Raw genomic sequence first — 144,179 nt, 5'->3', positions numbered from 1 at the left:
AATAACATTTATTTTTTTTAAGATTATCTCCAATTGATCAAAACAAAAGTTGCATCATACAATGTTACAGTATCGAGGCGTAGGATACGATGATCATCATACACCTTTGAAGGTTGCTATGGATAAACAAAACATTTTATTAATTAATAAGAAATTATAGTAATTATTTAATATAAAATAAATTGAGGAAATAATGAAATAATAACAAATACAAAAATAATAACAAATACAAATTTTCCGACTGACTAATAGAATATACTAATAACATCGAATCAGAATATAGACTAAAACGTCCGAGTCCTGATATAAATGGTTAGTTAGCACTATCCTTAAATGTATAGAGTTGTGGAAACTATCGAACCAGGAATACATACAACGCAGATTAAACGTAGGAAATGGGGATGGATTGGTTATAACTTAAGGACAAATGTCCATAGCATGGAGTCACCATTGAAAGGAATCCCCAAGGATCGCGAAATTGAGGTCAAGCTAAAAAACACTTCACGACAAAGAAAACAAAATAACCTTACACGGGAAGATGCAAAAACAAGGACAACTATTCGAGTAAGATGGTGAAGCTTTGTGGAAGCCCTATGTTCCCAAGAGGAATACGATGAATCTTCCTCTTTTTTGTTAGTGGGCCACCAATGTTATCACACGATGCTAGTTTTCATCACCGCAATATTCTACAAAAATGTTGCTCATAAGATTTTAGGTGGGGTCCTCAAAGACGAGGAACCGATATTTTCACGTTTTATTGGACTATTCTCAATTTTACCCGTTTCTTTTCACTAAAACCCTATACGAGGGCAGTTCGGAAAGTTCTTAGCCTAGCACAAAAAGCGCGGTATAAACAGAAAAAGGAATTGTTTTGGAATTGATTGTCTCTGTTATGATCACATGTGTTTCGATCTGGCAACACATTCATATAGAAACAGGTGTTCAAAAAAGACGCATCCGCGTCGGATTAGTCTTTTTTGAACACCTGTTTCTATATGAAGAAGTTGCCAGATCGAAACAAAATTTAACATGTGTTCATAACAGAGATGGAAGTTTCCAAAACACTTAAATTTTTTTTATTTTATACCGCACTTTTTGTGCAGGGCTAAGAACATTCTGAACTGCCCTCGTATGTATGTATTTCCATAATATTTAGTATGCATTCCTTTTTAAGTAGAACTGTCGGATTCGTCTGAAATTTTTTTAAACACATATACAGTTATGCCAAATACTTAGGAATTTTCCACCCCCAAAATCTTGTCGCGCAGTGCTATTTATTAAAAACTCTGTTCAAAAAGCAAATTTCATTAGCGAGGCGTTTTATGCTGGGAATAGAGGCAGTTATTATATGTCAATTGATAACTAATTATTGGGCGCCAAAGTTGGATTTTAGAAGTGTGTACATTAATTACAGATGCATCGGATAAAATTTAGCCAGATAGAGGATTAAAAATGATCCAGAAAAAAACCGATACTTGTATGGCAGTGAAGCAATGCTACGTGGTGTCAGTTTTGTTCGTAGTGAATGCAAGTTTGGAAGAATGGTTGGTTCAATACAATTCGACGCCTCCGAACCATAGTATGCTAAGTCTGAAAAGTGAGTTTTTCAGTAGAAGCTTTGAAAGTATGGAAGTTTCTTTAATCGTACGTGTCATGCTAAGTACATTTTTGCTTATAACTATGGTTTGGATTGGCCAATGAATACCAAAATTTCAGTGAATTTAAATTAAGAACCGTAGTATCTAAAAACGCAAAGAACTTTAAAACATGCTAAGTCGACTTAGCATACTATGGTTCAGAGGCGTCGAATTATCGATTTGAAATAAGTTATAATTTCTTCAAATCGATTTTTACGTCTTTTTCATATTTCGCTAACTGGTCATATCTCAAATCAATAACTAATCAAATTACACTGTACAAAAAATTTCAATTTTTTGATAATTATCGGGAAATTCCAGAAAATAATGATAGAGGGGCTAAAAATAGATGACACGTGGATTGGCATTTTGAAAGTTTATATCGGAGATAACCTAAAAAGGCGTAACAATATTTCCCACTTCCAGGATATTTTAAAATATTCGGATTAAGATTTCTCGAAACGCTTACACTTTAGGTGTATGGTGTTTGGTAAAATGTGAGGAATATTTTTGTATAATACATTAACCATCAATCGACTCTCTGAATGGGCATATTCAGTCCCTTTTTCAGGAAATGAAAACCAGAAACTTTTACTATAAGTCTCAGAATAAACCAAAACATGAAAATCAGCCCAAACGTCAAAAATTTTAAAAATATTAAAAGTCATTTTATGGTTTAAACCGATGTTATTCCGAATTTGTACAATTTCGTTTTAGATGGATGGTATAAAGGACAAAAATATTGTCAATCAAATTTGTATATAAGTCACTGAAGAGAAATGTGTATATAATATATAATATATACACTGCATCCCAGAAGTATTTCGTCAAAGTAAATTTAAGACAACAAATTTAACAAAAAATAACTAAGAAAAATTCTACGCCAAATTTGACTATGAGCCTCAAAACAATTTATATATTTAAATTCAATAGTTTCTTTTAGAAATTTACAGTACAAAATTAACAATATTGGCAATAGATTCTTTGTTGATTTCACTTAAGGGGACCCCCATTCTCGGGGTCAAAATTTTTTTTGATTTAATTCGAAACTACACTAATTCAAGAATGTCCCCACAAAATTTCAAGTAAAAATCTCAAGAACTTTTGACAATATAGCCGATTTATTGTGTCAGCATCAAGTGACGGCTAAAGGGGTTCTCAAACTTTAAACGCGTTTTTCTCTTTTTCGAATGGCGGGCACGATAACTCAAAAACTAATTACCCAATCGATTCCAAATTTTTACACGTTTCTCTGTGAGTATATAGCTATCGTATGAACTAGGATAAAGCCAATCGGTGAAGATCTTCCTTATTTTTTAACTTGGTTTTTGGTCAAAAATCGGCGATTTTCAAGGTCCGCCATTTTGTTAATTTTAGAGCGAAGCCAATAATCCTAGTTCATACGAGAGCCAGACATGTACTCTTTCTAACACCGTTGGAATTTTCGGATTCCGACGTTCCAGTGAGGAATTATCATGCCCGCCATCAAAAATAAGGACTTTTCTTTAATTACAAAAAACAACAACAAAACAATAACAAAATTTTTTTGTAAATTATTTTTCTTCTCTTTTAAATCTTCAAATATATATGTGCATAGTTACAAACCTTAACAAGCATTGGTATTGATTTACCAGCCCATTGAAAATCTTGAAAAATTAAAATCGAGAATGGGTGGGGTTCCCTTAAATAAAAACCTTGCAGAAATATGTCAAAATCTTCGAAAAAAAAAACTGCTTCCCAGGAGAATTTCGTCAAAGACGATTCAACATGCTACGTAGCAAATAAACTTGCAGATAAAAACCAGAACCTGACATATTTTATTCTTTTTTTTTTTTTTTTTTTTGCTGGCAAAGGTATATGAACTTCATTCACTATCGCTAGGCCAACATATGTTTCTTGTGTGTTTTTTTTCAAAAGCATCACTACTTTGCTTAGTCAACCAACAGCTGCGGTTTTTATGGGATTTCCCTATACAATAAACCTGTCTTGCACTGGCACTAATACATTTCACTATTCCAGGAGATTGCATGCGATTTGCGTATATTCAAGAACTTGCACTTGACGTATTCGTATTTATTCGTAGCTAATTTAAGATAAACAGTTGTACTTGATAAGAGCAATCAAGTTTCCCCAGATTGAAAATGAAAAACGAAGACCTCTTGGTGCAAGGGAACTGGTTTTTTGCAATGTCCGTTTTATTACAGATATTCCAGTATTACATGAGAGACTCAGATAAATGTTTATAAATTCAAAAAATAAAATATTCCTAAAAGACATTCTTGTGAAGGATAAAAAACCTGATTAAAACAAATTATATACAGGAAAGTAAAATATCACAGATTTTGTTTTTATTTTCCCATGACTGATGTTTGGCTATTGTACATCATTAATGCGAATTTATAAACAAAACTAACCAAAACACAAACCGGTGTATTGTCAAATAGATGTGCAATATTTATTTAGTTTAATAAACAATTAATATGAATTAATTATTTAATGATTGGTGAATATTTAACAATGATTTGCCGCTAAATTTCTTCTTTGTTTTAAACCAGTTTAAAAAAAGTTTGTCTAGTCATGCCGCTAACCACAACAACTCGTCTTGCAACATCACACCACAACAAAATAAGAATTCTAACTATGGAATGATGCCGGGCTTAAACCCGCACTTTTAGTTAATGGTAAACAAAAATAGAATGACAAACAACGTAATTAAGCAGTTAATTTAAATTATAGAAAAAAATCCCAAAAATAGTATTAAAATATAGAAAGTCAATTATTTAAAATTTCGGTTAATAACGTCATTGCTGTTTACTATTTTGTTGTTGTTGTTGTTACAAATCCATTTCAATAATATTTTAATGTCAGGAACACGTTTACCAAATTAGTCTCATTTAAGTAATAATAGCAGTGTTTATGAATGGGACCAACAGGTTCTTTTGTATTTTTTGGGTTTTTTTCTTGTTTTTATAAGGTTTTATTCTATGACAAATTTTGTTAGACAATTTGTTCTATAAAAATAAACAAAATACTGCAACTAAATAATGGTGATAAATTGCAGTGAGCGTAATAATATATTACTGATTTAAAACTCATAATGTTTATGTTATTTTTGTTAAATGAATAACATAATACGTTGGCATTCCGAAAGGTGATTAGGGGAATTTTTTCTCTACCATTAGTTTTATAGTTCAAATGTTGTCTGAATGTTAATGGCAATTTGAAATTTTGATTTGCTATAAAGGAGTACAAAATGAAAAAATTCGCTGTTGCAAACATAAATTTACTGTGAAAAAAATAATTTGGGGGGGGTGTCCCAGTCTCCTCAACTTTAATTTCAGTAGGTGATGTCAAAAATTGTAAAAATTGTATTGTATTTGCACGTACACCTGTGTAGATGAATTACGCAAATAATAATATGTAAATCCAACACTACTCAAAAATTCCCCCATGTACATTTCGAAACCTATTATATACCATTCTAAGAAACATGCACTGATTCTGCGTATTACTGCCAACCACAACATATTCAATCTGCAAAACAAAGAACGCCATATGAATAATACCAGATTTTGGGGGGCATCACCCAACTTTCTTGATGGGTGTGTGTTTCTGACGTCAACAAAAACAACAGCTTAATTGCATGCAAAAAATAAGATGGACGAAATTAAATAAAATTGTGTTCTTTCATTAAATGACTCTACTTAGGAGATAAGAAAGATATAAATAACGACATTTTAAAACGCAATAAGTAGGAATAGTACACAAAATTAAAATTAAATACTCAAACACTTAACTCTTTAACTAATACCTTTACCTAAGGGTCTTTTAGAATTTAGCATATTTTGTAAAAACATGTCCATTTAAAAAAAGAAAAAACAATTTGTTGTTTCCTTCGTACACATTAGAAATTTTTTCCATTGCTATTTTTTCATCACGCCACTGTCGTCGAATATAGAAAAACGATTGCAATTAATTAATTATTATCGCCAGCTATCATATTAACGTTTAATCTGATTCCCAATAAATAGAATGGGATTTACTTTAGACGTGTGACGCGATGTGTGTGCGTTCGTTCTTCTAACCAGATTTGCAACAGCCATCTGGCGTGTAGAACGACAACGCACGCTTAGAATTGTTTTATTATTACGGAGTATGGATGCGAATAAATCGTTGTCACTCATCGTCGTTCGTAGGAAAAATACACACTGGGCAAAGTGAATGATGACGACGATGATTCAGCAGAAAAACAAACATTCCCTGCAACATGAAAGCTGAAATTTGTTTACAACAAAAAAAATTAAAATTACACGAAAAAGCCTACCTACCTACAACAATGTAAATTTAAATTGTCTTATTTTTGTCGTTAAAAACAAAATAGTTTGTTTATTAGATTGTGAAGACTATTAAATGTTCTGAGACATTTTGAATAATTCATGAACTGGTGTAGTAATAGTTGTCATCTCAAAAAATATACTGAAATGTGACACTAAAACTGTTAGATAAAATAAAATATTTCGTAACACGGTGGTCACACCAAAAAGTGGACTATCTTCTGCTTAAGTAGCCCATACATCATTGAACTGTTCCTGAAAAAGTATATACTACCTAGTGAAAATGGTACGAAAAGTACTAAAATTACTACTTCCAATAATCCACGCCCAGAAGAAACGACTGAAGCCAGAATCTCGAAAATTTGTGGGTAGGTAAGGCTGGGTTTGTGCAAATTCGTACTATAAGTGTATGAAAATGGTACCGAAAAGTACCAAAAATGTTATTGAGTAAACGGATAGATCTAGAACTTTGAAATTTTGTTTGTGGGTTGAAGTAATAGGCGGTTTAGATAACCTGTTCGAAATTTGTACGAATTACCGAAATTACCGCTATTTATGGCATGATTTGCGCTAGAATATTGAATTTTTGGTATGATGATCCCTATTGTGCAGTGTTGAAATAGTTGTCTTGGAAATTTGTACGAAAAGTTGTATAATGTACTAAAATAAGTAAATTGTAATGAAAAAATCTTGAATGTTGGAATTAAAAACACAGTTTCGGGAAATCGTACTAAAGGTATACGAAAAGTTCTTTGGGTAAATGAATAAGCCAAACATTTTGAGAATTGAAAACATCGTTATGTAAGCTCCGCCAGCTCGTAATCGATCGAAGCTTCTATATATATTCTTAAATCAATTACCTGCCTCAACGTGCACGTGCATAAAATTGAGACAATGATAAATATTCTAGAATACGCGATCAAGTATCTAATATTGAAACCGAAAGACTATTTTTTAACGCATATATTTTCTGAATTAAAACAATAGACCTTGTGTGCGGTTTGCATTGGTGTGTAAAAAAGAACGAATGTTTTTAATTTAACATTTTCTGTGCAGCTAAATGCAAAAATTTTAAGAAAGTTGAGCGGAAAAAGTTCCAGCATGTTGATCAGTTATCTTAAATGTGCAGGTATGAATTGTGCACTTAAACGAAATAAATCAGAAGGAATCTGAGAAAAAGTGCCAGATAAATGTATTTTGGGCTGCTAAATCCAAAGTGCAGCTATGCACAAGGCAGCTAAATCAAAACTACTGTATAAATAAAACTGTCAAAAATATCGAATAATAGGGGACTTTGATAATATTTAGTAGTCAGATTTTCTACCCATTGATAATATAAAATTAAAAAAAAACTCGACTTTAATTTATGTTGTAATCTTTATCAGCTCGTTACATCCTAATATATGAAGTGTACTACCAAGTGATTGTTGCAACAGATACTATGTGAGAACACATCCCGCAGCCAAATCAGGTTTACATTGACATTATTATGCATGTAGCTGGGATTTTTCCAACAACTACCTTGGCCAACAACAGCCTACGGAAGATGTCACGCAGAGGGGATTTTATTTATTTTTTGCTGCTTTTTAAGATAAAAACATTAATAGGACCAATACGTGTATATATAACAGTTGGGAGAAAACAAAATGATTTTCTTTTTGGAAACTCCAAACGATTTGAATAAATCTACTTGTATTGTTGATATTCTTTTTAATATATTTTTAGTTTGTAGATTCCCCTCACGCCTTAATAAAGGTTGGTGCACCAATTAACGGCAATATGTGGGCAAAAATAAAATACTGTTTATTCGGAAGAACCAGTTTTGGTTTACAATTGAATATATCAGTAAATTGAATTATGGAATTTTTATTTACATTTCACGTGGATTATTATCAAGGCATTTTTATGTTAACAACATTAATTAGAGCAATTTTAAATATATTAACTTAATTTTAATATTATTTTTAAATATATTTAAATATATGAATCAAACTCCTGATGATTCAACTTTGGAAGAATTTTAATTGAAAGTTTTTTGTAAATAATCTATTATCTATATATATAAAAGAGTTGCGTTATAAGTGACTGACTGATCATCAACGCCCAGACGAAACGGCTAAAGCTAGAAGCTTGAAATTTGGCATGTAGGTGGGGTTTGGTGAGTAGGCGTGTGATAAGGCGGGGTTTTTGGAAATTCGTACTAAAAGGTACTAAAAAGTACTAAAAACTGTATTACGCGGGAACGGTTAAATGTAGAACTTTGAAATTTGGCACGTAGCTTTGTCTATGGCGAGCGGACTAGAATTTGTGAAAAAAATTTGGAATTTAGTACTTATATGTACTAAAAAGTACTAAATATTGTATTTGAATGGAATTGGTGAAGATTCATAACTGAAACTTGGTATGGAGCTTAAGCCATTACAAAGAGAATACTGTGCACAAATATTTTTTGGACATTAGTACTAAAAGGTACTAAAAAGTACTAAAACTGTATTACTCCGGAACGGTTGGAACTCTGAAATTTGGTATGCAGCTTTGTCAGTGATTAGCAAATCAGAATTTGTGAACAAGTTATGGAAATTAGTACTAAAGGTACTAAAATGTACTAAATATTATACTACGATGGAAAATGTAGAGATAGATGTCTGAAATTTGGTATGTAGCTTAAGTCATTAAAAATAAAATGATGTACAAAAAATATTTTTTGGAAATTAGAACAAATATGGTACTAAAGTACTAAAGTACTAAAAACTGTATTACGCCAGAACGGTTGGAACTACAACTCTAAAATTTGGTATGCAGCTTTGCCATTTATAAACAAATCAGAATGTGTGAACAAATTTTGCAAATTAGTACTAAATATTATACTACGATGAAACAGGTAGGGATAGACATCTGAAATTTGGTATGTAACTTAAGCTATTACAAGTAGAATGATGGGCAAACATATTTTTTTTTTTTAAATTAGTACTAGAATATATTAAAAAGTTCTGAAATTTTGCAAATTAGTACTAAATATTATACTACGATGAAACAGGTAGGGATAGATATCTGAAATTTGGTATGTAACTTAAGCTATTACAAGTAGAATGATGGGCAAACATATCTTTTTTTTTAATTAGTACTAGAATATATTAAAAAGTTCTGAAATTTCACATATAGCTTTAACTATTACAAATAGAATACTATGCCATTTTTTTTTTTTTTTTTGAATTTAGCACTAAAGTTGCGATAAAAAGTACTAAATATGTAAATACAATGTAACTGGTAGAAATAGAAATCTGTAATTTTGTATGTAGCTTACTCTAAGCATAACTTTTTGGAATTAGTACTAAATACTGTAGTATAATGGAACCGGTAGGAATAGAAATCTGAAACACGGCACATAGATTTAATTATTACAAATACTATGCTATATATTAATATATTTTTGAAATTTGTACTTAAATGGTACAAAATATTAGCTTATAATGGAAAAGTCATAGATTGAGATCTGAAATTTAGTATGTAGCTTAACTATTACAAATAGACCGATATGCACAAAATTGTACTAAATATTGTACCATAGTGAATGGTAAAAAATATAAATGTAAATTTAGAGTACAAAAATGTCCAACTATAATTAACAGGCTTGGTTTATTGAAAATTCGTACTAAATGGCATCATTAATACAAAATATTGCACAGTATGGGAACATTTTTTGTATATTATAAACAAATAGAATACGAATCGAATACAAGTACTAAATATTGTATACGGTAGAATGGATGAAGATAGGAACCTGTTATTAAATAATTATCTGGAACTATGACAATAACAATTTAAATTTTGCATTAATAACTTCTAAAATGTACTAAAAAGTACAACACATTGTATACGGCGGTACGGGTGGATATAAAAGAGGTAGAGGTAGAGTCCTGAAATTTTGTATGTATATTTTGTTTAAACAAATTAAAAAAAGTATTTTTTTAATTTTTAGTAAAAAGTACTAAATAGAAAATATTAGAGAAAGATATCCGAATTTTAGTATTACTCTTTGACTATGGTAAATAAAATGTTTAATGGAAATATATACGGTTATATGAAATATAGTTTCGAATCCCACATGAATCTATACTACAGCGAATGATTATGTGAATTTTGGTTAAAATTTTTAGTGTAGTGAAAAACAGGCGAGACTTCAAATACAAATAAGTGAAACTATGCAATAAGCCGCTGAACATCACAAGTACTAAAATGTAGTCAATTTTAAATGCTAAATTTCCAAATTTTCTAAAATAACAATACTGATATTTCCAATGATGTTTCCAACCACATTGGATCGATCTTTTGATGTAATGAATAATGGGCTGGATCATTATTATGAGGATATACTAAAAATACCGACAATACCATTGAGTATTTTGTAATACGTAACGCACCAGAAATACTAAATTTCTGCAATTTTAATGGAAATCTTCACTATAAAGGCAGGTCTCTGAATAAAAAATGATGCGCTGTGCAAAATTGTAATTTGTACTATAAGGGTACTACTATCAGTACTAAAACGAACTAGATATTTTACCATTAGTATTAAATTACCGGAAGGAACAAAAAAGGTTAACACAGTATTATAGAACTTTTTACATCAGTCCATCGGGACGATCGAGAAAATAGTAAACTTACAGAAAATATACAATAAGTAATTTGTACTCGATTTAGTAGGATAGAAGCATTAACGTTTCTGTACGAAAGAAATACGGAGTAAGATCTGAGATTAAAACAAACATATTAAGATATAAAACCTATAATAAAAATGTTTCAAATTTGTACTTAATCCAAAAGTATATTGTGTAGCTAAAATATTGTTTATTTATTTAACTATAAAAAGTTTCGCTAACAACGTAGCGGGCCTATGCTAGTTATCTATAAACATCTATCTGGCTCCATAAAGGAGTACTAAACTTCGTAATATTACCCCGGAATTTTAATTGGGATCCAATTTCCACGACTTCTAGTATCTCCTCCAACATAAAGTTATCAACATTTATAATACCAACCAAACGGAGTATCCGATTTGATCTAAACATTGAACAACATAATATTTTTTTCACGTCTGAAAATGTGAAGTATTCCTTCGTGTACCAATGGTCCAGTACATTTACAACCTTCCACTTAAGGATCAAGATAGTCTTGAAATGTTAAAAAGAGCGACCTTTGATTAGAGCTGTAAAAAAAATCGATGGCAATATCGATAGTATTGATTCCTTTTTAAAATTGAATATCTATTGATAGTTTTGGGTCCCGATATTATCGTACAAAATAATAAAGGCTAGGTTTTGCTAATACAACCAATATAATTTGCGCGCCTTTCAACTTTGTGTAAAAAAGGGATTTTTTACAACAAAAAAAAAATAAATTTAATTAAAATGTAGTTATAAGAGTATCGACAGTAGACACGCCGTGATCCTTAAGGTATTATCGAAAACCGAACAATATAAATTTGTTTAGAAGCACGTACATTTTTCAGAAACGCGAAAAAATTCAAAATTCCAACAATATAAAAATCACTGACTGTGTTTCTCTTTGGGGCAGTGACAGCTGATATTTACTTTCATATACCATCCCCACGTAGGTATTTAGATGAATTATGTGATTTAATTTCAGTCCCAAATGAGATTTGCGGCACAACCAAATATTCAAAACCAGGAAATAGTCTAAAATGTTGCCATTCCCAAATAGTGGTGGAAAATTACCGATAATATCGAAAGCAATCGATAGTTTGAAATGAAATTTCGAACTATCTAATGTTTGGAATATCGATGTTTTTACAGCTCTACCTTTGATCCCATGATGTCTAATAAAGCTGGGTTTTTGGACATTCGTATTAGAATGGTATGACACGTGCTAAATGGTACTAAATATGATACCATTTATATTTGGTACAACTAGAATTCTTAAATTTGGAATTATGATCACTGATGGATTGTAAGACAGATGTCCGAAAAGTTTGTGGAAATTCAAACTATTAGTGTACGAAAAGTACTAAACTGTACTAAATTTGGTATCATGTGAACAGATAGAGCTAAAAACTTGAAATTTGAAATGATAATATTAACGAATAAGATTGACGTCAGAAAATGGCTTTGGAAGTGTGTACTCGTGAATACGGAAATTACTAAATGGTACTAAATTTTGTACAATTTGGATTTTAGAGAAACGAAAATAATTAATATTAAAGATAATCAATATTCAAAAATAAGATTGATGTCAGAAAATGGCTTTGGAAGTGTATACTCATGAATGCGGAAATTACTAAATGGTACTAAATTTTGTACAATTTAGATTTGGATGAACTAGATACCCCAATCATATGATACCCCAATCATATGATACCCCAATCATATGATTGGGGTATCTAGTTATTTTTGGAAATTCTTACTTATGTGTACAATAGGGTATTAAATTTTTTTACTATTTTTATTTGATCGAGAAGAATTCTGAATTTATATTATAAAACTAATAATTAAATAATAATTATTTAAAATTCTGAAATTAAAATTTAAAAAAATCGAATTGGTTCCCCGTTTCGATTAAAAGTTGCACATTTTTTATTTTTATGATGTTTAAATTAGGAGTGGGTAGCGACATTAAAATTGAACCAAAATAAAATTGTCAGGAAAACAGATACTTCAGACTAGTAAAATTTAATAGTAAACAGTTTAGATAAATCCCATTATAAACTTCGTTTTCCGCTATTTTCTTAACTAATTAAAAAATCTAAAATCATAACGGTCTGAATGTTTAATTAAAACTGTCACTAAATGACTTTTACTGCAAAGACAACAATAAATAAAACAACAACAAAAAATCAGGAGACAGCCACAAAAACAATTTTCCCAGCCCTCAATTAATGAATGGACGAACAAATGGCGGTCGGTTGCATTGATGCTGGGAGGACAATAAGCAAAAAAGTGGAAAATATGCAAATCTAATTGGAAACAAACGGCAAGCACGTATTTATCATTACTCATTTCCCTCTACTAAAATCATTATTTGGATAACATTTTCCGTTAAATAATTCACGAAAAGAGAGGCCATAGAAAGAGCTTGTAATAGACAAATTAGAGAGTCATCATTTAGAATTGTTTGAGTTTTTCACCGAATATAACCCAACAAACATTTGAGATCGATCCAATAAAGGCATTTACAACTAAACATGAGAGAGAAAGAGATATTTACTATTTGTAAAGATCCATACCGGCTTCTTCCATCCATCCAAACAAGAGAATCTTTCAGATACTCAAAACTCTCATCAAAACCCATTGATGGGGGGCTTGGTTCATACCTGAAGTCTGTGTGTCTCGTGCCATGAGAGCAAACAAGTGTGGCGATGAATCAAACCAAACAGTATTTTTGTGTGTTGTTTAGTTTGTATTTTTGTTTTTGCTGCAGCTTCATACCCAGAAACCCCCCAATCAGGTATCCAAACAATTCTACGCTCGAACACGAGTGTGTTTGTTTGTGTCGAAGAGGTATCGGCGAAAAGTAACAAACTAAACAAAAACAAACGTCACCACCAACAACAACAAACTAACGAACATGTCGCGGCGTCCAGTTGTTTGTGCTATCTCGGTGGTTGTGTGCTTTTATTTTTAGTTGGAACTTTTCGCGTATATAAGTAACTCTTCGACCGGGGTTCTGATTAGTCTTTGAAACGCTCTTTTGTTTGTAACATTCAAACGTGTGCACGAAAATTAAACGCAGCATTCCAAAACGAACTATCGAGGATAATAAAAAAGAATATAACTGAAATTTCATGTTTGAAATAAAAATCAAATGAATAAAATTCTTTTAAACAAAAAATTGTGATCAAAATATTTAAAACAAAAAACAAACTTTAAACAAAAATTAAAAAAAAAAAAATAAAAGTGAATTTAAAAAATTTTAATTTGCAGAAATTAAAATAAAAGTATGTATACATAATTTTGAATATATTTAAAATTAAACATTTCAAAAAATCTAAAATAAATTCAAAGGAAAAAAATAACATTTGAAAAAAACAATAAAAGGACCTCTCATTCGCAAAGTAAAGAAAAAATAAAAAACGAAAGAAACAATATCGCAAGGCGGATGTGAGAAATGTAAAAAATATACCTATTAAGCAAATGCAAATATAAATTACAAGAACTTAAAGGATATAATTTTGGAAGTGTTGTGCTGCTGTGTTGTTCGTTTTAGACTCGTTTTGAAAGGATATATATTTTGGCATTATTTTCGTTAATTTGTAATGTGATGTTTTCTTAAAAAAATGTTGAATGGAATTTTTTAATCCAGGAACAGACGAGAAATTGTCAGATATCTGTTAACGATTCTTGTATTTTTAATAAAGGAACATACGATAGAAAAAAATAAAAAATGAAGTCACAGGAAAAAAATCAAATTGCCAGTAATCTGTTGCCGTTCGACTTGTCTCTGGTATTTTTGCAGTTAAGGGCTTACGTCTAGTTGCTATGGTCAAAAAATAAAACTAATTTTAAAAAAGTAATGATTTATTTTACATATAATTTAATATTAAAAAATAATTGAACAACAAAACAATATTTCAAAATACGGGACTTGCAATAGGCTTTGAAAAACTGGTCATTTATGTGTAAAGTATGCCCTAGAAATTTGAAGCTGATCGGTTCAGTAATTTTTGAGAAATCTTGTCCACCACATGGATGCTTCTTGAAAAATGAAATTTCGAGAAAAACGTATTTGATGTTTCTAGAACCGAGTGACCGAGTGGATTTTTGTAAAATTTTGCTGGTCATATTGGATCCGCCATTTACAATTTTCGAAGTCTGACTTCAGATTCGCAATCTGTAGGTAGTATTCCTTTAGAAAATGCCAAAACCCTGTCTCACCAGAAACAAATTTGTCATCGATCGATTTTTCTCTGGAAGCTCAATTGGCCCAATACATTCAAAGGGTACGTTAGTACTCTTCCAACGAATCTCTGAGTCCAATATTTTTTTTTACAAAAAGTCCGTTCTAAAATATTCTAGTGTCTTATGGAATGTCGTTTTTGGAATACCTGTCAGAATTCACTTATTTGATAAAATCGATAGACCGAAAATCGACCTAAATGACCTCTATATTTACAATAATGGGCTAATAGAAATATTGGTTTTAAACTCCAAGTGTCTTGGAACCAAGTTATTTTCTGAGTCGTATGAAAATATAATTGAATCAAACTCTAAACATCGTAATACTGATACTTTCAATGATACAAATAACGAAATATAGACGCTGTGGATTTCACGAAATTCGAATATGAAATTGTAAACACACATTAAGTTTAACCCGACCGACACTTCTATAACCTCTACAATTCAAAATATATATCTATGTCGAGGCCTACGTCAATCGTGGACTTTACACTGAGGGTTTTCCCCACTTCTATATACAGCCGAAATTGCTTATAACGACTGTCAAGTGACCAGCAAAATTGGTCGCCATAAGCGAAAGTCGTTATAAGCGATATCATATAAATGGCAGAATTTTTTTCAGATAAAAACACGGAATGCGGTTGGAAAATGTGCCTGCCCATAAAAATACATAAACTTAGAATCTATACATTGTCCATGAAACCTGTTAGCTATCCGGGTTCTTGAAATACGAATTCGATTACAATATGCCAATAAAACGTTAAAATATCAAAATGTGTGCCCGAAATATACTATTCCAAACATTGTACGACTAGTAGCAATGTATATGTATAATTTCAAAACTTAACACCACAGCTTATGGCTAACGGTAACAATCCTCGATATGTTTTCAAAAAAGAGCAATAAAATTCTGTCCATCGACATTGAATTAGGTTCATTTTTATAACTCCCACATGTCAATGAAATATTCAGAGCCTGGCCGAAGTCAACCTCCTTTTTTCAAAAGAGCAAACATTTTTTAATACACTATCATAAAAATCAAATATTTTGACAACGGAAACTCTTTCTGTGGCATTGTAATTATTCGATTTATTACCGCGGGAAATACAGGCTTTTAAAGTTTACGACTACGAAGTCATTGCACAATACCATTTTATCTCTAATTGCTCTAAAAAATAAAAACTAAGCAAAAAATGCATTGGAATTCATAACATACAAACAAGAAATAAAAACAGCTGTGGCAATTTTTGCAATATTGTTCGTCATATAAAATTTGTAAATGGAATGTCCGCAAAGGAGGCGCTTTTATTAAAGAACAAATGTTGTTGAAAGGACTATTGTATTTTGGAGATTTCGAATAACATTTTTAGTTGGATTTGTACAATTTTCAAACTGAATGTTAAAACTCCCATATTTTGTTTCGTTCTGTTGTTAGTTTCAAACAAAAGTAGATTACATTATTAAGGTAGAAAACTTAAATAAAACAAGATTTATCCTATCTCTACTCGTATCAATACCTTGTAATAAATGTAAACTATTTTTGCAGCAAATGGAATTATTCATTCATTTATTTAATTATTCTTTCACTAGAAATACACACTTCCGTAGAATCATTCAACATATCAATTACGAACCAAAAAAAATCCACAACCGTCCTTTCTTCGATTCAGAATTTGTGAATACCCTAAGTATTTGCAATACCTTGCCTATTTTTCCAGATTTGTTATTGTTTTCGTTTTCATTATCATTCCCTTTCGATTGACTCATAGCCCGGCCAAGATCAGAATGAATATCATAACAACTAGAAATTGTCTTTGTCTCGTTCGAAGAAAGTGCAATTTCATAAAATCTTAATTGATTTGAATTGAATTAAGCCCATTGTGAATGTCAGTTTTGTTGATAGAAAAATAAATAGAAAACAGAAACAAGGAGTAGCAAGCAAGTGGACATCACAAATAGTATATTAGGGCGTACCTTATATTTGGTTTAGTTACAATAATTCCCAATATATATATATATATATATATAATATTATGCTAATTATAATGCAAAACAAAATATTTAGAAAATAAACTAAACTTGTTTCTAAATATTCGCAATTTATAGAGTATTTCAATACAGTATACTGGTTATCATTTTATTTCTATTTGAATACTGTTTGACAAATGAGTGCTTCTTTATTTATCGTATTGACATTTTATTGCAGAAAGTCAAACTACATTTTAATCTTCGTTTGACGATTATAAACAAATAATATATATGTATATTTGTTTAAAATTATAATCCAAAAATAGATTGATAATTACACCTTCTTAAGATTTATAGACAATTTAATGGCTAATATTTGTATTCAACTAATTATTAATTATTTGTATACTGTGCATCAACAATTTAGGGGGGTTAAGATTTTCATCTGTAGAATTCGTATGAACACATTCAACCTTTTGACGAAATGTGTATATAATTTATTGGGTTGTATGATATTTTTATATTATCTAACATAATGTAGAGTGAATAGTTACCATTCCCTTTGCAACACTACGAAATATTCGTAAGAGATCCATTCCGAAAAACTGAGTATTTCAGATCCGAAAAATCTAGTATTTAATAGACTGTAATTTGAATTCTCGGTTCTTGTTGGATGAAAGACATCTTCGCAGAAAATGTTATATATTGGTCCATAGATAGCCCCCATATAAAGGTCTCGCTCCTTTTTTATGCCCTACATCACACTGTTACTTGAAATTTGAAATGCGAAGTAAGGCCGATATAACGAGATGGTTTTGGAAGTGTGTACGAAATGTACTATATCGTACTATATTTGGTACAAATTTAATTTGGAGGTACACATGGATCTGGAACCTTGAAATATGAAATTAACATTACCATCGGAGTGGAGTACTAAATCGTACTATAATTAGTACAATTTGGATTTGGGTGAACCGATAGATCTGGGATCCTGAAATTTGGAGTTAGGATCATTGTTGGGTATAGGATTGGTCTATGTAGAAATTTTTGAAAATTCGTACTAATGTGTACTATATGAAATTTGATGTTGGGATCACTTTTGGGGTGTAGGATTGGGGTTTGCAGAAATTTTTCATACTAATTGTACCAAATGTGGGTTTAGATGAACCGATAGACCAGGAACGCTGAAATTTGGAAATAGGGTTACTGTTGGAGTGTTGGATTGGGGTATGAATGTAGTTTTAGAAAATCATAATTATATATACTAAATTGTACGAAAATTGGTGCAATTTGAATTTTAGGTGAAACGATAGGAAAGAAATTTGTACTAAATGGTACAAAATTTTAATCTGGGTGAACCGCTAGAGCTGGAATCTTGAAGTTAGGATCACTGTTGGGGTGCAGGATTGGGCTATATAGAACTTTCTTGGAAATTTGTACTAAATGATAACAAATATGGAGTTAGGTAACCGATAGAACTGGTATCTTGAAATTTGAAGTTAGGATCTACAATGATGTTGTTGGATTGGGGTATTTCCTACATACCTTTGTTTACTAAATGACACTAAATGTGGATATAGAGTGCACCGATAGAGTTGGAATGTTGACATTGGGAAACAAATTTGGATTTGGGTGAACCTATGTTTGAAATGGGATTTTTTTCCAAATAAGTATTACAAGAGTACAAATTGGTGTGTAGAGTTGAGATATATAGGTACTTTTGGAAATATGTATTATAAAAGAACTTACTAAAATTTTAATTATGGTCGGTATTGGTTTTTAAATAATTCTTACATATACATATGCTAGTATTATATAAACTTGTAAAATTTATTAGAAGCGAATTGAATAACCGATTTGATCAACACTAAATCTGAAACCTCTTTGATAAAAACATATATCTTAACCCCGAAGACCTCCGCAAACCATAGGCTGAGGGTAAATATCTGTTGGCAACACCGACTGACACTTTTTTTACTTTTTTTAGGTTAATGTATGAGTGTTCCTCTGTATATCCGCCTGTCTGCCAGTCTATTGAAATCACGAACACCTCCATATAATGATACCCACAATATTTAGTATTTTGGGATTTTGGACATGTTTTTCAATCGACTTAGATGTAATTAAGTATTTTGGGTTCTCATTGTATAGCACATGTCCGTACTAAATCTTATTAACACTGACCCAAATTTCAGGGTAGCACACCAAAAAAATCGGTATTTAGGGGATTTTGGACATGTTTTTCAACTGAATTGATCTCTTTTATTTTGTGTTATCATTAAGGCATAATGTGTCCGGATTACCGGATAATACGGATTAGCGAGGTCCGAATTATCGACATTTTACAATATCTTGAATTTTGAATTCTACTTCTGTAAAATCCTGTATGCATACTACAGTACAATTTAAATTCCAACACCATGCATAAACACAAAACGTTTCGTTAATTCATTTTGGAAATCAGCCACATTGTTCAATAATAATGAACTTCAAATTGTATTTCTATGTTATAGCTTCCCATTACTGGGCCGTTGTTGGCGCTTAAGAAAACAATTGACACACAAATTGTTTGAACTGTCAAACGGAATAAGAACGCCAAACATTACAAATTATTAAATTGCCATAAATAATTTGCAGGCAGTAGCAAATCAAACAACTCGCTGCGCAAAATCAATTGCAACAAATTAAAACAAAAACTAAAAACCAACAACAACAAAAAAACAACCATTTAAATTATGCTTACTCGCCGCGAGCTGTGTCAAAAAATTAACAAGTTTCCCTGCTTCTAGGCTGCATTCTATCGGTGGCCACTGCTGCCTTCTACTGACTTCACATTTTGGATTTTTCCGTTTGCTTTTCGTTTGCCATTTTCGTTTTAAAGTTAGAATTTGCAGTAACAGAATTTTGTGTGTTGCACTTGCGCAATGATGTTGCAACACTGCGAAAACCACGAGGCACAAAGTCAATGGTAGCTGCTGCAACATTCGCAGAGTTCATTGACATAGAAACAAATGAATATAATCGTGGTTATAATTTTTCAGTTTTTTTCTGTATTGTTTAATTTTGTTTGTTGTTTTTTTTTTATTGAAAATATTTTGAAAGAGTTGCCAGGCACGTAGAATATGGGTATTATTATCAAAATTGTTTATTGCATTTTCATAGTTTTGTTTCGAGACGGAATTGTGCCAATAGTTTCTAATGAGGGGAAGGGGGGTTATTATGGAGGTGCTAAGAAAATGTTGGGTAAACAAGTAATTTTTGTTAGCAGTGTTACTCATATTGGAAAATTAGTTCTTGTAGATTAAACAAGCTAAATATATTTGATATTGAAAATGAGCATGAAAATAATGGAATTTAAAAAAAATGTCTGATTAGAAGACTACTTAGAGTAATCAGGATAGCTATCCACCACGAGGTGGAGTCTTTACATAATTTTTCATTCCATTTCTATGTCAATTTTGCCATGTTTGTCCTTCCGAACTCGTAATATTTAAGATAAAACTTTGAAACTGTGCACACACATTGCCACTAGTCCTAGAATGTTTGGTATTGAAAATGGGACATATCGGTCAATTTTTTATGGTAGCCATTTATAACGGAAAATTATCAATATTAGTCCATTTTTAGGATAGACCCCTAAAAAATGTCGGTATTTTTGGGAGTATGGGAAGGCGTTTCAACTAAATTGAGTTAATTTTCTATTCTGAATTCTCATTTAGTAGGTTTCCGTGTAGACCCCATATAATGGTGATTCCAATTATTCTTACTAAAAACCATCAAAATCGACTTACGTTTTGATATAGCCCCTATATGTGGGTGCCCATGTTCGCTATTATTTGGTTTTTAAGCGTATTTTCTAATCGAAGTTGCCATAATTTGGTGTATAGAATTTCTGGTGAATAAAAAAAAACTTTTTTCTACATATTATTCAAAATATGTTAATTTAATAAAATTGTCCCCATATAAACGTCCGATTTAATTTTCGGTACATTGAAGTTTTCCAAACTGAGTGTCTGTAATTTGGATAATTATTTTTAGAACCTAACATAGTACCTTTATAAACGTCCCGACCGATTTTAGGAATTTTGCACACAACGTGGGGGAGGGTATAAAAAGTTCGACCTGGACGTTTTTACAGAAATGTCATTCAAATAGGATCGCCTTTTTTTCATAATATACCAATCCACAATGCGGCTCCGACAACTTAAAATGTGAGCGACTTAAATCGAAACATAGTCAGGGCTCCAGTAAAACTTGCTAAGGCCGAGGTTATTAACATTGTGATAATTTTTTATATATAATCAAAAACATATATTTGTTATGGATCGAATTTTCGACAAATATTTCTAGGTGTCGCAATTGCCATATTTGCGACATACATTCAAAATGACGGAATGAGCCAAAACCCAGACAACAATATTCGAAGCTCCTTTTATAGTAAATATGCCAAAACGTATATATTAACCGCAATATCCGGGCCATCCGGTTTTCAATAACAAAACAAATGTTTCAATAAACATCTGAAATTTGATTGTGCTATCCTGATGACCAAATCCTTTAGTTTAAAAAATATAAGAATACCCATTCAACAGAATATAAAAAAATATTTATTTTTATCATTTGGTTAGTTTATTTCGAAAATATTTTAAAAATTATCTTATCTATGCCACTGACTTGAAGTCCATATTCTAAAATTTGTTACATGTATTTCGATTTCTATTTATCTCCAGTATTTATGAAACAAATATACAAGGTTATAAACGACAATGTAATAACACAATAAAATATTTATTTGTATTACAAAAAACATGACATAACAATAAATCATATATTCTATGCAAATATCAGAAGGACATTCCAAATTGACAGGTTTTTGTGAAAGGGAAACTAAAGGAAAATCACTGAAATTAGTTTCAAAGTTTTTAACGGACATTATCGCTTTTTGTGATTTTCCACGTTCTCGCGAAAATGGCATTATGAAAACCTACAGCGTCTAACCAAGTAGAACTGGTGGTGGTCATTGGTCGGTTTTTCGGTCGACTGAACAATTGGACAGTTGGAGCGGAGCTGCTGGCTGGCTGGCTATTTAAATAACCATTCAATTGAAGCCAATAATAAGTACATATGTTTCTGTGTTTCGCTGTTAGTATTTTTTTCTTAAAATTTATTGGTGGTATTGTTTTGATTTGATTTTGTTGCTCGTTTTTTCTGTGCATTGTTTAAATGATTGTAATTTGCAATTGTTTAAAACAAAAAAAGGACAAAACTGTAATGAAATGAAATACAAGCGCGTCGCAGCGGTAACAAATTACCGTTGATTTAATGTACCGCAACGTCAGTTTAGTAAAATCGAATTTTATTAAAGCTTCACCTTCAGCGCCTGGCCACACTCGAGGATGTTGATGATTAGTTGGTGGCGGTGAAATCTTTAACGCTCTTTGCTCCGGCTGGCAGGCAGGCCCCTATTTGGCTGACAATTACGACAGTGTGGAGGCCGGTACAATGGTGTTCACAAAATTATGGTGCTGCCGGTGGCCACTCAAGGTCAATTGTTATAAATTATTCTTGCCGCTCTTCAAGAACCCACCGATGATGATTGCGATTTGTAATTTCAAAGCATAACACATTTTATTTCATTCAATGCAATTTTTAATTATTCTATTACTTCGACGGTACGTCAGCTGTTCGCTAAGGTCTGTGTGTGCCTACTTAAATTCAAAAATAGTTCTGAACCCATGTTACGAACATTGTGGGGGAAATTTTTCATAGGGTTTAATTGTGTACCATAAGTGGAATTTCAAATGATGTTACAGCATTGCTTTGTTTTGTATTTTGTTGTTATTAAGTAACTAAAAATAGTCGCCGTCGCTGCATTAAATAATAAATCAGCATGGCGCCCAATTTAGTTTAGTCATTTCCTTTTCAATATTCAATTAAAGGTTTTGCCGTTTAGTTATCCACTTGGATTATTAATGTATAGAAGGGGGAAATGTCGATTAGTGTTTGTGTGAACATCGTGTATATGTGTGCTGGTGTAAAATTCTCAAAAATACACATTTTTAAATGAGTTTGAGAAACAAAAACATAAAAATTTTTTGATATATTAAAAAAATTCATCACGAATATAAGAAATAAAATAGGTCAGGTTAAAAGGACAAAACTGACCTTAAAAATGTTTGTTCGCATCTATAGTGTGCAAATCAGAAATACTTAACAAAAATCAAATCAGCAGACAGGCAGGTGGTCTTGCAAGACATCTCAGACAAAGTGACACAATTTTGGGTGCGTGGAAAACGGATAGTCCGTTTCATGAAAACGGGCTATCCGTTTTGATCGAAACTTAATATAACCTATTATCTTTATCAAACCTAGATCAAGTAGGAAGATGCGATCCATTGGTCCACTCCTTGTGGTACCTCCCCCACAAATGCTCGATATGTATTTTCAATATTTATATATCCAATATCAGGCGAATGGAATGCCCGATTTGAACTTAACTTTGCACAACCTATTATCTTAACCAAGAATAGATAAAGTTTGAAGATGGGACCCATTGGTCCACTCCTTCTGGTACCTCCACCACAAATGATCGAAATTTTCAATATTTCTGCATCCAATATCAGGCGATTGGAATGTCCGATTTGAACCAAGCTTTGTACAACCTGTTCATCCATGTGTTATGGGTTGAGTAACATGATGTGGGTTTGGTGTTGTTGATGGTTTGGCAGCAGCTAAAAGTTTTTTTAGCAGAACAAAATTCTACGTTGTACAATTGTGGTATACCTTCCATATAATGGTGCCCCATTTTGAGTATTTTTTCAACTGAAGGGATTTTAGATTTATTATACCCTTAACCCCATAGCTAATGAGGGTATATACAATTTGATACGACAAAAATGTGTCTCATCGAAATATTGTTTTTCGACCCGTCTTTCTTTGGACCAGTTGGAGTCGATTTTCAAATTTCTGTCTGTCTGTCTGGCCGGCCGGCTGGGGCGCACGATAACATTCGAAGGGAGTAATCGATTTCATCCGAACTTTGCACATCATATTTCTACCAAACATAGTTCAAGTTCCCCCATAAAGTGGTCAAAATTGCACAACTAATTATCTTTACCAAGCCTAGATCAAGTCCAAAGATGGGACTTGTCTGCCCTCTCCTCTTTTACCTCAAATATATAATTTATATAATATTGACCCATTGTGGGTCAGTATTATATAAATTATATATTTGAAACGAATTGAATAACCGGTTTAACGAATAATAAAAAACTGTGTGTAACTCCGAAGACCTCCGCAAACTATAGGATGAAGGAATATATCTGTCAGCAACACCGAGTGACACTTTTTTACTTGTTATAAGATTTATTAATGCCACATATTTATCTTCCCTGAGGAAAAATTCCTAAAATTGGTCAGAATCCATATAGGGAAGGATCATGACCAATTTTAGGGATTTTGTTTTTCTTAAATTTTGGTGGACAACAACCTAACGGTTTCGTTTTGGTTTACAATGAAGGGTTAGAATTTATAATTATGCATTCGGACTTTAGGTCATTATATTTAGTTTTGGAGATTCTATTTAGTTTTTCCAGATTTATTCCGAGACCACATTAGCTGAAAATAAATCCAGTGTATGCTCGGTTTTTTTTAGAAATATTTTTTCATCAAACCTTTTGCGAAAATTCCGTATTTTAATCCAATTAATATTCATTCCTAAGTAAACACCCTATAACAAGCATTTTTTGTTTGAATTTTTTATGACTGTCACCACAGTTCCCCCACAGCTTAAGAGCATTTTCGGTTCAAAATTTTGAGGACAAACAAACGAAACGAACGAGCCCATTTAGTCTATTAAGTGGTGAAATGCAATTTGTTTTGATTTGTTTAATTGAGTCAATCATTGATGTGCGATGTGGCTGGCTGTGGCGGACAAGTGTAACTATGTTTGTTTGTGCAATGATGGGGAGGCACGAATTGCATACCAAATGTGTATGCTTTATTTTTGGAATTCGTGTATTAAACGACAGACAGAACAAAACGAGTACTACTGCTCAACATATTTTGACGTCGAAGAGCACATGTCTGATAATTTCATACATAAATCAATCATAATTTTATACCATTTTTGCCATTATAGGGATTCGGGCAACGACTCTCAGAACACAGTATCTATACTTTTGATGCAAAGGGATTAAAGAAGAGACCAATGAATGAACTGGAAAATGTATTTTTTTTTTTTTTTTGGTTCTTACTTAATTTTTTAGTAAAGAAATTTTACATGCTGAAATGTAGAACATATATACAACCACACATATACGTTGTTCTTGACCATGTCCTCTATTTTTAGTTCGATATAAGCACAGTAGTCGTCAACCATCAACTCTTGAATAGACTACTTTTATGCTAATCAACCAAACACCAACTCCGTAACTATAAATCAAAATTTTAATTATTTTTATTTAATTGGGCAGTCTGAGCGTCCACTAGGTGTCGGAGCTAATTTAAAAATAATTTAAAATTTAATTATTGCTTTAAATTTGAATTATTGCTCACAAATGACCTTCTTAGCATTTGCGAACCGACTTCTTAAACCCAAAATGCAACAATGTAATATATTTTGTGTAACGTTTGACACGCATCACATTACACTTCCAATCAAACATGTTTCCTTTTCTGAAAATGTAGAGGCAAACATTTCAAAAAAAAACAACAAAAAACGAAAAATTAATTTTGAAATGTTGACCACATAGTTTATTCTCCAACTGATTGTGACCCAGTTCATATTCATATCAAGCGGGCAATTATGTGCGTAATTTAATAAGTTTTTAATTTGTCAAGGATATAAAAGAAATAAAATCAACTCGAAAAAATACTAGATTTTTTTTAAATAATAGAAATAATTTTTAATTAGCCAGCCTGTTGTGACAGCTAAAATCTTGTTGATCGCCACACGAGGCAATGACCGACACTTGACAGAAACAACACTATGAAACATATTATTTTATGGTTTGTTGTGGAAATACAAGAAAAGCGAAGCCTTATTCTGAGCCATAAGAATGGATATAAATACCTGCAGAAATCGGAAGCATTTTGAATGGCTTTTAGTCAATTACCAGCTGAAACTTGATTTCCATGGTGTGATTATCTATTCTTTTCCACTACAACAACAATAACAATTGACTGCAATTTGAAGTGTAATTTTGTTGTAAATAAAAACATAAATATTACACAAGAGTTGAAAATTTATGCTCACACTCAACATAAGGGTGAGAATGAATTACAACCTTCGATTAAGCAAAAAAAATGATTTCTTCGGTAAATTAAAAATTGTTAATTTAATGCAATCTTTCAGAAGTTTTTCCTAAAAATTTTCCATCAAACTACGCCGATTTACATTAGTATTAAATAGCCATATACTTTGACCGGGAATACTTTGATATTGGCATATTTTAATCATAAGTCACCTGGTTTTAACAAAGTTTGGTTGAAATCGGACATTCCATTAGACTGATATTGGATTTATAAATATTGAAATTTTTCACCGTTTGTGGGGAGGTACAAATTTGTCCCATATTCGGACTTGATCTAGTCTTGGTGGAGACAATAGGTTATGCAAAGTTTAGTTAAAATCGGAAATTCCATTCGAAAATGATTTCAAAATATTGACCATAAGTCCCACATTCATACATGATTTAGTCTTGGTAAAAATATTTATTTCCTGTTACCTCTATTGGGAGCATAGGGCTTCCAAAAGGAACACCCATCTTCAATTTCAAATTTTAATTTCAATTTCAATTTATTTCATAAACAAGAACCTAGCCCAAAAGGCCATGAGCGATTCCAAAAACTTCTTTACATGGACTACTCCAAAACTCGGTTAGTAAAAATAATTGGTTGTGCAGATTTGGTTAAAATCTAAAATTTCATTCGACTAATATTGGATATATAAATATTGAAAATTTTGACCGATATTCTCCATTTTCGAACATGAACTAAATTTGGAAGAAATAATAAGATGTGCAAAGTTTTTATGAAATTGATTACTCCCTACGAGATTTATCGTGCGCACCAGCGGGCCAGACAGACGGACAGACATTTGTAAATCGACTCCACATTGTCTGAAACAGATTTCGTCGAAAGAAAAAATGGGATATAAATCCAATATTCCGATGAGTCACATTTTTACCGTATCAAAGTATATATACCTCATCCGCAAATCACGTGTCGAATTAAATTAAAAATTAGATTAAAACGCCGTTAAGATCGGCCGAGTCGATATTGTTATACCATATACCATTAGATGGGCATTCAACAGACTTCAAATATATCGGAACTTTTGTATGTCATTGTAAATTTTTGGAAGGACGATATGACCCACACTATGAACCTCACATTTTATACCAAGTCAATTTGTCGTGCCCCGAAACATAATTCAATATCAATAGTTATTGGTAACATTATACAGTAAAAAGTAGACCAATATTACATTTTGTGATAGGAAAGTTATGTTACCCAACAATAACCTAAAATAATAATTCGATTACAATTCGAATACTGAATATTGGGGGTACCGTTTTATTTGAGGCTAACAAACAGTAGACCGATATATCTTATTTACAATAACAATCATCCTGGAGATAGTATCAATGTATGTGGGCGGAAGGACAGACGGACATGTCTTGATCGACAACAATTTAATTATTGTTAAGAATATTTCGAGGTGTTTATAAACGACGTAGGCTTGGTAAGAATAAAGTGGATATACACTCTGAAGGTATAATAAAAGTACGGAAATGGAATGTGTTGGTCCCGGTATGATGACTTTTTATAGAGTTACAATCCAAGACGCCAAGTATTGACCATTTACGTTCGAAAATGCACATTCCACATTCCTAAAATAGAATGAGACCTTTATATAATACGCATAGACATCGGCCTTAATTTAAATTTACCTCCCAAAAACACGGAATTCCAAATTGAAAACCCTTCTACTGCAGTTTTCCAAATATAAAAATATATTCACAACTGTAAAGCTAAGTCTCTATTGTGATTTCAACCGACAAATACTTCAAGGTTTTCAAACGAAATGACAAATGTGCAGAGTATGACAATATTTTTTTTATAGCTTCAAAACTTCTTCTTTAATATTCTTCATATTTAATAGACATAGACTTTTTCCATTAAATAATTAACGATGTCTCGAAGTCTTTCATAGTTATATTGTTGGTGTTGACAGTAATATAATTTTTGTTTTTTTTTTATTCTAAACAATTTGTTAAAATTCCGTTTTAATTGTTTTTTCCGATAGTAATTAGATACAGCAGCAGAACTACAACAACAACAGTAACAATTGTCAACAATAGAATAAATGTCAAATCATTCGGAACATTACCAATTGATTTAGCGAAAGTTGTCGATTTTTGTTTTCTTTAAATACGACAGTTAGCGCCATCACCTGCAGTTCATTCGGACACCATTATAAAAATATCTAAGTTTCAAATAATTAATTATGTTTTTCGCATTAACATGATATGTACATACATACATATATGTATTCAGTAAAATTGATTTGTGTGTAAACAAAATTTAAACATTAATAAAATCAATTAAAATTTATCTATGTTTACACATATACATACATATGTATCTATGTTGATTCATTTGTTGTGTGTCCATTTAATGATTAATAAATAAAATAAATGAAAATGAAAAAGTGCAATTGAAACATTGTCTGTCGTCTAATTGTCTTGCATGGTTCTGTTGGAATCGATTGGCTCGGTTCGATTCGGTTCCTCCTTTCAGACAGACACACGGACAGTAGCCGGCAATAACAAATGTGTTCGCCACCGTTTGGTTCGTTTATTTCCCTGCTAAATAATTCATGATTAAGTTATGCGCTTTCTGTTGCTGTTATTGGTGTTGGCGTTGTTGTTGTTGTTGCAGTTGTGTTCTAATCGTTTGCATTGTTGTCCAATCACTTTCCTAACAACGTCGTTGATGGCCGGCCACCACCAATTGCCAATTCTATGGTAGCGTGCTGCTGCAACGTAACAGCATCGAATAGTGGACGTCAATCAAACTGACATATGAACAAATTCGCCGTTACCAGTAATTATTGTTTATTTACGTCGAAACGTCATAAGGAATCAGATTTTGGAAATAACCTAAATGCCATTTCGTTTTGTTGTTGTTGTTGTTCCTAAATTGAACTCATAACAAAAAATACCAATTGCATAATTATGAAATAAATAGTATTTTCCCTATATTTTTGTTGAAAATCATTTTAACCAATTAGGTGTAAATAAATGAACTGCATTCAGGTTCATGGTTTTCTTAATTCGTTTATTTAAAAATAATGAAACCAAACATTGTAGACAAGAATTTAGTCAGATAAATAAGTAAGAACGTTGACTTAAAGACAACATAACTTTCTTCAATTCCCTGAGGATGATTGGAGAATCCAATCGAAATATTGGAAACAATAAATATTAAAAATCAAAATTAGAAACGATTTTTATACCCTTCACCACACTGTGGTACAGGGTATTATGTCTTTGTGCATATGTTTGTAACAGGCAAAAGGAAACGAGATAGACCCATCGTTCCTTTTGAGAATATGCATAGAATCACTTTCTGAGTCGATTTATGCATGTCCGTCCGTCCGTCCGTCTGTCCGTCTGTCCGTCTGTCCGTCTGTTGGTGTTAAATTGTAAACAAAGTACAGGTCGCATTTATGATCCGATTTAGATGAAATTTGGCATAGGTCACTTATTCGGCCCAAGGACGAACCCTATTGAAATTGGGAAAAATCGGTTCAGATTTAGATATAGCTCCCATATATATATTTAACCGATTTAATGTACACGGTCCCTATATATCTTTCGATTTGCACGAAATTTGGTACAGCCTAATCAATTAGGTCTAGAATGATGTCTGCCAAGTTTCGTGAAAATCGGTCCAGATTTAGATATAGCTCCCATATATAGTTTCGTCCGATTTCAGGTAAATGGTGCTCCAAAGTCCCTATATATCTTTCGATTTGCACCAAATTTGGCATGACGTACTGAATTGAGCATAGAATTATGTCTGCCAAGTTTCGAGCAAATCGGTCCAGATTTAGATATAGCTCCCATGTATAGTTTCGTCCGATTTCATGTAAATGGTGCCCCAAAGTCCCTATATATCTTTCGATTTGCACGAAATTTGGTACAGCCTAATCAATTAGGTCTAGAATGATGTCTGCCAAGTTTCGTGAAAATCGGTCCAGATTTAGATATAGCTCCCATATATAGTTTCGTCCGATTTCAGGTAAATGGTGCTCCAAAGTCCCTATATATCTTTCGATTTGCACCAAATTTGGCATGACGTACTGAATTGAGCATAGAATTATGTCTGCCAAGTTTCGAGAAAATCGGTCCAGATTTAGATATAGCTCCCATGTATAGTTTCGTCCGATTTCATGTAAATGGTGCCCCAAAGTCCCTATATATCTTTCGATTTGCACGAAATTTGGTACAGCCTAATCAATTAGGTCTAGAATGATGTCTGCCAAGTTTCGTGAAAATCGGTCCAGATTTAGATATAGCTCCCATATATAGTTTCGTCCGATTTCAGGTAAATGGTGCTCCAAAGTCCCTATATATCTTTCGATTTGCACCAAATTTGGCATGACGTACTGAATTGAGCATAGAATTATGTCTGCCAAGTTTCGAGAAAATCGGTCCAGATTTAGATATAGCTCCCATGTATAGTTTCGTCCGATTTCATGTAAATGGTGCCCCAAAGTCCCTATATATCTTTCGATTTGCACGAAATTTGGCATAACGTACTGAATTGAGCCTTGAATGATGTCTGCCAAGTTTCGAAAAAAATCGGTCCAGATTTAGATATAGCTCCCATATATAGATTCGTCCGATTTCATGTAAATGGTGGACCAAAGTCGCTATATATCTTTCGATTTGCACGAAATTTGGTACAGCCTAATCAATTAGGTCTAGAATGATGTCTGCCAAGTTTCGTGAAAATCGGTTCAGATTTAGATATAGCTCCCATATATAGTTTCGTCCGATTTCATGTAAATGGTGCTCCAAAGTCCCTATATATCTTTCGATTTGCACCAAATTTGGCATAACGTACTGAATTGAGCCTAGAATTTTGTCTGCCTATATATCTTTCGATTTGCACGAAATTTGGCATTACGTACTGAATTGAGCCTTGAATGATGTCTGCCAAGTTTCGAAAAAAATCGGTCCAGATTTAGATATAGCTCCCATATATAGATTCGTCCGATTTCATGTAAATGGTGGACCAAAGTCGCTATATATCTTTCGATTTGCACGAAATTTGGTACAGCCTAATCAATTAGGTCTAGAATGATGTCTGCCAAGTTTCGTGAAAATCGGTTCAGATTTAGATATAGCTCCCATATATAGTTTCGTCCGATTTCATGTAAATGGTGCTCCAAAGTCCCTATATATCTTTCGATTTGCACCCAATTTGGCATAACGCACTGAATTGAGCCTAGAATTTTGTCTGCCAAGTTTCGAGAAAATCGGTCCAGATTTAGATATAGCTCCCATGTATAGTTTCGTCCGATTTCATGTAAATGGTGCCCCAAAGTCCTTATATATCTTTCGATTTGCACGAAATTTGGCATAACGTACTGAATTGAACCTAGAATGATGTCTGCCAAGTTTCGAGAAAATCGGTCCAGATTTAGATATAGCTCCCATATATAGTTTCGTCCGATTTCATGTAAATGGTGGACCAAAGTCGCTATATATCTTTCGATTTGCACGAAATTTGACAGACATAGCCCAACGGATGACCTATTTATATTTGTTTGAAGTCGATTTACATACTTTATGGATAGATCTAGGTAGATTCACATTTAGATAAATATTACATATTTTATTTCACCCAATTTCATGTTAATAGTCCTGTTTAATATACCCATAGTGGTGAAGGGTATCATATAGTCGGCCCCTTCCGAATTTACTACTTTCCTTACTGGTTACTTTTAAAAAGCCTACAGACGAACTAATACAACAAAGATAAACAAAACTAGGCAAACGATACCAATTCAAACAAAATAATAATAAACTTAACTTTTCCAACTTATGTTCGGTATTTTAAAGATTATAAGCACATTTTCTTATCAAAGTAACTGTAAAATCGGGGCTTTGCAGAGTTTTGGAGGCTGGCACACACATATTACTAAAAATTTAGGCCACGGTTTGTACATAACACCGTATAAATGTACATTCTGTATTTTGAAGTCTTTAATTTGGCATTTCGATTTCTTGTAGGTCTACGACTATGTTCGAACATAGTCTCTTTATAAAAGCATCTGACGGAACTTTTATAAAGAGATGTACTTTTAAGGTTTTAAAAGCATTTTTCAGCGGAGTGGCTGTAATTTGAAATATTTCGACGTACACTGGTGGCCGAAACTAATGTAGCTACAATTGCAAAATGAATAAATGTCCTGTAACATTTTTACAAATAAATTCAGAAATGAAAAAAAATTCTATGGAAAACAAAATTGACGCTCAATTTGATCCTTGGATATTCTATTCTTCTCCTCCTGAAACTGTGGAAAGATACTATTGTTTTTTATGGATATCTTTTAATTTAGTTATCTATGATACTTCAAAGATTTTTCTGTAGATTGAAGATCTAATGATTGTGCTGGCCATTATAAAACTTTGATTTTTGACTCCCGCAACCAGTCATTGACATGTTTGAGGTTATTGTCAAGCTGAAACACCCAAAACAAGCGGTATATTTTCTTCAGAGAATGGAGCAATAGCGTTTTCAACACATATGTATAAACATTCCGATCCATTACATCATAAACTCCATAAAAAGCTCCATAATGAGGCTGGAGTCTTTTATTTATATATTTTTCGCATTATCAGGGCTTATTTTTTTAGTGTGTCAGCCTTAAGTATTAAACTTTAATTTATCCGAGAACATAATATTTCTCCACTGAGTCGGATTCCAATTGATATGAGCTTTTGCGATAGCCAACCTGGCTTTCCGATACTTTTCAGAAAATAAATGGATTTTGGTCGGTTTCCAGGTATGAAAACCTATTACCATAGCTCGTCTACGCTCTGTCTTAGGGTTACATCCAACGATAATATTCTTTTCAGCTCGTCTAGAAAGACTCCTTTCTGGAAAAACTCCCTTCCGCTCGTCTGTGAGGACTCTCATTAGCTCATTATTCTACTAGTCTCCATCCATTCTACTCATCTATTAATACTGAATTTAGCTCGAAACTTTTCTCTCAACAATTCAAAATATATTTTTACAGAGTTGGTATTGGAATTTCTAACAGAGAAAGAGCTAGACAAATATAACTTCCACCACCCATACAAATTTTTACAATTACGAATATTAAAACCCACATCAAATGTATATTGTAATAATCTTTTTAGGTGACAAAGTACGACTATACTGCTCCGCTCACTGGTTATTTAAATATTGGTTTATTTCCTTATATATATTTTATATTCTATAAATATAGTTAACAAATAAATAATAAATATAACAACTTTTATCTACAAAACTCTTACATAATATATATATATATATATATATATTCTATTTATTGCGACTATATATATAAAATAACTTGTGGGTACTCAATACCAGATACTGGTATTTAATTCTCTAGTATTAAGAATTTAGTTTAGTTTTAGGTGGCTACATTTAAAAAAATGTCAACAACGAAATACTACAATAACTCACGTATTTTATGATATTCCTTATTAAATCTAAATATTATATTCAATAAAGAAATGAGAATATATGTATCTTTGCATTCTTGCTTGAAAAAAAAAACTTTTTAATAGCAGTTTTAATTAAATTAATAGCAATTTAAATGTAAAATGTTTTAAATAATTATTGACAACAACGCCAAAACAAAGGCTGCACAACTCAAATGTTCCTGTTTTAATATCAATTCTTAGATTAAAATATATTACAACATCTCGCACCTGTGAATACGGCCAACAAAATCAAAAACCTATCATTAAATTTGTAGTTTAAATTAAATTACCAACAATATTTTATATTTTTTTATAGGCTCTTAAAATTTTAATGTATTTCTAATCGGAAATTTATATCAAATAATATTAATATAGACATAATTCGCACTATTTTATGTATCGTATAGAAAACGATTTAATTTTCAATGAATTATAATGTTGTCGATGTCCATACAAGGTGTTCGCGATAACATTTCATCGTTTCGCGTTGTAGCTATTGACAGTTCTCTGTGATAACGTCGTTAAACGTTTAAATGATCCAAAATGCAAATTATGCTTTGATCGCACACTATGCTACGCATAATTATGCAAATGTTCGGATGCTTGGTGGGTAATACATATTTACAATTGTAATTGAATGAGCCATAAAACTGTCAACCGCTAACAAATGTCATAAATAAAGGCATCAGTACAAGGTGTTCAGAGTGCTCTAGATTGCTTCAAATCAAATCAATTAAATAATTTAGTTGATAGCTACTGGACAAAACAAATAATAACATTGTTGATTTATGTATATTTGTGATGTATATATTAACACTAGCAAAGTGCCCGCTACTTCGTATGCGGAAAGGGAACACAAAAAAATATTTCATATGGAAATCGTGAATACTGTATATTCCACCTCTATTTCTAAATCTAATATCAAGATTATTACCATTTAGTTCCTTTACACAGATTAAATATATATCAGATTTTAGCGAATACGTACAGGTTCCACATTTAGTTTCATTTAGAACTTTTCGAACACATAAGTACCATCAACACCACTAAATTTAGTACCAATTACTTCCAAAACTCCCTTGGTAGTTCGTTCTAACTCTCCGTCAGTGACCGACATTCCAAGTTTTAGGTTTCCAGCTCTCTCCGTTACCCAAATCCAAATTTAGTGCATTTTCTATTCTATTTACTATTCGTACACATAAATTTGATTTTCCAAAGATGTCGCCATAACTCAATACTACACTTTAACAATAATCTAAATTCCAAATCTCTGGGTTCAACCAAATCCAAATTTAGTACCATTAGTACTTCTTATACTCCTAAGTAAGAATTTCTAAAATCACATCAATCCCACACTCTAACAGTAATCTTAATTCGACCAAAGTCCAAACCGTACCAAATTTAGTACATTTCGTACTACTTTCAAATAGTAATCGTATGTCCAAATTTGAGCATTCCAGCTCTGTCTCTTCATTAAAAAACAAATTATACCATATTTGGTACCATTCTGTACTTTTCGTAGCCATATTACAAACCTATCTCAATATTCCATACCTGCTTTCAAATAGCAATCGTAAGTTCAAATTTAAGAATTTCAGCTCTGTCGTTCTATACTTTTCCTACACTCCCACAGTGGCAACTTTCAAAATTCGAGTTCTAACCGTTCACTCAAGTCCACATTGTACCAAATTTTGTGCTTTTCGTACCCATAAGTACGAATTTCCAAAACTACCTCAGTCATGCACTCCAATAATAACCTTAAGTGCACATTTAAGGATCCCAGCTCTATCCGTTCACCAACATGCAAACTGTATCAAATTTAGTATCATTTATTATTAGATCCAAATTGTACCATATTTAGTACCTTTACTTCGAATTTTCAACACTGTCTCAATCCTGTACTCTAACAGTAATTTTATTTTTAAATATACGTTATCCATCTCTATCCTTTTACTCAAATCTAAATTGTACTAAACTTAGTACCATTTAGTAGGGGAGAGGGGGCACCTTTGAACACTTTTTGCTTTCAAGCCTTATAAAATTTTTTATTTTATAATTTTTGGTTTCCTATAAATTTTAACTAATAGGTACTAATAGGTAACCTTTAAAATGAATATACATATGACATACTATAAGCTTGATAAATATACTTTATTACTGTTTTAATGGACGCACTCAAAGTGTTCAAAACTGCCCCCCCAGGGGGGCAGCTTTGAACAGGGGTTGGCATTTTTGAACGACATGGTTTTTACAGTGTTTATGTTCAAATATGTATGTATTTTATTCATACATATCAGAAATGCATTAATTCATTAAAAAATATATAAAATATGTTCAAAATTTAAAAAAATTAGATCAAAAGTTATTAAAACATGAAATGACTTAAAAACAAAAATTAATATGGTGAAAAATACAGTAAATTTCGTAATCTTATTAACCCATTTGAAATTTTGAGAAATCGAAGCCAAAAGTTAAAAACTCATTTTTTTACTCGAGTTTAATGGGCATGTTCAAAGGTGCCCCACCCATGGCATTTTACGTAAATTTAAAATAATTTTTTTTGTAATAAATATATATGAACGAAATTACATTCGTTATGTTTGAAATGATTGTTGGAATGCAAAAAACTTGTTCGACGAAAGAAAACTATCACAGAATTCTTCCTGCGCCCTTACAACCAAATGAATAAAAGATTACAATGACACTGAGAAAACATGGTCACCCATGCACAATTTTTCGACAACTGAAAAAGCAAGCCAAAGCAAGATTGCCATATACAAAAATGTGCTTGCGGGTCGGAAAAATATTAAACCAAGATTTTATGAGCGCTGTTCAAAGGTGCCCCACGTTCAAAGGTGCCCCCCTCTCCCCTACACATAATTACGCATTTTTAAAACTAACTCCATGTCTCATCCTACAATCCAATCCTTAATTTTAATTCCAATTTTTATGATTCCCGCTCACACAAAACGAATTGTACCATATTTAGTACCATTTAGTGCTTCTCGTATCCATAAGTACGTAATTCCAACACTACCTTAATGCTGTAATCTTTCATTCCAAATTGAAGTTTTCCATCTCTATCCGTTCACTCAAATCTAGTACTTTTATCCTACAATTAGTACTTTTATCCTACACTCCAACAGTAATTTTAATTCGAAAATTCTAGAGTCCAGCTCGATCGGTTCACACATAAATTAGTTGTACCAAATATAGTGCCATTTAGTACACATAAGTACTATGCTTCCATATCTCATTTCTATATTCCAACAGCAACCATTATTCTAAATTTTAGATTTCCAGATCTCTCCATTCACCCAAATCCAAATTGTACCAAATTTAGTTCTGTTTAGTACTTTTCGTACACATACATACGAATTTCCAAAGATGTGTTTATAGCTCAATCTTCAACAGTTATCTTACTTCCAAATTTCAGGTTTTCAGCTCTATCATTTCAAGCAAAATCCAAATTGTACTAAATTTAGTACCATATAGAACTTTTCGTACCAGTAAGTACGACTTACTACTACGACTTCTAAACTACCTCAATCCTACACTCCAACAGCAATTTTAATTCCCAATTTAAAGACATCAGCTCTATCTGTTCACCTAAATCCAACATGCACAAAATTTAGTACTTTTCGTACACATAAGTACGATTTAAAGCTACCTCAATCCTGTACTACAATAGTAGTCCTAATTCCGATTTTCAGGCTTCCATCTCTATACACTCATTTAAACGCAAATAGTACTAAATTTAGTACCATTTTGTACTTTTTATATAAATATGTACTAATTACATAAACCATTCCCATACATCAACACCACTTCCCTACCTGTATTCCATGTATAATTTCAAGATTCTAGCTATATATGCCTAATATATATACAATTAGAACTAATTTTAGTAAAGTTTAGTACTTTTAGTACACTTTAGTACACTTAAAGGTTGAATTTCCAAAAACCCTTTTGTACATCTTTCTAACTTTCCATCAGTGACCCACATGCCAAATTTCAGAATTCTAGCTCTTCCCGTTTGCCTAATACAAAGGGTACCATATTTGGTACATTTTAGTACTTTTCGTACCCTTCTAGTTCGAATTTCCAAAAACCAGCCTTATCTCACGCCTACACATCAACAGCAACCCTCACTAAAAATTTCAGTGAGGGCCCAGGCTCGGAATAAACATCCGCAGAAAATTTGAGTTCCGTGGTAGTTGTGTAGGGTATCGTATGGTCGGCCCCGTCCGACTATACTGCTCCGCTCACTGGTTATTTAAATATTGGTTTATTTCCTTAGTATTCTTATATGACGTTAGGTTCCCATTCAACGTAGCTATCAAATCGCAACACATTTAAGTAGACAGATATATAATGCAATTTTTATTATTATTATTTTTTTTTTCCGAACACTCGAAAATGAATTCACAAGGCTACATCCAAAATTCCATAACATAATTATGCGATTGAAAATTGAATTTCTTATACTCCCACCCACTCAAATACGACAAGTTTTAATGGCATTATTATTATCTGTCTAATAGAATTATATGTGAGATTACAAAACTCCTATCGAAATCAGTTCAGCACGGCTTAAAGCGATTAAGTGCTTAGCTACAGATACAGGCAAGCAATTGCACACTGCTGTCGTTTGTCGTTCTGTAATATTAATAATCCATAGGTAACAAGGTGTTGAAGGTGGTGGTCACTAGCAGCGGCACCTAAACAGCAATCTCTTAACATCTTAATATCATGCAGCCCCATTAAGACAAGCATTAAAATTACATCAACAACTGCAAAAAAAAACAAACTAAATAAGACATGAGTTTAATGTTGTGATAGATTTTAATACCATAAAAAGGTTAATTACCAGATTGCGATTCGTGCTGCAGCGAATTTTGCCAACATTGTAAGTTGGTTCACGAAAATCCTAGAAATGTGATTAAAACAGTCAGTCAGTCGTCATTCATTCCCTCGTCAGACATTTCATTTGCCGACAATCTGTTATCTGAGCAACTTGCAGTCTCTCGGTCTGTCTGTCTGTACTGGTGTAATTACCAGATACAAAATAAAAAAAGTTATTTTACAATAAATAAATTAAAAATTTTTGATTTCTAGAAAATCTTTTTGTTGGCTGGCTAGCCAAGCATTTCTTGCTGTTGTCGGCTATTTAATATGTTAGCTATTCATCAGTTGGCCTCGGTGTAAAGAAAATCCATAGATATTTTATTGAACCGACAGCTATTGAGAAGCATTTAATAGATCAACCGCTGGCATGGAATTCGAAATTGTTTATTCCCAGACTAACTCTATTAAATATTGTGTTGTGGCGCTCAATACAATGAAATTGTCAGTTGTTTTAATTATTATATAATAATTAATTGTTGCAGATTTGCCACCAGGGAAAGATTAATGTGACAACTTTTCTTTTATTAACCTATTGTTTGTGGCGGAGAATAAAATAATTAATAGATTAGAATATATTCTTTTAAGATTAGTATAAACATACTTATAAAGAAGGAAGGAAAATAATTTTAAGTCTGCCTTACGAAATGACATTAGAGAACAATCCATTCTACGTTGAAAAAATCGATTCAAATCTGCCGCACCCTCCTTCTGATACCGTGACATGTGGTCATCATTTTGAAAACATGAAAAACTTACATGAACTGAATTCAATTTGATCTAAATTTTGTTCATCGCAATAGTTTTACCATCCGTTAATTAAGCTCGAAGATCGAAGTAATTTCTCCAAAGGACATTTTTTGGTTTCCAATAATCCAGTGGATTATTAATCCCAAGGAACGCCTTCAATAAAATTTTTTCTCTTTACAAGGTATTGTTGAAATAAAATACCCTACAACGGGTTAATTGTTCTGCTGTGATCATATATAAATATATATTTATATACTAAATATAAAGACAAATATATAAATATGTATTTTGTAATAAAATTTAAAAATAATTACATAAATAAATTTATAAAAATGTATATAAACATTCATAGACACACAAGTATCCACGTTTGTAATCTCATATAATAAGTAATCAACTTTCTTTTTGTTACGTGTCGCAGTGAATTGGAAATTGTCACCTTTTACATACCTTTCAGTCGGTACAATTCTTATGAACAATTCACAATATCTATTCCCCCAACCCAAACTAGATATTAACTGCCACCAATCAACAGCGACAACAAAAACAATTGAAATTCCATTTCAGATGTCAAATATTGCAATCGTGTAAAAATGATTTATAAATATTTCCAGTATATTTTTAATTCGGTGTGTATTTTGTTCATATTCTGAACCTTTCAAATTTTCTATTTCCAATGTAAATGTATGTAGGTACTGTGTTGGTAATGTAAAGCACGTGAATCGCTGAAACATGGTTCATGTAGTGATGGGAAGTGAAAAAATCATGTCGCTTATTGTTGATAATAACAATATAAAAATATATTTATGTTCCTACAAAATAAATTATTCATTTCCTATTTTAAAGCAAAAAAAAACTTTGTTGAAAAATACAACGTTATTTTTGATTTTCAAAACAACCCTTCACCATGCACATAATGTTGAAAATAGGTACATATATAAAATCAAAATTAAGGAAAATATATATTTGACTATTAACAATTATTATTCTAAAAATTAATTTCTAAGAAATGTAATCATTTTGGTACCAGTATTCGTCTTGCTTCAGCTTCGCTGGCCTCTGTGGATCAAAATATGTAATTATGTTTTTTTTTTTTTTATTTTTGAACAATTTTGAATTTTTTAATTGTAATATTGTCTCTAAGTACATCTCCCTCTCTATAATTAGCTGAAACAAACACCACAAGTGCATATTTTTTGATTTTAATGACAACCTTCAAATGCAACGGATTGTTTGTATTCTCACATTTACGCAAAATTCAAAACAACAACAATTATGGTCAATTGTTTTGCAGTCAAGCCAAAAAACACGAGAACGAACAATTTGTTGTCTTCATTTCCGCAGCTGGTAGATCGGTCGGTACATTGTGGCATGCTGAAGACAAAACTGAAAACTTGTATTTCTCTGAATAGGAACAACAATAGCCAAAATAATTAAATGAAAACTAAACTCAAAATTGAATACATGACAAGAGACGAGTCTTAAAACATTGACAATGACACGACTCGACGTAATCACATTAATATTATCCACGACTATGGATTATTATCCACGAATTAATCTTGTAAATTATCACTCCATTTTAACGGGCCTTTAAATTTGGCACTTAAAAGAACATAATTGGACTTTACATGGCCACCTTGAAGTTAAATTTCCTAGTTTTAATTGCAGCCATTATTTTCTGAGTGCTCTTGTATAGTCACAAATTTTAGTGATGTATTTAGAAGGAGTGTCAATATCAACACATTGCAATCTTATCAAATATTGTCCAACTTGCCACCACCGGTTTGTTTTACCATTAAAGATACACTTCTCACGAACCATTGAGACACACACATATATGAAACGATTGTTGTTAACCATGTTTTCATATCTTCGCATCACAGAATGGAGGGCAAACTAGTGCGACGAGGAGAATCATAAAACAATTTGTCAATGATAAATCACGAAGAAACTTATATTTACTTAGCATATTACGCGATATTTTTAATTACTTAATTTTATTGATATACTAAAAATAGATACATAAATGGATTAAGCTTGTTAAACGCATTCGAATTTAGGTTGAAGTTTTAATTTTTTTCAGTGAGGTCTTTAATTAAAACAGGGTTTTAATCATTTTAATAATGATGATATAGAATAATCAAAAGATTGCTAGTGTACTATAATTTTATAAAACCGAGCGAAAATACAAATTAATTTATACATCAAATAAGATTCATGTATTTCTCATTTATTCCTATATAAGACTTTTACAATATTATTCGCACTTAATCTATCATTGCATCTTCATTGTATATCAGAAATTAAATAACATTAAAAAAGGTAATTTTATTACAAAAAAATATAAACAACTGAGGACAAATTAAGGACAAAAATCATTTAAGAATTTCATCAAATATTTGATTCTGCCTGACCCCCTCAGCTGATTCAATTTGTCTCCCTTTCTTTTATGTTTTTCTCTCGATTCAATTTCCTTTTGCATATCAAATATATTTCGTTTCTATAAAGAAGAATTGTATACATACATAAAATAATCGTTTCTTCATGATTATCGTGATTTATTTTCGAAAAAACTAAATTCACTTGAAAACTTCCAAACATCCAAGATTACAATTAATATTTGATTTGCAACTAAACATGAACATTTGTTATAAATAATATATTTTATAGTAATGATTTTAGAATGTGCTTTGGAGAACTTCCAAAGCAAAGACCATTACAAAGATTTCCAATGTGGCTACGATATTTGCGAAACACTTTGTGGCACTTTAATAACGAACATTTGGTGACAATGCAGTCACAAGGTATGCTATCTTTAATTACACTCGATTATAATGGAACTGAAACAAACAAATAGCAAGTATGCATATATCCACACATATGTATGTACATACATATATACTTAAGAATTTAAATTAAATAATTTCAGGTGAATTTCTTTGATTTACAATTATTTAGAACAATATGTGTACTTCAATACAATATTAACTTGATGGCAAATTAAAAATGACAAGGTCAAATATTTAGTTTTTTTTTTTTTTTTTTTTTTGTTTATAATTATCTTGCAAGCAATGTGAACAATTATACTTACTATTTATCTTCACCCTCCGTGTCAATTTCAGTTCTCCTATAAATCATGGGTACCATCGCCAAATTGTCCATTGTCAAGGGCAATCAACAAGAATTGATTCCACGTCACTTACACAGAATCTTTGAGGAAGGTGTGGCTCATCGTTCGCATAAAACCGCTCTAATACACTACAAAGATGCCAATACGGCGGCCGATTTTCAAAAGCAACTGCCCCGCCAAACGTCATATTTGGAAATGAATCGCAGAGCAAATCAATGTGCTCGCCTTCTAGTTAGGGAAGCCACACAACGTTTCCTCCAGCCCAATGCAGATGGTGATTATATAATTGCTGTTTGTATGCAGCCATCGGATGATTTGGTAACAACTCTATTGGCTATATGGAAGGCTGGTGCCTCATATTTACCCATAGATCCAAGTTTCCCAACAAATCGCATCCAGCACATTCTACAAGAATCCAAACCAATAATTGTGGTTCAAGACGACAGTGTGGACAGCAGTCGGTTCGATTCGACACTGGTTACTACCCTCACGATTTCAGAATTAAGTTTGAACTCGTCACAAATGCAGGGGACTAATCTGATGGCCTCGGAAATGTTAAGCAGCGGTGTCAGTAATTTGGCCATTGTTCTGTATACATCGGGAAGTACCGGCATACCAAAGGGTGTTCGTCTCCCACACGAGGTCATATTAAATCGTTTACAATGGCAGTGGTCCACATTCCCATACGCTTTGAACGAAACAGTGGGAGTATTTAAAACAGCTTTGACATTTGTTGATTCCGTGGCAGAATTATGGGGACCATTGTTGTGCGGTAAGTATTTAAAATCCAATTTAAGATTCAACACCATTCCACATTTACTCAATACAAACAAACAAATTTCAATTCCTTCCCTAGGATTGGCAATTTTGGTTGTACCAAAGGCAATAACTAAGGATCCCGAGCGTCTTGTCCAAGTGCTTGAGAAGTATAAAATACGCCGCTTAGTTTTGGTGCCTACTTTGCTGCGATCCCTACTTATGTATTTGAATTTGGATGGTGGCCGAATCACCACAGGCAGCAACGAAGGCAAACTTTTGTATAATCTACATATCTGGGTATGTTCCGGTGAACCATTGCCAGTGGCCTTGGCAAGCAACTTTTTTGATTACTTCCAAGAGGGTGTTCATGCCCTTTACAATTTCTATGGATCCACTGAGGTTATGGGCGATGTCACCTATTTTGCCTGTGAAACGAAGAAGCAATTGCAGCACTTAGATCGCGTGCCCATTGGTATTCCAGTAAATAATACCGTTGTCTACCTATTGGACTCTGACTACAGGCCAGTTAAGCATGGTGAGATTGGAGAAATTTACGTATCGGGTCTAAACTTGGCCGATGGTTATGTTAATGGTCGGGATAAGGAGAAATTTGTAGAGAATCCCCTGGCTGTGGAGTTGAGTAAGTTCTTGTGATGTCAACTGGCCGATTAGTATTTAATAATTTTCCGCCTTTCCTCTTGCAGAATATTCACGTATTTATCGCACTGGCGATTATGGTTCCCTTGCAGATGGGTACATTTTCTATGAAGGGCGTACCGATTCCCAAATTAAAATCCGCGGTCATCGTGTTGACCTCTCCGAAGTGGAGAAAAATGTTGCCGAACTTCCAATGGTGGAAAAGGCCATTGTGCTTTGCTATCATGCTGGCCAACTTGATCAGGCCTTGCTGGCCTTTGTCAAACTACGTGATGACTGCCCTCTCTACAATGAGTTGCAATTGGAAAGCAAGCTATCGGATAAATTGGCCGATTATATGATACCACAAGTTGTGTTAATCGAGCAAGTTCCACTTTTGGTCAATGGTAAAGTCGACCGTCAAGCCCTCCTGAAGAAATATGAAACGGCCAACAACAATGAGGGTGATTCAAGCATTGTGTTAGACTTCGACTATTCCCAAGTACCAGACGAACTGCGTCCAGTGGCTGAAGATCTCTTCGAAACCGTTGGCAGTGTTATTGGACGATCGACTCGGGCCACCTTAACTCCCCAAAGTAATTTCTACGAACTGGGTGGCAATTCATTGAACTCTATTTACACGGTAACACTGCTGCGTGAAAAGGGCTATAGCATTAGCATCTCCGAATTCATAGCCGCTAAAAATTTGGGTGATATCTTGCACAGCATGACCAAAGATCGTGAGATCAATATGGTGGAAGATACAGAAATTTGGTTAAGTGCTTGTCCTCACTTGGATATGGAAGCTGTACCCCTACAATACTCACACAAACAGGATGTCATCCAGTAAGAATTGAAATTATTGCATTCAAAATAGTTTGTTAATTAATATTTGGTTTTTAGAATTATCGTGGACAGTTTCTATGGAAAGGCTGACTTGGAACAATGGCTGAAACCGGATATATTACGCACCGATTACAGTGATTTAATATCGGTAAATATTAAAATAAAACGCCTACCTTATTATGCAGAAATAAACATTTGCCTTTTTTCTATTCCAGGACATTTGGGACGATTTGGTGGAAAAAGATTTGAGTTTTGTTGTGGTCGATAGGAACACAAATCGCATCATTGGCACATCTTTAAATTTCGATGCCCGCGATGAACCCGAAGTAGAAGTAAAATCAAAATTGATTGTTGTTTTCGAACTTTTGGAATTTATAGAAGGACCAATTAGGTAAATCGTAAACACTTTAATATGCAAAAATAGGCTACTAATTATGTTTTATTTTATAGGGACAACTACTTGCCCAAGGGCCTAAACAAAATTTTACATTCGTTTATGATGGGTACCAATGTTGATCTCAATGCTCAAGAGAATATTGCATGTATGCATTTTATGGAACATGAAGTATTAAAATTGGCTAAAGAGAAACAATTCGCTGGCATCTTAACCACCAATACCAGTCCTCTGACACAGGTAAGTTGAGTATGGAGCACGCTTTTTTGGATAAACATTTATATTTTTTATCTTATTTGTTACAGCAACTAGGCAATGATGTCTACAATTATAAGACCCTATTGGATTATCAGGTTAACGAATATGTGTTTACAGACGGTACACATCCCTTCGGTAAAGCACCCGACTCACAGCGAGCCATTGTACATTGGAAGGAAGTTACACCCTAAAGCTGATAAAATACACGTCTTTATTTTTAATGTCCAGTATTTAATGACTTAGTTTGTAAGGATAATTTAAGGAATTGCTCCTTTTAGAATGTTCTCTAGAAAAAATGCAAATATGCTCACTTCCAATGCAGGAAAAATTGTTTCCCAATAGCTATGTACCTGCTCTGAACATTTGAACTATGTTTCAAATTCTGTTCACATTTCATTTCATTGCTCATTTTCGTTTTCATTGGAAATAAAAAATCAATGTTAATTAGTTTTAAGATATATTCTCATATTTTCCATAATACTTAAGAAAAATAAATAAATTTAGTTTAATCATAAATTGGATTTAACTTAAAAATTGGTTACATTTTTTCAGGGAAATTTTGGTTTTATCAAATATTACTAAAAACCAATGAACATTATTAAAGAATTTATTAAAAAACCAGTTTTGGATTGGAATTTCGCTAAGTAGTAGATTAATATCCATGACGAGGTACTAAACTATATTCTTCCATGCCTTATTGTTTGGCGCTCAATGACACATTTCTCCCTCAAAGAAATAAGTTGTAATTTGGAGAACATAATATAATAATAATAGTTTTTATTTCAGTATTGTATTTTTTTTTATATATAAACAAACTGAGATTTAGCCTGACTATATTGCAAAAAGAAAATAGTTTTTATTTTAAAATTTAAATTATGTTGTTTTTCGCAATAAAACTAGTAAAAGTGGGAGCAAATACACACAAATGGGAGCGGAAAATTAGTAAAAATTAAACATAAAGCGTGTCTCTCATGACAAGGATAATTATGGATATTGAGAATAAAAAACAGTATTTTTTGCCAAATTTATAATTATCAATAATCATTTATCTGCAGTATCGTATTTTGGGGTATTATTATTCGATATTTCATATTTGTTGTGGCGCCTAAAAGTATTCAACAGTGTTTGTCTTTGGTAGTTGGATTACAAAATGCATAAAAATATTAACGGACATACATAAATCGATTCAAATCGAGATTAAAAATAAGGTAAATATTAAAAAAAAAGTTTGTACAGTCCACATATTTTTTTTTTTGAAATATCATCGTAATAATACACATTTAGATGCGATCAAATGCGATTTTATAAGATTCATCGAAATATAATATTCAAAACCAATTCTTTAAACAAAAAACATTTATCCAAAACATCTCAGTCGAGAATTTATGAACATTGATATGTACAGTTGTGTTCAAAGTGCCACGAGATTTGCTGCCGCTTTTCAGAATTTCTCTAGTTTTGTGAAATTTATTAAAAATATATAAATAATGCCAAAAATAAGCAAAAGTAAGTGTTTTGTAAAAGTATATTGTGATTTGATATTTTAATTATTAAACATTAATTTACTTAAAGGTATTAATTTTTAGTGGGAAGAGGAAAACCTTGCAGGCTGCGACGAGAGGATTAATTATAAAAATGATACCCTATGATATATATATATATAAACCCGTTGTGGCCCAATGTTGCCCGCAGGCAACAAAATGTTTTAGAGCTTAAATTTAATATGCAGCTGGTTGATATATATTCTTTGGATTTCGTATGTCAAGATCTAATTATGGACGACACACCTAAAAAATCTAAAAAATTCAATTTATTTGTAAAGTTATGAACTTTTCAATATAGAGAAGGCAAAAATGTGTACAGTACTAATTGATGTATGCAGTCCAAATTATTTAAATCGTACGAAAAGGAATATAGAGAAAATTTTAAAATGAATTTTCCGTCGATTTTCCATTTGGTTTTCTTGATACTGGACTCCTATTTGTACTGTATCTCCCAAATGAAAAGATGTAGCGATGCCAAATTTTGTTAATATCCTATTTAGGATAGTTGCATTGAATCTGTGAACAGTAAATGGTTCTATGATTACGGAAAGAATTTCGGGACACAAAGGGTTAAATAGCTTCGTATTCGATTTGTACGAATTTTGCCATTAGAACTATTTCTTATTCATGTAAAAAAGAATATATATATATATATATATATATATTAAGGAAAGCTGCATTAAATCTCTTAAAAGAAAATTGTTCTATGATTACGGAAAAATTCAGGGCAATATTATTGGATGCAGTGTTACAATGGTATTTAACGCAATAACAGAATACCAACCTCAATACATAGTCAATAATGTAAAGCATGCTGGGTTTGGACAATTTTTCAGGGCCAATCAATATGATTAATGGTATAATGGATAGAACAGAAATATATATTTTCGGGAATAAAAGTGTTGAAAACAATAAAAAGAAATAAAATTAAAAATAAGTTTTCTAAACAATTTTACAGTTCAGTACTTACAATTCAACTGCACTACTATTTTAATTAATTTCAATCTGATCTTCCAATCAATTATCAAAAATATAACTTCTTGCCAAAGTTATGACTTCCTAAATAGAATATGAACATAAATTGACGTTATTATAACCATGCATTCTTTCTGAATAATAAAATTCCAATATCAAGAAAAGCAAATGCAATATTGACGAAAAATCATTTTAAATAATTATTTTGGGATGTTTTAGCCGCGAATTTTTTCCATAAGCATAGGACTACTTTCCTAAATAGGACATGAACAAATGCATTCGGGAGATACATTCAATTCTTTCTAAAAGTCCAATATCATGAAAACGAAATGCAATATCGACGAAAAACACTTTAATTTATTCTATTTGTATAAGAATCAAAAATATTTCTGTGCGTACAATTCCAATACGAAGCGATTTAATTTTTTGAGTCACGAATTTATTTCCGTAACAATTTTCTGTGCACAGATTTCATGCAACTATCCTAAATAGGATATGAAAAAAATTTGGACTGTATATACAAATTGATACTGTACACTAGAGAATTTTTGGGCAAAACTAGCGTCGAAAAGGCAAATATTCATTTCATATCAAACTTGGGGAGAAATCTAAATATGTTGGCTGGAAGATACACGCTTAAGCTGGAGTTGCAATTCTATTAAATCAAATTATAATGCAATTATTTATCTAGCTTCATGGGGGATGTGCAGTCGTCATTTCTATTCCAAATTTTTTTTATTTATTGAGAACAAATATTGATTCCATTTGCAAGGTGCATAATGAGTTAATATATCAGTTATGAACATAAATCACATATTTGTTATATAAGCCAAATAATTATTGTTTTTCTTTATTATATATAATTTATATATTATTTTATAAACTCTAGTTACATTTTTTTAATTATATATTTTCTTTCTTTTTTGTTTTCCTTTTTTCTTATCAATATTTTTACGTAAGCTTTTTTTATTTTTTAATTAAAATAAATAAAAAGAAAAGACTCTGATTTCACCAATTAAATAAAGATTCCTAATGCCAGCTTATACTTGGATGTTTACATCCAAATACAACCGACCCACAAACAAAAAATAAAAGAATGTCACCGCTTTGTTGAAGTTGAAGTGACTAATTTTGAAACTAAATTGAAAAAAGGTTTGCCTGAATAAAATTGTGGTTAATGATTACATTTAAGAGCTTTCGCATACATTATAATCATCATCATTCTTATTATATATTTTATATATGTAGAGTGTTTCTTTATATTTATTTATTATTATAAATCTAAGCATTATGAATAAACTACCGGGTGTGTTTTAAATTTTGTACAACTAATTTAATTATGAACGTTTTACATATATTTTTTTTTTAGTTCTATTTTTAATATATATGTATGTATAGTTAAAGATAGGGTTTAATGTAAGAAGTTCAATGTTTATGAGAGTGTATGAGGGATGGAAAAATGTTTTGAATTGTAAAACTTGACTTTAAAATATTAGGCGTTGAAAATAGAGTGTGTAAAAAAGGCCGCTCTAAATGATGAATAGGGAAAATAAAGGCAAAAATGCAACAAACTTGGATTCTACTATTTCGTTTTTTACTTACCAAAACGGGAAATTAACGGGTAATTCTTATCGTTATTATTGTATGTATGTTTGTATTATATGTTTATATAAATTCTATTCAGCTAATTCGGGCATCTTTTCTTAGAGACAGCAACATATAGGTGTTTCATATGACTCCAAAGATGTTGTGTTATGTTACGTGTGGTTCATATTATTAATTGATGAGAGAAAACTATGTAATGAATCAATTGTTTCTTTAAAGCGTTTTCACTAAGCTTTCCCTATACGATGTGTGGAGCGAATGTTTTTCGTTTTACACTGTCATTTTAAAGTATTGCAATTTCTTCCTTATTTATGTATTTCATTTATTTTTTTATACGTTTTGATGTTGTGGGGCCCGTCGTGGTTCCAGCGGGCCTTATTCATTATATCACCACCGAATTTTGTGTCTGCATAACATTACCTCCGCCGCCATCGCTAGAACTCTGATTCGTCTGATCAAGACGTCTGTAGTTCTGGAATGTTTTCCACTCTCCCGTATTGTAATCTAAACGTATGTGGGACTCTACCAAACAAAGTGCCGTCTGACCATCTTCCTGTTGGACTTTTTCCTAAAATATGCAAAAAAGTATGTTAAATAATTACATTTAAAACAAACTATATGTGAGAGGTTCATATATTCACCATCCTTACCTCTGTTTCCCCCAATTTAATAACAATCACATTTTCTGAATTTGGTCTGGGATTTTCTCGCAGCCCAGCCATAAAGCCGAGAATCAGAGCTTTATCAGGGCGGGAAACACGATTCGCTTTGCGAAACATTTCGTGGGCTTTATGAACGTGTTCATTCTGTAATGAGGGAAAATACATTTGCCAAATTTATAGATGCATTTCGTGAATTTGTTTTAAAACTTGCGGAATCATTTGATTTGAATCTTACCGACAGTGATAACCCTTTACGCTGTGGCGCAGCTTGCTGTTGCTGCTGCTGTTGTTGCTGCTGCGGCATTTGAATAATATGAGTGCGCTGTATACCACCCGTATTAGTTTGTTGCAATTGAATTTGCTGTGTGCCACCCGTTGTCGCCCCTGTCATGCCACCTGTCGTAGTGGTCGTTATCAAACGTTGTTGTGTAGCGGCAGGTTTTTGTTGTAACACAATTTGCTGAGGACGCAGTTGTGTTGTCTGTTGGTGTTGTTGCAAGGCCGGTTGTGTAATGATGGTACGTTGTATTTGTGTGGCCGGCTGCTGCGATGTCTGGACCGGGGTAGTTTGAACTTGGACCAGTTGTGGTTGTTGACCTGGCCTCTGAATTAGGGTTAATCCACCGGGCAATGTCGTTGTTAGGCCACCACTTTGAACATTTGTCATTACGGGTCTGATGATGGTTTGTTGGGAAGGTTGCTAAAAAGAAATTAGAAAAAAAGTATATATTCATATGTTATAGTATATGTCTACGAAAGCCCACATATAATGGTACCCCAAGATTTTAATAGTGCTTAAAAGTTTCACAAACTTGTAATTGTCTGTAATTGAGTTTGTAAAATTGTTGAGCATTGATGGTGTTGGCATTCATGGGCCAACATGTCCCCAAATCTATATGATTTTTAATTTGGCTGATCTCAAAATTTCGAACCAGAAATTATATCCCAAACGTTACATACCCATACCTTAAGAGTAAGATGGAGGGTTGTACAAATAACATCACCAATAACAAAGAATACTCACATTTGTTTGTATTAAACTTGTTGTAGCCTGTGGCTGCTGTTGTACGATCATATGCTGTTGTGTTGGTATTAATGTCGTCAGTTTTTGTGTAGTCTGTGTGCTTGGCTGCGTCTGCGACTGCTGCTGTTGCAGTGTTATTGTTTGAGGTTGTTGCTGTTGCAGAGTTGTGGTTGCCGATGTTGTTTTCACAAGTCCAGGCGGACCAGCCGCAGTTGTCATAAGCGTAGTGGCACCGGAACCAAGCGTTTGCAAACCACTCACGTTGCTAATCGGGATCTGCTGATACATATCGCCGCCAATATTCCGAAGGAATACACCCTTCTGGGTTAAAATAATTGTCTTATTCTTAACGTTGGAGTTGCCCCCCACGGTTGTTTGTCCACCAACAGTAGTTGCATTGCCTCCAGGCTGCATCAGGACTTGGGTCAGTTTAGGTTGTTGTGTAGCGGTATTGTTGGAGACCAACGTATGTTGTTGCTGTTGAAGCTGCGCTTGCATGTGCTGTTGTTGGGCAGCGTGTGATGCGGGCTGTATGGTAACGGGACGATTCGGCAATTGCACATTTTGTATATTCAAAAGCGTTGGCTGCGCGGATGTAGCCGAGGATGGCGACGATGAGGAAGCTATTAGGGGAGGAGGATTACCAGCATTACCGCTTACTATTTGCTGAGTAGCAGTCGGTTGAGTTTGTTGACGAATAACAACAGAGGATGTGGGCGACGTCTTGAGTAGAATCTTGGCGGATGTGGGCGTTTGTGGTGTAGTTGGTGTCGTTTGGTATGATGTCTGCTGCTGACGCTGAGGTGTTGTAAATGTTGTTAAAGTGGGTAGGGTCTGTTGTTGTTGAGGTTGCTGCTGTTGCTGAGTCAGTATGTATTGTGTTGTGGTCGTCGATTGTGCCTGTTGCTGCTGCTGTTGTTGTTGGATTATTTGAGTTTGCTGTGCCTGTTGCTGACTACTTTGCTGCTGCTGTTGTTGCTGTGCCCTCTTGGCTGGTTGAATAATTGTTTGAGATATTATAACGGGACCACTGTTGGTAGCATTCTTCAGTTGGCTTAACGGCATTGACTTTATAGCCTGGGCTGTTTGTGGTGTGGCATTTTGGGTGGATGCGGTAGCTGAGGCCAATTGCTTCTGTCGCATCGCTGCCGTTTGAGATGGTGTTGATGCCAATATTACCGGCGTGGAGCTATTAATCAGAATTGGCTGCTGCTGGGATTGTGGCTGACTTGTCTGGGTCACTTTACCGGTCTTTGTTGATGTTATTTTCACCGAAATGTTGTTGGGTAAATTGGCCAAAGGATTGTTGTGACTGGCAGTGCTAGCCGCAGTATTGCCAACCGGCCGCACTGGCTGTTGCTGCGTTATAATCGTACCAGATTGAGCTGTGTTACGTACTAACGGCTTTATTTCCAATTTTTCCATTTTGATTGGCGTAGTTGGGGTATTTTGTTGTCTGACGGTCAGGGTCTGTTTCTGCTGTTGCGGAGACGTACGTATAATGACGTGCTGTGTTGGCTGTTGTTGTTGTTGGGTCGTGGTTACCGCTTGTTGAATCTGCTGCACAGTTGCCAATGGCTGCTGCTGAATAATGACCCTTTGTTGTGTATGTTGTTGTTGCTGCTGTTGCTGTGAACGTTGAACACCCAAGGTATTTGTTTGGGTTTGTTGTGTTAACGGCGGTGGATCTATTTTCTCCACCTTTATATTGGCTGGGACGATAATCTCCTCACTTTCTATTTTTATTTCCTGTTTAATACGTTTATGGGCGTGACTCAAGCTGTTGTTCTTATTGGTGTTGCTGCTACTTGTGGTATGCTGGTTGTTCTGTTGATTTTGTTGTTGGTGCTGAGGAGATTGTTGTTGATGCTGCTGCTGTTGTTGTTGCTGCTGCTGCATACCAGATTTATCTGAAAACGTTTGTTGTTGTTGTTGAATGATGTAGTCAATAAGCTTGTGGGTATTGGGCTTCGAATCTTCGATTTTGATGGCAGAATTAGCATTATCCAAAATACCCGATGTAGCATTCTGATTGTAGCTTAATGAAGGCGGAGCATATTCCGGTGTAGATGTAGTTGTTGGCTCCGTCTTTGTAACAACTGTTTGGCTAATATCCGGTTTTATATCCTCCTTCGAGTCTGATGTGTGGCCACCTTCGTCAGCACTACTACTTTGACTTTGATTCAGATTACTTTCAGTTTTAATTTCAAAACTGTTATTAGCCGAAGTTGGTGTAGTCGGTGTGTTCGGTTCCTTGTTGCCTGGCTGACCACTAGGATTGTTATGGTTATTTGTGGAAGGTGACGTACTACTACCATCTGTGGCAGATTGAGCAGCAGCAGCGGCCGCAGCCGCCTTTTGCTCCTGTTTACGCTGCTGTTCCTCCAGCTGTTGCTCGCGTTTGCGTTTCTTGGCTGCAGCATATCCCAGAGGCTGTTCGGACAATTCAATTAATTTAATACCACCATCTTTACGACCAGCAGGTGTTCGACTCATGTTGGGGCGCTGAGCATTTGGTGCATTAATACTGGGACTGCGAAAGCCCGACGTTGGCACCCGCGAAGGTATACCTTTCAGAGGTGTTGTGTCTGTCATTTTGCGCGGCATACCGCGTGATCTCAGCGGAATTGTCGGCGCTGACGTCTTCTTCAGAGAGGACTGGGCATCTGCAGATTTGTGAAGAAGCTCAGTTCTTAAAGCGGCACTTTTTGGTTTGCGTTTGATTGTAAAATGCTTAACAGGATTGGGTTGTTGGCCAACCTGAAATAGAGTAAAACACAATATAATAACTGTTCTCGACGAGACAAGAATGATGGAAGGGGAAGAATTTTCACGACATTCTTCCCTTTTCATCGATATAATCTGCACGTCTACTTACCACCGATATCAATGCATTCTTATTTAGATATTGACATTCCAAGGGTAGCATACCCAAATCACTGTGTTTGGCAACTAATTTGCGTAAATCATTTACCATGTCGGTGAAAATGGGGCGTGTATCTTCGTAGTCCGAGATCTCTGTATTGAGCGAGCTGGTCGCCGGAAATGTCTTCATACTTTCGGCTAGCATGGACACCCATAGTTCCGAGTCTAGGCCAGCAACTTCTATGACTTCCTCTAGCTCGGCTTTCCACTACACATCGTTGGTACAAAGCAGTAGCAGCGAAAACATACACAATGTATGTAATGAAATAGAAAAAAGAAATCAAAACACTTTTTAGTAAAAAAAAAACACCACCACGCACACACATATATAGATTGTAAAAAAAGGAAAATATTTTATAAAACACCAGCTCTTTTTTCTAAATACTTTTCAAAGAAAACAAAAATAAACAACACAATATCAATTGGGTCTTCGATGGAGAGGATCTGCAGAAGGCGGGAAAATACATCGCTGCTAAAGAGATCCACAGTTGACTTTTCTCCCACACTAACACTACCAAACAAGGGGCACTGATTTCATTTCGATTCGTTTGTAGATTTGCCGCTGTTTTGTTAGCTTTTTGCAGGGCATTTTTGAGCCGTCGGAATTTTGGGAAACTTTCGCAAATTATTTCACTTCGTTCTACACCACAACTTCATACTTTTTTCGAGTAGTTTTCTTTTCATTTTTCCATCATCATCACAATTCAATTCACCAACACATCATTTATGTTTTCTTATTGTTGTTTTTCTTTTCAATTCATTGTTGGTCTGCACACACACGGTAGGTGGTTGAGTGTGTGTGTGCGCTAATGTGTTTGCGTGTGTTGGTTGTATGACTTAACGAAACTTGATTTTTTTCAGTATTTCACCAGCAAAGAAAAAAATTTTGTTACCTCTTCGACAAGACGACGAGGAATATGGAAAAAACTTAGCAATAACTTGAGTTTCACTTGTGTCTGGAGATCGGGAAAGCACTCCTTGATATTGCGCAACACTTCCTTGTTCAATTGTGAACATATTGAACCACTAATCCAAGAATCATTTGATGTTCCGAGTTTATTATGCAGCCACAATGATGTGTCGCTGTCTCGCACACTCGCCATCTTAACTTTAAATGTAAACTGTCAAATATTTTTTGTTTCGTCGTATAGTAGCTGCTTCTTCTTCTTGTGTCTTCGTTGAGTTTCGTCCAAATGTTACTCTCTCGTTCTATTTATATAGTTGTCCTACTTTAATGGTTACACAAATAATTGAAAGAGAATACTAAAAACCGGGTACTCGTTATTTGGTAATTACTCTCAAAAGGTTGCCAATTAAAATGATTTTCAAGTGTTTTGGTGATGTTTACACTGCCAGTTATTTTAACAACCACATCATTTAATTGTCAATTATGTGCCAAAAAAACGTCGTATTTTCATTAAACTCATGCCTTGAGAAATGCCTTATGAAAAAATTGTGGAAAAATATCTGGGGCGTTCAAAGCAGATGCAGTTAAGGTCTTATTCACACCGGACATGTTTTATCATAAATCGTCATTTAATTTGGCATTTCTTTTGTATATAAATTTCCGTTAAGTTCGGTGTAAATGTTTACTAATGGTGTTTTTGCACGATATGTATTTTACATATGTGCTGTCACTTATTTCATCCATATGTAATTCCTTATGTGTGTCAAAATTAGCAGCGTACACAAAACTTTTATTTTTAGTGTTCAAATTGACATATGTATTTTACATATAAACAAAAAAACACTTTTATTTTTTCTTAAATTAACATCATTTTTTATTAAACACCTACAAACGAAATAATAATTTGTAATTGTTGCCTTTTCATCCTTTTCTTTGACTTGCAATTGAAATATTTTCTTCCAACAATGTGTTTCGTTCAAACAGCTGAAATTCACATACGAAAATATAGCGCGTCCTATTCGGAAAAAATACATATGTAATTGCATATCGTTTTGATACATTGAAATTTCCGTATGTTTCACATGACGAGTTCGATTTCCATGTGTAAATAAAGTGACAGCACATATGTAAAATACATATCGTGTAAAAATACCATAATTAGGTTATATGTTTAAATGTACATTTATACCCCAAATTGTTTTACGGAAATATTTTATTTGACATAAGTACAATGGAAATGACGATTAACGATGTTGTAAAACACGTTTGGTGTAAATGTACCTGAATATACTTTTTCAGGAACATATTGTAATTGTATTAAAATCGTCTACGTACCCTTCGAGTTATATTTACATCTAGTACATTTTTTATAAACTCATGGCACAATAACAAGAGGTAGGTTAATGGTACCTCCTGGTTACAATTTTTTCTTTTGTGTGTCCCTGTTGGTCAAAAAAACTAGATTTTAATATGTGTATTTAACGTCTTGAAAAGGACAAAAAATTAAAATGATTCAAAATCAGATGTAAAACGGCATATACATTAGAAGTTTTTACCGGGTTAACCTACTTCATGAGGATTTATTTGACATATATGCAAAGGAATTGACAATTGAACCCACTGGTTTAACGAAATCCGGTTAAATGTAAACGTACTATAATTAAAACTTAACATTACAGCATTCGAGAGTAAAATCTTTTAATGTTTGGGGAAGAAATATTATTACAATTATATTTGGAATCCCATATTGTGAAAAAAACTTGACATTCCATTCATTTTTTGCAATATTTTCCTTGTTTAATAAAATGTCTCATATAAACAACCTGTAGAATAGGTTTATATGTAAATATGACATAAGACATTACACCAGACTACAGTTTTCGTTAATTTCGTCAAGTAAGCCTATATCTTGTTATTGTACCAATTATAAACCTACCGTTTTTTTTTTTTCATGAAATAAATAAAATACATATTTGCAAAACAGTGCTAAATGTTGCCCAGTAAAACATTATACTTTTTGTTTTTATTCGAGAAATAAGAATCTCTCGTATTTTCTCAAAATGAGGAGCTGAGTAAATATTACAAACATAATCATTTGTATTGTTTTCACTTAAAGAAAATGTTACTGATTAGTTTTCCATTTATAAATACTGAATACTACACAAATCATTTTTTTAAGGCCCGCACTCAATTCATATCTTGAGATGTAGTGAATTTCTGTCCTCCAGATAAACCCATTCGTACATGTGAGATTGGGTGGTGAATAGATTTTTTAAAAATTGTTCATTAAGGGTAACACATTTTTGTATACTTATAGACGAAATGCGCTTCGTATATAGTTTCGCTTCCAATAATTTTAGGTGAGATGAAAAGCGTAACGGGTTATTGTGTGTGTATTTATTAGAGAATATGTGTTATATTGCATATACGAAAATATTTGTATTTAAAATACATTATAATTTGTCATTTTTATCTCAAAAGAACAGCATCTGAAGGAATGCATTGTATATGTGTGTACATCTTAATAAATAAAACAAGAGATTCAATAAATTCGTAATGAATGGTGTGATGTTCGAGGAAGTTCAGTTTTGTTTCTGCAAAGAATCCTTTGTCAAGTCGTACGTTAATTGCGTTTTCATTACGGTCAGTGATGATCCTATTATTTGTTTATGGTAGATTTGCCTCGTTATGAATCTGAAATGGAAAACCAATATAAATTTTGTTTATAATAATTTTAGAGAAAAATATCCCACCCTAAATTATCAAAAAAATCTCGTCCTTCTTCTTGCCACTCTGACATGGTACATTCCAAACTGGTATAACCCAGTTGCACACAATTTTTTGTTACTAAATTTATCATTGGTTCGGCAACCTTTTGAATCGGATATCCCGGTGCAACAGCAAATCGGTAAATCCAAGCGGCATTATAAACACTATTGTGATTCTTTACACTAATACAGGCTATAATCTAAAATTGAGACAAATGCTTATTCCTGTATACATCCAATATCTAATATAAAGCAAACCTTTTTTCGAAATTTATTTTTGAACGATGGTTCATAGGGGGCATCATCCAAAAATATCTGATAGGTACATTCCGACGGCTTCATGCGAAATATAAACGGTTCATAACACTCTGCTACCAGAGATTGGTTGGGTTTTGTCTGGAAACATGTTACGTACATTATTTATATAATTTAGGAAAGAGCTGTTCCACTTACCCGCATCAACTCAACCGCTTTCGCATAGAATGAGAAATATGTCCCTGAGAATAAAAAGAAAATGCAGCCCGGAATGGTTAGAGCACAAAATACTAAGGGCACTCCAAAGAATATAAACAACACTGCCCAGGTAATCACAATGAACTGCAATGTTATCTGTAACGAATTACGAAGGTCACATATCTCATTAAAGCACACAGAACAAGGTGCACTGTATTTGATGTAAAGATAAAACACGTTCAACATTCACAGGAAAGATGTGGGCACATTTTGACCCGCATATTACCTCTCTGAAACAGAAGCAGTAGAAGGATTTCTTGGCGAAGGACATGATGTAGTTCTGTATCAACTCCTGGCATTTGAGTTCGTCATCTTCCCGATAGTTGCGTATCACAATGAACGGTTGCATTGGATATGAAAGTCGAATATTTTGTAAACACCGGCACAACAAAAACCACTGCAAACACACCGAACAAGCAAACAATTGAGATGTGAGAAATTCGATAACAATTTAAACATACGGGAATCGATGATGACATCGACACAAATCTAATGCCATGTTCTGACGGACATTTGAACAACGTAGTTCGCTCTCAGAATTACGTACATGAATTAACCCGTTCACACAACACTATTCTTAATTCATGTCATTAGAGTTTTTTATTTCAAACTTTTTGTTTCTTGTTTTACACCAAAATGTTAACATATTTGCGTGAATCACATATGGATCTAAATAGAAAAAATAATTCTCTTTCTCCTGACTATAGTATGAACCTATATCTATTTACTTTTAATTCATGTTTTCCATTTTTCCGAAAATATTGTTGCTATGAAAAAATTTTTATATTTTCCCTTTCAGTGTTTTTGTCGATATATTCAAATGTGCAAATTTTTGGTTATCATATTAAAAATTGGTGCCTTCATATGATTTTAAGTAAAAAATTTTAGATTTTTATTTCGACAAAAACATTTTTTGACACTGAAAGGGTTAAAAATTGGAGAATTTTTGTTTGGGTTTCCCCACATTTATTTCTCGTTTTGTACGCTAATTAGAACAAAGAGGAAAGAAATGCATATTGCATTATGTAGATTACAAAATTTACTTCCTTCTGTATATATAAAAACTAGACAATTTGTTACTTTTCATTCATCATTTTCAATTTTACTGAAAAAGTTTGAAAATTTCATAAATATTTTCAAACTGTCAAAATTAATTTATGTTCGATAAATATTCTCAAATATTAGGGATGGGACAAAATTCTTGGTTATTCAGAGAGTGATTCGAATTGAACAACGTACAAAAGTCGGTGTTCGCTCAGAAAATTGTGTATGGGGAACTGAGCCATCCGTTGCGTTTTGTGTTATCGAAAATACAACAACCACAAGGAAACGATAACACTAACATACATACAAACTTACATTGAGTAAACAATAACAACACATACAAACTTACATTGAGTAAACAATAACAACAACACATATACAGGTGAGGGGGTAACAAAGAAAGAGGAATTAAGCGATCATCAATGATGACGTTTAACAAGAATTGTACGTCAACAAAAAAATAGACAATGAAAGAGGAAATGGAAGGATGTAAAAAATCTATACAGTAGTTGTTGTTGTGAAGTTATTCAAATAAACTGCGTAGTAGAAATTTACGTTACAATTCAAATTCTTAAATTAACGGAATTCATCTAAAGTAACTTAAATCTAAATTTATATTCGTAACAATATTTTAACTTTTGCGTGCGTTAACGCGATAACAAAAAACGCTCAACGCGAACATTCTGTTTAGCCCTTTACTTCATAATTAGGGGTCGAACAACGAATGAGAGAGCGAACGACGCTCGTCTGTACATGGCATAAAGCGGTGTACACACTAGTTCCGTTCCAGAACCTAAAAGAATCTACTCATTTTACATGTTATGCAACTTTTTACTCGAAAACCGTTCCTCAACCCCCAAAACTGGTAAAACATTGACTCAAATTTAAGAGAGCACAAAACAAAATGGCGTTCTCTTTGAAAACTTTTTTAACAATTGTTGTTAAAAACTGTTGTGGAAACATTGTTTATTTTGTATAATATTTTATAGATTTGAGAATTGTTTAAATTTGATAGTGAATCGACCCACAGGAATGCGTACTTCTGATTGGCTGTTATATTGATTTTGAAGTATTGTCATCTAATTTTGGCATAATTACTAGATTTGCGTTCCCGAACTTTTCAAATTATTTTGTACTCTGAGAGCAATTTTGAAATGTTTCCCTTTTACTAGATTTACAGCCTGTTTTTGTAAAATTCCAAACGAACGATTTCGAGTGACTTACGACCAAACTCCTTGGTTTTGAAAAATATGTCATTTATTTTTGTTTGAATCAGAAAACATTTTTAAACATAAATAAAGGTTTGGTCGTAATTCACTCGAATTCGTTTGTTTGGAATTTTACAATAACAGGCTGTTACTATTAAAAAAGTACTGGAACAGACCAACTATCATTTTTGACTGTTAACTTTTTTATCGATTACTGACGGTCCAGCAACCATAAATATTTTTGTGGTTGCCTGATGAATGACAAACATGTGAGGCCACACTATCAAACAAGCAAAATTTGGGCAAGAGTGTCATTCAAAAATGCTAGTGGTACACCGCTTATATAACACTTAGATATATATATGAGATTAAGTTTGAAAATAGAAAATTATTTGCATGCAATTTTCCTATAAATAACGGTTTTTATGAAAACACATCGACTTTGAATCATGGTACAATAATACAAGGTACGGCAGCTTGAGGTGAATAACAAAAAAGCAACTATGCACGTGTGGCCTCTTCTGCCAAAAATAAAACAAATGAACACATTAATTCCGTGTGTGTTTGTGTTTATTTGACATTTTTTCAACACAAAACTAAAAACGAGAAAAATTAATGAAAGGTTATGATTATCTTCCAAAATTCAGTAGGGAATACCATAAAATGTTTGTTTCATCCATAACAAAGTAATTACTTCCAGACGAACGTGTGAAAAATATCATTTTCATTTCAATTAAACTTGAATATATTTCAATTTATTTTGAATTTATTTGACATAGTATTCAAAACATTACGCACACATACACAAAATATGTATTTTGATTTGATTGAACAAGCCACCTTGAGAAAAAATTGTAATCAGTTGGTAGCTGTGCCCTGAATATTTTTGGGGAGTAGAATATTTTTGTACGCCTCGTTGGAATTTAGGTGAAGTTGTAACAGAAGAAGCCACTACCTACATAGTTTCATTTTTGTTATTCACCTCAATTTTTCTCAATTTGTATGAGGATTTATTTGACAAATATGTAATCGAAATAGCAATTAAAACCCACTGGTTTTACTAAATCCCGTGCAATGTAAACGTACTATACCAAAGAAAATCGAAGGTCGACTTTACAATTTTCACCATGATCAAAAGTCGACTTACATATTCCTATCTTTGGGTATTTTTTCCCACCTCATTCGTAAACAGTTCTTCTTTATCTGTCATTTTGTCTTATCCCCTGCGTTAGCAGTTGGAACGTTTTTTTAGGTTCAATTTTGTTTGTTTTGATTCTGGTTTTATCTGTTACGTCTTAAAGCTATTTCGTCCAATTCCGCAACGTCGTCAAAACTTTAAGAAGCGGCATTGTAATTAAAAGGAACGGTAATTGGTAATTGGTTTGGAAATAAACCAACCAACCATAGTATTTTATTATTTGGTTCTTTTGGTTATTTCGCGCAAAATAGTTTTCGGCTTTAGAAAAATAACTAAACACAACAAAAGTCAAAAGAATTTCAGCGGAATTAATTGTGGGTTGTTAGGTAAATATTTCAGCTTCCTTGTTTCGCACATTTTCGGCGATAAGGCGTAAAAATAACGTGTGAGCATAGAAAGGAAACACAAACAAAGTAAGCTAAGAAAAAATCCGAAATGGGAGTTGGATGTTTATTTTTCCGGATGGGTGTATAAATTTGCAAGAATTTCGATTTGAAACTGACCTTTCCAATATCAGAGATAAAGAAAATATATGTGTGTTGTGTGGACAATATTCCAATGTTTATGCGAAAAGGTGTGAGTGCATAAGTATCCATCAATAGGATTTTTTTCTGTAGTAGGCATGTATATTGTTCTCTATTTACCAACAACTTAAACAACTTATGTTCATAATTATTGCCAGTCATGTATAAAAGACCGGCAATGAAGAAAGGCGCAGTTTCGTATGACAGTTCTCAACCATGTTTTTACGACAAATTAATATCTTTTTAATTCCAACTCCTTGAAAATTGAAAATTAGTAGATTTTTTTTTATTTTTTATCACGAAAAACTAGACTTTGCACCTTGTGTATGCAATTTTGAAATAGAAGCCGACAAATGATAAACACAACAAGAAACTCGGAAGACTGTGCATCAGTGGATGCCACCAACAAGGAACAAAAGAAACCAAATTTTATATGCGGTGTTATAGAGGGATTTTACGGCCGACCATGGACTACGGAACAAAGAAAAGACTTATTTAGGAAGTAAGTACCCCGTAATTGACATATTCACTTTGAACTAAATCAACCTTTTCTTATTTGCGTAGACTTAAAAAATGGGGTATGGATTCGTATGTATACGCTCCAAAGGATGACTATAAGCATCGTGCATACTGGCGTGAACTTTACACGGTCGAAGAAGCAGATCACTTAGCTGGTATATTAATGCATTTTTGTATCTTCGTTGTAGATTTGATCATTTCTCATTCTTTACAAACTAGGTTTAATATCGGCCGCCAAGGAGCACGGTATTACGTTTTATTATGCTTTATCTCCCGGTTTGGACATGACGTACAGCAGTCAAAAAGAGTTGCAGACCTTAAAACGTAAATTGGATCAAGTCTCTCAATTTGGTTGTGAAGCCTTTGCACTTCTTTTCGACGACATTGAATCTGAACTGTCCAAGGGAGATAAAGAGGTTTTTCAAACGTTTGCCAACGCTCAAGTCTCGGTGACCAATGAAATCTACACTCACCTGGGCAACCCGCGCTTTCTTTTCTGCCCTACCCAATATTGCAGTTCACGTGCTGTACCTACCGTACATGATTCTGAGTACTTGAATACATTGGGTTCAAAACTAAATCATGACATAGATATCATGTGGACTGGCGACAAAGTCATATCGAAAATAATTTCTGTAGAATCACTGCAAGAGATAACGGAAGTACTGCGACGTCCTCCAGTTATTTGGGATAATTTACATGCCAACGACTACGACCAGAAGAGGGTTTTCTTGGGTCCCTATTCAGGTCGCTCGCCGGAAATTATACCACATTTAAGAGGTGTTATGACCAATCCGAATTGTGAGTTCCATGCCAACACTGTGGCTATTCACACGCTAGCCTATTGGTCGCGTTGTGTACTCGATTCCCGAGTGAATAGTAAGTATTGCTTTGATAGGTCATGTATTCACCATATAGAGCTCATAAAAAATCCGTTATAGGTTCCATATCGGCTGACATTAGGCTGGAGACTGAAAACGATGATGAGAATGGTTCAGATGATTTGCCAGTGGATTGCTGTTTGTCGAAGAATATCTATCATCCCCGAATGGCATTGAAGTAGTTATTTGTATATGAATGGCACTCCAATGAATAGTAACACTAATACTGTTGTTTTATGTTTCAGAAATGCCATATCCGAGTGGCTACCAGAATTCTTCGTTGAAAAAGAGGCATGGGGACCAATTACAAAACCACAACCTCAAGTGACCCGTATGTATTAACATAAAATAAAATTCTCTTTGAGTTTAATGAGAAATTTTGTTTTCCTTCCTGATAGTTGTAATGCCCATCATACCTATTATACCCTCCATCAATACGTGTATGAGCTTAACGACAACAACTACGACATCCACCAATGCTAAAACACCCAATGTCCCCCAAGTGAATACAACGCAACTACAAGCCTTGGCTGATGTGTGCAGTACCGTAAATTCATCCTCCGTGAATCCTATTTCCAATGCGGTGATGAATTCGTTGGTGTCACCTACGAAGGTAGTAACCAACGAAGACATCATCAATCCTATTCCAACATGTGTAGCATCAAATATCGAGTTACCCAAGAAGATACCTATCTCCATAGTGTCAGTACCAATAATGGTATCGAAAGAGGTAAACAGCGATAGTGATGACATGCGTGATGTGGATGAGATTGCACCGGCTACAAAGGCTGAGGAAGTGCCGGTTAAACCGGATACTTCCACTACTAGCGATAAGGAATTTTTACCCGAGGTCCCGGAGACTTTAAAAGACGATAACAAATTGGAAGAGGATGTCGCAATAGAAGAGAAACCCGGAGATGCTGACAGTTCAGGTCTCTCAATTGACGCAATGACCGATGACAACAACCTAAGCCCAGTCAGTGCTGGCAATGAACCAATGGAATGCAGCAGTAGTTTAACCTCGCAAATCTCCGCAAAAGATGAGAACGGCAAAGCTGGGGCGGTAAATGTCAACGAGGACGTTATTATGGCCGAAACAAGTTCAAATAGCGATAATATCAATGTATGTTATTTTATTTTCTCTTTAAATCATCAGCTATCCCTAATGTGCTATAACTTTTCAGAATACTATGCAAGTTGAGAGCGTTGAGTCATCCCCTATATCTATAGCCGAGATGACAGAAGTGGAAAAGTATGTAGTTTGTTTGGAATGCATTGTGTGCCCAGCTAATGACTTTTCGTCTATTTATAGGGTGCCTATTGAAGCCTCTAAAATTAATGCAGAAGATTTGTATTTCCTTTGCGATTTGTTCTATTTACCATTCGAACATGGATGTCGTGGCTTCAAATTACTCAATGAATTCAATTGGCTTAAGGCGAATGCCCACGTCTTGTTGGAGGCAAAATCAGCGAAAACTACTCCTGTCGCTGACGGCTCCACAAAACCTGAAGTGGCCGAGTGGTTACAGAAGGCCGAATATTTTTCAAAATTATGCAAATCGGTGTACGAACTTTTACAGAAAGTTGCTCTGTGCGAAAATAAGGAAATATGTCATGACTTGTTTTCTTACGTCTGGGACATTGCTGGGGCGTTGTCCCTTTTGGATGCTTTTGTAAAGTGGCTTAGCTTGGGCCATTTTCCGACCAACGTCTACGCATACACCCAAGGAAGTTATACATGTGAGAGTGCACTCCCAATACCCACAATTCCTTTCTGATTTGTTTTTATATTTTATATCTTAGGGTTCAGCAAAGGCTGGAAGGAAGCTTTTATGTCGGGCGATCAAGAGCCATGGGTGTTCCGCGGCGGCCTAATTGCTGATTTACAAAGATTAATGCCTATCGATCAGGGCAACGACTTATTTGTCTACAAATTGCCTGAACTGCCAACCACAGATTATTACACAATGCGCCCCTATAGCGTAATGGATGAAGCTGCCGTTAATATGGTCTGTACCCAAGGTTTTCTGACATTATCCATCCCAACATCCGCCGAGGAGAAAGATATACCATTACATTTGAATTCGAAGTTTACGGATCTAATTGCGGACAGTATTATTGGACCATTTGTCACCTTACATCCTGAATTTTGTATTGTGGCAACTGATTGCACAAACAAAGTTGTAGGATATGCGGCTGCGGCACTGGATTTCCATGCGTTTGCCCGTAATGTTCAAATCTGCTGGATACCCGAAATGAAAGAGAAATATCCAGAGAGCTCGGAGGAATTGGAAATGTTTGACATAGTGACACCTACATCTCAAAAAGCCGGGGCAACTCTGCGCTCAATGATTAAGGAGTTCCATGGCTATGAACCGCAGTGTCCACCTGAAGTCAGTAGTTCTTATCCGGCCGTAATGACGTCTGCTGTATTGGAATCGTGCCTAAACCCAGACTACGGTGTTGCCAAGCGACTAATTACCGTTCTTTTGGCAACATTAAGGGCCAATGGTTGCCTTGGGGTCCACATACGATTGTCGGCTAAGGAGGCTGGCATGGAATTGTTGCAATACTATGCACGACTTGGTTTTGCGGAAATTTATCGCGATGGGCCAGATTACATTTACTTTGGACGTCGTTTCTAGCACCGCAAATGTTCAACCAGTAATGGGTTCTTGTTGAAGAAGTGAGCATTGTGCTCAATGCGGAATCTCTTTTATTCTAAAAATCTGTATCATTTGGTAATACACAAATCGCACTAAAACAAATCAGCCTCCGCCAATTGTTTGTAGAGATGCGTACCGACAGGTGAACACGAAATTCCTTTATAGATATTTACAAATCACGCCAGCCCGCCCACAATTTTTTACTTTAGCTGTGTATAAGTTTTCAGATTTTTTACAATTGATTCAGAAACAAGCGAACGAACCAACAACATTTACGCTGTTCGGAAAAGCGTAATTTTCAATTTTAATGCTAGTATTTATATCGTTTTTTAGATATCGGTGTCCTTATTAGGCACCCTCTATACTATATACATTTATATAAGATACAACAACAACTATACAACAGACAATTTTGCAATGTTTCCTTCTTTTGTCAGCCGTCAAGAAATGCATTTAAATCACAATGTTTTTATTTTTTCAAAAAAAGTAAACTAAATACATATTAAAAAGCAAAAAAGAAATAATTTAACTAACTTTATTGACTAGGGTGGTTGCTCGGTTTGCTTTTGCTTAGATCATAGAACCACACGGAATTGACACCATCCTCTATGACCTTTAATGGTTCTAATGTTGGCAATGGAAAACGGCAGGCTATCACTTTGGAGGAAGGTACTTCGGCTATCAATTTGTGCTCTAAATCTTTCATCTGTTCATGATACGGAAAATGCAGACGATTCGATTAGTCGGTGATCTTTTGGTGTCTTCTGTTGACTTACCATTTGTTCAACTCCAAAAATAACCACATAGTCATATGGCTTCAAACTAAACTTCCACAAATCTCTGCGATAGAACTTGGTTTTGGAATTTACACCTTCACGTAGTGCTGCTAAACGAGACCACCATACGAGCCATGGGTTAAGTTCTACACCATCTGATTGAATACCGTGTTTGGCAGTGGCTATGATTGGACGAAATATTAGGAGGCTCTATGTAATGTAATTTTGGCAGACAATTCCCACATCCATGTTATGTAAACATAACCAACACCTACCGATTACTATTCTTCCGTCGCCGGAGCCAATGTCCAGCAAACGTTTGGGACCTTTAGCTGGTAGGAATTTTAGAACATTTGACACTTGTTCTGGAGTAGCCGGAACATAGGGCAGGCAGATTCTTCGGAAAGCGGGCGCAACAAATGAAGCACAGACAACGGACAAACCAACACCAACTCCGCCCGTGGCAAAAATTAAAAATTTGGCCGATTTGGACATTGATTTAGGCCGAGAAGGCTGGCTGTTCAATTCCAAGGCATCCATACTTAAGGCTGACATTTCTGAGAGAGAATATATCCAAATCACATTGGAACCGACCGGGAAAGAAAGAAAAGACCAGACGTTGGTTGTGGTGGCCCTGAACCGATCGAATTGAAAACCGTTCCATATGATATGAATAGCGTTGGCAAGGAGGGTGGCTGATAAAAAAGAGCTTAAAGCAAAATGGTCAAGAGACCTATTGTTTACGAATGAGTGCGATGCATAACGGTCAACAGCCCATTGTGCTTTGTATAGAAAAATACACGAAAGAAGTGAAAATCAGCTGTTAAGGCTTTGGATTCCGGATTTCGTAAAATGAACGTCTAACTTTGCGTTTACATGCAGAGGCTTAAAATTTGTTCTGCATCAATGTTATGAAGAATAAAATGCTGATGACTTGTCGTGGTAAATTAATACATGATAAATGTATTCCACCAGCCTACTTGACAACTACTATGAAGTAAAAAAAAACCGATCATTTTCTCTAAATTTGGCAGCACTGCCAAACACTTGCTTCAGTGTCATCTATTGAAGGGGTAGATTACAAAAAAGTATTATTCAAAATGTATCCCTCATTTGTTTTCCCTATAACTTTGGACCTACAGCAGATATTTAAATAAAATCACATCTTCGAACTTTATTTAAGTTTCAAAAATATATTACTATATGTGTATTTGGTATCAAATAAGACATTCCATACGATTGTTATTGGACTACAAAAATATCTAAATGTTTACCATTTCATGGGGGAAGAATGTGCAGATAAGTCCCATCTTCCAACAATATACAGGATTCATACAATTTGCTCCGATTTTAACAAAACATTGTACAATCTTTTATTTTTACCAAGTCTGCATATTGTTGGAAGATGGGACAAGGAATTGACCGATACCAATTCCTTGTAGTACGTACCTCCCACACAAAGGGTAAAATTTTTCAATTTTTATAAATCTGATAAGCGAATGAAGTGTGCGATTTTATCCAAAATTTACGCATCGTAGAGTAACTTCTGGTAATGTGGACCATGCGTCAAATGTGGACCACCCCCCATATCTAAGAAAATTCTTGAAATATGCCAATGCCGCCTTGAAAAATGTTTTCCTAATTAGTGAAAACAAACATCAAACTTGGTTTTTAATAAATAATTGCAATGTTGAAAATTTAGTAGGTGAAAATGTAGCTCTGATTGCAAAAGTGTGATTTGAAAATTTTTTAGCGCAATAGTCGAACGATTTTGTAAAATAGTCGAACATTTTGTTTTTCTCGAATATAAAGAGGTTATGTGGTTTTCTTGTTTTCTTTAACAAAAATACACGTTTATCTGTAATTACTTTCGGTTATTTTTAAATTTTTATTCATTTTTGAAGCCGATAAATTTTTTTAAATAAAAATATTCAATGTCGGGCAATGTGGACCACTATAAAAAAGTGGGACATTTTCATGAGGACGAGTTCGAAACAAGGGCGCATTTAATCTGCGAGGAGGTATTCAATCCTCTGAAAACTCGATATCCGAAATTATAGGTGCCTCGGTTGGATAAAGAAGCAAGGACCTTCAAAATACCGCAAATGGGGTGGTACCCTTAAATGGGGGCAATTCCAAAACATGGACCCATATATTTTTGCATTCATTGTTACCCAAGAGTGCAATAAATTGAAATTTATCACAATTAATCCACAACCTACCTTTAACTTACTGATCCTCATTACCCACACATACTGGTCCACATTACCCGCCAAGTTATTTTTATATGCAGTTTAGAGTTTTTTGAAATATAATGCAATAACATTTTTATGGACAAATATATATAATTTTTGACCTGGAATATAATTAGCCAACAACCATGCTGTGAAAACAATTTGTTTTTATTTTTTACCGTTGTTACGCCCACAATATCAAAAAAAGAAAATGGTGGTCCACATTACCCGAAGTTACTCTAATATTTTTACATATTATAGATCAAATCCGAAGATAGAGTATATAAAGCAACGTCTCTTGGTACCTCTTCACAGATGGTCAACTCTTTGATGAAAACATATATACTTTATAAACAGGAAATTATAAAATAGACTGAGGGTATATCTCCACCGAAAACACCAACTGACACATTTTATACTTGTTATAATTATAAGAAAAAATAAGATTTTTACAATGAAACATATATCGTATTCTTTGGCGTTTATTCTTTCTTCCCAATTCATAACAACATTTTCTCCCGTCCCCCTATTGTGAGAATGTGTAAATCTGTTCTCTGATACACATATATGGTAGCTGAGTGTCAAATATGCGAATAATTTAACAACGGATATTGTCAAATAGTCAATACTGCTTTAATATTATATTGTTCTTTAAAGTCCCCAACGCAACTCGATGCACTATCTAAAATAGTTCATAAATCAGTTTATTTTTTTTTACTTTTACCCCACGGTATACAAGATTATATTCGATTATTTTTTATAAATTTGGCTTAAAATGTTTCTTTTTTTTCTACTTTTAACACATCTAACCGAAAATAACGAGATCAATAATGAATTATTCAATCATGTGACCTTCCTATATACAAAACCATCACACACAAACACCTATGTTTTTTTTATCAGCGTTCGAAATTTTAATTTGTTTGTTTTATTTATTTTCTTTAATAATTACTATATAAGCTTATAATTTATAATCAAGTTACAATCAATTGTTCTTTCGGTACTTTTCCATAATCTTGATTTGATTTTAGTTTGTATCATTTCTGTTGCATTATTTATTAATAAATAAAATATATATCTTTATTTTATATGACATTTATATAAAATATATTTACTCTGATAGCTACTCATTGTAAAATAAAAAATATGAAAACAAAAACAAAAATATGCACGTTTATTTTTTTGCAAAATTATAAACTATAAAAATAGCTGCATAGACGAATACCAAAAAAAAAAAAATTGAAAACAAAAATCTATATATAATTTAAAATTTTAATTTAGAGACACTGTATAGTGGAAACAAGAAGTTTGGATCTATCTGGGGAAATTTTCTGGTTGTAATCTCTTGTAATTGTTTTTGCATACATTAGCAAAACGGAAAATAATATACGAATCATCAAATGGTAGTTCGCCTTAAAAATACATATTTGTTTACAATAAATTTGATAGAAACCTAGTATATAATATGCATGTATCTTTTATGTGTGTATATAGTATATAAAGAAAAAAAAGCTTCTCAATAATGCCATGCGTTGCTACAAAGTCAGCGGCAGATAAAAAATGGTTTTGGGACCTTCAAAAGGATTTCAAACCGGAAAAGCCTAAACACGGTTTTTTAGTTGCCACATAGTGTTTAGAAAATAATAATAAAAGCTGCATACATTCATAAGTGATGGTTGATGACAGTGACGTGATTAGTGAGGGTGTGGTTGCTGTTAGCAATAATTTTCTTCTGTGTTGCATCGTTTAAGGGGGTGGTGTGTTTTTTTTTTTTTTTGTATTTTATTCATCATTTGGTTGTCGTTTGTCTTCTTCAATATATTCCTTGCTAAAGCTGTGTTACTTGGTTTGGTTCTGAATCGAGATTTAGCAAATGTATTTAAATTTGCTGTTGCATATTTTTTTGTTGAAAACAAAAGAATAATTATTTCTGCTTTTGGTATCATTTTCCACAGTTTGGCTTGAAACTGGTTTTGTATTTACATACACAAAGCCATGTGTAGTAGTGTTTGAACAATTAACAACTTTTTTCGCAGCAAATGGACCATTTAGAATAATTTTACTCGTCGTTTCATTTCATTTCTTCGCCACTGTGGGAATCTGTAGAAATCGGCTCTGGTACATTGAAGAATGTGCTCGAATTCAACATCCGATAAATGTCGCTGTAAGACAAAATGTAAATAAAATGTATTAATCTACAATTTGTGTAAAAAACTTTATATATACATATATGCTGGTAGCTATTCCCGTCTCAATTTGTTGCCTCTGCAAAATTTCATGACAAAATTGACGTCGTGTATCATTCGATTTATAATCTTCCCCAAACCGAATTCGTTTCATACATTAAAAAAGATGTTAACTTACCTCCAAATTGCAGCGATCAACATCCGAAGGCAAACGATAATTAGTGATGACCAACAAGTGATAAGGATAAATTTTTGCAGGTTCGTGAACCAACATTGAATGAGCCATATTTGGCAAACTACGGCGTATTAAACCAGCTTGGGGATAATGGTAAGATAAAGCACCCGAATATGTACTCGAGGCGGGTAAATCGCCGCCCATCAAAGCGCGTCTATCACCTTCCGTTATCGAGTCGACTGAGGCTAAAGTGTTGCATGAAAAATACTTTGATATTAATAAACTATTATTATAAAATAACTATGTGTTTATTACCTTCGGACTTCCCACAACTCAGATCGGTACTGTGCGTTTTATCACCTAATCCTCCATACGAATAGTCCTACAGTACAAAATTGGTAATTATTAAATTGTGAATGCTGTTGTTTTTTTATACTAGAAAGCGTGATGATATTAAGATGAGAAAAAATCATGCGAGCAAGCAGAAAAAGTAAAAAAAAAAAAATAATAATAATAAATATTTACATGCTTAAAATCTATGTTACAAGGATGGAATTTAAAATGCAAAGCTTAGCAAAAAGATTTTTTTTTTGTATTTTCGTCAAGATACGGCCTAAGTCTCCAAAACTTAAAATTGAAACAAGGCAATTAGTATTAAAAGCCAAGAAAAATAAAAATATATTGCTATACCTTATAGTGAATTTTTGCATTATTATAATGAAACAGAATATGGTATAAATTAAAAGATGTAAAATTATTTGTTTTTCTTCTCAAATTAATTTAAAAATGATTACACTGTTTTTCCTATTATTGTTTTTATTTTCAATTTTAGGAACTAGATCAAACACATGAATCTAAGATTTCATTTGTGTCTTGAAATTGTATTTTATTTGTATGCCTTTTATAAACCTGTCTATTTTTTAATTTAAATAAAAAAAAATGATGAGCTATAAAAATAACCAAATATATAAATATGATGCTGGCGTCTAATTAAAAAAAAAAATATTCGAATGTAATAGATATCCTTCTAAAGTTGGAACTTAGTTGCAACAATTTGTACAACTTATATATACAAATTTAATAATAATTTATCAAATCAAAATGACAACAATAAAAATAATGCAAATTAAAAATAAAGTGCGAATGTGGTTTGTTTGGTGTAATATTATTTAGTAACAAGCCGCAAATTTAATACACAATACATACTATATACAAATTTGTGTATGATTGTATATTTATATATATGTATATAGTCTACAAATACTGAATGAATATAAAGCGCTTACGGTGACGCCGTGCATCATGGCGCCGGCCGATGTGGTTGAACTGAAAGTGTGGGAACGTGGAGCTAAGCCGTATCCAGGTTTGGGGACATGACGAAGAGAGCTTACCACTGAATAGTGGAAAACCAGACAAAGTCGAGAGACGTACACACATAACAGTAAAGGCATTACACAAGAGCACAACAACGATAACAAGAAAAATTACAACGGACATGCATGTTTAAATGGTTCCGGTAGCGAGATGTGGTAATGATTAGATGAGTGGATGAATGAGTGGGCGGTGAAATGTTGATGTTGACGACGATGACGATCCAAAGTGTAATTGTATTTGTTGTGTTTTATTTGTATTGGCCATGATGATGATGATCGTTGTGTGGTTGTCGTTGACAATGACGTCGTTTCGGTTCGTTTGTGTGTGAGAGATGTTTGTATTTATTTAACGATTATGTTGCAATGAAGTCGTGTTCAAATGAAATACATGAGTGTGTGGTGGTGTATGTCGTTCAGGTAATATTTACAAATACATTGTTTTTTTTTTAATTTTTTATTATTGGGGGAAAGGTAATAACAAAAAAATATTAGTTATTGTTTCGAATTTGTGCACAATCGTTACAAAAAAGGGTTATTATTTTCGTTTGTATTCACCAAAAGCACCGAATTTTTTTAGTAATGTTGTTAACAAGACGTTTTTAGTAGTTCCAAGATACACATTACATGTTGATGGATTTAGTTTGGAGCCGAGAATGTCCCATAAATGTGTGTTGTGATATTCACCACGCGTATTAGTGATAATCACCAGAAAAATTATTGTTTGTTGAATATCCCGAAGATTGCATTTGTTAAAATATTTTTTTTTATTTTTATTAGGCGGCATTTAAAATAGAGGAAAAATATATATTTATGAGATATAAAGATAAAAGCATAGTTGTAAAAATGCAAAATAAAGTAAAGAGTTAATATTATTATGTATATTATTCAAGAGAAGTGTGTATTACCATTTACCCAAAAGTTAATCATTAATCAAGTAACCATACAAATTGGTTACACTTAAAAAATAAATTTGTGCGTTTTTTCGCTACTGTTAGAATTATGGATATAAATAAAACAGGAACTTTATATTTTAAATTTGTATACAATTCCGATTATTATTGGAATGAAATCGAAACTTTAACAATAAAAATAAATTGGTATCAAAGCCATCTGACGGGCATTCGAACAAGGAACAACTATTCATAATTCGCATTATTAGAGTTTATATTTTAAAACATATTCCTTCTTCTTTTCCCCCCAAAATTGTGACATATTTGCCTATCACCTATTGACCTAAATAAAGAAAATAATTCTATTTCTTTTGACTGTAGTAAGAACCCATAGTTATTTGCTCCTAATTCATGTTTTCTATTTTTTCTGAAAATGTTTTTTTTTTATATTTTCTAAATTCATAGGTTACATATCAAAAAACTTGTAAAGTGTTTGTTTTATCCCAGATTTGTTTCTTGTTTTATAGGCCCTCTACAAGTTTTGTTTACTCGTAAATAGTAGAGAGCGCGCCTGGTACTTTATTTTTCTAACACCACCTATAAATATCACTGACAAAATTGGACAATTTCAGAAAACTTTGTAATCATATAAATTCATTACAACATCTTGCTATTGTTTCAAATATTCTATAGGTTTACTAATATGGCTGGCTGTCAAAATAGAATAAATACAAAAAATATATCATATAAAAGATATTTACTATACACAACTAATTGGAAGCAACGGTGATATAGTCCATACACTTGTTTTTTCTTGTTTAATGAGTTTTAATTTGACAAATATTGTATATTATGGTATGATTGTAATGACGATGATGTAATAGAAACATTTGGAAAAACAAATGCCCAGACCAATGGTGTATGCTAGTGTAGAAGAATTTGTGAGTAAGTAACAGCCAAAACACAATACCAACAACCGACAGAAGACAATCGCATTTATGCTTAAATTAGAGTTAGATTCAGAGTAGTAGTAACACAGCATTTACAGGTACGTTGGAAGCAGAGCTTTTGCAGCTAGTGACGATATGTGCGCTTTTCTATTTCATATTGCTTGAGATTTGTTCTTTTTGTATATTTTTGGGGAATTAAGAGATTTATTCACACTTACTGAAGAATAGCCATTACGAATATACGGCGGCAAGGTTGAAGTTTTAAATCCATATCCAGGTTTTGGTGGTGATCGGTAGGAATGTATAGCTGTGTTTTCATTTTGTTTTTTGTTGGATTTGCAAATTTTGGAACGAGTTTCGAAAACAAACACCCCAAAAACATAAGAAAAATGATTTCCATTTTTTATAAACCGAAATAAAATCGAAAAGAAAATTAAGAATAAAAGTTATAAACAAAATATAAACAATAAATGATTAAAAAGAAAAACAGTAAACCCAAAGCTTTGTAAAAGCCTAACGACAGACATTATACAGTAGTATCGTTTCGCCGTAGTTTTAAAGAAGAATCTGTGGAGGGTATTTTGGCTTTCAGCATTTTGTTCTCTGTACAATATTTTAGTTTTGTTTGTTTTTTGGTTTAGCAGTAGAGGTAATAAGTTTGACCAGAAGATCTATATGATTTATTGGACTGTTTACTTATGTAGACAACTTACCGTTATAACTGGGAGCATTGCCCAATGATTTACCCAGTGATCCTCGGTAACTCGTTGAACGGTCGAACATATCCTCATCGTAGAAGGGTTTTTGATGATCCAAATTACGTGATGGTGATGCACCAATTGGTGATTCGTATCTGTAATAAAATAACGTTTTATAAATAAATTGTTTGTTATGTATAAATTGGCCATTAAATTGTGATTTGGCTTCAATTACAAAGTAAATAAAGACGAATTGAATTGAAAAAGCGGAAAGCAACTGCAAATTCCAACAAATCCTACAAAAATACCAACAAATCTATAAAATAAATTCTACGATAATTATTTAGTTTTTTGTAAAGAAGTTTATGTAGAATATCGAAAGTTGAGCGGTACTTTAATAAAATAAATACGCCAAAGGTGTACACGTCTTTGATGGTAAAAATGTATGCAAAATAGTATGCAAAACTAATGTAAAATATATTCAATTATAACCTTCAATTGTTTCATTACTATATAATAATAAAAATACAAATTTGTTAAACATTTTTGGTTCAGTATTTTTTGTGTAAAAAAGCGAATGCGAATTGAGACTGTGTGGAGTGAGAATCACTTCGCGTCTCAAAATAAAAATTTGTCTGGTATTTATGTTCAAGCGGATTTAGATATAACATTTGATCATTATTAAAGGCCGAATCAGGGGTCATTTTCTTAATCGGGCTAAATATACCATGAATTGTCATACATATTTAAATCATTATGCGGTCGGCTTGGAAATCATGGACGAAATCGTGATGAGATGCAACTCGGTTTTGTACGAAAAAAACAAAATAAAATTTATTTATATACAATTGTTGTATTTAGTCTGGGTTTATACATGCAACTTTTGTAAGCAACTCTGCTGAGTTCTTAGAATTCAGGGGTATACAAAGTAACAAGGAGAAGGAATTCAAAAGAGAATCGTAGAGAGCAGCAGCAGAGTTACTTACAAAAGTTGCATGTATAAACCCAGACTTAGCACGTATTTTGAATTTCAAAATAATAAAGACATTGCAGGAACATTTCAAATGTTGTGATTTTTCTTTTTATTTTCAAATTTTTTAGCGCAAATAACAAATTTTGAATGTATAAAAACAAACATCAGCTGATTGACATTTAGATCATGATTAAAGGTATGTGTAAACAATTAGGATATATTTCTGGATTCTGTTATCGAGTCGAATTATTTTTTGAGTCCATTTATGCATGTCCCTCCGTCCATATATATTATTTTAAAAAACTTACAGTTCACCTTTATGATCCGAATGGGACGAAACTTTTTTTTGGCACAAGACGAGCCCAATTCATATTGGCCAGATTTATATACAGATCCCACAATATATTTTTATTTACACGAAATTTTCCAAAACTTATTGAGTAGATTTTTTTAATTTCTTAAAAAAATTTTTTTCAAACACTTGATTCGTCAACAAAAATAATCGTCGTCGTCACACTTTGTTACGGACATATATTTTTTAATTTCTTAAAAAAAAAAATTTTCAAACACTTCATTCGTCAACAAAAATAATCGTCGTCGTCACACTTTGTTACGGAATACCAAAAATGTTTCAATAGTTATCTGTAATGTTTAAATTGTTCATGCAATAGTATTCTTAGTGTGGGTTGCACTTTGAGCTCGTTAATGAATATTCTCTTATTTTGAAAATGTCAAAATTTTCTCTGCCATACTGATTAGTACTATTAGCGATCCTTTTTATAGTATAAACATGGATATTCCTAGACGAGCTTCTGAGAGTTTTATATTTAAATGGTAGACAATATAGAAAAAATGCCATTCAAAATCAAAAATAACGATATGTAAGATATTTTTGATTGCATCAATTATTGGACTACCGCAATACAGCCTTATATACGTATAAGATAAATATCAATAAGAATATCAATAAGAATGACTAACTCGGAATATCTTAGTCGGAAATGATGCAACTACTAAACTTCAAACTTACCTTAATTTATTTAAAGGTTCTTTGTTTGCTGATGCTGTGCGTGATGCATTTCTTGGATCTAAATTCTGTTGTTTCCATTTACGATATTTAGCCGTCTCTTTTAAATCTTTGGCAATAGCTGCACCAATGCCAGAATTTAATTTTTCCAATTCCTTAGCTTCGCGCTGTAAACGACTGTAATTCAACGAAATGACAAACAAAAAGAAATACAATTAATTATTAGAATCCAGAATATAACGAATAATAAAATCAAGCAACGCACTCTTCTTCTTGTTCTCCATTTTTATTTTCGGTATCATCTTCGTCATCAGATACGGGCACACCTTTGTAGGAATCGCTATAACGACGCCTACGTTCCGGATCTGTGTAGGGATATGGTGGTGCAGGGAAATCATCACGTTCGATTTTGGGTTTTTCACCTGGTGGTGGTTTCTTAGCTGCTGGGTAATGTGACAATTCAATCGGCTCCTCATTGTTCATGGCAGGACTCTTTGGTCGTGGTGTTTCTGAACGTATGGCATCTACCAATACCTTCATAGCACTACGGGTACGAGAGCCAGGTCGTGATGGTGGCCTACTTCCCGCCACAGATCCGGCAGTGCTGGTAGCATATGATGATGGTCTGTGGAAGTGTGGTGACAACGGTGTCTTATCATAGGGATCTATGGGCTTGCGTAGATAATTGGGAGCATCTGTTAAATAGCTGTATGTGTAAATGCGAGAGATGTCCTCGCCACCATGGCGACCGTATTCGCGCAAAATCAGACCAGGACTAACTGTACGATAGTGCTGCAATGGTGAAGAATTGAGATGTTAACATTGTACGGTTTTATAACGCATGATTTTATTGTAGTCTATAAAATATCTATATATACTCTCTACTTCTCTGTGAATTTCATTATATTTAAATTGAACGAACTCGTTAGTAAGTGAGAGTGATAGTCAAGGCATACAAAAGCAAAAGAAAATCAAAGGCTTTTTTTTGAGAAAAATAAAAAATCAGTTTGAAAATGATAAATTAAAAAACAAACCTTGCGGCTAGAGGAATATACGGAACCATTAAAACTCGGCGTTCGGGATCTTATGTACTGTAAACAAAACAAAAAACAAAAAAGAAAATCTTGCAAGCTCAGAAAATGGTGTGAAACAAATAAAAATAAATCATGTAATTATTGGAAAGAAAATGCACATATTTTGTTTGCTATTAATAAAAATTCCAAAAGATGAAAAAAGTTAAAAAAAAAAATATAAACAATGAGTGGTGAGGTGATTTGTGATGAGTGTTAATATTTTATGTGTGTGTGTGATACTTTTCAAATAAGGGGGTGGTTGGTTTTTGTTCTGGGCACCGCACCATGCCCTCTTTTTATAATTTTGATATAATTTGATATCGCTGATGTTCCTATAGCATGATCGTGATGATGAGGAGTAGAAGACGACAACATTAGTAGCAAAGGTGTTTTTTTTTTGTACAGCCAGCTGTGAAGGTGATTTGTTTTGTTACTTTTGGATGCACAAAAAAGATAAACAACACTTTAACACAATTTGTGTGAAAACATTTTTCAATATTCAAAAATATGATATAACAATTTGCAACTCTAATTTAAATACACTGAATGATTTAAACGGTCCAAATGACGACATAGAGCAACATACAAAGTATTATGACGATTTAGTGAAATAAAAGATTAATGAGTAACTTTAATACACAGAAAGTGCTTGTGTACACTTTCTGTGTATTAAAATTTGAAAATTAATTAGGTGAACCAATCTTGAAATAGTAGCCATATTTATATTAATTGAAATGTATATTCAGGCATTAAATGAACAGATCGAAAATGATTTTATTCAAACGTTTTTTACCATACTAAACGCGGTGTTTACTTTGGTCACACAGCTAGGGAAGACATACTAATATAGACAAACATAGGGTTATCATCCGATTCAAATAGTATTTTCTTTCTCAATAAATCAAACGATTTTTATCGAAAAACATAAAATGGTTATTTTCATTTTTAACTGGAATTCTTGTTCAGTTTTCACACAACATGTGTTGTAATTGTTTTAAGAAGTACCCTGCCAATACTTGTGCTAATACATTTCTCTTTGGTTGTTATCCTATATACGCGTCATCTTACCATATCACTTAAAGCACTCGAACTCATACGATCACATTCTGTATCAGTGAAATTGCCATTTGATACACCGCCTCCACAGCCATTCAATATCAAACCCGATTCGTTTGGTCCAGGACCGCAACGTGGATGCCATATGGCGCCGCCTTGCAAATACATTTCTTCGCCATCGCCGAACGGATCGCCACACTTGGTACAGCGGGCACATGTCGGATGGAAATGGTGATTTTCGCCAGCCTGCAACACTTTGCCGCTAATGAAACGATTACAGTAGGCACACTTAACGCCGAATGACTTCTGATAACACTTTTCACAATAGGGTACACCATCTTTGCCCATATATTCGCCATTCAGGACTGCATCACACGATTTACAACGGAAACACCAGACATGCCATTGACGATCCAAGGCTACCAAAGCTTGTCCCTCCTTTAGCATTTCACCACAGCCGGCGCAGTCATTTGGATCGTAATCCTCTTTTAAATGCGCTTTATCTGATACTACGCCACTGCTCATTTGTTGATGGGCTGTTGCCCTGGTCGGAGACTCGACAACAGGCGTGGGAGAGGTTGTGCCATCCTTGCCGCCAACTTGTCGTGTGGGTGATGTAGCTGCACCAGTGCCTCCAGTGACACACGATTCGCAAAGCACCTCTTTTCCTGTATTAGTTACCTGGAACGGTACAAAAATAGAAACAAAACGTTACTTAAAATTGGACAATTTTAAATATTGAAGAACAATATCGATCGCACAAAAGATAATATAAAATATCAACATAATTATTTTTTAGTATTTTGCAAGCTGATAAATATTTTTCTTAATACAAACAAAAATATATGGTGGACTAGCTTTGTAGAATAGACAACTTAATAACATGAATAACTCGTGACGTCAATCGTTGTGCTATTGATAATGCAGGGGAAAAATTAGCAACGTTATCTTGAAATACTGAAGTGCAATTATCTAACATTGTTTCAAGAATGCAGAATTCTGTTTGTTTGAAATCGTTTTCTTAAAGGAGTAATGGTGGTTGGATGGTAGGTTGGTGGTTTAAAGACACATCCGCACTTATGATAATTATAATGGAAACTATACTAGTTTCTTCATAGCAAAAATCTCGAGCCGTGCAGATTTTTCTGAGACATTTTTACTCGCGAGGAAATTAATTTTAAATTGCCTAGGGAAATTATTTAAAAAAGAGCATTTAGAAATCGTCAAATGCCAGGAAATATCGAACCTAGATGGTACCTCATTGTAAATTATAGAATAAATGCTAAGCGAATTCTTATCGCCTTTTGCTACTTTCTACACTTTCGAGACGCCTACACAACTGCTTTGGATTGCAATGAGGAAAGTTTTAAATGTTTGTGTGACCATTTAGGAATACCTTAAGCTATGGAATGAAAATATCAATTCCACTCTAGAATTTGGTATGCGTCTAACCTGTTAACCACGAAGTAAGGCACCAACAAACGTCTCAGTCGGATGGTATCGTAAATACTTCGATTTGTTGTTGTTGTAAAGAAGCTACTTCTGGGGAGAATGTCCCTAACAAAAAACTATGGCAACTGATAAGAATCATTTGTGGGATCCAAAACTATCGCCTTCCTTGCCTTATCCCTTTGTGGACAATCGAAAATCGAAACAATTGTTTTCAATATTTAATTATTAATTTTAATACAATTTACTACAAATATTCAAATCTTACCTTACTACCCGATTTGAAGGGCTGTTTACATTTGGAGCATGTGAAACACTTTTGGTGATAGGTTTTACCCATCGTTGAGACCACTTCGCCCTCGACATATTGCGAGCATGCAGCACATTTTGTTCCATACAGACGCTGATAGTCGGGTATGCAATAGTAAGCACCATCTTTGGTAAAGAAACCACCGGAGGCTAGTGACTTTTTACATTGGCAGCATTGAAAGCAAGCTTTGTGGAAATGCTTATCGGCAACACGTAACACCTCACCCGAACATTTTTTATCGCATTTGGCGCAATAAATTTTTTGTTTGCCTGCAAAATGAAAAAAAAAATACATTAATGTTGAGGAAAAGGAGTTTCTTATGAATGGTAGGTATGTAGTCTAACGATTAGCTCATCGGATGACATGAACAAAAAAATTAAAATTAAAAAATTCAAATTATTGATGTTATCGTAATATGTTCGACAGTCAAATATGTAGAATACATAGTTATAAAGAAAGAGAGAGAGTAGAATAACAATTATGGAAATTTATATTTTAAAGTACGCTGCACCACAATCATTGTTGCTTTATCAATTAATTGTGACAAATTGTACACGAAACGTAAAAGTTGCACAAAGTATTATTAACATTTGAATAGCTGTATTCAAAAATGTATATTTTTATTTATTAATTTTTTTCTGAATCTCATTGCACTATCCTCCTTAAAAAGTCATTGTACGTCTGTCTGTCATATTGTGTGGCACAGCCGGCATTTGACCATATATGCAGATGTATACACTGTGTTATTGTTTGTTGTGCAATTGTTGTTTATTCAATTAGGAAAGTTCAACTAATTATTTAAAGTTTTGTTTCTCTTTGTGAGTGTGTATGTGACTTTGTTGATAATTACTGCAAAACAAGTGTATTTTTGTTTAATTTGCCTCCCTCCATGCATATAATTACATAAATAAAAACTCTCATTTGAAAGAGATACTCTTTTCCGATTTTCACCTCTCTCCGTCTCTCAATCGATCCATAGTGAACTAAAATGACGTTTTCTCAATTGGTTTGTTTCTCTATGAAGCGGGCAATTGATGTTTTAGTTATTCACACCTTAACATGTACGTGATGTTTGCAAGTGTGTGTGTGTGCTTCGTGTATTTATTGCATTTGTTGTTATTTTTTCTCATTATATTCTCGTTTTGGTACATCTCACCACAGGCGATGTAAACAAAAAAATGTACGCAGAAGTTTATTGTTTTGTTTTTGTTAGCTGCTGCCTTCATTTTAATTAGAGGTCGGCGATGCTTTTGCTGGAAATACTATGGTGGAGTGAGGGAAGCCAAAGTCCTCCTAAAACAATTAACAATTCTATTTTTAACAAGTCTATGATGGTGTTTTTTGTGTACACCCACCAATAACACACACATTTTAAAGGGGGTTGGTTGGTGGCCTTCAGATGGATGGATGAATGTTGATTATGAAATTTTGAAGGCGTCCATTTGCTGATTGATTATGATCTTGAAAAATAGACTCATTTCCCGATTTTTATGGGCATTTTACAATAATATACATCAAGGTTTCATTAGGAAGTGATGGGAAACAACTGGCTGTTGCTGTTGTTGTACCAAAAATAAACTGAAAATTACTACACACGTTTCTTTTCGAAAAGAAGAAGTAGAAATGGAGCATCTTTAAAATCTGTGATTTATGACTATGGATGGATGGTTGGAGGGAGGAGGAAAGTGAAGTGGTTTGTGTAGTTTAATATGTTTTGAATGGTGTGACATCGTTTGTAATAATGAACTGCTGTTGTTTACATTGGAATGCAGTTTTTAGTGTTACAAATTAAGAACACAGATTACCTATATAAGAACATCTAGAAAACTCAACAGATGTACCTATGAAATAAGCATCTTCTTGTGGGAGATAATTTCAAATGTCTAAATGTATATAACAATTTAGCCTATCTTTACCTTTTTTAATACTTCTAGAACAGAGAAAATCAGAGGTCTGCACTCAAAATATATATTTTAATTTTATAAGCTTAAGATATAACACTAAAAACGTTTAATACTGTTCTCTCTGTTGTTATGATATCGTAACAACAGAGGAAAAGCCATCTTTTGGAAATTGCTTACGTATCGACAGTCGTATCTTTATACGTTTATGTCTTTCATCAGCACATCTAAAGGGAATTATAAAATTAACATTCGGTTTGCAATATTTTGAAATATTTGTTTGGACACGACTCCATTCGATACGGTACTATATAAGTGTATTCAATTATCGGGTCGATTGAGTAATCCCATCAGCCAGTCACAAAACCATTGCTTCGTAGAAAATATTACTCAATATTTATTGTTCGACTTAAATTATTTTAGAAAAATCCATTGTTTCAGTCTCTTATAAATATTATTTCTAAAAGGGTAACAAAGGTGTCGCATTAAATTAATTAGGTATACCGCAATATATACGCTTTAATAGAAGGTATATATACTTTAACGCCAGAATTCAATTTTCAATCTTAAATATTTATTAATAAATGTTAATTTCAGCAATAATATAGGGGACTTTAAAGCACGATGCAACAAATATAATAAAACAATTTTTAGAAATTCACTCAATAACGGCTGTCGGTTGTCGGTTTTAGAACCCAAGTTTCTTAATACAAAGTTACCCCAACAATCGAAAACCTAATAAAAAATATATATAATTCATGTTGTCCCTAAATGTGTACCTTAGTTATTTCACTGAGAAATATCTTAACTTCTTGGATATCTTCAAACGTATACATAATGCAGATATTTTATTAATCATACGTCTAGGTATACATTTATATTTTTCTATTGATGGAAACAAATTGAAAAAATATTAAACATTAATATGATAAATGATTTGCTCATCACATAGGTAATTGAACGGAACAAACTCACATATCTATCTTAATTAACTGATTAATGACAAACAATAATGACTGATTATTTTCAAAAAAAACAAAAAACCTAACAATATTTTATTTTTTTCGAAAAAAACATACCCACAAAAACTAATTTTGAATTGTTCCCCGAGGAAACAGAAAAAAAAAACGTTCAATAGTTATTGCCATGACAACAGCAACAACAATAAACTGACCTCATACATCGTTGACCTTTATTCGAGTAGATGGTGGTCGTAAAACGAATTCCCCATCGGCATTCCTTCTTCCAGTGCAAAATAATTTAGCTGGGGTTAGAGAGGCTTGCTTGTTATTGCCTCATGATTTGCTCATCACTACTCTCTGTCGGTTCGTTTTAGTCTTCTTTTTTTTTTTTTGCTTTTAATTATTTATTTAACTTGTTTGTTGAAGAGCTATTTAGCTGTGTTGTGATAAACAGTTAAATTCTGTTTAACACTCCTTTCTCCTCCCAGTTGCTGGGGTTTGTGTGTGTGTGTTTTTTAGACAAAAAGGCGGAGAAAGAGATTAAGCGATTTGTTGAATAGTAAAGAAACAAAAAGAGTATGAAAAACGAGAGTGGTGAGAGCAAATGTGTTTTTGTTATTATTTAATATTCTACTATATTTTGTTAAGTTTTTCTTTCCTTCTCTACTCTTCGTGGTCTTATTCTTTTTAGTAGTGTTTATTTTTTTCTGTTCTGCTAACTCTAACAAGTGACATCATCATCGCATAGCCGACATTTGTTGTCGACACCGTGTCGCAATTAAAACAAAAAACAACAACAACAACAGCTCACATACATCCATCCATATATGTATGTATGTATTCACGTAGCTAATACTTTGACATACATCTATAGATATACTATTATGGCTGTATGAAAAATTGTAGGGTTTTTTATACGATGTCTGATTATGCAGCACAAACAGACGACAACGGAGGCACTCATAACGATGTCATACACAGTTAGTTATAGCCATACATACATATATGCAACAGACATACATTTGTACCTACACATAAATATAGATATCATACATTTCCATAATGAAGAATCACAAACAACCGTTCTATCCATAAAATTGGTCGGTCGGTCGTCATCGCCTTCCAATGTGTTTGTGAGTGAGTATAAACAAACAGTCGTATATTTTAGATAGGGTATTGGCAAATATAGAAAGAATATAGGAGAAAACAAACTAAAAAATATATTTATGTTTGTTTTGCAAATAACGTAGTGAATTCACACTTTTCGAAAAAAAGAAGAAAAATAAATATTTTTTTATTAATAATATTTTTTTATTCATAAATTCGTGTATTAATTGTTTTTTAGAAATATAACAAATAATTTACATTACAATTATAAACTATAAAACAATTATATTGAGGGCAAAAAAATTAATTTGTTATCGACTTTTCTTCGAAAATCTCAATAATAATAAAATAATTGTGTTTTAAAATTAAAAACGGTCTATGTCAAAAACGGTCACAGTACAACGAATACTCTCAGTTTAACGAATTCGGGATATAACTTTGGTCGCAAGGTGTGCCGTCTTGTTTAAAATTTATCAACGAAAGCCCCAACATCTATTATGGTCTAATTACATTCCACGTTCCATTTCACAGGTACTTTACAAAAAGAACAAGGTTACGGGGCAAATTTTGAACCTCAACAGTACTAGGAAAAATATTTTATTTGATTATGCGAAAGTGATGTCATAGTGTCATGATGGCAGAGCTACCTATCAAGCAAATGGGCTGGTGAAATGAAGATATTTGGAGAAACAATTAACATTTTTTAATCGACGACATTTAGCAGTGCGCAAATGCGCTTTTTGCCTAATTTTGACCATTTTGTACCTGAAAGATTAGACTAATGGGTCTCATCTTCGGACTTGATATAGGCTTGGTAGAAATAATAGGTTGTGCAAAGCGTGTTTCAAATTGGTTCGTTTCGTTCGCCTAATATTGGATTTATAAATATTGAAATTATTGACCATTTGTGGGGGAGGTACCAAAAGCAGTGGACCAATGGGTCCCATCATCGGACTTGATCTAGCCGTGGTAAGGAAGTAGGTTGTACAAAGTTTGATTCAAATCGGATAGTCCGTTCGCATGATATTATAAAATTAATTTTTTGCATAATTTTGACCATTTTGTGGGGGAGGTGCCAGAAGGAGTGGACCGATATATCCCATCTTCGAACTTGAACTATGTTTGGAAGAAATATTAAGATGTGCAAAGTTTGAATGAAATATATTTCTCCCTCCGAGAGGCAGACCGACATTTGTAAATTGACTCCAAATTTCCTGAAACGGATTTGGTCCTTATCAAAGTGTCCCAAGGTTTCTTTGGATTAAATCCGTTTCAGACAATTTTGAGTCGATTTTCAAATGTTTGTCCATTACGTGGACTAGTAATTTTGGTGATAAAATTAAAAAAAAAATATCCCAAAATGATCGATCTGCCTGGTGATTTACATCAAACTAAATCAAATAACAATAGCGAAGCAATATTCCCAATTGTTTAATAAGGTATTATTCATTTGAATACGTTTCGATTATTTTATACGACCTGTACATTTTTAATTGTCTCCCCATAATGACTAATCACTTTGGCGACAGACACTGTGAATACAGTTTTTGGAATCAAAAAATAACAACAGCAATTACAATCCCAATCACATTCCACCATATGATTATAATTAAAGACTAGAATGAGAATAATATTCAATTCATTCATTCATTAATTCTCCGTTAGCAAAAAACACAAATCTCCAGCTGTTTCTCCTTCTCTTCAGAGTGCTTCAAATCTCTTACATTTTTCTGTTTTGTTCAATAATTTCGAATTTTTATTTTAGCAAAAGAGGAATAATTGAAATGTTTATGATTGCATAATCATTATCAGTATACTATGTATTTGTAAGTGTGTGTGTGTACTGTACAACAGCCTTGTTGTTGTTGCTGTGCTTTTAAAGCCAGACGCGTCATACGTCATGACTTAATGGAGGCTCCACATGAGAACCACAAAAACTACACACAAGTAACAAATCAAATAAAACAATTTGAAAGTACCGAAACGACGCCGGGTCAAACGACTGGACTGATGATCATCATCGTCGTATTCATCCAACAACCAATATAAGTTGTTCGACGTGTATTTCGATTAGAGACCTTCGTCATCGTCATAGTAGAGAGGGGACCAAGCTCAAATCGTTACAAATTAGAACAAAACATGTTGGCTTGCTTGATATTATTATATGCAGCTATAATAGTTGTTGTTGGGTATTGGGTGGTGGTGTTGGGTAGATAGTTAGGTGGGTATCATTGACTATGACCGACTTTGTTATCATCAATGAATGAATGAATGACTGACTGACTGAATGAACTAACGAATGTTATAAACGTAATAGAACCCACCTTCTTCCTAACAATCCTCCCATTAAGTCAATTTCATTACTGGAATTTATTTATGTTGCTGTTGTTGTTTTTTTCGAAATCTATCCAATTAAACGTGGGGTATGTGTATGTATGCGTTCGTTCTTGACTTGGTAATGCTGTTACATCGTTGTCGACAAAGGGGAAATACAAATGTCGAACCTGTTGTTGTAACATTGAAAAAAGAATGGAAGTGATTAGCTATTGCCACCAGTGCCGGTGAGCAACCGAGACATTTGATTCAAATTTACCGTTGAACCCTTTCCTTCTTTTTTTATATAATCTACCGTTATAATAGAAAACATAATAAAAATATAAACATAAAAATTGGTATTCATGCTGGGCGAAAACTCAGAATAAAAACCTGTTAAAATTAGATTTCCTTTTCTATCTCTATAGAAATTCTTAGCAAGTTAAAATCAAATGGTAGAAACATTATTATTTGATAAAATTCGTCTCATTAACCCAAGTTTCCGTTCCAGACATTTTTGAGTCGATTTACAAGGTCTGACCGCCTGTCTGGCTGGCTGGTTTGCACATCGTAATGATTCTTCCAAACTTAGATTAAGTTAACAGATGGCAAGCTCTTTGATAAAAACATACACACTGGTGGCCAAAACTAAAGTAACTAATATTGCAAGGTTAATAAATACCCCATAACTTTTCAAAAATAATGATATCGAGTTGGGTTTTTTTTTAGTTTTAAATAGGGTACAAAAGCATTAATGCAAAATGCATTTTAAAATAAATAATTTATGGATAAGGGAATTGTAACTAGATCAGTAGTGGTAGTTCATTACGGAGGAAGGCTGCAACATAACATCAGTTCGTACTGATCAACAAATTGACATAGCGGTGAAATACCTCATGGACGAGCTATGATAGAAGGCTATATGCCCGTAAAACTATGAAGAAAGTTCTTTTTTTCTGAAAAGATTTGGAAAGCCAGATTGCCTATCGCAAAAGATAATACTAAATGGAATCCGAAACAGTGGAGACATGTTATGCTCTCGGGTGAATTAAAGTTAAAAATTGAAGATTCAGATATGAAATATCAGTGATTATCGAAGCCCAAAAACGAAAGGCTCATGCCACAGTATTGCAAGGGCACTGGAAAGCATGGATGTGGGCCAATAATATTATTGAGCTGTTTTTCCTTTTTTTGGAGTTCAATATATTGGCGAAATTTATGAAGTAATGCATAGGATTGTTTATACAAATGTGTTGGAAACGCAACAGTTCCTTTCGCTATAGAAAATATACGGCTTTTTGATGTGTCAGCTTGACAATAACTCCCAAGTTTTACAAAACAAACAGACATAAGATATTCTAAAGGTTCAGGATGCAAGGAATAGTATACCCAAGGATCAAATTGGGCATTTTATTAATTCAGTGCCTAGTAGGTGTAAAGCGAATAGTGCTGCCTCAACATGACAGACCTTAAATTTTATACTAAAAACTAGATTTAGTGCCATTATCAGCTATATAGGTCCATTAACTGCAATAACTTGCACAATTTTGAAATATTTTAAATTTAATAAGTAATTTTTAATAGACAGTAATTCCGTAGATCCGTATTCCCTTCGATTTTCGCCAACAAATAATGATAACTATTAAAGAAACTCCTACCCTACTATAGAAAATACCAGTTAAATATACATTTTATATATATTTTCATAAAGTGATGTAATACATATCACTTTATTAAAAAATTAATCAACCTTGACTTCTAATCAGCTAACCATGAATGAAAATATTGAGTTACATATCACAAAAAATCGCTAAATATTACACTTTCCATATCATGGACAGATTAATTACCAATACGGTGTTATAGATATGATTTGAAAAGTCACAACATTTAAAGGTTTTACAAAAATGTAAGTATATACAAAAGAAAAATGTTTTACACATTTTTTAAGAGGTGTGTTAGGGCTATTGCGAATCTCCTCTCTTGTATATTACTTTTCTTTCAAACAGTTTCCACTGAATGGTTATTTTTTTACTTTGAGTCTGTTATATTTTTTATCTAATCAGTATCGATATTTATTGCCATGATTTTATCAGCTGCAGTTCTAATTATATACTACAATTCTAAATGTATACAATTTCCACAAATTAAATTCGATTTTAGTTAAAAATTTAATATATATCCATGATTTATCTTTCAAATTGAGAAAAATATTTAATTCTGAACCAATTTATGAATATGTATCAAAATGTTGATTGCAATTATTGTAGAGTACTAAATGAATACACCTGCCCTAATATCCACTGGGGCTGTGATATTTCGTTTACTGTGCATTTTGTTGATCTGGGCCAAGTAAAAGTATTGCAAAGTTCGTTTACATCTTTTTCTCGTCGAGCAGCGGACAAAAACATTGAAGCAGAGACAATGGATAGTGGGTCACCACCAATAGTTTATGTTCCTTTTGGTTTTTTGTATAACAACAAAAACATTAAATGATGTTGGGTGTTTGGCCACAGATCGGCGGTCTTAATTTTTGTTTTGTCGTCACCACATCGACAATGTTTTATTTTATATTTGCATAAACACTGTGTTTGTGTGTGAAAATTGTTTGAAATGTATTGTATTTAAAAAACTCCCTATATATGCCCCAAAATGTGTTGTTGGTTTTTTTATTTTGTTTTTGGTATGTATTCAAGAACGTTTTTGTAATTTGGCATTATGTTGAAATGTATTTCATTTTTTTTCCTCGGGCATATTGTTATCATTTGGCTAATGTTTTTTGCTTTTGTTTTTCTTTAATCTAATTTAGAAAATTTTATTGTTTATGACGTATTCGCCAACAATCATATGTACATAAATATGTATTTCGAGAAATGAAATGAATAATATAAACACATTTGGCATCATAAATGTTTGGCAAATTCACAGAAAAATGGCTAATAGAATATATTTATATTTTAAAAATGTTCCAATCTGTGATTATGTTTAACAATAGAAGCACATTTAAAATGTTGAAAATAAGCAATAATTTCCAAGTACAACTTTTGACAATATATGTGGGTGCAGAATTGCACTTTGATATCTGGGCGATGATCGTAGTCTATCACAATCTTAGTCATAACATACATATTTTTGCGATCGAAACTGTCATACCCCATGCTATCTTATGACAGAATTCAACTCCTGACCTTGATTAGTTATTAATTTTTAATATTCTTTATAGCCTAATATGTATTGCACCACAATTAGACCTTAATATTGAAATGAATATTTTTATCTCATAATAGAATTATATCATAATTTGTCTAATGAAGAAAACCAAAAAAAAAGTAAAAGTTACAATTTGTAAAAAAAAATTAAACGTAATGATTGCAAAAGGAAAATAAAATTTCATGGTCACACATCTGTAAACTTTGACCCCACCACTTAAATAAAAACACGATTTTTTTAAAAGCATATACAAAAATCGGATGAGTTCAAGTGCATTTCGTACTAGATCATCGTTTCAATTGAAATCAAAATTTTATGACATAGTACGTACATATATTTTATGTTTTAATTAACAATTCATCACACATATAAAAAAAATCTAAAACAACACTATCATCACATTCCCATTGGTATACGCAAACGAACATTTATATTCGACAACAACAACAAAAATTGAGTCATCATCAGAAAAATGCGTGGGCCACTCTTTGGAATACTTTTCATAATTGAACACAGCCATACATTGTATAATAATTCATGGAGAATGTAAAGAAGAAATTTAAATAAATGGAAGAAGGTAGAAGAGGCAAACAAAAAATAAATAAATAAATAAAATAACAAATAATAGAAGTTGGAGCTTACGTAGTGTGCCAAAAAAGTTCAAAAATCGCGATGAGCTGCCTTTTTTCATTATTTTGTGGAATTGTTGTTGCTGTTGTTGACGTTATCAATTACGTGTATCGATTTTATTCACACACAGTAACAAATTTCACTACAAACTATGTTGTTTGAAAGGTGGTAATTGTTGTTGTTGACAATTGATCGCAACTTTAGTTGTTGTTGTTGTCGTTTTTCAATATATTTTGTATTTCTTTTTTTTACTTTTTTTGTTTGATTTGCAAATAATCAATGTTTTTTTCACTATAGAATTCACACACACGTTTGTATGTAGATCGATAGATAAATGACAGGTGAATCAACTACCGAAATAATAGGGAATACGAACGAAATAAGAAAAGAACACAAACGGAATGATAGAAGACAAACCGCAGATGCTAAAGTAACGAAATTGACTGAATATTCCCAAAGCAAGCAAATCAAATTTGAATATGTCCATTCTTGTTCTTTATCGCTAAGAAATGAAAACTCATGAAAAATCCATTGGAAGAGAGTTGGAGAGAGATGAGAAAAATAGAAAATGATTTTGGTCTCAAATGAAAAACGATCATTAGATGAGTTGGCTGCGGTTCATCATCATGGCATATTGTATTGTAGGTGGAACAGTGGGATTTGGCAGTAATGAATTCAAAATCCTTCACAGTTTCCATGTAGGCTTGTAAGGTAGGGAAACATCATGAAGATCATTCCTGGCGTGGCTGTCCATAAGGCTATGATAGGGATTTTGCCGACGATAACAGCCAAGCAGGCACTGTATCTACAACATTTGGTTGTGTCGATGGACGGGTATGATCTTCACTTCCTTATGACGACGATCCACTGGTATAATGAGTAGACACCCTTTTGCAGTTATCATAGCGACATTCTAGCAGCTCTGAATGTTTTTCCAAGGCCTATCACTACCACTCACCGGCCGAGATATCGGTTATAATGGCAGTATTCAAAAGCCACGAAAAAAACTTTGTTGTCTTTTTATTTTATAACATGCATATGTTTATTTCACAAAGCGTCCACTGTATTCTCTTCTCCCACATATAGCATTGTTTGAATTCTTTGCAAACATCTACAGTATACAAATATTATGTTTGCCATTTCAGCAGCATCCCATCTATGAGCGTTGCTCTCCCACTCTATATACCAATCTTATTCGCTGTTCAACACAATTCGTTCCTGTATACAAATAATGAGACATGTTTGAATCCAACCATATCCAACCGACCGCATATCGATCCAACAATACAACAAAATGTGATCGACCAAAGAATATCGACATAAAATTAAACAGCATAGAACGGATAAATGAAAATGGAGGGAGGAAGAAAACCCCATCATTAAGACTGACATGGAGAGCGATAGAAGAAACAATAGCATAAAAGTGTATTCTAAACCGAACGAACATAGAAAACATGTTCCAAGATAACAACGAACGACGACGACAGCAGAAGTGGCGGCAGTGTGGCTCCTAAAAATAGATATAAATTAAGTGGCAGAGAGTAAACCGAATAAAAAAGGCAGCAACCAAAACGAATCAAGTGCATATGACCTAGATTGTTGCCCCCACCACCACCATTTTCCTCCACAAATATTCTTCTTAAAGGTATCCAACAACTGGACGGTTGGCAGGCAACACACACATTGAGGAACACACACACAGAAACCTCACACCACACACTCGCATGGAATGCACTGTGAAAATAGGGATAATTTGTTAGTACTTAAGCACGTTCCACTCATGATGATTATTATTAATATTATGTTGCTGCTACTTGCCAACAACAATAACAAAAAACACAAAACCGCCGATCATCTTTAGAGTGTGAGGGATGAGGAGGTCGAGGATATTAAGTGCCCAGCCAAATGAGTAGTGTGTGTGCGTTTTTTTGTTTGTTAACAAAGGAATTCCTCTAGAATGGATTCCATGTATCCATGTGTACAAGTGTTATTGTAATCGGAGAATGTGTCGTGTGCCTCGGCATCCGCCAACCGCCAACAATTTTAGTGTTTTAACATTTTGTCTGTCCATTCGGTGGTATTTTGTTGGCCCACATTCAAATGTTGTTCTTTTGAGCAATGTCTGTCCGAATGCAAAATAGATGGCCTATATGGAATGTGACAATTGGAATTTTTGTTTGTGGTAAATACAAAAGGAATATATTCTATGGCCTGCTGACCACAATGCGGAAATAATGTTCCTTGTAGAATATTTAATATGAAAATTATGAATATAAGAAGAAATGTGTCCCCGCTCGATTTACTGGAGTACAGTCGAACTTCCATAAGTCGAATTACTGGCAGTGACAGAATCACTAAGGAGGTAAGTAGGAAGTTTTTTGTGGTTCATATTTCGACTGTACCATCGTAGATCATGTCAGCAAATGTTTAATCCAATGATTAATGGAAAATCATCATAAAATAACTTGACCTTAATCTAACAAATGAAATATAGCCGAAATCCCTATTACGACATATAACGGCATATGGGTAATAACGACGTATCCAAAATTTCCCAAACAAGTTCTGACCTTTATTTAATATCGTTATATCAACATTGTCTGCCGTTATAAGTTGAATTCATATATAGTCCCATCTCTGGATGGCGGTCCACAGCAATGACAATCCTTTCGCTTTCATTAGCGTGATAATGCTCTGCCGCCACATTTGGAATGAAGAATGAATAATTTATAGTTTACTTTTTTGTGTTTTGCATTGCTTTGCGAAATAAAAAGAGTTCCAGGCGCAGTTTTCTATTCATTACCAGACGAAATGTTGCTACTGCTGCTATTGGAGATGCAGCAGTGGCAACGAAAACATAATAAAACGATGATTGAATGATGAGATGAGAAAACCCCCACAAAATAATCAACAAAGCAAACACAAATTGCACTCGACGGACGGACGGACGTCGTCAACAACAGCATTCATTCACTAAAATGCTTCAATGCATTCAATCAACAAAAAGAAAGAAAAAAACACACACACACACATAATAAAAGACAACAATAACGGAATCGTAGCCCCCCAAAAAACGCACAAAAAGTAACTAAAAGAAATCATATTTTTTCATTCATGGCACGTCCACAACCAAACAACAGCAGCAACAACAATAATAATGCACCTACTAGAAGCGGATGAATGGAGACGGACGGACTGACAGATACACTGACGAATGGTAGATACGTATGTTACCGTTACTATTTGCTTGTTTTAATAATCGTAACTACCAACAACAACAGCAACAGATGTCACATTAAATGCGTGAGTTTTTATTTCTTTCTTTCTTTTTTTTTTTTTGAATGGGTTACAACGGATTGACAGATATATTCATATGTATGTACATGCACTTGCAGTAAGCGAGCACACACACCTAAGCATATTACAGATATGACGACTGTCGTTTCTTTAATACCGAAAAAGTAAAAAGAAAAAATTTATTGATAATTTGCTTTTTGTTGTTCATAAAAAATAATAATTATTACATTTGGACTATTGCTGTTGTAGTTGCTGTGTTGTGTCGCCGGTGAACATGTACATCAAACCATCAGCAAGTGTAGGTAGAGGTACGTCCAGTCCAACAAAAGCCATAATAATCCCAGTGAATGTACTTGCGACATAATCATCATCGCCATCATGTTGATATGTACGTATGTATGTGAGTAATGCCTTCATTAATTTGAAAGTATATACATAAAAAATTGCATTGGAAACTATATAGAGTAACACAGGAAAGTATAGATGCTTGCAAGAAATATAGACCTCCAAAAGCTAGCCATGGGACCTACGTATTCCATTTTATACTATAGAATAGTAAAGCCTCCCACAGTTTTGGGCACCCGAAATTTGAAGACATATGTATCGTTATATACATTTAACGACTATTTAAGAAGGTAAGGTATTTAAAAAAAAACATTTAGATGAAAAACATTACGCTGTAATATATTTCAACTGAAGTATACGAAAATATTAGGGGCACATTGTTTCTTCAAATTCCCTATGTCAACTAAATGAATGGGTTTAATCTTCGACAGGCCTTTCCAGATTCTCTGAGCAAGTTACAGGCATATGCGATAAGAGATAATGTCATCAGATCATATCCACGAAAATGGGGTCGCTGTCATCGAAACTGGGTAAAATATAATAGTGGACAATCTGACCTCCGTGAACATCATGACAATTTTGTAGAAATGATGCCCATACAGGCACGTCAGGAGATATATTTAAGATCTAGATAAAGAATTCTAACTATACATACTTGAACATCTAGATGTTCCAATTTAAACAGCATTAATATAAATATAGTCACCAGGCAAAGGGACCATCTACACCCACTTACCTGCCACCAGATTCTTCAAGAAGTCCCCCCGCACATCACTAAATACGTACACAAATATAATGTTTTATATAAGACAAAGTTAGTGTGATTTATGTGGACTGAATTTTTTATAATCTCTATCAGGTGGTGGGCATTAAAAATTTCTTATTGAAAACACTAGGACATCTGTATGAAGTCTTTGCCACAACATGGGTCTATATTGGTCAAAGTCAAGGCTCCAAAAAATCTGCAATACCAAACTGCAATCAATTCGGTCAAAACCTTCTAAATGTAGGATCTTGGGCAGGTTCTTTTATATTGGTTCTATGGTAATATTTGCCTTCCCTGGCAAATGCCTAAACATAAGACAGTCTGAAAACATTTAAATGGCGAAAATTGGGGGTATCATTATACGTAGACCGCCCCAAAACAATCATAGCAATGTGTGTGCATAATATTTCGAGGTCTGTCCTAAAAAATTGACATAAAATGGGGTCTCCGACGAATATTTCTACTTGTTGGAAATGGAATGAACAACTTATCACATCCTTCACCCTATCGTGGATGTTATTGGCTTTATTCGAGTACTTTTCGGTGAAGCAAGTATTTTTTTGCTGACTTGTCAACTCATATCCAGATCAACAGACTTATGTCACAGTGTTTCGTAGAATACTATTAAGTGCAAAAATAAAATACCTATGTCTATCTCTTAGTACTGTAAACTGTAAATTTAACAAAAAACCTTCATTAAGTAAATATAAGCGATCTGCTTCTACTACGCTAATGACCAGTGCAAATAGTAGCCAGTTTTTCTATTAATTCATTATGACAACAACGGCCAAGACGAAATATAACATACTCAAATACATACACTAACTACATGTTGTCACAGAAAAGGGATGATGGCCTCTTTAGTATAATACCAAAAAATAATTGTTTGGTTTTCGCCAATGATTTTGGTAAATATGCTCTCTCCCCTGTGGATCAACCACCAGCCACAGCCAGCTGGTAAACAAGAAACATCTTCAACAACAAAAATTACATGGATTCTTATAAAAATAAATATTATCCAGCAACACTGATTTAACCTATGTGTACGGACACACACACGCACACACCAGTCTATAAGGAAACGTATTTGTCATTGTTTACCTTTTTGTTAAGCAGAAGAAGAAGCATTTTTGACACAATCCATTTTTTGAAGCAAAAAATACATCATCACATCATCGTCGTCGTCATTAAAAAACGGAAAGGGGGAAAAATAATAACCACAACATGATGAGCAATTTAATGTTTTTGCCCTTTCCTGTTTTTCGTTTTCTTCCATTGACATATTTCTTACAAAAACCCATGTTGTAATCCAGTGGCGGCCATGTGTTTGTTGTATACATGTGCCTGAGTTAGTGCGTGTCTGAAATGTATTAAGTTGTGTTTTTTCTTGGTTTTTTTGTTGTTTTTGCGTACGGTGTGTGGACAACGGGTGATATCATACTTCGAATTCGAATATATTGCAGAAAATTCTAATTCGAAACGACACACACGCACAACAACCACAAACCACCAATAAGAAAAAAAGTGTCTCTCTCTCTTTCTCTCTATTGTTGCTGGTGCCGTGTCTCTCTTTTGTGCAGAAATACAACCCAACAACACCATAGGGAGTGTACCAAAGAAGAAGAAATAAAAAACAAAACAGCAGCAGTAGCAGACTCTTTCACATGGCCACCAACGAATTTGTAAATTAGATTAATTAAATGTTGAGCGTATTATTTATTTAGTTATTCGTCTTCAACTTTAACACACACACAAACAGGCTTAAAAATCTGCGAACAAATGTACGAATTCATAATTGACTAGCAAAAAAAACACCATTCACAAAAAATGCTACCCCAATTTCAGCCATAATCTTCGTGTTTTTTTGTTGTTGGTTTTATTGTCGTTTTTATACTTGTCGTGTAATTGCCAAACTCACCCATTACAACACTTGTGTTCTGCCTGCTGCTCCCTTCTTTATTTGCTGCTCTGGTGTTCAATGATTTCCTTTTGGTAGCCTTGCTTTCGTCTTTTTTTCCTTTTCAAACGGAGTTTGTATTTTTTTCACACAAAAATTCCTTTCAGACGGTTTTAATTTGTATTTTAGTTATTTTTGCGGTTAATATTCTGATTTTCAACACTATTTATGAAAATTTTGCAAAATTTATAAATTTTCAAAATAAATGCATTTTCTGTCGTTTAATTTTTTTTGCTGCTCGTTCGTCTTTTAATTTTTCCAAAGAAACGGCATAGCCTGTGTTAGAAAATATAACGAATTTGTTAAAAAAAACTCAAATTGATAAACTACTATCTTCACAAAGTTCAACCGAATATTAAAACAATTTAATCAAAAACGCACACACACACCACCACTCACAGCTTTTCTAATTTTAAGTTAAAAATTTGTTAAAAGCAGCTTCTAGCGCAAGAGGAGAACACACACGACCTTTTCACGACAACTTTTTTTATAGACTGAGACAAGCGCTGAGAAAAAAGTTAACTTTTTTCTGCAACTCCAAAATAACTAGTTCAACGGAACTATTCCGAGGATGGAATGATCGGAACGATTTTTTATGTATTTTGTTTAGTTCGCCTAGTTCACATCGCCTCATCGGTTATGTTGTTTCAAATGCTTCCTGCAGCTCACAAAATCAATATGCAGTGTTGCTCGTATGGTCAAATTAAATTTATTTCAAATAATAACACTTAAATAATATTTAAAATAAAAATATAATTTTTAATATTATTGTATTTTAAATCTATCCGCTCTGTGAACTACATAGTTCAAATCTTGACATTTGTAGGGATACGCAGGTCGATTTTAAGTGCTGCCAATAAAAAGGAGTTATAAGAAAAAACAAAAAAAGTGGTGCTATAACAACAAGGGATATTTAGTTGAGATTTAAAATTGATGTAACCATTTGATTAACTGTCAAAGTGAGAAAGTTCTACTTGAATTCGATGTGCAGTGTTGTGAAATGTTATATGGAAATATTTGACAGATGATCGAGACAAAAACAAAGGCTTTTGTTTATCAAAGACATACAATCGTAAAGACTTGACAAGACACATTTTCCAATATTAGTGTCAAATTTGTGCTATAGAGGGCTACACATTTGAATGAAAAATGCACTTTTTGAAGTTCTCTCAACAAAATATATTTAATAGCAATACTAATTATTTTGAAAAATAAGATTAAACGGTGTTTACATTAGAACTTTTTACCGGGTTAACCTACTTTATGAGGATTTATTTGACATATATACAATGGAAACCCACTGGGTTAATTCAAGTTCTTATAAACGGCTATTTTAAAATCAATACATTAAACTTAAATGCATTTTTCAATTAAGATTTTATCAGGTCAATGTAAATAGCCTATTTTTTGTTGTTGTCAGACATCTTGGCATTCTAATGTGATTGATTGTAATAAAGGTTATTTAAAATGAATTTAAACGATTTAGTACTTCCAAGCAGTTTAATCTTCAAACCAAAATCAATATCGTAATCTGTAATCAATTTAAAGCCATAGATTTACGATACGATTTGTTAGTTTTTTGATATTGATAATTTTTTTGGTCTGTTCCAGAACCTGCAAGAATACACATGGTCTGTTCCCGTACTGCAAGAATCTACTAGATTTTACTATTTTCTTCGATAACATAAAGGAAATTTTGCTATCGTAGTAAAAAATAGTAGATTCTTGCAGTACGGGAACAGACCAACAATTTTTCGCTACTATAACAATTTTCCCTTTATGATATCGAAGAAAATAGTAAAAATTAGTCGATTATTGGAGTACGGAAAAGAAACCCAAATTTGCAAAAACGCCAATTAAAAAAAACCTACCACTGAAAAAATCGTTCCGATTGTATCTATAGCTACAGCTTATTTTAGTCCTGATTTATATTAAGTGAGTTTACTTGCGGCAATTTTTATCGTCCTCTTTTGAACTTGCTTCATTCGTCTATACAAGGCAATTCGATTTCAAAAATATTTTTTTTTTGACAATGTTCTAGATTGGTATTTCAAATTACTGACACTACAAACAAAATTCACAAAACGAATTGCCAGAAAATTGCCGGTACGAGCCCCTCTCTCCCCAAACAAAGACTTGCCGCAATTTAACTCGCAAGTGTTTGATTACAGGAGAGAGGGGCAAAGGGAATAGAAATTGAAAAAAAAAAAATTGATCGTACCGGCAATTTTCTGGCAATTGCGTTTGGGTAAATTGTTTGTAGTGTCAGTAATTTGAAATGCTAATCCAGAACATTGTCACAAAATGTTAAAAAAAAAATGTTTGTCCTGATTTAGATTAGGCGATTTTACTTGCGGCAATTTTTTCGCTTTCTTTTGAACTTGCTTCATGCGTCTATACAAGGCAATTCGGATCAATTTTTTTTTAAATGTTGTGAATTACTGACACTACAAACAAAATACACAAAACGAATTGCCAGAAAATTGCCGGTACGAGCAATTTTTTTCCATTTCTATTCCCCATGCCCCTCTCTCCAGCAAACAAAGACTTGCCGCAACTAAACTCTCCTAATATAAATTGGGACTATGAAGCCGAATTGCCTTGTATAGACGCATGAAGCAAGTTCAAAAGAGAACGATAAGAATTGCCGCAAGTAAACTCGCCTAATCTAAATCAGGACTAAATTGGGACTTACTTATTTCCAGATACATAATGAACAACTTACCTTTTAATGTCATCATTAATTGGTAAATGAACTCTATTATATTATAAACTCAAATGATTAAGACTTCCAATTCCACACTTCAATTTAGCAAAATCAATTTGTTACCGTTTGTTTGTCTTTAACATGATTTAATGTTTTATTTGTGTATTGCATATAGTTTTTTGTAATGTAAGAATTTAACTTAATCTGTTCTTCTCTCTCGCTTTATTTGCATATATTTTTTTTAATAATTATTTATTTAATAACATTACCAACAAAAATAATTATTTTTATTCAATATAATTTACTTTTCCATCAACTGTGTCGCATCGTCATCATCTCGGCATACATATACTATTATCAATATAATCAATTTTAAAAGTTTAAAGAAATAAAATAAAATACGATAAAATAACTATTAAATATTTGTCATCTTAAATACCATCATTTATAATGTTTTGTTTAAAAAAGAGTTTATTATTTTTAATTTGTTTGTATAAACTACTTCATTATCTATTTACTGATTTTAAAAATGTTAATTTCTTTATTCTGAAAATTTCGTTTTCGTTCAAATCGGCTAACGACGGGCACTGGGGGAGAGACACATTTCAAAATATCCAGTTTTTATTCTTGTTCTTGTACAGGTGGTGGGGGGTGACCACGGGGAAGGTTGGGATGTGGTATTTTTCTAGAAATTAACAGCTAGTAAATTGTTTGGAGGACTATTTATTTTGTATTTATGCTAGACTTTATCTTTTTAGTATCTCATATCTGTCTTTGTCTCTTTCTATGAATTTCCATTTGATTTCTTGCAGATTCAATTTGTAATTCGTATCTAACAAAATAATATTTATTTTTAAGTAATTCATACGTGGGTTCTGTTGTTGTATTTTTATTTCATAGGTTCTTTAAAAGAATGTTTGTATATTTTCATTTCTTTTTTTGTTATAACTTCTTTCAATAATTTTCATTTCTTTTAAATAATGTATTTTGTTGTATATTCTTTCTTTAAGAGTTTAGTTAACTATTTCAAAAAAATTCACTACGAAAAATTTCATTTAATTTTGTTTATATATCAAATATATGTTAATTGTATCTTCAATATACTTATCTAAGCAAATTATGGTAGAAGTGGTATCTATAGTGTTGCTAGCCAATTATCTCTACTTTACTCCTCATCAGAATCACCATCGCTGGAATAACCAATTTGCTGGTGTCTACGTACAAAAGGAGCTGTTATAACTTGTCTGAAATAAAGAAAATACAATTGCAATTTTATTTCAATTATTTGCGTTGTTTTCATACTTACGCTATTCTTCGATAATGATTTAACCACTCCTCCAACATTTGGGCAACCAATAGAGGACGTTTGCGTAGTTTCTGTTGGGCCACCAATAATCCACCTTCGGTAACACAAACATCAAGCCATTGACGCATTATGGCTTCTTCACGGCCCATCTAAAAGTCAATGAGAACATTGAAGAATTTGTTATATTTCCATTACAAATGAAGTTAAATATTATTAAAAAGGAAAGTTCAATATGTCAAGGATTCAATTTTCTTTCAAGTTTCAACGAAAGTGCATCTATACCTTCTGGCTGAACTCATAATTTGTTTAGTTTTAACGGTCTGATTAAAACAAACCACTCAATAACAGTAATCGGAATTTTGTCTCATAATAAAATATTTTAAAAAATGAAATCAACAAACAACTGTTTTATTAAACAAATGAAATACCTACCTCCGATTGTTTGAGAAAATGTATTGGCAATAATTTTGATTCACAATCCATCAATGGTAGATAGGTGACATCCTCAGGTTCATCACGACGCAAATCAATGCGCGCATATGGTTCCATTGGTACCAATGCACTAAAATGTCCCCTGGTATAACCTAAAGCAATTGGTGATTTTATGCAGAAATTTTGATCCCAAAATAAAGGTAAATATACACCTGAAATATGATCAAATATATCGAGATTATTTTCGCCCTATAAGTTCATAGGTTAGATTGGTACCTTCGAATCTGGCAAAACCAATGTCTTCTCCACGAAAACTTTTCACATATTTAACGCCATAAACAATAATGGGTCTCCTTAGAATGTGGGCTAATGCAAAAATGTGCAATTGTTCTAATGATGCACCCGGCTGGCTAGCTAACGACAGTAATGTGGACCAGTCTTCTTGCCATTGGGCTTCTTCCAATGTGAAATGTAACATAGAAGCCTGCACCATTTCATACTCTTTCCAGCGAGAATAAAATCTGGAAAATTAAATGAAATCACATTAAAATATCAATTTCATTTGATTTATCATTTAACATACATCGGTGCACATTGATGTAAACTATCTGCTAATGCCCTGCGTAGTATATTGTCTCTGTCAAAGACCCCCCATGTGGCCTGCATAGCAGAATCTAAGAGACAGTCTCCGGCACTCCGATTCCAAAGTACCATTAATCGGGATCCCAGGCGTGCTGTTATCTCCAGGGACCAATTTAAGGCTGGCGGAGGATTTTCAAGTTGTTTTTGGGCATCTCGATCCAACAGTTCGTCGTACAATTGCTCTTGTATGGGTAATGGCAACTCCTCTATTTCGGCCGGTAATACAAATGTGGCATGTTCTTGAACATATGTACAGGGAAACATAGACTTTCGCATTCGCAACATGTTGGCAAAATGTCGGCGTATGTCTGATGCCAAGTCGGGTGCAACATATGACGGTACACGTTTGATACCAGGGCCAGAGCCGGAAATTTGTGCTAATAACATAGGCAACATCTCTTCGCGGTGAAATCGTATGGCCAGGTGGATTAAGGTATGGCCCACATCGAATGCAGAGTTACGATTTAGAGCCGCAATTTCAGTGCTGGTTAAGGAACGGGCCGGATTGCCGCCACACGAAAGATACGCTTCAACAGCACTGTAGTTGTTTTCCACGACGCCTAAAATGGAAATGAAATGGTGTTAGTATATGCCGATTATGTTTCACAATTCGTTTCGTATTACCTAAACAGGCATTCAGCCATTGCCAATCAACTTGACGTCTTATTTGTCGTATTCGACGTTCCTGACGTTCTTGCATTGTATCACAGTTATTAATAGTATCAGAACCTACAAAACAAAATCCATGTACAACAATTGTTGGAGACCAATGCCTAGGGCAAGTTGTTTCTTACCAAGTTGATAAATATTTTGTTGTTTGTTAAAGGAATTATTCGATGAGACGGTATCATTCATTTTATCACTACTACAGGTTACATTACTTTGATTATTACTATTTCCAACACCTCCTCCACCGCCGCTTGCTGCACTGGCATTATTTTCAATGCTGTTATTGGCAGTGGCGGAAGATGAACTATTATTATCACGAGGATTGCCACACATGGAACATTTGAGACTTTTTGGGAAATTTTCATAAGTACAAGTCTGGAATGGAAATGAAATATAATTATAGTCCGATTAGGGTGGCTAGTTAATGGCTTACATTGCAGGCCCATTTTTTGGTGTAGCATGCTAGCTGTGTGTTAGACGAGGTGGATGATAAGCAGGTGGTTGTGGTGGCGGATTGTGTCTGGACTGAACTATTATTGGCGAGATTATTGAGATGTATAGTTGAGGAGCCCTCGATTGGACTTAGACGTTGCGCAGCCGCTCCAGCAGCACTGGCCGCACTATTGCTGGCATTCATTTCGGCATCTATATTTGTTGCTATTTGCATTTTACTTAGCCTCTCTTGTATCTGATTCTGATTGCTAATCGCCTCCGCTGGGGAGCACGAGTCTATGAATGATTTCGTATCTATAATATCGCGTTCTAATGCACTTTGTGCCATTATCGGTGATGAACGCTGGCTTGCCACTGAGGTGGCACCAATTTCACGTGAGGGACTTGTATCTGTCGCTGTGGTTCCTTTCTTGGTATAGCATTGAACGCATCGTATACTCCGGGGCCAATTCTTATAAGTACACATTTTGCAGGACCACTTGCAATCGGCATCGTTTGACGTTACCACCACATCATCTGTTAAATTTTGCGTATCCTGGCGAGAACATGCGATCAAACCCAATGGTTGTGAATCAATAACCTCGGCTACTGCACCATGGGCCTCAGCATCGCCCACATAGGATGACTGGGGAGGACTGAGTCTAAAATCAGGAAATAAGTGGCCATAAATAGAGAATTTTACATCAAAATATTGAAATACGTACCGAAATATATCCTCATTGACCATTGGTTTAACCCCCTTACACATGGTACATTTTATGGCGGAGGGGAAGTTTTCGTAGGTGCAATAATCGCAAGTCCATTTTTGCTTCTTCAAAACTGGGTCGCACATGTTCAAGTCAAAGTTCTCCCGTTACCCCCCTTTATTAGAAAGGTTCAACCAACCGCTGTCCTATAGACAACACAGCAACGGATCTTCGAAAGCTGTGGCCGTGCTTCCACAAATTTAGTATTTCCTTTTTTTGCAATTTGTATGAAAAGAAAGTTGTATATTTTATGTGGTGGGGTTTCTATTCGGATTTGTTTTCTTCTTAATCAATTCGGCGTAAAATGTTCCTCAATCAACGTACAACGATTGGGAGGAATCTTTGACGAAATACTAAAATGAGAAACAAATTTCGATATAGATATTATGAATCTTTATACGATGCAATTATAAATTGCTCAAGTCAAAATAAAATTTCTATTTTTTGCCATAAACATAGTTCGATATTGAACTGTAGGAACGCTACTTGTAAAGGGAACGTCCCTTGGCTATATATATATATAATATATTTTGTTTTCATTTGTGTGAAAGCACACAATTTACTTTCCCTGTCTGTCCACCATCTGTTGCCAAGAACTAGACAAATGACAGACTGTCCTTGTTCTATTTAAAACAGACAAGCTTTAGATTGAAAGGAAAATGATTACGTCACAGTTTGTTTATCTTTTATCATTGGCCTGCACGTTAGCAGATTGTTTAGTTCACTTTTACTTTGATTTATTCTTCATAATATACATATGTATATACGAGCATGTATTTGTTTTGACAAAGGGTTTGTTAGATAGATGTTCTGTAAAATGCCTTGATTTTGATTACTAAGAGATTCACTTAATAATAATATAAATCGACGATGCTGATTTTAAGCAGATATTTTATTCTGAAACTTGTTTTTTATTATTTTGAAGTAGGTGTATCTTTTAGGACAATTGCTTATTGCTCAGAGAAACCTCTATAAATATGTCGTTATAGTTATTATATATATTTACTTCTTATGCAGAAAACATAAAACAGAAAATTCGAATTGAATAGGGTATGTTAGCTATCATTAGAATAAACATTTTTCACATCATTTTCCATGAATCGCCTCAAGACCTCAATAGAAGCTGGTTTGTCCGTATGCTTTCCAACGTGAAATTATGTGCTCAAAGATGTGTTGACATGCCATTTAGTTACCGATATTTGCATTCTCATGTGTAGTGATGGGTATATTAAACTATATACTTTACAAGTTTTAGTAAATCTCACATATACATCCCCTTACATCTAGAGAATTGATATCAGATTAAAGGCCAATCACCACACTGGTAATATTTCAAGATAGTACTAATAGGTGTCTTTGGACAGAACTGAACCTACGTGCAAACATTCGTGACGATTGCTACATAAATGCGGCTAATGAGTTGAGTATTGATCTTGGGCTTGTATTTCGTGACGTTTCAAACTATTGGGGCCATACAAACTTATATCATAATTGTGTGTAGGGGATGATAAAAATATGTCTATTTGGGTCACACTACGTAAGGAAAGCACTATTATATTTCCATTGTCTAAGAATATGAGTGTATGGAATCATTATTTTTCTCCCATCGATCCCGAAATGCTAGGAATTGTAGTAAATAATCAGTAATGATCATCTCATTATATGGATGGTATACGGTGAATAAGTTGGATACATTGGGGGGACAACAATAACATTCCAAAGTTAACATTCAAGGAATCGGCAAAACGTCACAATTGACCTTCATTATTATTATAGAGTGCCACAAATTGTATTTTCTCAATTCTCGACAATGTCAAAGTGATTGCAAAGCATTCGAATGCATTCTTTGGATTTATGTACAAATATGTCTGTCTGATTCATTGATATGTAAACGAAAATGATTTCCTGATCAAGTGTCTCCAATGTTGCTGTTTACCAGATGATGATGATGATGACAATCATTGAGCAGCCACGCACCTCCAAAACACACAAAATCATTCAAATATTTAATTATTGACAATTTGTTTTCGTTTTTTCTCAATTTGTTTTGTTTATAAATGACAACAACGACAACAAAAACACTTCCCACTAAAATGGCACTGCAAATATTCAGTCGACACGATACGGTTTCAGGTGTAGGCGTGTGTGTATATTACTACTGTGTGTTGTTGTTTTCGTATTTGTTGACAGACTCTGCTCCATTGTTATGTTGTTATTTTATGGGTACTTTTATTTTGAGAGTCTCATCTCTTGTTTAATCGTCAATTGTGGAAGTGCCTTCCGCCTCCGTCTACAAAGGTGGGCAATGAATTTGCACTTATATTTGCAAATTATTTGCCATTCATCTGTGGCAGTCCTCCCTACCCTGTCCTTTCTTCTCTTACCCAGTGTAAGCCACTACTCACACCAATTCTCATGGGTCTTTTGCACTTTTCTGCTTCTTCTTCTTTCGTTTCTCCTTTCCCTCTGCTCAGAGCACAACTACTTTGCCAATAATGTGATGAAATGTTATTTTTACTTAATTTAACAATTAATTTTACACATCATTCGTTTTAATTTGAATCGACAAACAGGCCAAACGACGAAATTAAAGAAGAAAAACACTTCAACTTTCACTTTGTTATTTTTGGTTTTTGTCTCTTCGCACAAATTGTCCACTTTTTTGTTCATCATTTTTTTCCTTTTCTTATTTACATTTTGCTGGGATGATGGTGTGTTACAACATTTTATCGCTTTGTGCTGCTCCTTCGTACGATTGTTCACTGTCCTCGAGTAGATATTTACCCCTTTCCTAGTTTCGCGACATCAATTTCAATATTTCATGATTAAATTTCAGATTTTTGTAAAAAATTTGGACTCGCGTATTTGTTTTTTCCTGCCTATTTTTTGTTTGGTACAATATTGCCAGACTGTTGGAATTGATGTTGTGTTGCCACACGTATTTAATTTGAATTTGTCGATAATTGGTCTGTTCCCATACTGCAAGAATCTACTACTTTTTACTCCGATAACACTTTTTTCCTTTATGATATCGAAGAAAATAGTAAAATCGAGTAGATTCTTGCAGTACGGGAACAGACCAAATATAGATGGTTCTAAAGATCGAAAACGCACGTCAATAGGGTATTCGAAGTTGAAAAGGGTTATATTTTTGTTTGAAAAGGGTTATATTTCGAATTACTTTTTAGAGCAAAATGTCAATAGCTTGAAATTAGTACAATCGTTGGCGTTAACAAAAAAGTTCTGAATTTATAAATGAAAATATTAAAGCCTTTGGTTTTAAATGTCATGTATGATGCCTTATTTGACCTATACGCAATGCAATTGAGAATTTAAAACAATGTAAATGCAGACTTTCCGTACAATCTCGATTTACTCGAGATACTTTTAAATACAACATTGTTATTTGAATCGAATAAAAAAGGTTGGACTGTCAAAATGATGGTGTGTATATCCCTTTATATATGCTGTTTGTTTTTTTTTTTATTTTTTTTAATAAATTTTAAAGTTTTCATTAATGTTCTCTTCCGGTACTTTAAGAATGCTAAACATAAAAATGTTTATTGAAGAATTAAAAAGTATTTTCAAACTGTATTAACAATTTCAAATTTATGAAAATCGAAAATAAATTAAACTTTTCATACAAGTCGATTAACCGATTAGTCGAAAATCGACTTACATATCCCTGGAAACGAAGATCACAATGCACAAAAAACAGAAACAACAAGAGAACAATTGATCTCCATCACAACAAAAAAGACAAAAAAATTAAATTATAAATTCTGGCTTTTGTGACGTGATTTAAACTTGAAAATCCGCCGAATTGTTACATAAATAAGCGATCAATAGCATTTATTTGTAAACAAAAAAATAAACAAAGCCGATCGACGGTGTAAACAAAAAACAAAGAAAAGGAAAACGCCAAATGAGACGACGATGAAAGAAAGTTGCGATGTGAGAAAATGTTTTTAATTTCCTTTATACGGCTTCTGGAACATTAGCAGCCAAACTCGACTTGAAATTGAATCATCACGAACAAAATTTATTCGAGTACAATTGCGTTGACTATTTTTGTTTTATCTTAAGATCAAATTCTTGTGATTAAGAAGAAGAGGAAGATATCAATAACATCAAGTTTGTTGCCTGAGTCTTTTGCTTTTCCTCATCCTCATCGCATTTCACCCATTAAAACAACAAAGCTCTATTGTTTTACGCCCAGAGGGTTGTCAACCGCTTCTCGTACAGAGCTATCTTCGTTAATTGCTCTTGCGACACCCAAAAATGAGTCTAAGAACTCGTTCTTTAATATTTTCAACTTTCTTCGGGAGTTGTATTGCGATCGGTTTGCTTTTGGGCAGCTTAACAACAGATAGCTGGGTAAGGGCAACACCAAAGCGGGGCAATTCGTCGGTAAGTATATGTTTAGAGTTATTGTTAATTGTTTGGTGTGTTTTATTATAGCATGTTCAGATATTTTTTTTGGGGAAATTAAAACTAGTTTGTCGTACACGCTTGCCATTTCTATGTGGTCATATGAAAAATTATAAATTTTAAATTTTGTATGTATGTTGCAAAATTGAGAGGGGGATGAATATTTCGGTATGATCGAAATTGTTATTACTTTTTTCTATGTCATTCTCATTTAGGGTTCGGATTTAACAAAAATATTATGCAAATACACAAATACAAAAAATCAATTCGCTGATCGTTTTTAATTCTTTATCACATATAGCCCTGAAGCCTGATTAAACGATATAATCCGTATTTCCTGATGTATTTATTTATTATTTATACATTCTGATGCCAGCCAATGAAAATAGTAAAATGAAGAGGAAATATCCATAAATTGTTTATAATTACATTTATACTATCCTCTGTGGGTATCAATCTTAAGCGGTTGAAGTCCTGATTACACATTTATAATTATCTTATCAAAGAAGTTCAAAATTCCTCCTCTGAAGTTCTGTAAGCAATTATTATAGTGCTAACAGATAATATCTATATGTCTGAAATATGCATGTTATTTCGATATAGAAGATATATGTTGATATAGAATCAGGAAAAATGTATTCAGTTAGAAACTGATAGGCTTTGATACATTTTTTGTCAACACTATGCTGCTTCTCTTTTTCTTTAATGATGCTGACATTTTTTGTAAAGATTGCCGCCGTTAGACTAAAAATGATTATTTGTGAGAATTTTCATTGTTTAGTATTATGTATACTTGTCGCAAGTTCGATGTAACCGAAAAAATAGTTCGTTATATAGTTCGTGTATGAAAAATATGTCTTACAACTTCGGGACCTGGACTTGTATTCGGTATAAAAAAAATCGTTATACATAGCTCATGTTCGTTATAATCGTACTCGGCCGTATACATGGACATAAAGAGCTATTTATTCATGTATCATAGAAACATTATAATTCAAAACTTTGTCCTTCGTCTACAGTGACTTGAACTCCTCACCCCCAGACGATAAAAACTAAATTTTGTTGTATAGTGTTTACTATTAAATATTATCATTTAGTATTAAAAGTAATTTATTCTATTCACAGCAATTGACTGGCGAAGTTAATTTTGGCTTATTTTATGGTAGTAAAGTTTTAAATTCTGGAATTGGAGAACGCATTACACCAGTTGAAGGTAAACTATAATTGTATATAAATTTTTAATATCTAATTTAAATTTATATTCCAAATATTGTTACAGTCTACACGTTTATACAAACGGAACCGGATTCTATGAACTTTTGGCTTTGGCTATTCACAGCGTTAGGCGCAGGTTTTGGCCTATTGGGATGTGCTATTTCGGCTATAGCTGCTGTATTCAAATCGGCCTCTGCGGCCAAGGGTCCCATTAATCTGATTGTGCTGATTGCATCGAATATATCGTCAGCTGTTACACAGGTTGTGGCATTTATTTGTTGGCTTGTGCAATTTTTCCAATATCTACAGCACAATGTTTTGACCGCGGTCGATCAAAAACAACACTGGTACAGCAAAGGTTTGGCCTCGTTGGGTTATAGCTTTTATATGGTTATTCTGTCAACTCTAGTCGTTATAATAAACATTATTATATTGTTGTACGCTCGACATTGTGATCGAAGGGATCGTCAACGTTTGGAGCCACCAAGCGAAGAGAAGAATCAATGTGCTATAATGCTGTATTAGACACATTCAAGTGGCACGATATGAAACAACTTGAACGCTTACTCGAATAATCAACAAATATTCTACAAACAATGAGATTTATTGTTTATCATCAGTCCATACACACACTATAATGTATTATTATTACACTAACCCACACAACTACTTCATGGTGAACGTTATGTTGTAACATTCCTCAACAACACAATACAACAAAAAGACTTTTGTTTGCCTATATTGCCGTTATATACATAACTACTTATCTATAAACTAATTAGTACTACATATACGAATCTCATTTTGGTTTTAAAAATTAAATTTATATCTCATTTATATATTAAGCTTTGGAATGTGTCTTATAATGAAATAATCCCTCGAATATTTTTCCATTTATTTCTGCATTTATATTTAATAACATTTGCATTATTGTTCTTATCCAAACACCCAAATGTTTCCTTTGTAATTTTATCAAGAAGTACCATTGCAAGAATCTACATTGAATTATAAGACTATTTTTTTACAGAATGTATGCGATTTTTCTGAATGGTATAAGTCATCTTAAACTGTTAAGTTTTAAATATTTTTTTATTAATATTTAAGAATAAAATACTAATATATATGAATTTGTAAAGTATGGAGTTTTTTATGCGAGAGAAAGTTACATTAGATAGAAATAGTTGGGGATAACACAGTCATCTTCGACTCGTCTTTCATGGAAATAAACTGAATTTAAGCAAATACGATGTTATTACGACCTTTGACATAGTAGGGATGACCAATATAATGAAAAGGTGATTTTAGCTTTATAATAAACCCAAAAATGTGTTATTCCCAAAACAATTAAAATTGCTAATTAATACATTTTAATAATCTTAAATATAGGTAACCGTGACGCAGAGTGCATTTTGCCTGACAGCCAATGCGAAGTGTGTTGTCAAACTTTTGAAAGTACAAAAACACCATAGCAAAACAAACAAATAACTCGCTGATACAGCGATTGATATCTGTGTGTCAAGCAAAAGGTCATAATGTATGTTTAAAATACATTTACACTACCAGCAAATGTTTTTAGATTCTGTCATATTGGTTAAACAATTATGCGTCGTCAATTATGCCAGTCGTATATTATCGAAGGCACAAACCTCTTGCATTTTTAGGTGAGTTTCTAACTGGTAAATTGGTTGAGTATTTGGGGGCATAGCTTAAATAATTTTTAATATATTTTTTACATCTTGTTGTTAGTAATCCGAAAAGTGTTAATATTTGTTATTTGACTAATTAGATTTTAAATTCATAGAGTAGTATTAAACTGTAAACTACCATCATTGTATGAAGCATGGTACAATCATACAAGGCATGCCACCACACAGGTATCTTCGAATTAAATGTTGTCATTGTGTGGGTGCTATGTCATAGCATAGACGACGAAATACTCAAAAATGCTCATTCAGGTGACTCAAAATAAAAACACTCAAAAATTTTTAAAGACGTTTTTGGGGAAAATGGACTAGTTTTCTTTAATGTTTTTATCTGAGGATATAGTTTTTGCTTAAGACTAACTATGTTTAGTGGCATTCCAAATTAAAAGGTTCAAATATTTAAGTAAATCAGCATTTAAATTTGAGTAGCACATTCAGCAGACTCAATTCAGAGAGGACTCGTGAGAGCATTTCGTCGTCTATATTTTCATTAGTCTATGGTCATTGTAAATAGAGAAAACGAAATTTCAAACTGCAGACACTCAAGTTGGAAAAAATGGGGTCACCAAAATGAGGATAAATATTCATAATTTTTGGTAGGAAGACTTGACAACCAAAATATAAAATTAATGTCATTTCGGCGGAAATTTTTTGGTATGGATATTTTCTAGCCAATGAGAATTCCAAATATAAAATTACAGGCATTTTGTTTGAAAAATATACTATATTACCCAAAATACCGTTATATAAGGGTTACCCTAAAATGTGGACCAATATTGATAATTTTTGATTGAGAACCCAAAATTATCAAACCAAAAATAAATTTGGTTGAACAAAGTTCCCAAACATCGAATATTGGGGGCGCCATTATCAAAACGATAAATATCTTTTCCAATACTAAATATTCAAGGAGAAGAGTTAATATATGTGCACAATTTAAAAGCTCTTGAGATAGAGTAAGTATCTATTGAATATTTCGAGATTTTGCCAACGTACTTGGTATTCACTCCTCCTTACAGTGAAGAGTATAAAATTTAATGTTCCAGTCAGAAAACTTAATTCGATCATTTAATATTCTATAATTCCATTACAATTTAAATATCGTATTATATTTATGAGTAAATATTTCCGAAAAATATCCATCGATATCAGAAAACATTGTCTTATGAACTAATTATCATTAATTTAATAAAACTCTAATCTAGGCTCAGCATCATCGAAGTTCAAATTATTTGTTACCGAATGCGGTTGTACATCAACAAAATATCTCCTTGCAAAGAGCAAAGCAAGATTAATGATGTGCAAGACCATGACAACAACTAACGAATAATATGCACCGCCTAAGCTGGCATATCCTTCAGAGGAAAAATTCAGCTTAATTCGATCATTTAATATTCTATAATTCCATTACAATTTAAATATCGTATTATATTTATGAGTAAATATTCCCGAAAAATATCCATCGATATCAGAAAACATTGTCTTATGAACTAATTATCATTAATTTAATAAAACTCTAATCTAGGCTCAGCATCATCGTAGTTCAAATTATTTGTTACCGAATGCGGTTGTACATCAACAAAATATCTCCTTGCAAAGAGCAAAGCAAGATTAATGATGTGCAAGACCATGACAACAACTAACGAATAATATGCACCGCCTAAGCTGGCATATCCTTCAGAGGAAAAATTCAGCTGTTGACGTAATGTATCCGTAATGGCGATGTTGTAACGCAAATGACTACCAAACATAGCGCCCCACAAGGCCAAAGACCAAAAACAGCACCCAGCTGCAATGGCATTCCAAATATATAGGCCGAAAATATTGAATATTCGTTCGACAGGATGAAATTTCAAATTGATACAGGAACATATAACGGCCATAAGAGAGAATACGAGTGCCAAACCCAAAAACAATATACTGCAGAGATGGATGGATGATGGTACACAAGGAGCATTTGTTAGCGTTCTTTTCGAAATCAATGTGTGGTTCAAATGCTGACGGTGTTGATCCGTTGATTTGACTACATCCTTCAGGCTATATTGTTTACTTTGTTCGCATGGGTCCAAATCTTCACCATTGATAACACGTTTCAGTTCCATTTGCCTTCGATACGGATCCTGTTGGCAGCTATACATACAAAGATTCTTACCAAAATCGCAGACCACTATAACAAAATATATTTTCAAAATTATTTAATTTGCATTTAATCAAATTTTTAATAGGGCTTCTTACCTGTCAAAGAAAATTTTAGTGTGGAGGCCAACTGTTGCCTTTCAATGGAACCTTTAAACAAACCATAATTGACTTGACTTTGTAAACGTTCGGCTAATACTGCAGTAGCCTCTAACTGCCGAAATAGAGGAAGAAAAATACTGTTCTGAGCATAGTTTGGGATATGTATGTATATATTTTCCAAAATCCATTGACCTTACCCAATGTTCACTGGCAAATGAAAAAATAGTTAAAACGGTGGCACAGAACGAAATCACAGTTATAGTCACCATAAATCTGTGCTGTTTAGTATTTCGTTTTGCGTGGGATGGTGGCATTATTGTCGATCGGAATCTTTCAACTTTAAATGATTCTTCGTTAATGGTGATTGTCTGAAACTTGTCAGTCATTGAAGAATATTTTTTTGATAAATAAATATCTTTGATATCTTATCGGCCGAGAGACATTCAATCGAATTCAACTATTAGATAAAATTATTCTCTCCCTTTTTCTATACATAGATAGACAGACATTCCTCTAAATTGAATGCCAAATAATTATATTGTTTTATGAAACATATGATTCATTTTCATTTTGCAATCATAAAAGAAATGTAAATAAATTGGGCAAAATACTAAGTCGATTTAGTTTGGGCGTAAACATATACCCGGCAAAATAATAAAAGGTGTGATAAGTTCTGGAAAAAATCCGTACTTTTGGCGTTTTCCGTTTCAGACAATTTGGAGTCGTTTTAGATATATAACAGATATTGAAATAAAAGAAAGATACAATCGTATCTTCTTTTAAAATAAATAAAATTTTTATAATCGATGTTACTGGATATCAAATAGGTTTTTAAATAATAGTTTTTCACTTTTCTGTTATCTTGGCAATAGCGGCAAACACTCTTGAAAGCGATTACAAAGAAGATATTTTGAGCTACAAATATTCGTTTTATTTGAACTTCTGTTGTAGCGCGTTCAAATGTTTTGAACAATCTAAAAAAACTCTAATTGCAATTCTAACAAACAGTCTTAAATATTATAGGATAGTAGATTTTCTAAGATATATCATTACGCAATAAAAAATTATGAAGAATCTAAGATAACTGTGATTTTCAGTTTAGATGGCAACACTGACAAACACTTGTCGTCTGCGCCACCTATTGATTGGGTAGATTCAAAAACCGATCATCCAAAATTTAATAACTTTTGATATTTTGCAGATATTGCAGGCATATTGAAAGTAAATTTGTATAGTTTCTGATGGCATAACGAATAATCCGATTATCCATTCAAAAGTAATACGCTCGGTAAGCTGGGCTTAAAAACAGATGTGCCCATAAAAGATGGCGCTGGCGACGCGATCTTTAAACATGCATACCTTATTTCTCTTCGCCATAACTTTTTTCGTATTGCTGATATTAAAATGAAAGTGGTGTCATATGAAAGGTAAAATTGTATACTTTATTTTCTAACCGGATTTCGTTAACCCAGTGGGTTTCAATTGTCAATTCCTTTGCATATATGTCAAATAAATCCTCTTAAAGTAGGTTAACCCGGTGAAAAAGTTCTAGTGTGCATGCCGTTTAATATTCCATGTTATTGGATATGAAATTATATTTTGAAGAATGGTTTTTCACTTTTCTGTTACAGAGGCAACTCCGGTAAAACCTTATTAAACCCGTTTACAATATTATGAGCACGTTCACACGTTATGAAGAATCCCAGAAAACTGTAATTTTCTGTTAACATGGCAACTCTGTCAAAATATTTGATACTGTCGGATAGTGTGTTTTCTAAACAATTATTATCCCTTCGAATTATTTCTGTATCATTACGCATCCAATTGCTATGAAGAATCTAAAATACTGATGATTTTCTCCAAATTTGACAGTCCTGGTAAACACTTGTCGTCAGCGCCAATGAATGGGAAGATTCAAAAACCTATTATGGAATATTTATACCCCGTATTTAAATAAAATTGGTGTCGTATGTAAGGTACAATTTAATACCAGAGGGAGTGGACCGATGGGTCCCATCTTCGTACCTGATTTCAGGTTTTAAAAAATATATCTATTGACTTCAGACAATTTATTTCTTCCGAAAAGTGAAGGAGTGGACTGAAAAATCGCATCTTAAAATATTATACTGTCTTGGTTAAAATATTACGTTGTGCGAAGTTTGCTTCAAATCGGACACTCCGTTCGCAATATATTAATAATTTTTTTTTAAATTAATTTTCAAAAAAAAAAAAAAAAAAAAATGGATACACGCCTTTCTCTTAGTCATTACTTTATCATATGTAGAATAAGTCCAAAAACAAGACACACCGGTTTAATTCTTCTGACTTGGAAAAAACTATCCAAAATAGCATATAACAGTCATGATAAATGCCATGTCATGTGCTAGGGTTTATATTTGTCGACAGTATTTTCTAACAATTATCTTATATTATGTATAATTTATAAAAGCTTTACTTTCCACAATGTAATGTCATCACCACTAAAACATAGTAGATCTCTTCTGAATCCGATACTAAATACTGTAACTGTGCTATGTACATGATAAAAATTTCCTATGGACCACCAAAGTTGTTTGGAATCACGGGAAGCCTTTTTGTTATGCATCAAGGTCAATATTCAAATTTAATTTATAATAATTAATTTGCCTATACAGGATAAAGGGATTCATAGTAAAATAATTATTTATCGATATATTGACCATCAACATAAAATATGCAAGGGTATGCAATTTTAGGTAAACAATTTGCCAACAAAACTGTCATTTAAAATCGAAGCTAATTAAGGGCAAATTGAAATGTCACTCAAAACTGCGGGTAATTGTAACCGAAATCCCATTGAGTAATTGTGGCAGTGAGAAATCTTATATCAGTGGGAGGTGGTTGGTTGCCTTTCAATAGCGGAAATGATCGATTCATTGGTGTGGTTAACAAAAGCAACTGTAAGACAAAACCAAAACAAATATACGAATGATGGGTCAGACGAAGGGTGATCCTATGTTACCTCATCTCAATGCGGGTTAGTGGTGATGGTGGACATTTTCTCATTTTGAGATTTCTCAAAGTAAATTTTTCTTTTTCCCAACATAAATATCAAATGATGACATAATTTGTTTCCTGCAAGACACACACAGCCACACAAGTCGAAAACAACAATGGAGGAAACAGGAAGAGAATAAGGAAGTAATTGTCATTGTTGGAAACAATGACTGATTTAAGAAAGTCATCATTCCATGCTGATGATCGATGAAGAAATAAATGTCAAAAAGTGAGTTTCTCAAAAAGAGAATTTTTTGTTTGTATTTTTTTCTCTTTTTTAACTTCAATCGTATTTTCCTTGTACAGGAGGAGGCTAATTGATTTGTTTGCAAAATATTTTCTTTTGAAGACAAAAAACTGAATCATTTGAGGCAGCCATTTCCTCTCGATTGTTAAGGGATTTCCCAAGACTGTGACGACATCAACTTGTGAGGTTAATTACTGACAACTTATTTTGTTGTTTTCAGAAAAAGAAGAGGAATTGTTGTTTTTGGCCACCTTCACGCTCAATACAGTCATTGATTTTCTTGAAATAAATGTTTTGACATTCAATGTTTTTTTGTTAAGAAAAGTGATTTTCATTTTCCATCGATAATGATGGATTACTTGCTCTAATGGAATAATATTTCGAACTTACGATATAGAAGCACATGCTATGATTATATGATAGGGCGTTATATTTTGTGTCATGTAACAAGTAAAAAAGTGTCAGCCGATGATTTCCGACAGATATATACTCTCAGGCAATGGTAGGCCTACGGAATTACACTCAGGTTTTATTATTCGTTATATAAAATATATATTTGTTATCAAAGAGTTGACCATCTGTGGAGAGGTACCAGCAAATTTTGCTTTATAGACCCCATCTTGGGATGTAATGTAGGTTTGGTAAAAGCTTTACTATTTGCAATATTTGGATCAAATCAGACTTTCCATTAGGGTGATATAGGATTGACAAATTTTGAAAAAATGTTAAAAAATCCACCTTTGGCTTTCGAACAAATTGGGACATATTATAGTATGATAATATAGCCAATTTGTAGAGACCAAGCAAATTAGTTAAAATAAATGAAAACTGAAACTTAAAGAGTAAAGTTTAGTATGAAAAATATATCCTTAAACTTCGTACGCTATAGGAAAAAGTTCGTTATAACGGGTGTTTTTTAAAAACGTACCCGACTGTATTGAAATTATATTTTGTTTGCTGTTAGATATTTAATAAATATTTAATATTAAATATACTAAAGTTTTGGCAAATGCTAGTCGAGTAAATTCAATATTTTCATTGGATTTTTAATGGTTAATAAATTAAAGAAAATAACATACAAGATAACCAGTTTTTCTTCTACTTCTTTTAATTATTAAATTCGGCATACTCTGTATCGTAAGCTTTAATCAACTGTCAAATGCTAAATTTCATCACCTGTTATTCCAAGTATGGTGTCATGTGTAGCTCTTTGTGAATATTTTCCCATCGCATTAACCACAGTTTTATAATAAGGATACAATGATCTTTTATTTCCATATAATATTGCAAAACTAATTTCCCACACTGCTGGAGATTTCGCTAATAGAGATGCAATGGGTGCACTTATTTATTTCTTTTTTTTGACAGGTCCACTGACGATGAGATCTCAATTCCATGTTTACGGATATTGGCCAAATTGAATATAAACAAATCTCAAAGAATGGATGACTTTCCAAAGAGCAATTCATACCCAACTGTCTTCAATGGAATATGAAGTCGAAACAAAGTGACACCCAGTGTGCCAAGGGAATAATACAATGACATTCGATGTCATTCGAATCCAACCAATATTCAGTTAAATTCTGAATTGGCCACAATGAAGCAAAACAAAAACACTGACTCTTGGTGGTCCGACCGGTCCAGTGATAGCTCCATTTACAATGGAAACATGAATTGAAATACATCGAATTGCTACAAATGAATTGGACGATATAACGTTTTCCACCAACATTTCCATGGCTAGGCAACGACATAATTACTGGCAAATCAACAAAGACCACACACAATCTGCAACCATTCCTCAAGACAACAGCTCACCTAGTGGAGAAGCACAATTGCACAAGCCAATTCGAAGACAATTGCACTTGCCAACTCTCACTTGGAAGGGAGTTCGAATTGCCCAAGACAATGAAATGCCCGGGGGGAATGAAAGGCCAACAATGGTCAATCCCGCTGTGACATAATTTTCCTTTAAAATAAAATTGAAATTCGAAAGAGATGCCCTCTAATACAAATATCAAATAAATGTTTATTTGCAGTCACAGTCGACAATGCAATTTTGCAGAATTGAAGAAGAAACGAAAAATTCAATGGCAGTAACAAAAACAAAAATGGAGAACAAATGAAAGAAAGAGGGCAGGCACTCTGCATGAGTTCTTATTCACTCGGTCAAACGATGAGGGTTGAATTGAGGCAATGAAGTAGGTACAGTGTTTAAATTCGGTAGAATTTATTCATTCACTTGGGATGGAGGAAATATAAGAGTTAGAATTCTTAAACGAAAAAAGTATATGGAGTCTTTGAGGAAAGTCAATTTTATTGTCTGAAAATCTGGTTCAAAAATTGAATTTGCAATGAATACATTTTATTTACCTGTTTGACATAATGAGATTCATTTATGGTAAATATATCAGGCGAATCTGCCAGTTTTTTATAATCTACAATTTATAGGAAATTTATTACAGAAAGAATTTAGAGATTTTTGGGCAAAGATCGGGTTAAAATTGAAAAGGACGATTATAGGTTCTGAAAAAATCTTCATGAATTTTAGATTTACCACAAAAAATCATCACCATATAGCTCAAAAAATCATCACCCTATGGCGAATTTGGCCTCAAAGTAGTCGTCAAGAACTTTTTTTCCCTAAAATAAAACTTCCATCCCCATAGCCTTGTTTCTCAGCCAGAGTCCAGTGTTGGAGATGTATAATTTAGAATCCCGTTATAACTAAAAATAAAAATATGTTACTTTTCCTAGTCCTTGAATAAATGTGCCCTAAATTTCGATACTACAAAATATTTATCTTTGACATGAAGAACACTTTTCATAAAATTGTCTCAATGAAATTTTTTCCTGTGGCCGGTTATCACAAAATTGAATATAAAACACTGTGCTTAACACACTCTCTACAGCAAAAGCAAACATATTTATGTACATAGATATTCATTCAACTCTCATGGCTACTCATACACTCACATCATTTTCAGAGAGTCCTGTAATTTAGCAATCCAAGTAAACTGTAATGGTAGTGGTGATGGTCTTCACAATTTCATGAGTAAAAAAATGAGCATTCATGAAACGGTAAAAACAACCCCCAGGATACCACCACTCACAGTTAACAGCAACAACAATAAACACAATATACGCACTTCATAGCGAACTCTTACGAAAGGACATCGTCTAATTGTGTGTGTGTCTTATGAATATGAAGATGATGCAAAACAATGGCTCTGCACTCCGAACCGAACAAAACACCCAGCAATACAAATGTCAAGTCCTTTTTAATTGGAAAATTTATTGGTTAAAATTGAATTTTTTATTTTATTGTTTCTGTCAAGAATCGAGGATCGAGCGAACATACCTCTGTGCCATTGTCTATACGAGTGATTTGTATTAGCAATTTAATGTAGCCACCGTGTCTGGTATGTTTTTGGTTCGTGTAAAAAAATCAAAATTAAATGATTGTGGCGATCAGCGTGTTCTTCTCGGGAACAGCAGACTGTGTGGCTACGGATGGTGTGGTCGCTTATTGGGAACACCCATGACAACTTTCTACGATTTCATTATAATTGTTAACAAATGAATGAAGTTATTGCTTTAAAAAGGTACAACATGTTCGAATTGTTTAATTCCTGTTAACAAGAGATTATTATTGTTTTATTGGCCCTTTTTTTGGTGTCCATTTGTTGGTCAGATAAAAAAAGTAGAAGTCTAACAAAAGGATAACGATATGTGTGGCCTTAACATAGTTTTGTAAACACTAGAAGATATATGTGTATGTGATATTGTATTAAATCATATATTTATACTCATAAATGTATATATGTATGTATATATGGGTTAGAGTTAGATTTCAAATGATTAAATATGCATCTTCGATTAACAGTACTACTACAGTAGTAAATTCGGAATTAAACATAGTTTCCGTTTATCAATATTGTCAGATTTAAATGGTGCGAAATGAAAAAAAGTCAAAATTTGTCTTTCTTAAATATGAGATGAGTAGATGATTAAGTTTTAAAAAATGTATTATTTTAATATAAATCATTTGTACGCACGTTAAATTTTTATATGTTTAACACAAAATACATGGAAAAGCATAACTAATGAAAATGTAGTAGAACTAAAGACAATATTTTATATTCATTAAGCTCACAAAAATATAACTTCAGTACTCTTAATGTATTGCATATATATGTGTTGCATATTAAAAATAAAATAATGTATATTTCAAATCAAGCCTTCTTGTTTTAGAAGACTTGCAGCACTTTCACTTCACTAGTTATGTGATCAGTATTTACTACAGATTTATGCACATATAGAAGAACGTGGTATGATTTTCAGCTACTTTTTTACTCGACGTGGGGTAGAAAACCTTCCTTCAGTAACAATATATTTATATTTGGAAATAGATTTTTGTCACATACTACAATAGAATCAAGTGGATTAAATGCGATTAGGTCGTCGATCTTTTGCATTCCACAGATGTACTTTCGGGTGTTTTTCACAAAATTAAAAAAAAAAAATCTTTATATAAAAATATTATAATTCTTGATAATTGTTTAAATATTTTTTAATTTTCCAGAAATCTGTCAAATTTACAATTAGTTTGTCCACACATGGGACAAATTATGTACACAGTTCTAAAAATACTCGAAGTTCCAATTCGTTACATTTGACCTCTACTTTTGGGTACCAACACTTGTTGGTACTGAAACTTCAACTTCTTAGAAATGAATCCAAATTAAATCTTAACATTTTCCATATTTCTTCTTAACATTTTGCCTATTTCTTTTAGATTACATTCGTTAAATATTTGTATAAAATCATGCTTCTCAACCTATCGTGTTTCATAATATAAATGTTGTCGTTTGAAAGATTTACTTGCTTCTCAAAATAGTCTACATAATGTAGCAGACCCTTTTGGATTTCCTAAAGAATGTGTAAATGTTCAAAATTTTAGAAAATATACCTCGAATATAAATCGAAAAGAACAATGAATGTATACCACAGAAATGAATTTTGATTTAAAAATGGTCTGTACTCCATTTATCCAATCCCAAACTGATTATTATGACGGTCGAAAATTATTTTCTGTTTATCCTTCTAATTCCACGTAGCAAAGGAAACACCCCTTTACTTCTTTAGATACCTTATCAAAAAGCGGATGAGACTATATATCGCTCATTTGCTGCATGACAGGCCTAACTAAAAAAAGCGATTTTGCAGAAAATGCCCTCAAGGCCATGTCTTTGAGTGGGTTTTGGGACTTGGTGGCTGCCCTGCCGGGCATATAATAAGATTACTGAACTAATTATTGCAAAAAAGGGATATTTGGCCCACAGTGCATTCGAAAAAGTTCATAGAAGAACATTTTTCACATAACTAGTTTAGTTTGCACAGACAACAAAATATTTACACTTATTTTATTATTAGATCTGTGAAAAATGCCACTAAATTAGGACGGGGAGTTTTGTTACATCTTTAAAATACATATAAACCGAGACTGCTATTGAAAGGTAATTTACGTTTGGAAAAATCATCAAGCAATATTAAGATTTGAAATCTACTCCGGATGTAAAATTAGAGTATAGTCGAAAATATATCGAATTCTCATATTCTATTAAGATCAATTAAATATAGTGCACATTGAATATTATACAACTCTGTTAGAAGGGTATTCCAAGTTTGTTTTGACCCAATAGTTAGAAACACTTCTCTAAAAATTTGTTGGAATCTCGGGTTTCGAATACTATCGTAATGATGAGATAATATAAATATGGGTAAAAAAGTCCAAACACTTTTCTCATCCCCTAGGATACTACTAGTATGTTGGATTCAACCAGAGTATAATTCAATAATTATTATCTAACATACAAACCGAACATTTAGTCCAAAGACTTTCGATGCATAGAACAGAAATAAAAATCCAACTTTCATCTATCCACTAAAAATTAAATGACCCACTCTAATATTTCCAACATTATATTGAGTCTATACGTCCTGCAGACGTAATATTATTCAATCGTTTCAAATATTTTCCTTCTGTGAAATTTCCCAATCCAGGGAATATTCCAACAATAAATGCATCAAAAGAAAACAAACTAAGGGAAAATAAGCTAAGCGGTTGTGATATGTAAATCTTGTGGTTTGGTTACAACAGCCCGTGCTTTAGCGGAAAAGTGGGTATGTCCAGGAAACCGCTAAATGATGTCATTATCTGCATAAACACTCTTCTAAATGCGGTTAAGTTCATTGTCTCGGTATTTAATCTGAGAATGAGATAAAAACTAAAATTCCAGACTTACGGAATGTTGAATGTTTTCCGTCTGTCTGTCTGACCAACTAGCTGGCTAGCTGACCGCAGCGTAATACAACGCAACGTTCTGTGCGTTTTTCCCTGTTTTAATGGCTAATGAGTTATTTATCCGTGTTTCCGAGTGTCTGTGCATGTGTGTTAGTATACGTATGTTTATCCTGTTAATCCTGACGCCAGTCATATTTTCCAGATATGAATACGCAACAGCATGCAATGAAAACAAACCAAACAACCACTTACTTATGAACGATATGAACCGATACTTTCCATCCATGTATTCATTCTCTCCATATGTATGTATGTACGGAACATAAATACGTATTATTGGATTTGCTGTGGATAACAACAAAAACAACAAGCACTGGACAGCACAATGACAGAGTTTGTATAATTTGTGGTTTTGGGAGTATTTCTAGAGCTCAATTATCTCGTAGATCCCTTTCACATATGGTTGGGCAATGTGTCGATTGGATTGAATTGCCATGGGATGGATGGATGGATGGGATGGACAATTGATGGCGGATATTGGCTGCGAAGTGAAAATGTGGGTTGGTTTTTAGACCATAATAATCTTAATACCATTTCAAAACATTCGCAGGCCATAAATGTTTGTAAGTATGTATGGATGTTGTAATCACAACAACAACAATCAAAGAACAGAACAAAAATTGCATCACATGTGACATCATTAGCATTACAAAATAATCAAATTAATTTCAAACACAAACGAAAACAAAACCGGGGAAAATGATGTTTTGACAAACATACTGTGTATACATACACACATACATATAAATCTATATTTGTATGTACGATTTGCTTTATGAAAATATGGATGATAATCTGGAACTCAGTAATCCTAAGAGTACAGTTAGTTTTTGTTTCAATCATTTTTAAAAGATGGTTTTTTCTGAAGTATTTATAAATGAAATTGGCGGTTGGAGGTAGAAAAAAGACGGAATTTTATGGAAAATCTGTTTATTGGAAAATACAAACAAATAATGATATTAAAACCCAACACGACCACGTGTTGCCGTACACGTTTTGGTAAAAATTAAACATGAATAAATAAGAACGATAATTTTTTATACCTTTTTCTACCACGAGGTGGACATTTAAAATGCCTAAAATCGATCGGGACATTTATATATCATGGTACGAAGGTTTGACACCCAATAAAAACCTAAAATATCAATTCAATTCCTTTGAAAAACGGACCATACTCCCCAATGGTAATCACGAGGCTGAGTACCTTTTTGATACAACATATAATTTGAATTATCCAGATATCTGATTTATACCCCAAGTGTTTTTGTATCAAATCTTTTCAGATTATTTGGAGGCGACAATCCACCAAAGGTTACTGTATTTGGTACAATTTGCACTCTTGATTTGAATATTGTTATTTTATTGCAAAGACTACCTCTAGGACATGGTTTTACATTTTTAATCCCTATGGTACAAACTTTCTCATATTCCATCAATCTGTACAAAATGTGTACAATATTGGGTACTAGTTTTATCACTGGTACACTTTTACTTATATTTTAAACGTAGATATGTCAGTAGCTTGTATTGCATATCATTTGAAAAATTCCAAAATCTAGTTATTTTCGTTCGCTCAACAATAACATGTATGTCTGTTTAAATCACGAATTAAATATTTTGCTTAAAGATTGCAACTTCTAAGAGTTTTTACCTTAGCCGTAAGGCTAATATGGGTATATACACGTTGATACCGTAAAATTGTGCCACGTAGAAATATTTTTAGCGCATTTCTTGAACCGTTGTGATACAGTAGAACTCCCGTATTTTGTTGAAATATTATATTTTATTTTTTTCTTTTCAGTGTGAGATCGTTATATGGAGTACAACTGTATTGATGGACATCGTTATATACGCCACACAATGTAATATACTCACAGAGAAACGTGTCAAAATTTGGAAGCGATTGGATTAGTAGTTTTTGAGTAATTCGCCACACCGCCACACCGTTTCGAGAAAAATGCGTTTAATGTTGGAAAATCACTCTTGCCGTCATATCTTCGAGAATTGCTGAGATTTTCACTTGAAATTGTATAGGAACATCCTTGAACTAGTGCAGGTTTGAATTGAATAAAATATATATATATATATATTAAATCGAGACCCGCTCGACTACATCGACTGTTTTAAAGTCTGGCGAAAAGCTTACTAAAAAGATGACATTGCAATTCATGATACGAAATTAAAGCATTCGGATGTTATACAACATTTCTAATTGTAAAATGGTGTGACAAGAATATTGAAATCGATTGTTTAAAGAAAACGTCAAGAATATATAGCTTATTATAAAATCCTTGAAATTACACAAAAGCAAATGAATTATTATTTTAAACCTTCGTAGAAATATGAAAAACTTGTTATCAGTAAAATAAAAACTTGAATTTTTATTTGTAAATAATTAAAATATACAAAAATGCAACGGCGTGTAATTAAAAAAATTATTTATTTATTTATTGAAATCGGCTCAGATTTAGATATATCTCCCATATTTATTTTCGTTCATTTGTCCGATTGGCACGAAATTTTGCACAACGTTCTAAAGTTTTTATAGCCTAATTTCGTTGAAATTTCGTTGAAATTGATTATTATATACCTCATATATATTTTTTGGTTCTAAAAAATGGGAATTATATATAGCTACCGTATATGTTTTTGTCCGATTTTATCTAGGTTAGGTTGGGATGTACGGTTGTTAATTACAACCGTTCACTCAGAGGCAAATCTTGCAGTGATCCGTTATGATCCCTACAATTATTTTGATCTCTCTCTTATGATGTGCAACAGGGAAGAAGTTCTTCGGCGAGAGAATTTAGGCCAGATAGCTTTCGAGAATCTGCAACCATGTTCTCTGTTCCAGGTTCTTTGATATGTTGCCGACTATTTCGCCGTAGATCAAGCGGATTTTGCCAATGTGCGGTTGCACAGATCTCTCAATCGGAAGGTTGGACGACTGTGAACCCCCGCAATCCGCAATCAAGAACTGCTTTTGGGTTTATAGTGCACGACATTAAAGCCTTGAGAGCCACTTGACTATCGACATATATTGTCACCGGTCCCGCATTATCGACAGTAAGTGTTTTGACTATCTCGACCGCTTTCATGATTGCAAGGATTTCTGCTTGAAAAACGCTACAAAGATCGTTAAGTTTATATGAGTTCAAGATTTCTAATTCCCTACAGAAAACGCCTGCACCCGTGCCTTCCTCTATGTTTGACCTGTCTGTGAAAAATGGCAGACCTGACAGAAGCAAGAAGCCACTAGTCCAGGATTCCCTTCTAGGAAACTCTACTCTAATGCGGATAAAATCTCTATGAGAGGGAACATAATCACTAAGTGAGTATTCCTCCCCAAGAACTCACAACCTGGTGTCATGTTGAGGATACTAGCGTGACCCAAGTTCGGCGACTTTCTTACATCCGTTTCTCGGAGTCTCAGGGCACATCTAGCAGCCTGAATTTAATCAGGGAGTCCAGTGGTTGGAGATTCAAGATCGCATTCAAGACTCCCTGTGATTCATTTTCTGACAGACAATTTACATTGACATAAAAAATGTTCAGATCGGTTATAGGTATTTTGAAAGTGCCCCTAATGGCGGAGCTTATAAAAAGTTCCACTGCTATAAACTCTTTTTTACACAATTTGTTTACGGACAAAACTACTTTCAATAAGTACAAACAATTTTCACATACATTTTTAATATTCCAAAGATTTCTAATTTTTATGTTCAGCATATAAAGTACGATATATTAATTTTTTTATACAAAAATTGGAATTATTTAACATAAAATTCTAGGTGGATTTTTTAAGTTCAGTTAAAAAAATCTGATTTTTTAGAATTATAAAAATGTTTGCTATAGTCTATAATTGATTTTGCTGTAATATGCGATTTAGGGTAATTACTGGGTAAAATATACTCTGACTTCAATATACCACAATGGCGGCGGTATTGTCATTTCAATTTTTTTATATAGTCAACCCATATAACTGTAACTATTGTCGTATATAGTATATAGTTGGCTCTACGTCGTATAATCTGGGAAACATCATCATCATGTTTTAAATACTGTATTGTTGTTGTTGCTATTAAATTGTATGACTGCGCAAAATCAAACTGTACCAAATGCCAACAAATTGAGGAAAAACATACATACGTACGAACACATGTATTTCACATAAAAATACGTTACAACTGGTTCCTCTAGACAAAGTGGTGTCATTAACCACATCATTATAGGAGGCACTGCTTAGGGCAAATTCAATTTTATTTGCTCTAATCCAGATTTTCTCACACTTTTCGGAGACATACAGTCTGACGGCTAGGCTAGGTTATTGGGAGTGTACACGCTCCCAAAACAATTATTCAAAGATTGCCATTCATTATGGACAACATCTAAAGAAATTTAGTCTTTGCAAAAAAAGAACTTCGAAATTCTGCCCCAGAACAATAGAACCCGGCAGACAGACAGGCGTTTGGCTCGAAATCATTTGTGACACCTTGCACCGATCAATCGCCCCATCTCTCTCACACACTAGAACACAAACTCAACTGATTTTGTTTCTTGAAACAATTGACTCTGAGGCTGAGGCTAAATAAATTACACGACACTAACTATCTTTGGCCGGTGAATTGAGCCGAACAATGGTCATTTGTATCGGCTGTATCGGTGTCAGTAGTGTCCGTCTGGTTATGGTGCATCATTGTTTCGCAACTTGTTGTTGCCGTTGGCACAATGTCTGGTCCTCATCATCATCTCACTGCCATTGTCAGATGCATTCAAAACAGAAAGGGATTCACTCGGTTGATAGGGGCGTGCAGAACATCACCTACCTGTTAGATGCGCCTGTGTTCTGTTGTAATTTGGTGAGAACATTCCCAGACACATTGACGTCTCTCTGGTCATAAACTAAACGAGAACAATTACACTCCTTGCTGCATTGTATCTGGCCGTTGCATAGCCAAGTTCTGTTGCGATTGGTTCTATTGATTTATCACCGCAGGGTGCCAGGGCCAATCTATCCTAGAAGTGTCCTTTAATCCGAACGAAACTTGTAACCTGATTATTTGGCTACATTGTCGAATAATTGTATTATTAATAACCGTTATTAATCTATATTCGTTATACTTCGTGTGTATGTGGTGGCTGACTGACTGGTGGCCTGGTTTGATTTATATTACCGCTATTTGTCAAGCAATTCACTTTGATGTGTGGCTGAGGTGACATGACGAAATGTCATCTCTTCAAATGTCCACCGCCATTGTTCGGAGTATTCGATTTCTGGAGAATTTCAAGTGCAACAAAACACATGCTTGGCATTATTGACTTAGGTGCAACAATTGGCCATCGAAGGGGATGTGATTAATTGGAGGAAATTTTTCACTTCGAAATTTTGAATGTTGATCAAATAATGGGGACATTCTTGAGAAAAACAAACTCGAGATTAAGAAAAAATTAAACACTTGTCGAGTATCAGTACCTGATTATTCAAGATTTGTTAGCCATTTAGAGGGTGGGCAATGATTTGTGATGGTGTTCTTTTGTAGGCTTTTTGATATTGGATCAATGTTTTTTTTTTTAAATTTGTAATTCGTTTTTCTAGAAGTGCAAATAAAATCCTCCATTGTTGCTTATGATGAAATATATTGTCAGATAGGTTAAAGATTTCAAATTAATTACATTCATTAATTGTAAGATGGAATTGTTTGTAGATTTGGAAATTGAATTGATTTTTTTATAGGTTAACCTTAAGGCAAAGTACCGACAGGTTGAGAGTTTGACAATAATAAATCTTTGCGATCAGAAAATGGAGTACAAGAGATATATTTTTTTTAATTAATATTATCGAATTGGAGCCAACAATGACAGCCTATTGAAATCATGCTAGAGGTCGTATTATTTATTGTACACTTAAATGTATGTATATTCATGTTATACAGATTGTGTCATATCGATATAGATTTTGAATTTACATTCAAATAAGAATGTTGATTTTATATCTTCTCAGTATAGTTTGGCAGGCGGTATCGATATTTAGTTAATTTTGTTTGGGGAATTTGCAATCGAAAGTTACTGGAATTTGATATTATCGGGATAAGTCAATTTTTTGTTACATCGTATACATAAACGTTGTGGTCTAAATAGTACCTTTTAGACTTTTCCAAAGCCAAATCCAATAATTTTGTAATAGCAGGTTTAATTGTGGGCCTACCCTACACAACTTTGTTCTCAGGGTATTATTACTTTGTGTGGCCCCAAGAGTTTGTAACGCAGTGAAATATTGGTCCAAGACCCATATTTTAGTATACCGATCGTCATATCTCGACTGACTGAGAAGATCCGCTACAGGCCACAGTTATTGACTTATTTTCCTATCTATCTACGATTCGATGATAATCAGATGATATTCCGTGGATGAAATGGACCGAAAATATTAATTTTATATGGGTTTCTAGTCATTCTAGACGCCACAATTATAAGCCGAATCACAATCACAAATTTTCCATGGGAAAAGCGATTTGGCCAACATATTCGAATAGCTGTCCTAAACGGTCAATATCTAGCGGGTCAAATAAACCAATACTGCTACGCTCACTGGTTTATAAGTAAAACTGTAAAAACGCAGAATGTTAAATCCAGTTGTGCAAATTTTGTAAAAAAGGGAAACTATTTTTCCTAATAAATTTTTAACTTTATTTGCACAAATTTGTGGTGCAAAATATTCAAATATTAAAAAAAAAAAATTCATGAACATACCATGTTGTTGATAAAATCTACTGATTTCTTTATTCGAAATTTCCTAGGAGCTGCCGATTACATTTTTCAGGGATTTTTATAAAATTTCAACAAATGAGTGTTGTCGCTCATAGTCCAGAGTAAGAATAATGACGAATTCCATGGGATTTCAAATCATTTTAAATACATTTTCTGTCTTGGTCGCATAAGCCCTTTAAGTAACTCTCTCCCTCTGAATCTACGACATTTCACGTATATTCTATGAAAGATCAAAATTTTGCAAACTATACATGGGTGTTTTAACGTGGACTTATTTTTACAGATTTGATCAAGCTTTGTTTTCCACACACACACACAAGCATTTGGATTTTTTCAACGAAAAAATTTTTGGTTCATTAATCCCAAAAATGAGGGGATTATTTAATCCCTCGAAAGGCATGATCTAAACAATCATGATTAATTAAATCTGATATTAGCGGAATGTGTGTGTGTCTGCGGGGTAACTGAGAGTCTATAATGGTAATCGCTGAAACAGAGATTTTTCATTGATACGGTGATCAAATGATATCTTGGACTTTTCACCGAAAAGAAAATGCCCAAACATATGGTCAGCTATAGGATTTTTAGTTGTGGTAATGTTCGAGCGGTTTTCCATAAGCTCAGATCAGTGCAGATTCCCATATTCCTGAGATAATACCGAACATGTGAAGTAATGTAAATATACATGTTAGATTTTATCACGTATTTTAAACCGTGTATATATCATATAATATTAAAAGGTGTATTTATAAAACGTGTATAGGACATAATCGTTTTCACCACTTTCAGATAAAAAAGTTTATTAATATATACAAGGTATTGCAGTACGTTATTACGATTGTAGTACGAATTTTCAAGATTCTAGCTTTAGCTGTGTCGTTATAGGTGTCGGTCATTTTTGTACTTTTTGAACCCTTACAGTAAGAATTTCTACAACCGAACCTTATCATATTTTAGATCAAGTCTCCAGTCTTTCTTAATTTAAATGCCATTATAAAAATTTGGAAAAAGCAGACAATGAACGACCGCCATCTACGAAAATTCCATGTACAGTTGCGTTCACTCAATAAATCAAAACATGCAATTTTGTGTAATCTCCAACAGAAAACTCATTAGCGGTCCATGTTCGCTTTGCTCTACGATCACTTAGATCATAGCTTAACGAAACCCAATACCAAACCGAATATGTTGGACATTTCACATCGACATACATCAAGAAATCCAAAAACCTCTACTGATCACTGCATCGTTGGAATATCTAAAGACTAACGATTACCCTACTCTGGACTTCGATTAGCTGCTAATGCGAACCAAACGTTCCGAGCTGGTATTCCAACTAGTATGTGCCGTGGCACTCTACGCACATAAACCACGATTTGATAAAGTCCAGATTTAATTAATCGAGATTATTTTGATCAAGCCTATGTACGCGCACAGGGTATGGGGGATTTATTAATCTTCTCCGGACTTAGGATTAATGGGCAAAAATTTCCTACAGGAACTTTACTAAAGCTATATCCGTTCTAAACCTGGCTCTCACTTTAAGTTCCATCGTAGGTAAAGTCTTAACATGGAAAAATAAAATCCACACACACGAATGCCAAACTCAGTACGCTCAGTCTGACACTAACGGGTGTGTGTATGTGTGGGTGATTAAGGATTTCGTCTTTTTTGCAAATATTTCCTTAAGTCATTCCGCCTTAATGAGTTATGGCAATAGTTGTGATCCTGGAAGTGTTGTCACACTCGCCATGTCGCATGTGCCACTCGGTGTGTCGATGTGTATCTTGGAAAAGAGTTGTGTACATCCATTCGCCACCAGCAGGGACATTCAATGTAAATGTCATTTTCCGAGTTATGAATGAATGACTAGTTGTCAAAGGGGTTTCCTCTCCCCTTAGCCGACAAAAGAGTTGGACATTTTAGTCATATCATCATGCCGACAAATGAAAATTTGATTCTTCTCGCCGATCATAGACATAGTAAATTGACATAATCATCACAAATTAGCAGATTTTTTTGGCAGTTTTGCCAACCAATTGCCAGCTGTTTTCCATCGAAATAATATGCAAAGAAATATTTTGTAAAGACAAGCGGCAGACGGTAAGGCTATTAACAGGCTAATATGAAATTTGAAGGTGTTCGGTAACGCCTTCTAAAATATGGAATAAATAAGATGTTGTCTGTGTTGTCTTCCAAAGAAGCAGATGCCGGCATAATTCATTGATGACCAGATTTTTTTATTTGAAAGGATTGTTGACAATATTTAGTTGTAGAGAGGTGTAACAAATTACATGTTTGTTAAGAAATTGATAATTTTCTACTGAAGCGAAGCCTTATCTTAAAATAATACTCTGAAAAATATGATCTATCACCTCTAACAAGTGTAATAATTGTAATAATGCAATCAAAATCAGAAATTTATAAAAACCATTATTTTTGAATATAATATTCACCTAATTTATTAAAAAGTTACAAATGTTTAGAGAATCGCTGTACCTACGGTATGATAGAAAATACTGACAATTTGAAACTCGTATGAATATTGCCATGAGCTTCAGTGTTAGCTACAATAACATACCGTTATAGAAAAATAGTTCCCAAAACATTCGATTGCATTTATTGTAGAATTATTGTTTCCAAATTTTCCTCTGTTCTAAATCCTGCCAAAATCCTCTACTAATAGAAAATGCCGATTGCATGTTGAATATTGTTTTTATAAATTGATATAAGTTGCAAGAAATATTTTATGTTTCGTCATCATAAATGCAAACGGACGTAACTACCGAAAAATTCGAAATTGACTTTCTGTTTGATTATTGTTCGTCTAATCAAACTACATGTTCACACAAAAATTTAGACATCTATCGTCAAAAACAGCGATATAATTAAAGAAATTCAAAAGGACGTAACTACAATAGCATGTTTTTATTAATGCAAAAAGACGTAACTACATTCCTGAAAAAAAAAAACTAAAACTCGCAATATTGAATATAGAAATTCTGAACTTATATTAATGCCACTTCTGGGATGTTTAGCATTGAAAATGAGATATATCGGCCAATTTTTACTGTAGCCCCCATATAGCGTTATCCCAAATTTAAGGCTTTCCTTAAATATATATTTAGGTATTTTTGTTTCCCACTGGGTGGACAAGTACCCTGTGCAATGTTCTATCGCTATCGGAGAAATATTTAATGTCTTTAGTGCAACATTTACATAAAATCCGACGAAAATATGTGTGGGAGCTATATCTAAATCTGAACCGATCTTCACGAAACTTAACACACATAACTCTAGACTCAATTCAGTACGCTATGCAAAATTTCGTGCAAATTGAAAGAAATGTAGGGGCTTTAATGTTCCATTTACACAAAATCTGACAAAAATATGTGAGGGTGCAATGTCTATATCTGAACCGATTTCAACAAAACTTAACACACGTCACTCCGGACTCAATTTGGTACGCTGTACAAATTTTAGTCTCAATCGGATAAGTATTATTCACTCCTTTTGTTTCAGAAAATATCAAGTCAAAAGGACATAACTGACATAAAACCTTTAAAAATCAAAAAAAAAAAAAAAAATAAATAATAATAATAATTTTTTTTTCAAAAATGAATACGGCAATGCTCCATTTTCATAGATTTTATAACGTTTTTTGCTTCTCCTGTCAAATTTGTAAAAGTGTAGTTACGTCCGTTTGCATTTATGATGACGATTTAAAGATTGTATATAGTTTGTTGTTTCTCCTATAAAATAAATAAAATTGTCCGTTTGCATTTTAGGTGTCGTTTTTTTTTTTTTTTTTTTTGTTCGTTGAAATAGAATTAACAAAAGTATGAACTTTTAAAGTGAAATATAGGAATAATTATCGAGCCCTCCCCGCGAAAATGTTGTAAGCGACAATTTTCCGATATTGTTTTTGATGTCAATCGATAGAGAATAATCCATTACGCTTATTTTCATAATGTTTCAATTCTATCATGAACCGTTATGAAATAAGAGCAAAGATAACTTTAATGTAAGTATACTTTGTATTTTGTTTACATTTTGCGGTGACAACGAAATGTCGCTTACATTAAAATGTCATATTAGCCCTACGGCCAATAATCGGGTACATAAGTGCATTTTTTTTTTTTTGATTTAAACTGCTGTACAATTTTCAACAAATGAGATATTTAGATCGATTTGTTGATGAAACAGTTATACAAAATTCCAATTTAGAGTTATAAGATCAATAGATTATTAACCGTGGTATATTTGTACCCAATCCAAATTTAGTGTTGTATTTAGTTAAAAATTGTTATAAATTAATCTGTGGGAATCTGAGGTAGATGTAAGTAAAAGTAAAGTAATAAAAATTGAATAGATTAAGTTGAATTGTTGGAAAAATATCAAAACCAAACATTTAGGTTTAACTTAATCCCTTGCATAAATATATGTGGAAATGAATGTGGTAAATATTTTTCGAAGTTTGATCGATAACTCATAAATTAATTTTACATCATTTTCGCGGGATGGGCTCGATATTATTCTGTCCATATATTCGAACATATTGTATACGATTGTTATATATCTATATGTATATATATAAAAGAGCTTAGTGTTAAGTGAGTGACTGACTGACAGATCATCGCCCAGACGAAACGGCAAAAGCTAGAAGCTTGAAATTTTGAGTGTGGGTTGTTGTTGGTGTGTAGGCGTGAGATAACGCTGGGTTTTTGGAGATTCATACTAGAAGGGTACGAAAAGTACTAAAATGTACCAAATATGGTACCCCTTGTATTAGGCGAACGGGAAGAGCTAGAATTCTGAAATTTGGCATGTGGGTCACTGATGGAAAGTTAGAAAGATGTACAAAAGGGTTTTTTGGAAATTCGACCTATAAGTGTACTAAAAGTACTAAATTTAGTTCTAACTCTACGTATATTGAACATACAGTGGTGGTCACGTCATTAAAACATTTATTGTGGTAAACATTTTTTGATCAGCCCTCGATTCGTTTGAAGTATTTTTGTAAATTTTTTAATTCAGAACACTTCGAAATACTGCACTTTAGAGATTTAGCGTGAAAATAGAAAATTATTGCATGCCATTTTTCCATAAATAACGGTTTTCATGAAAATACTTCGGCTTTGAAGTGGCCACATTATTAAAACATTGTGTATTTTTTTAATTTACTGCATTTTTTTGAAAATGTTTTTGAAATAGCTCTTTAATTTAGTTAAATTTTGTATACTAAGCACCAATAAAATCATTTACAGATAAAAATTTTTGAAAAAAAAAACTGTAAAATCTATCAAAATGGCCAAAAATTTGTACAGTACACCTAACATTCAGAAAATCACCTTTATTATAGCAAATAAAGGTCCGAATGCACTAGAAATTGCTAGAATTAGTAGAAAACAATAAATAATTCTCAAAATAAATAAATATTTGAAATAAAAACTCTAAAAATTGGAATTAACCTAAAGGAACGATTCAACTTCGATAGCCTTTATTGAAGAAGGCCAGAATATTTTTGCAGTATGTGAGAAAATATCGATCGATATTGGCATTTATTATATCAAATCGATTGTTCGAGTAGTAGAGAATATATTTTATCAAAAAATATATCAGTCACAACAAAACGAACAGAGATCAACGCCTATGTTGACGAGTAAAAGTTTCTGGCACACATTACCATGTTTGATAGTCAACTCTTGACCCTTAATATCTATTGAACATGACAATATTTTTCCAAAATAATATTTTTTGAATATAATAACTTCCACTTAATATATTTTAGCCTCAAAGAAAAAAATTTTACAGTTTGACAAATATTTGAAGTCTTGTGTTGAGCATCATTTTCTCACATACTGCAAAAATATTCTGGCCTTCTTCAATAAAGTCTATCGAAGTTGAATCGTTCCTATTTGCATTTAGTTGAGTGTATATAGATGGAATCCTGAAAATCGGAATTAGGACTACTGTTGGAATTAGTCGTACTGTTTGTGTACGAAAAGTACTTAATGATACTAAATTCGGTGCAAGTTGGATTTCGGTTCACATGTAGAGCTGGAGTCTTGAAATTGGGAATTAAAATTACAGTTGCAGTGTAGAATTGAGGTAGTTTTGGAAATTCGCACTTATTGGTACGAAAAGTACTAAATCGTACTAACTATAGTACAGTACATAAACGGATGAGCTTAAAACCTGAAATTTGGAATTCTGATTACTGTTGAAGATTGAGCTATAGGGACATCTGTGGAAATTCGTATTTGTGTATACGAAAAGTACTAAACGGCACTAGATATGGTACAATTTGGATTTGGGTGAACGGAGAGAGCTGGAAACCTAAAATTTGGAATAATGGTTGCTTTTAGAATATAGAATTAAGGTATGGAAGCATTGTACGTATGTGTACTAAATGGTACTATATTTGGTACAACTTGATTAAGTAAATAGAGTTGGACTCCAGAATTTTGGAATTAAAATTACTTTTGAAGTGTAGGATTGACGTAGTTTAATTATAGAAACAAAAAGTACTAAATGGTACCAATGGATAGGGTTGAGATCCTGAAATTTTGATTAAATTAATATTACTGTTGGAGCGCAGGATTGAAATATGTCAGTAGTTTTGAAAAGTTCTCATTTCGTGTACTAAATGGTATTAAATTTGGTACAGTTTAGATCAGAGTGAATGGATAGAGATGGAAAACTTAAATTTAGAATGCAAATCACAGAATTAAGGTAGTATTGGAATTTCGTACTCTTGGATACGAGAAGCACAAAATGGTACTAAATAGGGTACAATTCGTTTTGTGTGAGCGGGAACCCTAAAATTTGGAATCAAAATTAAGGGTGGAGTGTAGGATTGGGATACGGAGGTTGTTTTGAAAATGCATGATTATGTGTACTAAATGGTACTAAGTTTATTTAGATTGAGATAAAAAACAGGATGGAGACAGTGTTGAAAATTCAAACTTAAAGTACGAAAAGTACTAAATGGTACTAAATATGCTACAATTTGGATTTATGTGAACGGATAGGGATGGGATCCTGAAATTTATGATTAAAATTACTGTTGAAGTGTGGTGAACGGGTAGAGCTGGAATCCTTAAATGTGGACTAAAGGTTATTATTGGAGAACATTACTGGGGTAGTTTTGGAAATTCGTACTTATGGGTACGAAAAGCACACAATTTGGTACAAATTGGACATTAGTGAACGGGTAGAATTCGAATCCCGAAAGTTGCAACTTAGGTTACTGTGGGAGTGTAGATTTGATAAACTTTGGAATATGGGTACGAAAAGTACAGAATGGTACCAAATCTGGTACAATTTGGTTTTTGATGAAAAGGCAGAGCTGAAATTCTTAAATTTAACTTACGATTACTATTTGAAATAAGGATTGAGGTATATTTGGAAATTCGTACTTATGAGTACGAAAAGTACTAAATTTGGACTTTGGTGGAATTATGATTACCGTTGGAGAGTAAGATTGATGTGGTTTTAGAAATTCTTACTTATAAGTATGATGGTACAATATTTGGAACCATTTGGATTTGGTTGGATCCTGCGATTTGGAATTTAGATTACTGTTGAAGTGTAGTATTTAGCTATAGAGATAACTATGGAAACTCGAATTGATTTGTACGAATAGCAAATAGAATAGCAAATGCACTAAATTTCTATTTCGGCAACGGAATCACATTATATGCATAGAATCACATTCTATGTCGATTTATGCATGTCCGTCTGTCTGTCCATGTTAAATTGTAAACAAAGTACAGGTCGCATTTATGATTCGAAGTGGATGAAATTTGGCATACGTCACATATTTGGCCCAAGGACGAACCCTATTTAAATTGGGAAAAATCTGTTCAAATTTAGATATAGTTCCCATATATATTTTAGTCCGATTTTAGGTAAATAGTGCACCAAACTCCCTATATATCCTTCGTTTACACGAAATTAGGCACAGCGGGCTGAATTACGTCTAGAACGATGTGGGCTAAACATCGTGAAAATCGGTTCCGATTTAGATATAGCTCCCATATACAACTTCTTCCGATTTAATGTAAGTGATGTACCAAAGTCCCAATATATCTTTCGACATGCACGAAATTTTGCATGGGGTACTTTACTACTTTCCTTACTGGTTTTATTATGTTTAATGGAAGTAAGAGAGATTTCGGAAAATAGTGCTTATTTGTATGAAGAGTACTAAATCGCAAACTATAGTACAACAAATGTACAGTATTTACAATACCATATGAAATATTTTGTGTATTCCCTTTCTGCATACGAATTAGCGGGCACATTGTTAGTATATATATATATATATTAGACAGTACCTATTCCCAAAACGTCTTCTTTTCCCAAAAAACTATTTCGAATATTTAAAAATAACATCAAACAAATGCATATCATTTTTTAAATAATGTTGTTCATTCATTGTATATTTTTGTAGGTTTCTTTTCGTTTTTTCTTCTTCTTTTTAAAAATAATATAAAAGTTGTTCATTTCAAACAGTTTATCAAAAAGTAAAACTTAAAATTAATAATTAAATGAAATTATAAAAATAAAACATAAAATATTTTACATTGGTTTTGTTTTTGTTTTCTTTCTTTTACAAGATGTATCCAAAAAGACGATACACTATTTACATTCGGTTCGGTGTAAATTTGATATTTTTTGTGATGAGTCTAATATTCACACAAATAGGACCTGAGATTTCTTCTTCTTCCTCGACGTTTACGAATAATAAATATATTTTTATTTTGTTCGGGTTATATTTAATATTTGATTCGTTTGTACTTTGTTGCTGTTGACGTTGTAGAAAAAGAAGCGACGGTTTCATTCGGCCAGGTACTTCAGATTAATTGAGGTAATCAAGTGTTTGTTTTGTGGGGGAAGGAGGGGGCGTTGTGGTGGGTAGCGTTTTTAACGCGTGCAAGCGCGTTTTATTTCGTTTTTCTTCTATGCCTTTGAGGAACCTTGAAATTGGAAGCAGCATTTGGGCCAAGCCACATGCGATACTATGTCACATGACACCGCGTTGTGTCCTACGTATCTGTGTCCATCGTCCTTAATAGCCGTAGAGGTAGGGATACATGGGCACAAATATGGCGGGTCCCAGTTGACGTTCTTGTGGCATATGGGTCTTCATGTGCTTCTTGAGGTGATCACGGCGTCCGAACTTCTTGCCGCAGGCAGTGCAAGGGTAGGGTCTGAGGCCGGTGTGAATACGCTTGTGGCGTGTCAACTCTTCGTTGCGTGTGAATGTCTTGCCGCAGGTTTCAACGTCGCACTTGAAGGGCCTTTCGCCGGTGTGGATGCGAATGTGTCCCTTCAATTGGCCATTGTTGGAGAAGGCAACATCGCAATGGGGGCATTTGAATTTCTTTGGGCGTTGCTTGCGGGCATTGACGGCTTTCAGATGAGCCTCCTCGGCCATTACACGAGCGTATTCCTGTTCCATAATGCTCAAGGCATAGGGATCCAAGGCATAGGCGGCAGCTGCAGCAGCGGCGGCTGATGGTGAAGTAGTTGATGCTACATTTGGTAATCCAGCAGCGGCGGCTGCAGCATAGTAAAGGTCACTGGCAGATGGAGGCATCATGTGCATGGCTGAGGCAGGATGCATTGGGTTCTCCAATGAACCGTAGATGTGAGAAGCTGGAGGAGCGGCATAATTAAGAGCCTGTGGCACCATATGAGCGGTTGTAGTGTTGACCGATGGCGAGGAGACATCCATTTGCATGCTGTTGTTGAAGCTTTCGTCATAGGATTTGCTGGATGAACTGCTGGACGAGGCACATTCACGATCGCTTTCATTGCCACTGAAGGACAAGTTTTCAGCCTTGATTAGTGTTGAGGTAGATGAGGCTGACATGTCCTCGGTGGAGGAGTTATATTCCGATTTTACCAACGGCTGTTGGACTGGTACTTCCTCGGGTGTTTTGTTGGTTTCGTCACGGGAACTACAATCCCATGGACGGAATAGTCGGGAGTAGGTTTGTGGTGGATGCATATTCAAGGTAGACATGTTGTTGTTTTTTTAGTTTTTAATTAATTAACTTCAAAAAAAAAGTTTTTTAATGTTGTTCGTATTTTGTGTGTATGTATATGAAACACTTTCACTGTGATTTTTGTTTTCAATGGTTTGTATTTTGTTTGTTTCGTTAAAATCGTTTGTGAGATGCGTATGTGTTCTCGTTAAGATCCGTGGTGGAACTGATTCACTCAATGTTTTGCGCACAGTATATAAACGGAGACTGTGAAGAGATTGCCGACAGGACTACCTACTTCGTTCATAGAGATGTTTTGTGTTATCCTCATGGGTGTGTGTGCCTGTGTTTATCTGTTACCTAGGCATAGGCTTACTCGTGTACACGCACACACACACTCTCGCACAACATTACTCAATCACTTGGCTTAGGAAATTCCCTGTTAGCCAAAGGAAAATCGCCCTGATTCATATTGTCTGTACATCGGTGTGCCTGAATGTGAGTGAGTGTGTGTGCGTATAAGTGACTGAACACGAGATTGTGTTTGGCTTCATTCATGGATTTATTTACCACAAATCCATAGCATGGATTCGCCCGTTGGAGAGTGTGTTTGTGTGTGTATGTGCGTTAGGCTATTAGAGAAAGCCCTTGTTTAGGGGTGTCTCTTTTGTTGTTGTTTCTGTCGTCGTTCAGAATAAGATTTTAACAATGGCTTCCCATTTTTAATAGCAGACATCGCGGCATCATTGTGGCTTGTTGGCTGAATATTTTCTTGGCGTAATAGTATTTTTTTCATGTCGGCGTTGTTGTTGTTTATCGCCCCGTTTTACTTCATTTGATGCAGAGTATTTATTAAATGCACAGTGGTTTAATTGTATTATGAATATAGATACAGTATGTCCCAATTTAGATTAGGCGAGTTTACTTGCGACAAGTCTTTGTTTGTAGGAGAGAGGGGCAAGGGGTATAGAAATGAAAAAAAAATTGCTCGTACCGACAATTTTCTGGCAATTTGTTTTGTGTATTTCGTATTTGTTGACATTTTATACATATTTAAATGTGAAAAAAACAACAAATAAAAAAATATTTTGGAAACCGAATCGCCTTGTATAGACGCATGGAGTAAGTTCAAAAGAGAACGATAAAAATTGCCGCAAGTAAACTCGCCTAATATAAATCAGGACTATATATTTTTTTGGGAATATTGTATTGATTGTAAAGTTGACATTTTTCTCAAAAATGTCGCAAATAATATTATCTCTCAAGGAAACGAAGCACGACCCAAATTTTTTATGTTTTTATTAATAACATAATTTGTTGACATAATTTAAATTTATATGTAATTAATTTAGGAAAAACTAAATACTTTGTTACAAGCTATTCTAAGAACCTTATAAAAGGGGACCTCCCATTCTCGGTGTCAAAATTGTTTTTATTTAATACGAATCTAAATTAATTCAAGAATGTCCCTTTCAACTGAAAATCTCAAGAACTCTTGAAGATATAGCCGATTTATTGTGTCAGCATCAAAAAATAATACACAACTAATTTGCTTTTAATTTGATTTGCGAAATTTTAATAATTTGGGCAGTTGAACATTTCTATATTTTCCCGAATTATATTTTTTATACATATACAATAAATTATTTATTAGTTTGTATTAAAGATGAATGATTTGAAAATTTAGTAAAATATTAGTTCTGTCTGTTTACTCGATATTTGGTAACAATTGTTACCAAATGTTACTAAATGTTGTCTGTTCACCCAAAAATTCAGTAAAAGAGACTCAAGTGAGAGAGCAAGTTTGACAGTTCAACAACAACAAACTTACTGAAGTTTACTGAAAGAATTTTATGCAGTAAGATTTTGCAAACTCAGCCATTTTTGGATCAGCTGTTTTATGTCCAAACACAAAAAAATTTTCAAAACATTTTTTTTAATTTACAAAGTTCAATTAAGGGAACCCCCCATTCTCGATTTTAATTTTTCAAGATATTCAATGGCTGGTAAATCAAAACCAATGCTTGTTGAGATTTGTAACTTTGCACATATATAATTGAAGAATTAAAAGAGAAGAAAAATAATTTACAATTTACAAAAAAAAATTGTTATTGTTTTGTTGTTGTTTTTTCTAATTAAAGAAAAGTCCTTATTTTTGATGGCGGGCATGATAACTCCTCACTGGAACATCGGAATCCGAAAATTCCAACGGTGTTAGAAAGAGTACATGTCTGGCTCTCGTATGAACTAGGATTATAGACTTCGCTCTAAAATTAACAAAATGGTGGACCTTTGAAAAAATATTTTTGGAAAATCGCCGATTTTTTACCAAAAACCAATTTAAAAAATAAGGAAGATCTTCACCGATTGGCTTTATCCTAGTTCATACGAGAGCTACACTCCCAGAGAAACGTTGCAAAATTTGGAACCGATTGGACTATTAGTTTTTGAGTTATAGTGCCCGCCATTCGCAAAAAAATGTTTAGAGAAAAACTCGTTTAAAGTTTGAGAAGCCCTTCAGCCGTCACTTGATGCTGACGCAATAAATCGGCTATATCTTCAAGGGTTCTTGAGATTTTCACTTGAAATTTTGTAGGGACATTCTTTAATTAGTGTAGATTCGAATTATATCAACAAAATTTTTGACCCCGAGAATGGGGGGTCCCCTTAAGTGGTATAAAAATTACAGAAAATGGAAGAAAATTCGTAAATAATGCAAAGTTTCCTTAAATCAGAAACTAATTCCTTATATATTTTCAGCAAGTTCCAGATAGAGGGCAATGTATTGATGCAGGAAGCTTAAATGTTCCCGGGGAACATGCCAAATCAATTTTTCTTTTATTATTCATTTTATTTTTAATATTAAATGCAATGCAAATAATTGTGTTCGTGCTTTGTTTGTTGTTTATTTGGGCACATATTAAATGTTTTCTTAAATCAGCTGTTTATTTGCTAAATCTTACTAAATGTTGTCTGTTTACTTTTCTCAGTATTATCGCAAAAGAGAGTAAAAAGGCTTACTCTCTGAACTAGAACTTACTGAAGAAATGTTACTGGAAAATTAACCAGACACACCTATTGATTTTCTACCAATAGTGGGAACCAGTCGGCATGACAAGTTCCTATAGTCGGCATGTCGTATTTAAACTAAAGAAAAAAATATATATTTGATCGATTGCGTTATTATTAATAAATTGCTATTAAAATACTTTTCCATCTATATTGTTTCAAAAAAGTAAAAGAAAATTAATTAAAATTTTTCTGCTGATATTAGAAAATAGTTATCCAAT

At 33.3% G+C, this 144,179-nt stretch overlaps 9 protein-coding genes across 13 annotated transcripts; 3 read left to right on the top strand and 6 right to left on the bottom strand.

Moving 5' to 3' along the window:
• The first annotated feature begins 42,421 nt into the window (after nucleotides 1-42,421).
• On the top strand, nucleotides 42,422-45,501 carry LOC133333381 (beta-alanyl-bioamine nonribosomal peptide synthetase ebony). The gene is made up of 6 exons (XM_061541697.1): nucleotides 42,422-43,816; nucleotides 43,881-44,658; nucleotides 44,716-44,806; nucleotides 44,874-45,049; nucleotides 45,109-45,292; nucleotides 45,358-45,501. Exons 1-6 carry the CDS (start codon nucleotides 42,424-42,426, stop codon nucleotides 45,499-45,501), a joined length of 2,766 nt encoding a protein of 921 aa, XP_061397681.1. The 5' UTR covers nucleotides 42,422-42,423.
• A 4,242-nt stretch (nucleotides 45,502-49,743) lies between these two features.
• LOC133333370 (negative elongation factor A) lies at nucleotides 49,744-55,174 on the bottom strand. The gene is made up of 6 exons (XM_061541680.1): nucleotides 54,939-55,174; nucleotides 53,999-54,253; nucleotides 51,121-53,880; nucleotides 50,332-50,796; nucleotides 50,085-50,240; nucleotides 49,744-50,002 (listed from the first exon to the last, which is right to left on the bottom strand). The coding sequence occupies exons 1-6, from the start codon at nucleotides 55,146-55,148 to the stop codon at nucleotides 49,817-49,819; spliced, it is 4,032 nt and encodes a 1,343-aa protein (XP_061397664.1). The 5' UTR covers nucleotides 55,149-55,174; the 3' UTR covers nucleotides 49,744-49,816.
• Nucleotides 55,175-62,545: 7,371 nt separating this feature from the next.
• Nucleotides 62,546-66,261, top strand: LOC133333378 (protein O-GlcNAcase). The gene is made up of 8 exons (XM_061541693.1): nucleotides 62,546-62,709; nucleotides 62,772-62,881; nucleotides 62,946-63,605; nucleotides 63,668-63,785; nucleotides 63,853-63,938; nucleotides 64,006-64,730; nucleotides 64,792-65,347; nucleotides 65,411-66,261. Exons 1-8 carry the CDS (start codon nucleotides 62,561-62,563, stop codon nucleotides 66,250-66,252), a joined length of 3,246 nt encoding a protein of 1,081 aa, XP_061397677.1. The 5' UTR covers nucleotides 62,546-62,560; the 3' UTR covers nucleotides 66,253-66,261.
• A 547-nt stretch (nucleotides 66,262-66,808) lies between these two features.
• Nucleotides 66,809-67,604, bottom strand: LOC133333385 (ATP synthase subunit C lysine N-methyltransferase). Its single transcript, XM_061541701.1, has 3 exons — nucleotides 67,325-67,604; nucleotides 67,050-67,231; nucleotides 66,809-66,979 (listed from the first exon to the last, which is right to left on the bottom strand). The coding sequence occupies exons 1-3, from the start codon at nucleotides 67,602-67,604 to the stop codon at nucleotides 66,809-66,811; spliced, it is 633 nt and encodes a 210-aa protein (XP_061397685.1).
• Nucleotides 67,605-71,310: 3,706 nt separating this feature from the next.
• On the bottom strand, nucleotides 71,311-97,938 carry LOC133333386 (actin-binding LIM protein 2). Of its 5 annotated transcripts, none has more exons than XM_061541704.1 (11): nucleotides 97,893-97,938; nucleotides 81,402-81,712; nucleotides 79,697-80,365; nucleotides 78,590-78,646; nucleotides 77,821-78,347; nucleotides 77,559-77,732; nucleotides 75,571-75,710; nucleotides 72,931-73,037; nucleotides 71,960-72,026; nucleotides 71,648-71,889; nucleotides 71,311-71,445 (listed from the first exon to the last, which is right to left on the bottom strand). In XM_061541704.1, exons 1-11 carry the CDS (start codon nucleotides 97,894-97,896, stop codon nucleotides 71,332-71,334), a joined length of 2,412 nt encoding a protein of 803 aa, XP_061397688.1. In that variant the 5' UTR covers nucleotides 97,897-97,938; the 3' UTR covers nucleotides 71,311-71,331. The 5 variants fall into 5 exon arrangements, with proteins under 5 accessions (XP_061397688.1, XP_061397687.1, XP_061397686.1 ...); XM_061541703.1 differs by lacking the exons at nucleotides 72,931-73,037; nucleotides 97,893-97,938 and adding exons at nucleotides 75,076-75,164; nucleotides 91,579-91,658; XM_061541702.1 differs by lacking the exon at nucleotides 97,893-97,938 and adding an exon at nucleotides 91,579-91,658.
• Nucleotides 97,939-101,776: 3,838 nt separating this feature from the next.
• LOC133333371 (ubiquitin thioesterase trabid) lies at nucleotides 101,777-127,189 on the bottom strand. The gene is made up of 10 exons (XM_061541681.1): nucleotides 127,185-127,189; nucleotides 104,845-104,978; nucleotides 104,121-104,781; nucleotides 103,813-104,062; nucleotides 103,643-103,747; nucleotides 102,960-103,578; nucleotides 102,653-102,897; nucleotides 102,377-102,588; nucleotides 101,945-102,093; nucleotides 101,777-101,882 (listed from the first exon to the last, which is right to left on the bottom strand). Exons 2-10 carry the CDS (start codon nucleotides 104,970-104,972, stop codon nucleotides 101,804-101,806), a joined length of 2,448 nt encoding a protein of 815 aa, XP_061397665.1. The 5' UTR covers nucleotides 104,973-104,978; nucleotides 127,185-127,189; the 3' UTR covers nucleotides 101,777-101,803.
• LOC133333377 (uncharacterized) lies at nucleotides 109,159-111,057 on the top strand. Its single transcript, XM_061541692.1, has 3 exons — nucleotides 109,159-109,296; nucleotides 110,443-110,530; nucleotides 110,597-111,057. Exons 1-3 carry the CDS (start codon nucleotides 109,168-109,170, stop codon nucleotides 111,055-111,057), a joined length of 678 nt encoding a protein of 225 aa, XP_061397676.1. The 5' UTR covers nucleotides 109,159-109,167.
• Nucleotides 113,741-127,493, bottom strand: LOC133333362 (uncharacterized). The gene is made up of 4 exons (XM_061541673.1): nucleotides 127,481-127,493; nucleotides 120,130-120,194; nucleotides 114,471-114,585; nucleotides 113,741-114,402 (listed from the first exon to the last, which is right to left on the bottom strand). Exons 1-4 carry the CDS (start codon nucleotides 127,491-127,493, stop codon nucleotides 113,741-113,743), a joined length of 855 nt encoding a protein of 284 aa, XP_061397657.1.
• Nucleotides 127,494-139,819: 12,326 nt separating this feature from the next.
• On the bottom strand, nucleotides 139,820-140,952 carry LOC133333361 (zinc finger protein 697). Its single transcript, XM_061541672.1, has one exon. The coding sequence runs from the start codon at nucleotides 140,925-140,927 to the stop codon at nucleotides 139,968-139,970; it is 960 nt and encodes a 319-aa protein (XP_061397656.1). The 5' UTR covers nucleotides 140,928-140,952; the 3' UTR covers nucleotides 139,820-139,967.
• Nucleotides 140,953-144,179: the final 3,227 nt, after the last annotated feature.

Source organism: Musca vetustissima, unplaced genomic scaffold, assembly GCF_032173495.1.
Source record: "Musca vetustissima isolate MV318-11 ecotype Yass unplaced genomic scaffold, APGP_CSIRO_Mvet_v1 utg6724, whole genome shotgun sequence".
In the NCBI taxonomy this organism is placed as follows: Eukaryota; Metazoa; Arthropoda; class Insecta; order Diptera; family Muscidae; genus Musca; species Musca vetustissima.
Note: the sequence above shows the minus strand (reverse complement) of the source record. Positions and strands in the feature narration are given on the sequence as shown.

Bases quoted from the DNA above. Each gene is read 5' to 3' on its own strand.
- LOC133333381 (XM_061541697.1), top strand. From the start codon at position 42,424: ATGGGTACCATCGCCAAATTGTCCATTGTCAAGGGCAATCAACAAGAA. The intron at 44,659-44,715 runs GTAAGAATTGAA...TTTGGTTTTTAG, and splicing joins CACAAACAGGATGTCATCCA to AATTATCGTGGACAGTTTCT. The intron at 44,807-44,873 runs GTAAATATTAAA...TTTCTATTCCAG, and splicing joins ATTACAGTGATTTAATATCG to GACATTTGGGACGATTTGGT.
- LOC133333370 (XM_061541680.1), bottom strand. From the start codon at position 55,148: ATGGCGAGTGTGCGAGACAGCGACACATCATTGTGGCTGCATAATAAA. The intron at 50,797-51,120 runs GTGAGTATTCTT...ATTTCTTTTTAG, and splicing joins CAAGTTTAATACAAACAAAT to CAACCTTCCCAACAAACCAT. The intron at 50,241-50,331 runs GTAAGATTCAAA...CCCTCATTACAG, and splicing joins GTAAAGGGTTATCACTGTCG to AATGAACACGTTCATAAAGC.
- LOC133333378 (XM_061541693.1), top strand. From the start codon at position 62,561: ATGATAAACACAACAAGAAACTCGGAAGACTGTGCATCAGTGGATGCC. The intron at 62,710-62,771 runs GTAAGTACCCCG...TTATTTGCGTAG, and splicing joins AGAAAAGACTTATTTAGGAA to ACTTAAAAAATGGGGTATGG. The intron at 64,731-64,791 runs GTATGTTATTTT...ATAACTTTTCAG, and splicing joins CAAATAGCGATAATATCAAT to AATACTATGCAAGTTGAGAG.
- LOC133333385 (XM_061541701.1), bottom strand. From the start codon at position 67,604: ATGTCAGCCTTAAGTATGGATGCCTTGGAATTGAACAGCCAGCCTTCT. The intron at 67,232-67,324 runs GTAGGTGTTGGT...GTCCAATCATAG, and splicing joins CGACGGAAGAATAGTAATCG to CCACTGCCAAACACGGTATT. The intron at 66,980-67,049 runs GTAAGTCAACAG...TATCATGAACAG, and splicing joins TTTTTGGAGTTGAACAAATG to ATGAAAGATTTAGAGCACAA.
- LOC133333386 (XM_061541702.1), bottom strand. From the start codon at position 91,627: ATGAAAAAAGGCAGCTCATCGCGATTTTTGAACTTTTTTGGCACACTA. The intron at 78,348-78,589 runs GTTTGTTTTTTA...TCACCATTGCAG, and splicing joins TATATTCCTCTAGCCGCAAG to CACTATCGTACAGTTAGTCC. The intron at 72,027-72,930 runs GTAAGCGCTTTA...TTTGTACTGTAG, and splicing joins CCATGATGCACGGCGTCACC to GACTATTCGTATGGAGGATT.
- LOC133333371 (XM_061541681.1), bottom strand. From the start codon at position 104,972: ATGTGCGACCCAGTTTTGAAGAAGCAAAAATGGACTTGCGATTATTGC. The intron at 104,063-104,120 runs GTAAGCCATTAA...TTTCCATTCCAG, and splicing joins CCAAAAAATGGGCCTGCAAT to ACTTGTACTTATGAAAATTT. The intron at 102,094-102,376 runs GTAGGTATTTCA...ATTGACTTTTAG, and splicing joins ATTTTCTCAAACAATCGGAG to ATGGGCCGTGAAGAAGCCAT.
- LOC133333377 (XM_061541692.1), top strand. From the start codon at position 109,168: ATGAGTCTAAGAACTCGTTCTTTAATATTTTCAACTTTCTTCGGGAGT. The intron at 109,297-110,442 runs GTAAGTATATGT...TTCTATTCACAG, and splicing joins CAAAGCGGGGCAATTCGTCG to CAATTGACTGGCGAAGTTAA. The intron at 110,531-110,596 runs GTAAACTATAAT...ATATTGTTACAG, and splicing joins ACGCATTACACCAGTTGAAG to TCTACACGTTTATACAAACG.
- LOC133333362 (XM_061541673.1), bottom strand. The intron at 114,586-120,129 runs GTAAATAAAATG...CTATTTCGGCAG, and splicing joins AATCTCATTATGTCAAACAG to TTAGAGGCTACTGCAGTATT. The intron at 114,403-114,470 runs GTAAGAAGCCCT...ATTTTGTTATAG, and splicing joins ACTAAAATTTTCTTTGACAG to TGGTCTGCGATTTTGGTAAG.
- LOC133333361 (XM_061541672.1), bottom strand. From the start codon at position 140,927: ATGTCTACCTTGAATATGCATCCACCACAAACCTACTCCCGACTATTC.